At 45.3% G+C, this 139,145-nt stretch overlaps 12 protein-coding genes, 4 non-coding genes and 1 pseudogene across 22 annotated transcripts in view; 11 read left to right on the top strand and 6 right to left on the bottom strand.

The window, feature by feature from the left end:
• Positions 1 to 17,657: 17,657 nt before the first annotated feature.
• On the top strand, positions 17,658 to 28,306 carry sun2 (Sad1 and UNC84 domain containing 2). The gene is made up of 18 exons (XM_049014505.1): positions 17,658 to 17,905; positions 20,318 to 20,438; positions 20,603 to 20,715; positions 21,285 to 21,446; positions 21,576 to 21,635; positions 22,125 to 22,218; positions 22,432 to 22,493; positions 22,939 to 23,039; positions 23,502 to 23,657; positions 23,768 to 23,821; positions 23,913 to 23,956; positions 24,068 to 24,218; positions 24,325 to 24,537; positions 24,633 to 24,717; positions 25,194 to 25,309; positions 25,593 to 25,760; positions 25,876 to 25,965; positions 26,084 to 28,306. The coding sequence occupies exons 2-18, from the start codon at positions 20,320 to 20,322 to the stop codon at positions 26,198 to 26,200; spliced, it is 1,905 nt and encodes a 634-aa protein (XP_048870462.1). The 5' UTR covers positions 17,658 to 17,905; positions 20,318 to 20,319; the 3' UTR covers positions 26,201 to 28,306.
• A 1,218-nt stretch (positions 28,307 to 29,524) lies between these two features.
• Positions 29,525 to 37,338, bottom strand: dlgap5 (discs, large (Drosophila) homolog-associated protein 5). Of its 3 annotated transcripts, XM_049015519.1 has the most exons (19): positions 37,223 to 37,338; positions 36,158 to 36,394; positions 35,468 to 35,652; positions 35,087 to 35,161; positions 34,850 to 34,889; positions 34,658 to 34,741; positions 34,497 to 34,577; positions 34,235 to 34,306; positions 34,043 to 34,074; positions 33,585 to 33,790; positions 33,293 to 33,448; positions 32,955 to 33,043; positions 32,410 to 32,570; positions 32,201 to 32,302; positions 31,720 to 31,960; positions 30,843 to 31,633; positions 30,485 to 30,656; positions 29,784 to 29,836; positions 29,525 to 29,696 (listed from the first exon to the last, which is right to left on the bottom strand). In XM_049015519.1, exons 2-19 carry the CDS (start codon positions 36,390 to 36,392, stop codon positions 29,589 to 29,591), a joined length of 2,883 nt encoding a protein of 960 aa, XP_048871476.1. In that variant the 5' UTR covers positions 36,393 to 36,394; positions 37,223 to 37,338; the 3' UTR covers positions 29,525 to 29,588. The 3 variants fall into 3 exon arrangements, with proteins under 3 accessions (XP_048871476.1, XP_048871475.1, XP_048871477.1); XM_049015518.1 differs by having other exon boundaries at positions 29,525 to 29,836; XM_049015520.1 differs by lacking the exon at positions 30,485 to 30,656.
• trnae-uuc (transfer RNA glutamic acid (anticodon UUC)) lies at positions 33,829 to 33,900 on the top strand. The gene has a single exon. It is a non-coding gene; the product is annotated as a tRNA-Glu (tRNA).
• A 375-nt stretch (positions 37,339 to 37,713) lies between the features above and the next one.
• trnal-uaa (transfer RNA leucine (anticodon UAA)) lies at positions 37,714 to 37,796 on the top strand. The gene has a single exon. It is a non-coding gene; the product is annotated as a tRNA-Leu (tRNA).
• A 2,397-nt stretch (positions 37,797 to 40,193) lies between these two features.
• LOC125742698 (G-protein coupled receptor 4-like) lies at positions 40,194 to 42,038 on the top strand. Its single transcript, XM_049014946.1, has 3 exons — positions 40,194 to 40,250; positions 40,622 to 41,599; positions 41,859 to 42,038. Exon 2 carries the CDS (start codon positions 40,657 to 40,659, stop codon positions 41,557 to 41,559), a length of 903 nt encoding a protein of 300 aa, XP_048870903.1. The 5' UTR covers positions 40,194 to 40,250; positions 40,622 to 40,656; the 3' UTR covers positions 41,560 to 41,599; positions 41,859 to 42,038.
• A 126-nt stretch (positions 42,039 to 42,164) lies between these two features.
• Positions 42,165 to 47,363, bottom strand: LOC125742172 (uncharacterized). The gene is made up of 2 exons (XM_049013903.1): positions 46,356 to 47,363; positions 42,165 to 45,334 (listed from the first exon to the last, which is right to left on the bottom strand). The coding sequence occupies exons 1-2, from the start codon at positions 46,379 to 46,381 to the stop codon at positions 44,407 to 44,409; spliced, it is 954 nt and encodes a 317-aa protein (XP_048869860.1). The 5' UTR covers positions 46,382 to 47,363; the 3' UTR covers positions 42,165 to 44,406.
• Positions 47,364 to 47,483: 120 nt separating this feature from the next.
• On the bottom strand, positions 47,484 to 50,213 carry atf4a (activating transcription factor 4a). The gene is made up of 3 exons (XM_049013902.1): positions 50,030 to 50,213; positions 48,879 to 49,319; positions 47,484 to 48,706 (listed from the first exon to the last, which is right to left on the bottom strand). Exons 2-3 carry the CDS (start codon positions 49,177 to 49,179, stop codon positions 47,796 to 47,798), a joined length of 1,212 nt encoding a protein of 403 aa, XP_048869859.1. The 5' UTR covers positions 49,180 to 49,319; positions 50,030 to 50,213; the 3' UTR covers positions 47,484 to 47,795.
• Positions 50,214 to 57,274: 7,061 nt separating this feature from the next.
• On the top strand, positions 57,275 to 61,073 carry LOC125743185 (uncharacterized; annotated as a pseudogene).
• Positions 61,074 to 63,532: 2,459 nt separating this feature from the next.
• On the top strand, positions 63,533 to 67,867 carry LOC125742614 (cathepsin D-like). Its single transcript, XM_049014782.1, has 9 exons — positions 63,533 to 63,721; positions 64,124 to 64,313; positions 64,404 to 64,527; positions 64,705 to 64,823; positions 65,156 to 65,355; positions 66,272 to 66,394; positions 66,813 to 66,957; positions 67,097 to 67,195; positions 67,340 to 67,867. Exons 1-9 carry the CDS (start codon positions 63,651 to 63,653, stop codon positions 67,499 to 67,501), a joined length of 1,233 nt encoding a protein of 410 aa, XP_048870739.1. The 5' UTR covers positions 63,533 to 63,650; the 3' UTR covers positions 67,502 to 67,867.
• A 1,963-nt stretch (positions 67,868 to 69,830) lies between these two features.
• Positions 69,831 to 76,111, top strand: LOC125742897 (uncharacterized). Its single transcript, XM_049015337.1, has 4 exons — positions 69,831 to 70,103; positions 72,075 to 72,525; positions 73,178 to 73,576; positions 73,819 to 76,111. Exons 2-4 carry the CDS (start codon positions 72,076 to 72,078, stop codon positions 75,781 to 75,783), a joined length of 2,814 nt encoding a protein of 937 aa, XP_048871294.1. The 5' UTR covers positions 69,831 to 70,103; position 72,075; the 3' UTR covers positions 75,784 to 76,111.
• A 113-nt stretch (positions 76,112 to 76,224) lies between these two features.
• Positions 76,225 to 77,795, bottom strand: rps19bp1 (ribosomal protein S19 binding protein 1). The gene is made up of 4 exons (XM_049015338.1): positions 77,607 to 77,795; positions 77,189 to 77,368; positions 76,753 to 76,847; positions 76,225 to 76,549 (listed from the first exon to the last, which is right to left on the bottom strand). Exons 1-4 carry the CDS (start codon positions 77,659 to 77,661, stop codon positions 76,400 to 76,402), a joined length of 480 nt encoding a protein of 159 aa, XP_048871295.1. The 5' UTR covers positions 77,662 to 77,795; the 3' UTR covers positions 76,225 to 76,399.
• A 77-nt stretch (positions 77,796 to 77,872) lies between these two features.
• LOC125743165 (3-mercaptopyruvate sulfurtransferase-like) lies at positions 77,873 to 81,724 on the top strand. Of its 2 annotated transcripts, XM_049015885.1 has the most exons (3): positions 77,873 to 78,738; positions 79,885 to 80,236; positions 80,560 to 81,724. In XM_049015885.1, exons 1-2 carry the CDS (start codon positions 78,099 to 78,101, stop codon positions 80,220 to 80,222), a joined length of 978 nt encoding a protein of 325 aa, XP_048871842.1. In that variant the 5' UTR covers positions 77,873 to 78,098; the 3' UTR covers positions 80,223 to 80,236; positions 80,560 to 81,724. The 2 variants fall into 2 exon arrangements, with proteins under 2 accessions (XP_048871842.1, XP_048871841.1); XM_049015884.1 differs by having other exon boundaries at positions 79,885 to 81,724.
• A 299-nt stretch (positions 81,725 to 82,023) lies between these two features.
• trnae-cuc (transfer RNA glutamic acid (anticodon CUC)) lies at positions 82,024 to 82,095 on the bottom strand. The gene has a single exon. It is a non-coding gene; the product is annotated as a tRNA-Glu (tRNA).
• Positions 82,096 to 82,253: 158 nt separating this feature from the next.
• On the bottom strand, positions 82,254 to 82,325 carry trnaq-cug (transfer RNA glutamine (anticodon CUG)). The gene has a single exon. It is a non-coding gene; the product is annotated as a tRNA-Gln (tRNA).
• Positions 82,326 to 85,004: 2,679 nt separating this feature from the next.
• Positions 85,005 to 99,897, top strand: LOC125742906 (transmembrane protease serine 6). Of its 2 annotated transcripts, XM_049015351.1 has the most exons (18): positions 85,006 to 85,443; positions 86,529 to 86,661; positions 87,050 to 87,192; positions 87,887 to 87,954; positions 88,104 to 88,282; positions 88,410 to 88,451; positions 88,600 to 88,804; positions 89,236 to 89,372; positions 89,666 to 89,778; positions 92,324 to 92,433; positions 92,576 to 92,718; positions 93,545 to 93,643; positions 93,999 to 94,112; positions 94,341 to 94,457; positions 94,571 to 94,739; positions 96,886 to 97,157; positions 97,658 to 97,794; positions 98,700 to 99,897. In XM_049015351.1, exons 1-18 carry the CDS (start codon positions 85,360 to 85,362, stop codon positions 98,859 to 98,861), a joined length of 2,427 nt encoding a protein of 808 aa, XP_048871308.1. In that variant the 5' UTR covers positions 85,006 to 85,359; the 3' UTR covers positions 98,862 to 99,897. The 2 variants fall into 2 exon arrangements, with proteins under 2 accessions (XP_048871309.1, XP_048871308.1); XM_049015352.1 differs by lacking the exon at positions 88,410 to 88,451 and having other exon boundaries at positions 85,005 to 85,443.
• A 10,447-nt stretch (positions 99,898 to 110,344) lies between these two features.
• LOC125743101 (interleukin-2 receptor subunit beta-like) lies at positions 110,345 to 119,193 on the top strand. 2 transcript variants are annotated; one of them, XM_049015775.1, is made up of 10 exons: positions 110,345 to 110,710; positions 111,899 to 111,993; positions 112,437 to 112,545; positions 112,851 to 112,926; positions 113,117 to 113,210; positions 113,326 to 113,453; positions 113,761 to 113,947; positions 114,209 to 114,320; positions 114,639 to 114,702; positions 115,683 to 119,193. In XM_049015775.1, the coding sequence occupies exons 2-10, from the start codon at positions 111,918 to 111,920 to the stop codon at positions 116,352 to 116,354; spliced, it is 1,518 nt and encodes a 505-aa protein (XP_048871732.1). In that variant the 5' UTR covers positions 110,345 to 110,710; positions 111,899 to 111,917; the 3' UTR covers positions 116,355 to 119,193. The 2 variants fall into 2 exon arrangements, with proteins under 2 accessions (XP_048871732.1, XP_048871733.1); XM_049015776.1 differs by lacking the exons at positions 110,345 to 110,710; positions 111,899 to 111,993 and having other exon boundaries at positions 112,851 to 112,921.
• An 11,824-nt stretch (positions 119,194 to 131,017) lies between these two features.
• Positions 131,018 to 139,145, top strand: part of LOC125743102 (interleukin-2 receptor subunit beta) — an 8,628-nt gene continuing 500 nt past the window's right edge. The window contains exons 1-12 of one of the 2 annotated variants that reach the window (XM_049015778.1): positions 131,018 to 131,079; positions 131,269 to 131,440; positions 134,287 to 134,371; positions 134,817 to 134,928; positions 135,520 to 135,592; positions 136,090 to 136,186; positions 136,305 to 136,438; positions 136,919 to 137,114; positions 137,461 to 137,548; positions 137,872 to 137,950; positions 138,279 to 138,372; positions 138,454 to 139,145. The exon at positions 138,454 to 139,145 is cut by the window's right edge and continues 500 nt beyond it. In XM_049015778.1, the coding sequence (XP_048871735.1) occupies positions 134,305 to 134,371; positions 134,817 to 134,928; positions 135,520 to 135,592; positions 136,090 to 136,186; positions 136,305 to 136,438; positions 136,919 to 137,114; positions 137,461 to 137,548; positions 137,872 to 137,950; positions 138,279 to 138,372; positions 138,454 to 138,818 (1,305 nt within the window). In that variant the 5' untranslated portion in view covers positions 131,018 to 131,079; positions 131,269 to 131,440; positions 134,287 to 134,304 and the 3' untranslated portion in view covers positions 138,819 to 139,145. Of the gene's footprint in view, positions 131,441 to 134,286; positions 134,372 to 134,816; positions 134,929 to 135,519; positions 135,593 to 136,089; positions 136,187 to 136,304; positions 136,439 to 136,918; positions 137,115 to 137,460; positions 137,549 to 137,871; positions 137,951 to 138,278; positions 138,373 to 138,453 lie in introns of both variants that reach the window. The other variant, XM_049015777.1, reaches the window with a different exon arrangement.

The raw sequence follows: 139,145 nt of genomic DNA, 5'->3' as shown, positions 1-139,145 counted from the left end.
ACCCAGCTGCACTCAAGAATCCCAAACGTCCAAATCTCCACCCTGTTTGTGTCTCTTTCATTTTTACATTTTGCAGAAACTATTATCCCAAATGATGTCTGGTCCAGGACATGTAACTGCATTAATAAAGCAGAGATGAGGACGAATAGTAGATGATTATCGAGCTAAAACACAGAGCAGAGCTGCTTTCATATGGTCCAAAGGTACACAGGGCACAAAGCAGGGTACACAGGGCACAAAGCAGGGTACACAGGGCACAAAGCAGGGTACACAGGGCACAAAGCAGGGTACACAGGGCAAAAGGCAGGGTACATAGGGCACAAGGCAGGGTACACAGGACACAAGGCAGGGTACACAGGGCACAAGGCAGGGTACACAGGGCACAAGGCAGGGTACATAGGGCACAAAGCAGGGTACACAGGGCACAAAGCAGGGTACACAGGGCACAAGGCAGGGTACACAGGGCACAAGGCAGGGTACACAGGGCACAGAGCAGGGTAAATAGGGCACAAGGCAGGGGTACACAGGGCATAAGGCAGTGATAAACAGGGCACAGAGCAGGGTACACAGGGCACAAGGCAGGGTACACAGGGCACAAGGCAGTGATAAACAGGGCACAGAGCAGGGTACACAGGGCACAAGGCAGGGTAAACAGGGCACAAGGCAGGGTACACAGGGCACAAGGCAGGGTACACAAGGCACAAGGCAGGGTACACAGGTCACAAGGCAGGGGAACACAGGAGACAAGGCAGGGTACACAGGGCACAGAGCAGGATACACAGGTCACAAGGCAGGGTACACAAGGCACAAGGCAGGGTACACAAGGCACAAGGCAGGGTACACAGGGCACAGAGCAGGGTACACAGGGCACAAGGCAGGGTACACAGGGCACAGAGCAAGGTACACAGGGCACAAGGCAGGGTACACAGGGCACAGAGCAGGGTACACAGGGCACAAGGCAGTGATAAACAGGGCACAGAGCAGGGTACACAGGGCACAAGGCAGGGTAAACAGGGCACAAGGCAGGGGTACATAGCAGGGTACACAGGGTACAAGGCAGGGGTACACAGGGCACAAGGCAGGGTACACAGGGCACAGAGCAGGGTAAACAGGGCACAAGACAGGGGTACACAGGGCACAAGGCAGGGGTACCAAATAGAGACTGCGCTGTCATTCCTGGCCTGTAGCCAGTGGTTAGCAACTGTCTCAAGGGAACACACTGGGTGTGGAGCATGCGGATTGGGAGAAATTTTATTTAGTTTGAGTAACGGTACAGAGAACAATGAGGACACCAAGACGAGGAGGGGGATAAAGGCAGGACAGCCGGGAGAATGAGCAAATCCATGGGGAGATGGTGTCGGCCAACCATAGCAGCAGAGCGAGTGTGTGATCAGCCCACCACAGCGCGGCCTGTGATCAGCGAGCTCTCATACCTTCCGTCTGACATGCAGTCATAAATGTGTCTGTCACTCCAACTCCCTCTGGCTCATTTTCCCTGCACATCAATGCCTCCATTGATTCTCCAGGCCTGAGTCTTTCTGGGCTCCTCATTGTCCAAGGGTCAGTGTTTCCCCTAGCAACACTCAACATCTCGCCAGAGGTCCTCGCCCCCCATTATCCATCAGAGGGGGTGTGTGGAGAAGACAGGGTGAGAAGAGGATAGGATAAGTATACATTTTATGCCAATGAGAGTCACAGCGCCCTCTGTTGGTAGGGTTGGGGTTTGCAACTGTCTGGGTGTTTTGTCTGGAATAGACATTACTTCACAAGTTGAGTTCTTATCTATAAAGTGTGGTTTTAGCAGGTATGTGTTTCACAGGTATAAGATACATCACCGATTACCGCATTGTCTCACCGCCGTATATCGCCGTACCGACTTTTCCTTCTGTTGCCACTGAATACATTCCCCTGAGATTGGGAGGTTCAGACACAAGTATATAATTACCATGGTGTGAAAACACAAACATAGACACTATCAGCCATGTGGTAACATGGTAATTGCTATAATTAGTGTGGTCATTATTCTTTAAAAAAATGCTTTATTCTCACCAGTGTCATATTTACTTTTCAAACACATTAATGTAATAACGATTCATCTCGGCTCTACTGATATGGACTGGAACTCATCCACCCTCCAGAAACCACGTCATACATCTCTCACAGCTTTTACCATAGACATTAAACCACCTCTTCTTTCCAGAAAAGGCTTTGTGATGTAGCAAAATCCATGTCAAAGGGCAGATCGCTTGCCTGGGCTCACCAGCTGCTGTATACCGCAGGCTGTAGAAGCCGGAGCTGTATAAACCAGCGCACTGCACACGATCAGTCAGGTTCCCCAAGCCCAGCATGGCTTTTCCATCCTTTTATTATTTTTTATTACCGTCTGTAAGATGGGGCTGATTTAGACGTTCTAGGTGAAGCCAGTTAATGAGTCGGTTTATCAAATCATTATTACAGATTTTTTTATCTTCCACATTCCCTGACCACACACACAGACCGCACTCCCTAACCACATGCATAGACTGCACTCCCTGACCACACACACAGACCGCACTCCCTAACCACTCACACAGACCGCACTCCCTGACCACACGCACAGACCGCACTCCCTGACCACACACACAGACCGCATTCCCTGACCACACACACAGACCGCACTCCCTGACCACACGCACAGACCGCACTCCCTGATCACACACACAGACCGCATTCCCTGACCACACGCACAGACCGCACTCCCTGACCACACGCACAGACCGCACTCCCTGACCACACACACAGACCGCACTCCCTGACCACACACACAGACCGCACTCCCTGACCACACACACAGACCACACTCCCTGACCATACACACAGACCGCACTCCCTGACCACACTCTCTGACTGCACTCCCTGACCACACGCACAGACCGCATTCCCTGACCACACACACAGACCGCACTCCCTGACCACACACACAGACCACACTCTCTGACCACACTCTCTGACTGCACTCCCTGACCACACGCACAGACCGCTTTCCCTGACCACACACACAGACCACACTCCCTGACCACACTCTCTGACTGCACTCCCTGACCACACGCACAGAGCGCATTCCCTGACCACACGCACAGACCGCACTCCCTGACCACACACACAGACCACACTCCCTGACCACACTCTCTGACTGCACTCCCTGACCACACGCACAGACCGCACTCCCTGACCACACACACAGACCACACTCTCTGACCGCACTCTCTGACTGCACTCCCTGACCACACGCACAGACCGCACTCCCTGACCACACTCTCTGACTGCACTCCCTGACCACACACACAGACCACACTCCCTGACCACACTCTCTGACTGCACTCCCTGACCACACGCACAGACCGCACTCCCTGACCACACTCTCTGACTGCACTCCCTGACCACACACACAGACCACACTCCCTGACCACACTCTCTGACTGCACTCCCTGACCACACGCACAGACCGCATTCCCTGACCACACGCACAGACCGCACTCCCTGACCACACACACAGACCACACTCCCTGACCACACTCTCTGACTGCACTCCCTGACCACACGCACAGACCACATTCCCTGACCACACACACAGACCGCACTCCCTGACCACACACACAGACCACACTCTCTGACCACACGCACAGACCGCACTCCCTGACCATATACACAGACCGCACTCCCTGACCACACGCACAGACCGCACTCCCTGACCACACGCACAGACCGCATTCCCTGACCACACACACAGACCGCACTCCCTGACCACACACACAGACCGCATTCCCTGACCACACTCTCTGACTGCACTCCCTGACCACACACACAGATCGCATTCCCTGACCACACACACAGACCACATTCCTTGACTACACACACAGACCGCATTCCCTGACCACACTCTCTGACTGCACTCCCTGACCACACACACAGACCGCACTCCCTGACCACACGCACAGACCGCACTCCATGACCACACTCTCTGACTGCACTCCCTGACCACACACACAGACCGCACTCCCTAACCACTCACACAGACCGCACTCCCTGACCACACGCACAGACCGCACTCCCTGACCACACACACAGACCGCATTCCCTGACCACACACACAGACCGCACTCCCTGACCACACGCACAGACCGCACTCCCTGACCACACACACAGACCGCATTCCCTGACCACACACACAGACCGCACTCCCTGACCACACGCACAGACCGCACTCCCTGACCACACACACAGACCGCACTCCCTGACCACACACACAGACCGCACTCCCTGACCACACACACAGACCACACTCCCTGACCATACACACAGACCGCACTCCCTGACCACACTCTCTGACTGCACTCCCTGACCACACGCACAGACCGCATTCCCTGACCACACACACAGACCGCACTCCCTGACCACACACACAGACCACACTCTCTGACCACACTCTCTGACTGCACTCCCTGACCACACGCACAGACCGCTTTCCCTGACCACACACACAGACCACACTCCCTGACCACACTCTCTGACTGCACTCCCTGACCACACGCACAGAGCGCATTCCCTGACCACACGCACAGACCGCACTCCCTGACCACACACACAGACCACACTCCCTGACCACACTCTCTGACTGCACTCCCTGACCACACGCACAGACCGCACTCCCTGACCACACACACAGACCACACTCTCTGACCGCACTCTCTGACTGCACTCCCTGACCACACGCACAGACCGCACTCCCTGACCACACTCTCTGACTGCACTCCCTGACCACACACACAGACCACACTCCCTGACCACACTCTCTGACTGCACTCCCTGACCACACACACAGACCACACTCCCTGACCACACTCTCTGACTGCACTCCCTGACCACACGCACAGACCGCATTCCCTGACCACACGCACAGACCGCACTCCCTGACCACACACACAGACCACACTCCCTGACCACACTCTCTGACTGCACTCCCTGACCACACGCACAGACCACATTCCCTGACCACACACACAGACCGCACTCCCTGACCACACACACAGACCACACTCTCTGACCACACGCACAGACCGCACTCCCTGACCATATACACAGACCGCACTCCCTGACCACACGCACAGACCGCACTCCCTGACCACACGCACAGACCGCATTCCCTGACCACACACACAGACCGCACTCCCTGACCACACACACAGACCGCATTCCCTGACCACACTCTCTGACTGCACTCCCTGACCACACACACAGATCGCATTCCCTGACCACACACACAGACCACATTCCTTGACTACACACACAGACCGCATTCCCTGACCACACTCTCTGACTGCACTCCCTGACCACACACACAGACCGCACTCCCTGACCACACGCACAGACCGCACTCCCTGACCACACTCTCTGACTGCACTCCCTAACCACTCACACAGACTGCACTCCCTGACCACACGCACAGACCGCACTCCCTGACCATACGCACAGACCACACTCCCTGACCACACTCTCTGACTGCACTCCCTGACCACACGCACAGACCACACTCCCTGACCACACTCTCTGACTGCACTCCCTGACCACACGCACAGACCGCACTCCCTGACCACACACACAGACCGCACTCCCTGACCACACGCACAGACCGCACTCCCTGACCACACGCACAGACCGCACTCCCTGACCACACTCTCTGACTGCACTCCCTGACCACACGCACAGACCGCACTCCCTGACCACACACACAGACCGCACTCCCTGACCACACGCACAGACCGCACTCCCTGACCACACACACAGACCGCACTCCCTGACCCTATTGCCTGAGCTCTGTTTTGTTTCCCTGTGTTTTTCTCTTATTCCGAAGCTAAACCCCCGGACAAAATCCCAATTACATCCTTCCACCCCGATGTCACCTGTTTCTGGTCTCCATCACGAATGGAGAATTTTTTCCACAGTTACGCACACCAGGGGTTTCCAAGCCCTAATTAGCCTATTTTCAGACAATTGGAAATATCTTATAATCGAGACACACACCCTGAATGCAGCACCACACACACACACACACACACACACACAGGCTTGTAATTAAATCTTTGTGGGGACTCTCCATTCATTTCTATGGGGAAAACTCTAATCCCAACATGACGACCTTAACCCTACCCAGCCCTAACTTTAACCATAAGGAACCAAACAAAATACGAGACTTTTGGCTTGGGGGCAGCACTGCAACCTCATATATCCCAGGTTGGGGGGGGTCCTGTCTCTGGTTCAGCGTGGAATCTGCTTGGTCTTCCCATGCTGCTACAGCTTCCTCCCACAGGCAGTTTGGCGCCTTTAAATGGTCCATGGTATCTTCATGGGGCTTCTTTAGATATGAAGCAGGTATGGAAAATGGCTGAATGTACTAACGATATTGATATCACACTTATGAGGGGGTGGGGGGGGGGGCGGTAGTCAGCATATTTTCTTGAGAGAAAACAGGCCCCGTCTTGCCTGCAGAACAGCCGTGTTGTGGGGAGTCTCTCGAGGTTGTGGAAGGACACACCGCATCGCTGGATCCTGTCCTCATCCCCGCCCTGCGGAAGGTAGATCAGGTGGCCGTGCAGCATCCGGTTCCCTAAGCCAAATTTGACACCTTCAGCCAATCAGAGAGCTCAGACGGCTTCTTACCTTCAGGCAAGCAGGTGAGGGAAACACGTCTTTCAGACGGGTAGTCTAGAGCTTTTCCTTCCGCACCCCCCCCAAACACACACACTCACCTTGCACTCAGCTGGAGGGAGGGGGGGGTGTTTACCGGCTTTCTCAGTGACCTCACAGGTAAGGAATTCCCCTATCTGACAGAGCTGAGTTAATGTGTACGAGAGACAAACTTACCAAGAGGACGACCAACTAAGTGCTCTCACAGAGAGTCACTGAGTCACCGACTGACATCACTCCCACCCCAACCACCCCCATTCTGATTCAGGTGCAAGTAGGCTGCATGGCCTGGGGACATCGCTAGGCCAAAGCAAAGTGACTCCAGAGATAAGGGGAGAGACACTGAGTTATTCTTTAGCTGGACAGAAGCTAATCCTCCGTTAAACCCTAATGAATGGAGCAGGAGTGATCAGGACTGTCTGCTGGGACTAAACTGTTAATATTTGCTGTGGTTGCATTACCGCACCTGAACAGTAGGTGGTGTAGTGGTTAAGGTCGCATGTACATTCTAGTCCCTGTGAGCTGGATGTTACAAAAACATTGAACCATTTAAAATGCTGTTTTTTGAAAGTTTGAGGTACATGACAGGATTCTTCTGACCCCTCTTGCCGCCCCCCCGCCCCCCCCCCCCCAACCACCACCCCTGTGTCATCTAGAAAGTGGAGCGGGGGGGAGGGGGGGCACTCTACGAGAAATCACCTGGGCCTGGGAGTGACGCCGATGCTGTTGCGTTTGCGTCTGACACGTCTTTGTCTGGGACGTCTGCAAATCAGGCGTCTGCATCCACGTCTGGGGCGTCTGCATCTATGCCTGAGTCACCGGGTGCTTTATGCATCGGTTGCAACAATGTGCGTCTGTTCCACTCGTCCGTCTCCTCTGCCAATTCACTTTTTCCTGTAGCAGTCAAAAACAGCCCCAGGCCCCCACAGGGCCCCTCCACCCTCTCACTCTCACTGTTTTCAATCACATTCCTTGGCAGTGAGATCAGCCGTTTGTGATGTCACAAAACGTGTATTCACCCATGATGCCTTGTGTCACCTTGGAGCAGAATGTCGGTCTGTGCTTGTGTCATATTATTGATATCTGTCTATGCTATTGTTCATGTGTGTGCTGTAGCATGTTGATAATGTGTACAGTACCCGTCAAAAGTTTGGATGCACACCCATGGAAAGGTTTATTTGTACTATTCTCTCTATTAAATAATAATTATAAAGACGTCAAAACTATAAAATAACACATATGGGTTATGCACTGACCAAAAAAATAATAATAGTTTGTTTGGGGTGGGGTGGGACTAGGAAGGTTGCTGGTTCAATTCCCGTGGGCAGCAGACTGATCCCTCCGTTCGGACCCTTGAGCGAGGCCCTTAACCCCAATCGCTCCAGGGACTGGCTGACCCTCCTGTCTCCTCTCTGCCAGTTCCATGAGGTGGCCTCCTGGGAAGCTTTCCCAGCTGTCCTGAAGGAGGTCCCGCATATATGCTGAGCTCTCATTGGCCGCTTTTCCTTCACTCTTGGTCAAACTCCTCCAAAACCATGTCCACTGGGTTTAGGTCAGGTGACCAGGTCAGGTGACCAGGTCATGTGGCGTGACACTCTTACTCTCCTCTGCAGGTGGCTTTACACGTCCAAACTTTTGGCTGGTACTGCATATCCACGAAGAGTGGTGACAATATATAATATTGTATATATGTGTGTTTAGTGTATCAATCATTTCTATATTTATGATGAATGGTGAGTGCATTTATTATTGTATTTGAGTGTGTGTCTAATGTAAATATATATAATGAAGCGTGACAGTCTATTATGCTGCATGCGTGTGTGTTTATTGTGTTATGTGTTTTTAAATCTGTAATTTATTTATCTATATAAGTGATGACAGTATATAGCACTGTGTGTGTTTAGTTTATCTATAATGTGCATATCTATGATGAGTGGTGAGAGTCTGGGATTTTCTAGATGACAATGCCAGGCTGGAATTTTGAGTCACTATAATATTATATCTGTTCGTCCAGGAGCATGTATTGTACAATTCCTGTCTCTCTGTCACTTTACGCCTGTGTGCACCATTCTCATACACCCCCACTGCCCCCCACCCCCCACCCCGCCTCTTTTTTTACCCCCCACTCCCAGCTGGTAAAGGAAACTGCAATACAATGATAACGTTCCTGAACACAATGGGCCCGCCAGCGCTCACACACACACACACACACAGCCAAGGCCAATTTGGCCCACAAAGGTCAACTAGCCTCCTTTGGCTCTCAGATGACTCCTGCCTGGACTGTTGTTTGTGTTACAATCATCATGCCGATTTGAAATGGAACAACCAGGAAATACCACGGAAATTTCAAGATATTGTTAAAAATGAGACCAAAATAGCTTTGATGTAACATTCCAGAAGGCTGGGGGGGATTCAGGGTTACCGTCACCACGACGACGACCCGGAGTGCCATTCCACCGTCTCTACTGGAAAGATTGTGTTGTCTGACTTTCCGGTGTTTTTGTATATTATTGCTGCTTACAGGTCGAACAGAGAGGTCATCCAGATCAAACACGCAATCATACCATTTATAGTTTTTAATCTATGTCTGTTTCCTGTTTTGTGATCCAGAGTGATTTATGTCAACATCAATTCAGCTGAATATTTACCGAAACATTTTATTTATAAGCATTTAGTAATACCCAGTTCACTTTTCAGGATATGAGCCTCAATCCTTGGGCCTCCTTCTACTGTACAATCGATACAGCGGCAGTATGAGCATCACTCGATAAAAGGAATGTTGTCTCTCCGCCAGATTTGTAGATGTGAAAATCACAACAAAGGCCTGGTGTTTAAGGAGCTGGGCTTGCAGCAGCAAATGGCAGAAAGGGAATTTCTGTTGTACCTTCTTAATTTGCCCCAGTCAAATATCCAGCTTTCTGACGGGCTAAAACAGAACAACTAACAACGATTGAAGCTGCTTTGGATGAAAGCATCTCCTAAGAATGAAGCATTAAGGAGAATCCATCATAAGCCGCACTCACCCGTCATATTCCAAATACCAGAAGCATGAAAGCTGACACATATCAGAAAATCAAAAGAGGTGTTTTCCCAAAATCCACGCATTATTACCTTGTTGCTATACAGCCATGCTATCATTTGTTAAACACTGTTGTATCTGTCACTCTGGTATCCAACTGCCCATCTCCTGTAGCCACTGATACCGTTAATAGGATCTTATGTCGCATTCCCACCACAGGAACTCTGCCCGATTGTAGGTGCATTTGGGAAGTTAGGGAACCTTTTTTAAGTGCCTACTCCAGACCGAGAACTAGTGGGTGGGGCCTTTAGTGATATTTTTTGCTGATTGGTTCGAACCGTAAGCACCGGCTTAACTTCCATCCATCCATCCGTTTTCCAAACCGCTTATCCTACTGGGTTGCGGGGGCTCCGGAGCCTATCCCGGAAGCAATGGGCATGAGGCAGGGAACAACCCAGGACGGGGGGCCAGCCCATCGCAGGGCACACTCACACACCAGGCACTCACACATGCACACCTACGGGCAATTTAGCAACTCCAATTAGCCTCAGCATGCTTTTGGACTGTGGGGGGAAACCGGAGACCCGGAGGAAACCCCACAACGACATGGGGAGAACATGCAAACTCCACACACATGTGACCCAGGCGGAGACTCAAACCCGGGTCCCAGAGGTGTGAGGCAACAGTGCTAACCACTGCACCACCATGCCGTCCCCCCGGCTTAACTTATAGAAATTAAACAGAAGAGATGCGGAAAGTGGAAAGTAGTGGAAAATTGAGCAGATGGAAATATTGTTATAACTCAGTTACATTAAATGCATTAATTAATACATTTATGGATAACCAACATACTACTAATATCACTGGTGCTGGCGGTGAAACTCAGCACGTATTAGTGGAATAACGTTACATTGTTTTGTATTCTGTGTAAAATGAAAGATCGATCTGTTGGCCAGATTTAATTATTAATTTCAACATGTCGTGGGTCATATAAATAAAGCATAAATAAAATGTGATTCGTCCCGGATTTACGGACAGCGCGATCGTTCGCCCCAAACACTAACAAAATGACTTGTCCTTTGCGGCGGTGTAGTTTCGTACGAAATTACGGGTGAAGTTCAAGTTATGAGCGTCTGCATCTATCACAAGAAGCACAGAGGTGTGGGCAGAGGACACTCTGGATGGAATGGCAGTCCACACACAGCACGCATTCAAAGACGACAGACAAGCCCGGAGGTGTCCGTTCACCTGGCACATTTTTGGCTGCCGGAGAAAAACGCAAGTGAACCCTGAGTAAAGCCACAAAGAGAGAGAGAGAGAACTTGCAAACGTCTTGGAATGAAAACCCAAGCCCTGAAGCTGTGAGGTCTCTGTGCCACTGGCTGAGCCATTATCTGCCATTACATTCTTTTTGGTAAAGAAGATCACGCAATACCCATTCTTCAGAGGAGCTATACATCAGACCTGAGATGTGCATTAGGGTCCCAGTGTTCGGTTGTCGGCTTCTCGGTGTGGCTTGTCACCCCCAAACAAACACAAACCACATGGAAGGAAACGCCTCTTCTACTAGCTGGTCTTTTCTGAATCCTGTTGCCTGATTGAGAAGAACGTTAGCTCCCACGTAAGAAATGTGACATTTGAAGAGCAAATTTGAAATATAAATCAATAGCACCTCACAGAGAAGACCCGTTACTGCAATATGTATACACTCTCAGAAAAAAAGGTAAAAATTTGTACCTTTGCTTGTCACTGGGGCTGTACCCTCAAGGGTCTGCTAATAGTACCCTTAGCTGTAGGTAATTTTACCTTTTAAAGTATAGAAATGGACTCTGAGGAACATTTCTGCACCGGCAATGCTGTTTGTACCTTTGGTATGTTCCCCAGAGTTTGTACCTTAAAAGGTACAAATACAAGGGTACAGCATCAGTGACAAGAAAAGGTACAGACTTTTACCCTTTTTTCTGAGAATGTAAGATTCTCCAGCCATTACTGTAATAAATCTCTCTTGAGTGGTAAATGTGTTACTGAAGTGTACATCCGTCTACATAGAGGATAATTTCTGACAGTGACAGCGGTGGATGAAAAGGAACACAGATATCTTTGTGTGGCTTAGGAGAAGGAGCAGGAAACTTCTGATTCATCTAATGGAATTAAGAATGACTTTGATTGTGTCGAGTTGGTAAATATTCCTGCAGAATCCCGAGAAACCCCCTCTGTTTTGAAGTTGAATACAAAAGGGTAGCAGTGCGGAGCCCCTGTTCCATGATTGCTGTTTACACAGCGTGATGAAAGGAGGCTCCGTAACAGGATTCCCCTGCCAAATCTCAGCTGTCTCAATGACCACATCAAACACCTCCCTCCCCAGAGATCCCCCCCCCCATTTCACGCGGGTGTGACGTCGGGAGGAGAGCAGTGCTTGAGGCAGAAGCAGCGAGGATGCTGCCCATGTGGGTGTATGACCCTCATCAGGACAGATTGGAGGAAACGGGAGGGGCAGCTTCTCAAAGCCCTGTGTAAAATCTAACAGCTGCAGGCCCCCCCCACCTCCGATGCCCCCCTCCTCAATCTCACAACCTCCGTCGTTCTCCCTCTGTCCATTACCAGCCTTTTCCACTATTCTCTAGCGTCCCCGCACTGAAATACGTCATTGTTCTGCGTGTCTGTATGTGTCTGTGTACGTATTGGTGCGGGGTGGGGGGGGGGCTGCATTGTTCCAGAGAGAATTCCCCCCCCCCACCCTCTCTCTCTGTCTTTAGAGACTAACAATAGTCTATTTTGTGTAGCTCCAAGTAAGAAGGGGACACACCCATTCCCAGATAGCACTGCTGGGAGGGAGGCTGGGGTCCAGCCAGACTGCCACAGCTGGACATTTCTCTAAAGGGTTGGAATGGAGGGTGTTTTAACGTCTGTATGGTCAAAGAATTTGGGGATGGGGTCTGGGTGTGAAGCATCAAGCTTTGGGTCAGTGCTGTGATGGGTTCATGCCCCTTGCCTTGTGGGATAGTGTGCCTATGATCGGATGGTCACTGGTTCGAATCCCAATGACAAAATATTTTATCTTTAGGACTCAGATCAAGGCACTTAACCAACAAACACTCCTGGGACAGTCTGCTACTGCTTCATATGCTGCCAAAGTGTCTGTTACAATTAAAAATATATAATGTTTTGGGTGCATTTCTGTCATGGGCATCAGGCTTGGTCTTCTCCTGGCCGTCTGTGCCCTCACAATGCCCCCACCAGCTGCCCCTGTTGTGTCTACATCCTCCCCGCTCCTCCCATGCACGCAGACGCCTCTCTGTGTCACTCTTCCTTGCTTCCTCCATCTCATGGGCCCAGAACAACGTGCTGCCGCCTAACTCCCCGCCAGGCGTGTTTTCCCACCAGCAAGCCCTCAGCCCTTCCCTAGCATTACAAAAATAACTCACATAGCAAAAAGGTTCCCCTTCAAGAACAGCACAAGAAGGTCAGTCTTTCAGTCCTGCCATTTGATACAGAGATCTTCTGGAATCCTGCATGAGGTGATTGAAGGAGACCTTTTGCTGGCTAGTAATGAAACAGTGGTCTCTCCCTCGCTTCCGGAACATTCCAGGCCATCTCCCACCCCACTGCTTCAGACGTACAAGGTCTGGGCACTTGTGGGAGGAAGCAGCCGCTGTCTGAAGGCATCCTTCAGGATTAGCTACTGAGACAGACAGGTGAGTGTTTGGCCTGCAGATCAGAAGCTCTGTGAGCTTTGGAAAGCAATGACTATCCTGAAGATAAGAATCTGCTGAGATAAGGATGAGTTTTTGAAAGACTCTCCATTTTACTGATGAGGTGAGGTGAAGGGGACTCATTTTCTTCTCTTCAAATAGCAACCGAACTTTTCCAGCTCATTACTCTCCTGTCAGACACTAACGATGTACATAAATGATTCATTCCTGGATGATGAAAGATCTATGTGTGCAGCAGCCCAATGGCCCAGCTTGAACTGAAGTTAAACTGAAGTTAAAGTAAGCTTAAACTTCAGTCAATGAGGGAAACGCCCTATAAGAATCAGGGGCCCGACTGGCACAAGGGGGCCCCGACAAAGTCATGAAAAAGCAAATATATTCATAGCCAGATCCAGCTATAAGCAGGACAGACAATAGCCAAGGGCCCCAGAATTATCTGCATTGTGGAGGAAGTGAAATAATCATCAGCTTTCTTGGAAGGGAGGGCCTCCCAAGTATAGTTTATCCTAGGGACCTGAAACGGGAAGTCAGGCCCTTATAAGAAAGTTTATCAAACAGCACTCGTTCATGGCCTGTCATCTTTAACTAGGTTTTTGGAGGAAAATTATGATGTTTTTCACAGAACAGTTTTAATATAAACCAAGAAATGGTGTTGGAAGGTCTCAGTTCACCATTAACTGATATCATGGCCTGGTGAAATGGAACCCCCCCCCCCCAACACACACACACACACACCCAGAGCCAAGATGCTGAATCATAAACCAAGGCGAAATTAGCCACCGGGTGATATTCTATCGCGCGCGTGTCGCTTTTTGCTCAGAGGTGTTGATGATTGACCCCTAAAGGCACCCATGGCCCCAGCGTGGCCCAGGATGAGACACAGAACGGATTCATGAAGAGACGGGACCCACATCCCTGAGTGAGTAACCTTACCCACGGCTGACTAGTGGCTCAATGGTTTTATTACACAACTGCCGAAATCGTCAGTCCAGGAAACACTGACGTTGTGTATCATCGTCTTGTTTCTTTATTTATTTGATGACTTTTTTACTTTTCTGAACCAGGCCCGATATATTTGTGGTGAAAACTGCCCTTTGCCTCTTTGAAGGACGGTTTCATTTCCCTCGTTTTTGTGTCATCTTCACAGCCACCGTAGCATGATCCTTTTTGGAGTCTCTTGGAATTTATGAGGATGGCTGGTGTCCCTCATCCCCTGCATCGGGGACATGCCCACAAGTCTGTTATGGAATGGTGACAATCCAGAACCAGCGGGGGTGGAGTACACAGTCGGCTGTGGGGGACATTACAGATGGCGGTCTCTCGACCTGGGCCATGTTTTTATTTTATTATTAATAACATCAAGCCAGCTTGCTTGGTTAGGAAGGTAAAATTGGGGCCAGATTCAAGTTCCAGGAGAACTCCTACTAGCCAGTTATATAAAGATATTAATTACTAAATATCTAAGCCCTTATCAATTAAATTGTCAGCTGAGGTCACCGTACAAGGCAAGAGTGGAAGCGAGCGCGTGCCGGACACATTTTCGTGCCGTAGTCGGGGGGCGCTAATGAGCCGGTTACGTTCGTGCCCCAGATGAACGCTACATGGCCTGTATTGTGCTCTTGTCATTGAAAAAATATCGCTTTCCCAGAATTCAGGTTTCCAACTTCCTTGGGATTTCACGATTTGGTATGAAGCCATTGTGAAAAGTTCGTCTTTGAAGTTTCTTGCTCTCGTTCATCAAGTCGGACAGGCGCTTTCGCACAGCCACGTACGCCGCTCTTTCGTCTCGGATAACGGTCGTTATTTCTAGCTGAAGCTATAAAATTACATGCCCCTGCGTTTTCCCGTATTATTGCACGGACTTAAGTAAATCTACCATCTTTGCATCCCACTGAAATAGAAAAAATAAAACGGCTGATATCTGAGTTTTCCTGGATGGTTATCAAATGTTTATCCTTGAGGGTTTACATGGATATCACGAAACATAACAGTCCCCGCAGCAAAACTTTTCCTTTCCACGTGAAGTCGTGTAATTGTGAATCCAGTATTATGTAATATAATTTTCATTTCCTTCTAACAGATTTTTCCAGATAGTATCAAATTTTACTTCTCATTTCACATTTTGAAACAGATAAGTTTCTGAAATCCCCTAGTCACATCAATCACAATTTTATTTATTGTAGTAAACTTCGCCGTATTTTATTGTAAAAGCCAATTCAACTTTTAATTTTCTTACTCCCTTATAGATATTAATACGAAAACACAGCATTTTTCATTCCATGCATGTGACAAAATCGTGAATCCAGAAATCATATTTAATATGATAGAATGAGATATCATGACCGGTTATCACCACTGTAATTATTTCTCGCTTTTTCACGGCTTTAACATTTCAATCCAATCATAGTCATATGTTTTATGTCATCAGTTACATCCAGTACTACAGTTATGTAATATTTTCTGAAATTGAATTTCTAAAATATACAATTCTAAAACGTATATAGATTCTACAACTAGATTAGAGGGTAGTAGGACACAGAAAAGGTATTAACACGACACAACAAAAATGAAGTAATTACTGGGAACATCCAAAGGCAAGCAAAGTCCAACAGCGCCGCCATGCGCTACTGCAAAAGAAATGCAATGCGATACTCCGGAAAACTGTCGTCAGAAGTCGTATAATTCCGGCCGAGAAATCCGCAGAGCATCTTAGATATACGTTATTTATTAAGCAACTAAGATGTGCACACGTAAATAGACCATACTTACTCAAACTGCACGTAGATCACAAGAATAAACTAGACTAGAAGAAATCTGTGATCTTTATGCTTACGGAGGAAACATCAGCAGCCTTCAATGGAATAGAATAGCGATACTGTTCTGATCCCCGTGGGGAAATTTACGTTTCACCTACCCCATCTTTACACACAGACATGTGAGGCCAAGCTTGGGGGTCTCAGCACAGGGTCAGCCAGTGTACAGTGTCCTGGAGCTGGGGGTTAAAAGCCTTGCTCAGGGACCCAAAAGCAGCATCAATCTGCCAGCCTTGGGATTCGAACCAGTCACCTTCTGGCCATTGGCACCAGTCCTGATGTCTGTAAATTTTCCATGGTGTATGAGTGTGCATGTGTGTGTCGTGCCCTGTGAGGGACTGGCATCTCTTTCAGTGAGTACCTTGTGCCCTCTGCTGACTGGAATAACCCTAAGGACAATTCAATTTAATTCAATTCAATTTATTTTTATATATAGCGCCTTTCACAGCAGAGTCGTCCCAAAGTGCTTCACATAGATGTGCAGTGATACATTACAACATCATTAGAGAAAGTAACACAGAACAGGAAAAAGGAAGGAAACAAATTAAAGAAAGTAAGTCAGAAGACAACGGAGGAGAGGAACCAAAAACTCCCAAGTAAGGAGAAAAAAAACTTCTGGGGGGTCCAAGGTCAAGGTCAACATATCTTATAGCCACCTGGGATAGGGTCCAGGCCACCCTGCTACCCTGACCAGAGGTGGAAATTTCACAGCCAGAAAGTAAAAATCCAGATCGTGATTTTGTTCCAACCAATAAGTTGAGCGTTCTGGGACTGTGACTGATTTTGCTGAACTGGTTGATTGAAACTAAATTGAGGTCTGGATTTTTACTTTCTGGATCTGAAATTTCCACCTCTGACCATGACCAGAATAAGCAGGAAAAACGTTTTTCCAAGCACTTGTATAAATATAAATATTTATTTATTTATCTATTTCCCCTCCGGTCTTCCAAGGCTTGTGTTAACACCATGTTGTATACTATAATATTATTTTGTGTGTGTGTGTGTGTGTGTGTGTGTGTGTATATATATATATATATATATATATATATATATATATATATATATATATATATATATATTAGGCCTAAATTCACTTCAAGTTAAATAAATGAAGATATTTCAGAAGAACAAACGCTATGCAGACCAAATACTATGCGTGTCCTTTTCACCAATAGGTAAAATAAAATCTTTTTCTATATTTAGACACATATGGAATGCTGCGTAATATAAATAAATAATAATGCCCATATCAAACTCAAAATAACGCACTAATTGTAGAGCGAGAGGGCAGGAGACACGAAACTGGAGGAGGACAGGAGGGCGATAGGAGATCCCCGCCACAAGAGGGCGCCCGAGAGGCCGTCTACATTCCGACAAAAATAGAATAAAGGGGGTGTTTCGTTTTCTGGTGTAACTGTCTTCCTGTCGCTGTCACTGTGCGCTGTTGCCCCACCAGATATCCGGGTTTACTTCAAACTGGTTTGTTTGATCAGTAGAAATTGAGGTTGAACGGCCCAGTCTCAGCGTGACGGTGGGGCTATTGAAGAGCGTAGCTATCCGTGTTATCCGGAGAGAATAACGCTGACATCTCGCAGCGCATCTTAAACGCACCGAAGGCTGCTCCCGTGGCTAACTGGGTAAGATAAGACGCTCAGCAAGCTCGCCGTTAAATAAGATATTCATTATAGGGTCTACTTTTTAAATATGACCAAATAATAACGTGCCCCAATCGTATGCGTGCTGGTCTGATGCGAAGTAAAGGTAGCTGCCCTTTTGTTGCGATGCTTCGCGTCGGCAGTACTTTTGGTAGCCAACTAGCTGTGTTGGTAAGTATAGAAACACCGCTACGTTTTTAGAAATTTTGAATTTTGCATGTAAGGCAGGCGTGGCACGTGGTTTGCTCGGTTTGGCACAAGCCGGTGTAATTGCCCTGTCGGCTTTAATTGCTGGCGCTTCTGTGTGCAGTAAAGATATGAAAACGTCATTTTATCCAATTGGCCATAAACCCATTTACTAATCTGCTGTTCATATTGGTGTTTTCTGACGCTCCTGACAGCGAATTTATCTTTACGGAGTTTTAATTGTTACGTTGCCTGCGGATCTATTTGCTGCGCATTCGGGCTTGGATTGTTGAACAGGGTGTTTAGGAGAGCGCTCATCCTTGCACGGTTCTTTGTGTCCGCATTCTTTGTTTGTGTCAGTGTCCTACCTGTGTAAGCTAATTTAGTGAAACTTTGTGTATAGTGAAACTTTGTTTCTGACAGGGTCCGGCTCTGCCCTCTTTGCCGGCTGTAACGTTACTCCGCTTGCAGGGTATCTATAGAAGGGCGCGTTCCCGCAGCTCAAGCCGCGGGCTGGCATCAAGCTGGCGCCAGGCCACGTGCGTCTGCGCATGCGCCTTGTGTCTCAGGCCTCGCCGGTCGCCCTGTGCCTCTCGCTGGGCCCCGGATCGATGTCAGTCCCCACGCGTGCTTTTCTAGCGTGTTAAACATTGATCCGGGTCGGGGGTGGGGGCAGCGTCGCAGATATGGAAGCCCTCCTACCCCCCCCCCCTTTTTTTTTTATAGAAACGTATACATCCTGCAACCTTACAGATGACTTAAAGTGTAAGCTGCGCATGGCACATTTGGTCGTGTTGCTAAGCGACCATAATAATAATAATAATAATAATTGATAGTGTTGCTAAGCAACCATAATAATATGTGTGAACGTCATCTCGTTTAGTTGAGTTTTGTCGTTCATTTGTTAGCCTGCCTCATTCCGTGCCTCATGTTATCTGTAGCCCTGTGTGCCGGGCCACCCCACCCTAACCCTACTCTCTCTTAATAGTGGCCTCTTTCTCTCACTCTGTCAGTGTTTTCAGTTCCCCTTCTCTTTCTGTGTCGCTGTATTGTGGTTTCCCCATCTAATCGAATATGTGGAACTTGCCACCAAGTCACACTATGTGAGCATGCAGCATCACTCCCCCTCCCCAGGAGGCTCACGGCATCTCTCTGTATTACAGTGCGACGGCTAGATCACGGCAGGCAGGGCGGGGGTCACAAGTGTGTGCCTGTTTGTGGTTAAGCAAGGAGGGCGGGCAGGTCATGCGTGGAGGAGGGGTCAGCGGGTCGTGTAGAGTTGTGCTGGAAATTTTAAAAGTCCAAATAACACAACAAATCCTTGCTACCAAAGGGCTATAACTGAGCTGTGAAGCGTTAGTAATAACAAAATTTTACAACTCGTAAGAATGCCCTCGGTGTATAGGGGGAAATCATTACTAGTTGAAAAAAATTATAATTCTGAGGTCTGGAAAGTATGTGTAACTCATCAAAATCAAAAATGGTGATGTTGAATTACAACGCAATGACCCATATGTTAACAAGCCTGAGCACCTCGTTTTTTTAATGTTAAGGGGTAGGGGGGGTCTGCTTTCTCTGGGCCTTTTCACCCCCTCCCCCTTCAGCTGTGTCCCAGTGGCCCGTGTCCATCAAAGCTTCGGAAAACGTCCACGTCAGCTTAGCCGCAGATTTGCCCAGCATGGCTGCGTGTGGCTTACCTGGGGTTTGCTTTTGGGATGCGTGCAGAGCGAGGAGCAGCGGTCAGCAGTATGTCTGACGCCGTGACCCTTCTGGACACTGCAGTCATATTTTTATATCTCATAAATAGCTTTGGATCTGTTACCAGGTTGGTTGAGCAGAAGTTGGGGATCCGGCCGCTCTTTGATTCTAACAGGCTGCTGCTGACGGATCTTCAGCCGGGTGTCTGGTGCCGCATCGCCTGCTGGTGCGTGGTTGGGTCCAGAGTTCACTGCCAACATGTAGGGAGCCGCAAGCAAACACTGAGGCCTGGGGGGCTTTGGAAAATGGCAGGACGTGCCGGAAATGATCAGTGATTATGGATTAGCGGTTACATGGCTGCCTCGCAGGCTAGTAGGGAGAAAAGAAGAGAGCATGGAGAGGCCTGCCCACTCGTGGCTCAGTGGGAGTGGTAGGAGTGGCCCTAACCACACCTCACTGGTGCTGTGGGTCCTCCCAGTTAATTGTACCCCCCCCCCCCCCCACCCCCAGCAATGTCACGGCGCAGCTCGAGACTCGTGACCACCGGCTACTACCAGGCTGATGATGATGCCGCCAGTACTAGCTCCACCGGCTCCACAGGCCAGATCTCCTACAGGGAGAGTCCCATCAGGTACGGAGCGCCCCCCTGTGGATATATTGCGGGGAGCTGTTTGCTTGCCACTGAGCCTGTATGTGGAGAAATCTGTAAAGCATGCATGCTTGCAACGCCCATCCCCATCTGAGCTGCCCTCCTACTCTCCCCGTGTCCGCCTAACACCCCCACCTCTCTGGCAGGGTTTTCAAGAAGAAGACGGGGGGGCGCAAGGCGCCATCATCGCGCTATGCGTCCACGGTCACCTCCGCTGAGTCTGTGGGCCAGTTCAGCGAGGAGGTAGCAGGGTACTGGGGTGAGTCGTACCCGCGGTTGGATCTGGGAACCCAGTGTCCCCCGTCTCCATCTACCAATCAGCCGCCGAATGCTGTTGAACAGTGGAACATAAGCCCATACCTAACCCTGTGTGTATTTCCATATAAAGCAGTGCATGATGGGATTAGGGCAGCACGATACTACACCGCGATTATATGGCGTATGTGCAGTAAGCACCAGGCTTTCACGGGTGTGAAAATCTGTCCAGACGCCAACGTTTTCGTACGACATGGTTGTTTACATACAGCCACGAGTTGATTGTGATACACAAAAGTTTATCTGTATGAATTCAGCGTTTCTTTATGTTTAATTAACGAGTCGGGCTTGAAACTGCAAAAAGTACCGCCAGGCAACCGATGTATTTTTTTTACCTTGTTTATCCACAAGATTTCCTCTCTTAAAATATGTTCTGCCGGCTGAGCTGTCCCTTTCTTCACCGCCACATCAGTGCAAAAATGAAAGAATCCTCATGTACTCACACTTGTACAGATGGCAAATAAAGCATCGCGTTTTCATTTTGTGTCTCTAAATTCCATGCATGGTCTTCAGGACCCCTGAAAAATAGCTCCTCCTCGTCCTCTGTGAGGAGCTCCAGCGTCGCCGGCCCCCTGCCGGCCTCCTCTGCCCTCCCCGGAGCGAGCAGTCTTGATGTCCAAGAGCACTCGTCTGGATACTCCTCCTCGGAGGAGGGAGTTTATGGCCAGCGGTTTGGTGAGTATCCACATTTCTGCTTCCTTGTCATCTGGGTGCTGCATGTTTGCATTCTTCACATCTTCTTCCTGCGCTTTTCCCTGCATCTGGTTTTGCTTGATTTATTTTCGGCCTCCTCTTTGCTCCCAGGTTCTGCCCAGCCCTCCGCAAGACCGGAGATCACGTTGAGCGACGCCATGCACTCTCCAGGTAACATGCCTTTTGCATCCACCCTTCGTGGGGCGGAGGTTTGTTAATAGAGCTGAATGTGGAAGCTGAACACCTACGGTTAGTCATACAGAAGGCGTTTGCTCTACAAAGTATTGCACCCGAAACCAGAAAGGTAAACCCAGTCAGCATACCAGTGCCAGATCTCGCTCAAACCTGCCACTGAGTCAGACTTGCTACAGATCCGCCACAGACTAAGTCAGCTTTCAGCGACGTATCTGAACAAGTGCAAACTTTGTGGAGTCCCCGGTTTGGCCACACGCAAAACGTTTTAGTGCTGTAGGCTTTTAAAGATGGCTGCAATAGGAGGTGTGAGGTCATACTCACCCGGCAGTGGTTAGCCGTTCATGTTAAAGCCTGCTGTTACGCTTGGTGGTTTGTTTCTCTGGTACAGAGTGCTGTCCTGCAGGGCTGCCGGGTCAGGGCCAGCGTGGTGCTGCCTGTCGTTATTAATCCCCCTGTCCTTGACAGCTCGAGCGGCTGCCATGTTGTTCTGGTGGCTGGGGACGGCCTGGTACAGCCTCACCTCCGGCTGCTCGCTGTTGGACGTGTTCCTGCTCAGCAGGTAATGGGCTGTGTCTCTCTCGCGTTTGCGTGTCAGCGTGCCCCAGTGTGCGTTACACTGTCGGTGTGTCGCTGCAAGATTAGTGAAACTCATCTCTCTGTTTATCCATCTCCCTGTTTATCCGTCTCCCTGTCTCTGGCATCGCCTCGTTGTCTGTGTATTTCATTCTGCGTCGCTGTCCAGTTTAGGGAAATGACTGATATTTCCTTGCAGACGGACTGCAGCCGTGACGAAGGCCATCTTGCTTTTCTTTCTCTTCCTCTTCCTGGCATTTGGTGAGTTTCTCAGCCAAATGCAGAAGTGCACGCTGGGTAAATCAATGTGGCATCTTGCCTATGGCGGTTGCCACAAATGGCAGAACATTGTGACTTTGCTCACAAATTTAAGCCTCTCTTAAGTACAAAGATCGAAATACCGTCCAAACCATGTCCTGAAACGGCTGTTTGTACCCTCGCTGTTCTTCAGTACAGGTGATTCTTATACCATCAGATTACAGGAGTAAGTCAGCTGGATTCTGTCAAACAGAAATCATGCCAGTTTCCTGGTTGCCCTTGCTGATCCACCTCTATGTCCATGTCTCCCTGAATCAGAATTTTGCACAGTACCGATGTACTGTGCTAAGTCACTCTGCAGTGTGCTCAGTTGTGCTAAACCAGGGCTGATGATTTGCCATGTGTGGTCTGTAGAACTTGTCTAAAACTCTGGCCTGTCTGCATGCAGGCGTGTGGTACTGGTACCCCTACCTCCCTGACCTCCTCGCCTCCAGTGCTGGAAGAAGAGCTGGTCCCACCCACCACAAGCCCAGCTCCGCCATCCTTCAGGTCAGTGCTTCCGAGCAGTATCCGGCGCCATTGGCCGAGCCACCTGTCATTCCGTCCTTCCTAGCAGTGTCCCGCGCCATTGGCCGAGCCCCCTCTCATTCCGTCAGCATACATGCTCTCTTCCCGTTAATCTGACACCTTCTGTTTTTTCTCTTCCCCTTAATCTAACACCTCTCCTATGTCTTTTCTGGTATCAGCCTCAACCACATTTTAAAATAAAAGCTGTCAGAAGTTGTGTAGCCGTTAAACTTGCTGCTTAATTTAGACTGACAGGTGGATTAGTGGAATTAACTTTGCCGTGTTTGCCTGTCGGCTGTGTTGCCAGCGCTTTATATAGATCTGCCCAAAGGATGGGTGTGGAGGTGCTGCTCGCTCTCCTTTCCCTTCACCGTCCTCTTTCTCCTCTTTCCATGTTTTCCTTCCTCCTTTTCTTCCGCTCCTTTGTCTCCCCGTCGCTTCCAGGAAGGAGCGGCGGCCCCTGACCTGTCGACGCTCCGGAACGAAATCCACGCCCAGCTGGCGGAGCAAGAGACGCGCTGGCTGCTGCAGAAGGAGCAGACGAGGCAGGCGGAGGAGAAGAGGAGGCAGGAGGATGAAGAGCAGAGGGAGAATGTGCGGGTGAGAAAGGAGGAAGATGTGCAAGCACTGTGGGGGACTGACGCGGGGGACTGACGCGGGGGACTGACGCTGCCAGGGCCTATTATACAGAGTCTCTCCGTTTCTTCCAGAGGGAGATTTCATTGTTAACGCAGGACAGACAAACGCTTCATCAGCAGTTAGAGGTAAGAGGGCGTGGCCTCAGCGTCGCTGTGGGGTTGTGCAGTCGAGGCCGGATATATAATGGGTGTGTCGGTGTTGGTGTTTCTCCACCAGGTGCTGACGACCGAGCTGAGTGGCCTGAAGTCATCGCTGAAGAGGTGAGCTCGCCTCTGCAGTGGTTATGTCGTCGCCTTACGGTCATGAGGCGGTTCCTGCTTTAATTCTCTCGAAAGCGGCGCTTAACGGACCTGGTGTCTGTCGCCCCCTAGTGTGCAACATGAGCATCACAGTCGTCTGGGCCAGGAAACAGCCGGAATAGACAAACACATTAGCGACTTGAGGGCCGACGTCAGCTCTCTGTTTGAGACGACCGACTTGCTGAAACGGAAAGTGGAGTCCCAACAAGCAGTCAGTGCCAAGGTACTAAGGGCTGGGTTATTGCACAGAAGTCACATGACTGTCAGTTTATTGACCACCATCTGAAGATTTGTGGGCTCTGCAGTGATGCGTTGCTGTTCTCTTCCAGCTGAAGGATGAGCTCACCCAGTGGCTACTGAAGCACCTGTCTGACGGCGGCGCAGCCGTCGTGCTCCGGCCTGAGCTGCAGGGGGCGCTGGAGAGCCTGGAGGGGAAGCTGCTGCAGAAGCTGGCAGAGGACCGGGAGCAGAAGAAACAGGACGCCTGGAGGAGCGTGGGGGAGACGCTGCATGGGGAGGGTGTCGGTGCTGTCACCGTGCAGGTATGCCGATGGGGGGGGGGGGGGGGTTCACTAAGGGAGGTGGGGGCGCCGGGCAGGTTAAACTCACCTGTGATGCACCTCCGTACCCCGAGCAGGACGTGCAGCAGATCGTGTACAGAGCCCTGAGCCTGTACAGAGCGGACAGCATCGGCATGGCCGACTACGCCCTGGAGTCCTCAGGTACCCCTCCCAGCCCGGCACCCGCCACAGTGCATTGTGGGTCTTCCTGAGTGTGGCGATTCCAAGTTCTGTCCACCAGGATCTGAGAAGTGTCTTGGATACAAATAGTTCTAAAATAATCTCGTGGTTAAGGGGAGGAATAACCGTTAAGTGAGTGGATTTGTATTGAATGATTTGTCTTGTTCACACATAGCCTTTAATGAGATGCTATCTTACCAAGATACACTTGCTTAATTGTACATCTTTGTGTATATTATTTTATACCTGTTAAGGCAACATAATCTTATTTCTTTAGGATATTAATTTATTCTACATTATTATGATCACAATGAGTTATTAGAGGGTTGAATGGCTTTTCTTTCCATCGTTTAAGGTGCTAGTTTCTCAGGCACTAAGCAGAGTTTTGGGCTTTTAAGCGCTTGGCCCCTTCCAGCCATGTGGCAGACGCCGGTCTCAGCGCTCGTCTTTATCTGCAGGTGCCAGTGTGCTGAACACCCGCTGCTCAGCAACCTACCACACCCGCACGGCCTGCGTCAGCCTCTTCGGCGTGCCGCTGTGGTACCACTCGGAAAGTCCGCGCACCGTCATCCAGGTCCGGCTGAAGCATCTGTCCCGTCCGTCCGTCAGTCTCTGTCCGTCTGTCTGTCCATCCGGCTGTCTGTCTACCTGCCTTTCTTTGGCTCAGACTATGGGTCAGATTCTCCTGATGATTCCAACATCGCCTTGGATACAAAGCCATGTGTATATATAAAATATAAAAATTAACCAATAAACTCCACGGCTGTTGAATACACAGCTTTGTTGCGTTTCTCTTTCTCAGCTTAGAGGGGTTAGATTAATCATCTGCCCCCCCCCCATCTCTCATTTTCCTGCAGCCGGACCTCTATCCAGGGAAGTGCTGGGCCTTCCAGGGGAGTGAAGGCTTCCTGGTCATCGCCCTGTCTTACCCCGTCCACATTACCCATGTCACCCTGGAGCACCTGCCCAAAGTTCTGTCCCCGACCGGACACATTGACAGCGCCCCCCGCGATTTCTCTGTCTACGTGAGTAACTGGAATGAGCGCCCCCACCCCCTCCCCCACAGGTGATGCTTTGAAAATGCTGCTTCTGCATTTGCAATGTCTTCCCCCCCCCCCCCCCCCCCCCCCCCCCGAACAGGGAATGACAAGCGAGACTGAGGAGGGCACTCTCCTGGGAAAGTTCACGTACGATCAGGACGGAGAGCCCATCCAGACGTTCAAGCTGCTGGTCAGTGTCACATGGACCTCGAATCCAGAATGTGCAGAGTGTCAGTGTGTCTGCCCCCCCTTTCTTGGAGGTGTGCGAGGAAGCTGATTTTAATCTGTAATCTCCGTGTCTTTTCCAGAAACCTGTGGAGAAGGTGTATCACATGGTTGAGTTGCGCATTCTCACTAACTGGGGTCACCCCGAGTACACGTGCGTGTACCGCTTCAGGGTACACGGAAATCCCCCCAGCAAATGAAGTGCCCCCACCCGCCTGAAAAAGGCATGCCTCAAGCCCTGGGGCAGGTTGGAGATCCACAATCAAGTCACCATTTTTCTATGCAAAAAAAAATGAAAGGGCGCGGTGTGGTTTATGTAAAAGCTTGCAGGGTGCGTCTGAGCTTCGCCGTGCTACACACCCTCCATCGGCAGGGTTTCCGCTTGGATCTCGACACCAGGAAGCTGCCCGGGAGCTGGCTTTGCAAAAAATAAGGCCTGATATTCCGCTCTGTCATGCTGGACGTTGAAGGAGCACAAAAAAACTCAAGCAGACACACGAACGGAAGCAGGATTAAATACACATACAATCCTACCGAGGTTAAAATAATGCAATTAAATGTTTGGCATGTTGCACTATGAGAAAATATTTCCTTCGATGTGTCATTTTGGAGTCAATCCATTTGTTGCACTTGCTGTATATTTTGAGTCTGTGTCTGTATATACTTGTTAATGACAAAGGGCTACTAGTCGTTTTGAAGAGTGGAAGGATGTTTCCTGTTTTATTTAAAAGCATTTGTATTCTTCTTTGTTTCTCATCAGTTTCTTGCAGAGACTATAGATCAGTGAGAGTCACTCTTTTGCCTTGAAGTGTAAATTCAGTATTACAGTATTACAGAGCTGTTAGAAGGTGGAACAGTTAGAAGGTTTACTTATTCTACCCTGTGCAGCCTGGGATAAGCTCCAGGCCCCCTTCATCCTGTAAGGGGAGGGAAGATGGTCTTTTGAAATCGATGCCTATTTTCGGTCCGCTGAGCTCGTACACCCTGTCCCGTCAGCCACCGTCATTCAGGGTGGCTTGACTCAGACGTTCCGAGTAGCTAGCTTGTTTTGTCCTGAAATAGGGAGAACGCAGGTGAAGGATTCCGGTGTGTTCTGGACGTGTGGTCCCATCTCCCTGCAGGTCGATGAGCTCCATCCGGCGTCTCTCTGAGAGGTGGCCCAGAAATCTCCTGCTCAGACGGACACGTCAGTGACATTCTCTTAAAAGAAGGACTTCCAGTGTCTCTTTCTTCTGACTCTGTCTTATGACTCGAGATGTTTGTAGTCCGCCGTGCGTGTTGTGTATGTTCAGTATAGTGACACGCTCACTTCTATAGGGCTGTGTGGTTTGACCTGTTTCTGCTCTACCTCTTCCAAACAATAGTAGACACGCCACAGGGAGAGTGTCTGTATGTCAAGAGGAATATACATAATTGTGTAAACGTCTTAGGCAGTAAAAGGAAATGATTTTTAGATGATCTTTATGTTGGAGTAAAACTATGAATTTGTCTGTCGAAGTGTGTCAGCTTAGTCATTTCAAAACCTCTCAAAGTACTGGCAGCGACCGTCCAGTTACCATTATTACACCATTATTTTATATACCACGTATTTTTGACTCTGGTAGCTGTACCAGGTTTGGCTAAGCAACTACTAAAATTAATGATCTGAGGTGGGGGGATGAAAATTAACAAATACATGGAATGGCTGAGGTGCCCGTGAGGAGAGGTTTGGGAGCTGAAGTGGCGTTCATCTAGCCATCCAACTGTTTCTCAGTAGCTTTCTGGAGCAGAGAAGAAATTCTTAGTTTTTTTTTTTTTTTGTGTTGTTAATTTGCGTATGGTCTAATGTTGGTGTTTTTTTTCTGAGAAAAGATACTTACTACCCATGTACATAACTTTAAACATTTTTGACTGCCTGAAACTTTTGCACTGTACTGCATATATGATGACTGTTCTGAAATTGCACTTTTGTTCCCCTTAAAATATTTTGTGCGCAAATTGGGAAAACGTAGATGTCTAAGGAAGCTTTAATCGATGCCATGTGTTTCCTGTAGTAACCACTGTTATTCTCAGTTGTCAGACTGCAGCCCCCACTGCACCGTGCAGGATCAGGGTGTCAACTTGTCGCCTTAACTTTTACGGGGGGGGGTTCAATCACAAGTGCTTATCTCTCCTTGGTCACAAGTGAGATCTATGGTACGTTTCACTGGTAATTCATCTGCTCATTATTATTGCTTTGTTAAATATTTAAGCTGTGTAAGCCAAGGGGACAAATTGTCGTCTCATTTGTGTCTTCAGTGAATAAAAACAAGACTGTTTTTGATTAACCTTTAAGAATAATATCTTCTTTTTGTTGTAGAATAATTTATACCAGGTGTTAATTCCTTGTGCTCCTGACCCTTCGCCACTCTTCCACTGACATGTACACGCTGATAGTCTAGTCCGATAAGGTGATCTTAAAAAAAAGCAGTGCTTGTTCTTGGCCTTTTCTCTTGTGCGGAGCCGGAAATCAGCACTATAGCAAAGGAAAACACCGAGAGATAACAACCTCAGTCACACAAGCAGTGCATGATCAGCTACTCATCTGGCTGCTACAGTCTGTCTAATTAAGCAGCTTGGATAATTGATCTTGGATAATTGATGCAGATGAGCCAAAACTCTGAAACCGTCCTGAGAACTGCCTGTTCATAAAACACTGCTGAGAGCCAGTCATTCGTTTAGGCCAGTGGTTCTCAAACTCGGCCCCCACTGCCCTGCTTGTTTTCCCGCTATCCCTGCCCCCCACACACAAGTCCCAGCTGTCTTTCAGCTTCTGACTGACTGAACACACCTGATCGAGGTAATCGGCAGTGTGTGGGGCAGGGACAGCTGGAAAACAAGCAGGGCAGTGGGGCCTGAGGACCGAGTTTGAGAACCACTGGTTTGGGGCGACTGGTGAGATGATCATCGCTTCAGGCACTGCGACGCTGCTTCTCCCCTGCTGGGTTGTAGCGTGACAATGATGCAGGTTTGCCTGGGTCACAGCCCAACATGTCCATTAATTTGTTTAATAGAAGAATCTTAATTCTTAGTCATAATCGAAAAAATAGTAGCATAGAGTGTTGGTGCTTCTGGTGACAGGGAGGCCCACTGCGATTCCTTTCAGAAACTCCTGTACGCAAACGCTTGTCGATAGTAGTAGTGTCCAAAGACAACATTAATTGATAAATTTATTTAAATTAGAAAATAAAGAAAAAATACAAGTAATCAGATATGCAGATCTCCTTACATAATTGTTGAATATAGCCACATCAAAGCATAATTCGCAGCAGTTTTCCAAGGTAAAAAGATCGATCCGTTATCAATTAAACCGTTTCATTATTTCAGCTACTTGCTTAATCTGTGGGGAAAAAAAAGGAGTAAAGTTTTATGTTTGAGTCTATGAAGTACAAGGTAGTGAGGAAACTATACACTGCAACCTAAAGAACCAGGAAACACCAAAATGCAAAGCAGGCCATTCTGTGAGGCTACATTGTGTATGAAAGCAAGAACAAGCAGAAGAGCCCTTAAGATACAACATTTTATTGAAGGTCTCCTTCACCGAGCCAAAAGTAAGGCTCACGCTTCCATTCAGCTGCTGGAGGGAGGGGTGAACATCATGAGGTCCCTCCCACACACTGACTGGCGGACCTTCGCCTTCTGCTCCGGGGTGAAAAGCAGCAAGCTGGAACCTGGCGGCTGGGGGGAGAGAGGTGGAGGGAAGGGGATGGGTGACGCAAAGAGCCCGTCTGATGGAGCGCGGAGCATGCGATGGGCCACGCCTACCTCCGCCGGCTGCACGAGCGCTGGGCCCAGAGCCCTCAGCTCCCCGGATGGACCTGATGGATCAAAGGGGTCACAGCTTTAGCGTGTGGCTGCTGCCGATTGGTCTCAACTCCAAACAGGCCGAGCCACCAGGTTCACACCACACCTCCCACAGTGACTGTGGTATTAGCCCTGTCCCTGCTGCAACTGCACAGATCGGGGTGTCAGGTTCAGTTCCCAGCAGGCTGTATACAATTTCTCAACTGGACCAGATACTTCACTTGTCTTACCAACAAGATTTTTGTGTGTATATTTTCCAGTGCCAATAAATATATAGACGCTCCTCTACTTACGAATGAGATACGTTCCGAACGGCCGTTCGTAGACTGAAATGTTCGTAAACTGAAGTGTCCATAAGTCGATATTCAACATCAATTTAAGGGTATATGCAAGTACAAAGAACTAGGATGCTGGGAGTCCGCACGCTACGCTGCTGCGCGGCGGGAGTAGCGGCCAGAAATCGTACCGGGCGGAATTGGTGAGCAGAAAAAAATTTAGATGTTGCGGACAGGAAACGGGAGCCTAATTAACACAATTTGTGCGTATGTCTGAAAGTTAGCAAGTTAAAAGTTCCTAAGCAGAGGAGCATCTGTATAGCTAAATGATAAGCTGCCAGAAACTGAGTGAGCACCTGGTGTGGGGACAGGACGAATGACCCTCACCCATGTGATTTAGAGCGCCCCCCACAGGCCACTCTCCCGGCTGGGGCTCGGGGCTGCCAGCGTTCACGTCGACAGCCATCGGCGATGCTTGTGCGGAGGCTGGCCGCCGAGGCGAGAGGCTGCTCCTTATCGGGGGCCGCAAGTAGCGCTCGAAGTCCAGGCCTGTGATGTACTGACATGCCCACAGGCAGGGGGCGCTGTTAGGTGTGCGACCCCAGGGTACAGAGGCGGTGGAAAGGTGGAGGGGGATGGAAAGGGTGTCGCTGCCCACACCCAGTGAGCAGACAGTCATCCTCCTGTGCACAGGAGCGTGATTGGTATAGTGGAGGAAGAAATGACTGACTGACAGGCAACTTACCTCAACGTAGGAGGAGTCTGGGGTTGAACTCATGTCCATGTCCACAGCGGGGCTTGGGGGGTGCTGTGTGGAATCGGGGGCGGCACTGGAGGTAGGCTGGGGGGGACTTAGGGACAACTCACTGAGGGCAGTGAGCCCAGTATCTACTGGGGCACTTTCATACGGGGTGGGGGACAGGGTAAAACTAAGCCCATGGGCACTGGCCAGGGGGGAATTCGGTTTACGAGACGGTGAGTGAAGAAAGCTTGAATTTTGTTCCAGATTTTTGGTTGACAGGTGAGCCAAAGGACATCCCACCTCTACAGCCAAACCAGCCTGATCACCTGTCTCCGTCTCTGCTACGAGACCCTGAACCTCTTCGACTTGAGGTGGCTCAACGCCAGTTTCCGATTCTGCGGGGAGAGGGCTGCCCAGTCTGGGGGACTCTGGCGACTGCAAAGGGGCATCGGCCAGATCAGACTCCAAATGGTCATCAGAAAAACCGGACTTCTTACTGTCACTGCCTTCCTGAAATGCAGGGCAGCCATTTTTAGGAGAACCTTCCTGAGTCACATGACCTGAGGGTGAACGGAAGACGCTAGGGGTGTTACCCTGAGGGAGGGTGGACTGGGAGAGGGAATGAGGGGTGCGACATGGGGGTGTGCTCGCCGGTGGGGAGAGGGTGAGGAGCCGCTGGCAAACGGGGGAAGGTTTGACCGCGTCAGAGCGGCGAGACCTCGCCGGGGTCGTGAATGTGGAAGCGGGAGCAGGGGAGGCGGCCGCGCTCAGCCGAGCAGATCTTCTCAAAGGACCTACAAGCACGGAAACACCATGGAAGACTTAGCTTTAAAAGCTTTAAAAGTCACTGAAACAACAGGCATAGAGAGCAGAAACTCACCGGGCAGTTTGGCAGGGCTCTCCACCTTGAAGAAGCCCCCATGGAACACCACGGCGGGGGCCAGCGGCTCTGGGGGCACTGCCTCGCCCGCAGGGGCGTCGGCGGCAGGCTCGGCACTTTCGGCCACAGCTGCCCGCCTGGCCCTCATGGCGGCCTTCACCGCCGCCAGCCGGCTCTTGGCCGCGGCGCTCGCCCCGCTCTCCCCCACGCTCTTGCTAGCGGGGGCCGTCTGGGCTGCTTTCTGCACAGAAACACGCCAAGACACTCAAAACCCCTCTTTCCCTCCTACTGCACGTAAACCTGTCATAGGCTGAGAACTGTACACACAATAACGATGAAAACTAATTCCTATACACAAGAAACGGATGCAGAGATTTTGAAGAATGTTGGATGGTAACAGCTTGGGATAAATAAGGACTCCTGGACTTCGCTTCGTGATGACAGGAAGCTCGTGTCCAGGACTCCCGCGAATCTCACGCACCTTGACGGCCCGTTTCGGACGGGGCCGGGACTTGGGCTCGTCTTGCCATCCCCTGCACTCTGCCGCTTTCAGACCGTCAAACTTCTTCATCACATCCTCCACCTGAGCCAAGAGACTCTCTCTCAAGGACGTGCTGCGGATCTTATCGCGGCTGCCGGCGAGCCGACGCGCATACCGCACTGTGGCGGGACGGCGGCTAGCGCACGCACCTGGAAGTACACCATGTCCCAGAAGCCCTGCAGATCGCTGCAGGTGGTGATCTTCTCGCCGCGTCCCAGAGCGCAGTCGTCCACCAGGCCTTCGAACTGGCTGAAGCGCTCCTTCATCAGCAGGCGCGCCTGGCCAATCGCCGTGCGCATACCATCCCTGACTGAGGGACTCAATAAGTCATTCATCTGAACATCAGTCCTGGGTGGCAGCAAATTAACTGACCCCTTGATTGATGAGTGTAGCTAAATCACTTTAAAAAGTGAGCTAACTGGGATCGGAAGCGAACATCACGAGAAATAAGGAACTGAAACTCATTTAGATCATTCAGTGCTTTGGGTTAATTTCATTACTAATGTAATTAAGAACCTGAACATTTTTGAGCATCTTTTTACCTATTACAGGGATCACCTGTGCAACCCTTGGAGGAGGGTTTCACAACAGAGTTCCTGAGAGACAGACCCGGAAGAGATGAACTCGGCACCAGACAGCAAGCCATCCTCACGGAAGCAGCATCCCTCGGTTTTGCCTAGCAGAAGATACTCACCTTCCTCCGGGATGGAGGAGTCCTCGGTCCGGGCCTCCCACTGCTCACAGAGCCCGCTCAGTCGCCCGGTCTCACTCGCCATTATCGCCCTGCAGGAGATGGGGCACTACATCAAAGAGGACACCCCAAGCGCACTCGAGATGGCATGTCTGGCGGCTAGAGACATCCCCCGAAAGACTGTAAGCCCTCAATACCTACTGAGTGCAGTGGATGAGTAACCAAATTCAGAGGCTGAACAACAAATATCTAGACAACTTTGCTTATTACCCTGTACTATGAAGGAAAAGCTCAGAGCTGGGCAACAGATTCACAAGGCAGCAGAATGTGCGAGGTCTCACCTGAAATAGGGAACGTCGTGCTGTGCTTCCTGCGGACCTGCAGGGGGCGACGGGGTACGACGCAGAGGCGGGGGAGAAGGAGGCCGGGGAGAAGCCGGCTTTACGGAGGGCCGGGAAACCCCGGGGGAGAGAAAGGAGAAGGGCGGGGGGGCAGCGCTGTAGACGAGGACAGCGATGAGCGTTTATCAGAGTGCAAATTCAAAGACTCTACAAGGGGATGAGAATAAATATGAGGCTGTTACAGACACTGGTTTCTAAGCAAGAGCACTTCAAACGCAGTGCTGCCCGGTACCTTGGAGTGAGAAAGGCATCGGCAGAGCGTGGAGTGAGGGGGGCGCATTGGAAGGGCTTCAGACCAGCGGGCGCATGGAACACAAAGCCCTGGGGTGCAAAAGAAGGGGGGTCGGGAGGTTCGTCTGCCCTGGCACCCCGCGTCGGTCCTGCGGGGGGGTGGGAGGAAGCAGCCTCTGATTTCTCCCTCTCATCTTGAACAGCAGCCTGAAACAGAAGAACATTAAATATTCAAACTGCATGTGTCCCACATGGTCTAGCGGTTAGGATTCCTGGTTTTCACCCAGGCGGCCCGGGTTCGACTCCCGGTGTGGGAAAAGCAATATTTTGATGCACCTGTAAAAAGCGTCTGCCTGCTTAAATTAAATGGGTAAATGTGAGACGTCATCATGGGTGATGACAGTTTCCATTCATCTCACCGGTTTCAGAAACCTGGTGATTATAAAGATGAAAACTCACCTTCTGTTCTTTGGTTTGCATCTTAGTTTTGCCTGGCAAGAAAAAAAAGCCACATTGCATTATCAGTCCAGTGAAGCTTCGGTCTACTTGTTTAACTTACAGACAATATAAAAATACAGTAAAAGACAACAGGAAAATAAACACTTGAGGACGAAGGATAAGTGGATGCTTGGTAAAGCCAGGATGTCATACCCTGTACTGGCTTGGCTCTGCCTTTAGGGGGCTCCATGTGCTGCTTACTGGACGATCTGGTTGTAGGGCCAGCTTTTGGGGAGAGAAAAGTAGGACAGTCGCACCTTTACATACGGTCCCATTAGCATTGACTTTGATCTTCTACCGTCCACAGCAGACCTTCCTAACCACATCACCACCTTCTGCTACGCAAAGGTTTTAATCCGATTGACTAAACCATGTCCAGGTCACATCTGCAGAACAAAGACCTGCATTCTCACACCTGGTTTCTGCAGAGCTGCTTGGGCGGAGGTCTGTGAATCACTGGCAGATCTGGTTGCTGGTGTTCTAACAGCGGCCTCCACTGCAAATACAAGAGGAAAGAATGTCTGCATCAACAGAATATGGAAAATCAAATGTTTCAGATGTAGGGTTCAATGCTACCTGCTGCTGCTTTGCCTCTTCCTGATGAGGGCACTGTGGGTTTGTTTACTCTACTTGCTGGTGGCTTGACTACAGCTGGTTCCACTTCAAATCAGGAGGAGAGACACAGTGGTAAAAGATTCGTGTGAAACAGCTTAATATATTGAGTATTAAATGACTGAAAGAAACCCAAATAGAATCAGGGGCACAAACCTTTTCTGGGTACAGCTTTCTGCATTACAGGCAAGGCAATCTGAGCCGTCAGGAAAGAGAATAAATTAATTTAAATTATATTTAATAATAAGAGAGGATGAAGGCTCCCACACAGCCAATAACAGAAATCGCCAGGAACATTTCTGGTGACGGTGATACTAAATGTGGCCATTATTAAAAAAATCCACCGACCGAGAAGAAAAACAGCAAAGTAAGTTTGAGACGGTGTTCGAGCACCTTCTGAACCGGCTGCTGCTTCATGGAGCGCGTTACGCGGCTGGACAGGACAGGCACCGATGCTGGTACCAGAGGCTACGAGACAGAGAGAGCATCTGGAAATAAGGCTTCTCTAATACAGAACAATCTAAACCCCTGATTTTTGTAGCATTCTTCAGAAACACAAGATAAACAACTATTCATGAACCGACTTCAGGAGTTTTATTTATACTGTAAAAAGCAACAAGGAACATTTAGCCATTAATTATAACCTCTATAATCACACAGGCAATAAAACATTGAACACCTGTGTCTGATATCATCAAAGTGATATCATCTGCAACAGACTGAACAGAGAGCCAAACTTCAGGTGTGTATTTGGAAAAGCCAGACACGACTCACCTTGGCCCTGCTTGGAGCACTTGACACCTGGGACAGAGAGGCCAGGGCCTGGGGCTTATACAGGCCCACCTTAAAGACACCGCCCTTCCTCTCCCGCTCTCTCTTCTCCTTCTCCTTCTGTAGCTCCTTGGCTTCCTTATAGCGGGTCAGCATCTTCCTCCTCTCCTCCACGGCAGCGTTTAGATCTGAGCAGCATGGAAGAATCCGACCGACAGACAGACATGGGGTATGTGTCTCACGATGGTCCCAGCAGACCACAGGGTGCACAAATTTCCTGAATCCCAGCTAGTGAGTTCAATGTTGCTTTGATTGCCAAAGCAGAACAGAAACCTACATAATACATACAGATACACACACCAGACCATCAGAAATGTAACAGACGGCGTCTGATGCCTTACATTCCCATGCATGTCCACAGCACATACGCGTCACACATCTGTTACATTTTATAAGCCACTGAATACATATTTAGTTTCATACTGTCATATTTTGCACTTTTGAACAAATCAGCATTATAATGCAGAAGGTACGCATGGCCAATAATGAACTTGAAACATGCATGGCTTTGACACAATGTCATTCATTTTATATGCAATCCTTACATTTTTAACCAGTCACAGGTACCTTAATCTCATTCCCAGATCAGGCAAATTAGTAAAAAATAAAATACTCTGGACAAAGCAAGTACACCTCTGCCTTGTTTTTTTGTCGGCACCGTCTCCTGGCGACATACCGCCACCTGACCGACGGCCGACACGTCCAGGGCAGATGCGTCCAGCTCCGGCAGCTTGTCGAGGCGTCGCAGCCGGGTCAAGGCCCGGTCCCGGTTCTCCTTCTGGGACTGCGAGCGACGCCGGGACATCTTGATGCGCAGCATGGAGACACTGCTGTCCGGCTGGCGCAGGTAAGAGAAGCGAGACTCCATCCCTGGTGGACATGACAGTTTGGGGAAAGAATTCACACGCTTTATCAATCACATATAAAAAACATACATCCATCACCCAGGTTTGGTCTCATGGGGGGTCTAGGACCACAGCTCACACAAGTGGCCAGTTCAGTATCAGGTCCAAACCTTATACACAACAGTAACATGGCCCCCTGTGTCGGGTGACCAGACAACTGACATACAATAATGCCCCAGTTTTAACACGTCTTTCTAAATAATAAAAAAGTGTCTGTCTGTCTGTCTGTCTGTCTCAGACACATTCTTCATTAGCGTCCCGGTTTGGGAATCTGTCACCCCATCCCAGTCAGGTTATGGTTAACCTAAGCCCGACATCCAGGCTCTTTGGTATCTTCAGCACCATTTCAAACGGCATTTAACGCGAGGATTCCAGCAGGGCCAGTGCCTATAACTGTGTTCCAACAGTGCATTTCCCCTGTTCGGAATCAAGGTCGGAAAAACCTTTAGAAAGGTGCAAAATATACATCAATCCCTATACATCCATGCGTGAACACAAAACACTGACCGCTGAGTTACTCGGGATCCCCTTAAAGCAAGACAGTTGCTTATATCAAACAGAATCTAGACCGCAATATAACTGACAACGCAATAAATCCCCAGCAGTAATTAAGCGACAAGAAATGCTAAAAAGACGTTAGATTGTCAACACGGTTACTGTACTGCTGTAGCAAAAAAATCGGAAACACGCTTACACTTGGTGCCTGGATACATTCAAAACGCCTAAAGTAACAGCTAAATAGATTATTCATCTAAAATCTGCCAAACTGAGATACATAATAAATTATGCTTACCTGCTATAGGTGGTATATCGGTATATCCCTTTTTTTAAACAAATAAACTCACTATTTCGATCCGACGACTAACTACAACAACATTAAAATGGCGGGCGTCGTTTTGAAAAACCTCTACTGCGCGCTAATTGGATGCCCTCTGCGTTTTTTTTAACAAAAGCAATGATCTGATTGGTTGGAATTCGAAAACTCCTGTGTGAGTCTTTACTATTGGTTTATGTTGGGATCTGCCAGAGGGGTATTTTATAGTGAGAAGTCAAGTATTTTTTAACGACTGTAAACAGTCACATACAGGATACAATTAAATGTAAAAATCAGATAATGGAAGAACAGTTACATGACGTTGCACCGATAAACATACACGAGCGGAGAGTGAGGAGTCCGGTAGCATATGATATAAGGTCGCTATGGGCACATATAGCAATACCAGTTAACTATATGTTTTTATATTCCAATAGGAAAATTAAGTGATACAAACTCAGTCTATTGTGACCAGGATGGCCGAGTGGTTAAGGCGTTGGACTTAAGATCCAATAGACGTCTGTCTGCGTGGGTTCAAACCCCACTCCTGGTAATTATGCTACCAGGGACAGTAGTGGCCTAATACTTAGGGTAATTATAAGATGCTGTTTTAAATCTCTGCTTAACAAAGTACCACTGAGGTGGTGCTGAATTAGCTGCCCCCTGCTATGTCATGATGTCACATATCGGTTAATTATGCAGGACACATTTCATTGGTATGGCCTGTGATGTTTGGTAGCAATGGCAACTAAGCACTTATCTTTAAATCTTTTCATAGGGCGGTGTACATAGTGTTCAGTGGGTTCAGTTCCCACCCTGTGTGGGGAACTGCATGTCCCTGTTTGTCAATATGGCTGTATTTAGGTGTCTTGTTATGGATCAAAGAAATGCTGTGGCTGATGATTCCAAACTGCCTTCATCTGCGTTTCATAATTTTGTGCAACATATGCCCTGCATTCAGTAAGGAGATACACTGCTCAATAATGACCCATTTATTCATAACTGCATATCCAGTAGAGGGCCCTAGTGAGTCTGGAAGCACGCAGAGGAGACCCTGGATGGGATGCCTGCTCAAAAAATCACCCACTGATGCATAATCTCCTATTTTTGCTAGGTGGAGCTTTTGAGCTTTTGCTCAAGGGTCCCAGAAGCTGGATCACTACATCCCTAAATGCGTAAGACATCACATCTGGAGGAGCACTGTGAACCAGAATTGGAGACAAAATAGTAAATTATTTATTTGTGATGTGTTACAGGCTAAGCAGTGACCAAAATTCATACCATGTATCCAGTAGATGGTTTCTGCAATCCTGCAGCATATCGCAGGCATGCAAGCCTGTTCAAAACATCGTAGGCAAATGTAGTCCTTTATAACTCATACATTGCCACCAATACCAAGATCCACAGCGCATGCTACCAAGTAGTGGCAAATATTACTCGGCATATTGCTAAATGGTGATGTGAAGTAGATGATATGTGCTGTTCTCTTGTTAGTGTGTCTTCTCCAGCATCCAGAAATTGCTCAAGGGAAACGTGTTCAGTGTGATATACAGGGCAAAGAAAATTAAGCAGAAACACAGACCTGAGAGGTATATCGATTTTCTTCACAACTTAAATGAGCTGAATGGTGATTCAGTTTCCATGGTGACGAGTTAGACAAACACAGCATTGAAACATCTGGCAGTGGTTGCAGTTATTAGGTCATGCTTTGAGATTAATGTCTTATTTGCTGAGATGAAGGTGTTGTACAAATGTTTTAATTTATTACTAAGACTGTGGATGGACTGTGAGTGCAGACAAATATTATGATTACACAACTGACACTGTTTTAAATCCAATTTAACCTTCTTGTTCTACAATTCCTGTGAGTTTGTGTTTGACATTCTTCTTGGGTCGCTTTGCTTTTCGCTTCATTTGTGTTTATTAATAACTTCAGACCTCATAAACTCTCTCGCCCTACTGTTGAACTGAGCTTTGCGTTCCATACTCTGTCTGGGTTCCCCAGTTGTGCTGTCTTCTCGAAAGCAAGCCGTGGTATTCTCGCATGCATTGACAGTCTTCCTCAACACCGCTGGGGCGGGGGGGGGGGCGGGGGGGGGGGTAGGGCATGTTTCTGCTGAGGAGACCTTTGGGCATCCCTAAGATCTGCCTCTGGTCAGATTTTCAAATGCTTCTTTGGGTAAAATTCAGAAAGAGGATTCTTTCTGTCACCATTCATTCATTCATTCAGCCACCCTGATCACGGCAATAGCAACTATCTAACTAACAATAACTATACAATAATACATATCTAAGTCATGATGGAGAACTCAATGGAAATCCATGTCATCCCCTAACTTCGCAGTTCATCCCCAGCAATGCTCAGCCCACTTAAGTCAAAGATAATGAGCGATTTATTGCATGACATCTTACGATTGGGTGTCCCGAAAGGTGCTTTTCTTACAGTCCACCTGATAGGCCAGTCCCAAGTGCACCTGTTGTGTCACATCTCCATGTCAGGCACATGTAACATATTACGGCATGTTACACCAAATATGTCACCTGAGCATCCATATCGAGTTGCATCAGTTGTTTTGCCTGCACATTGAGCTCAGTGCTTCGGTTGCATCAGTGAACAACAGCAAGCAGTGATGGGATGGGGGGGTATCTGCTCTCTGTTACCCCAACCCCCCCTGCCCTTGCTTGGCCCTACCACGAAAGTGGTTAACAAACAGGCAGCTTTGCTCCACACCCCACGCTCTCACACACATAGACACCAGAAATATCGACCAATGCCGATCGAGTACAAAGGGGATTACATCAGCACCCTCAAAGAGAGGAAACTTTGCACCATTTCACTATTAATCTGGTTGGTTACTGTTAAAAATATTTTTTTTCCATTGTTCTCCCAAGAGTTTGTTAATATATTTTCACCCCATGTGAACTTGCACTATACTAAGAAAAGGACTACAAGCGTGCAAAGATAGTGTTAGCAGAAACTCTGATGAAAGACATTCCTGCATTTTAGGTAAGGCTTTTGTTTAGGGTGTTTAAATAAATATACCAGCACAGTTCAGCCCGCTTAATATGGCCATAAGTATTGTATTGTTGTTACTGAACAATGATTGTATGAGAAAGTTTTGACGAAGTAATCTCTGTAGATGTTGCTGTAGAGACATAGTAAATTATAAAAATAAGAGAATGAAACAGTTGACAAGAATACCATAGTTTTACTATTTTCTGTTTTGATTACATTATGAAATTTAATGTGGTGTGAAACAAGACAAAATGTTCTTTCTGCAAATTGTTTTGTTTTTGTTTTTGTAATTATGGTTTTGAACGGCAGATGCAGAGTGAAGATTGTGCTGAAAGTAGTAAACATCTCTCTGTCTTTTTAAGGATCCTTCCTGAAGGTCACAGCGCGTCGTGTAAGAATGAACCTCTCTGTCAACGACAGTCATCCAGCCAACAGCACCACTCTGAGTTCTGGACCCATACTCTGGTACCAGTTTGATGAGTGCAGATCAGAACCGTATGGTTTTGTGTTCTATTTCTTTGTTAAGGTCTTGAACATGCTAGTGGGTATCCCTGCAAATGTGATGGTCATGTGGCATGTGACCAAGAAGAGGGCTGACCCGTCCACCTCCGACATCTTTATCTTCAACATGGCTCTTCTTGATGCCTTTTTTGGCTTAGTGACTCCCATCGAGCTGGTAAACCGTCTCCTTCTGGGTGATGACCGGATCTGGTACTTCCAACGATTAGCCTACGGGGTCAAGGATGTCACTCCTCTCTTCCTGACGTGTGTCTGCCTGGACCGCTATGTAGCTGTGGTCCATCCGATCGTCTTCAGTCGAGTCAGGGACAACAAATTCAGAATAGCCTTGTCTTCGTTTGTATGGACCCTAACCCTCGCCTATGCCCTGTCGAAGTCCATCGTGAACGACAATACCATCAACGAAGTCTTTGCCGGACTCATCCTATCGGCGTTCTGCATCATGATCTTCTGCAATATCTCTATCATTTGGGTGCTAAGGCGCTCCGTGATTGGAAAAGAGGAGATGCACCCAACGAAGAAGAGAGCTTTTAGGATGGTGATGATCGCCCTGGCCATCATCGTGGCCTTATACCTGCCCCCTGTGGCACTCTTCCCCTTCTCGAGGTTCTACAGCTTTGTTGATTTCAACTGCAAGATCAGCATCATCGTCTTCGCCATCATGGACCTTAGTTGCAGCATCGAGCCTCTGCTGTACATATCCAAGATGACGTTTTTGACCTTCCGTGGCTGTGCATGCTGCCAAAGTCTAAGCAAGAATCCCGTTCATGTTACTGTTTGATCCAGCCATGACTCAGCCAGTCACTTCCTGTCCAGTACAAGTAAGATTCCTGTTAATATTACTGCCTGATCCAGCCGAGACCAAGTGGGTCAATTCTTGTACAGCCTTTTGCTGAAGGAAGCTTATCATGATCTCTTCCATCTCCATATTCTGCTCTCATTATTGCATGATAACTCATACACACATATATGTATAAGATGAACAATGATATACATGTAGCATTAGCTTTGGTTAGCTGGAAGACTAAAGCTTCATTTTTGAGGGTAAGGATTGACTCTTGTTCATTTCTCCCTTCTTAGGACCCTGTTTATCCGACACAATCCACAAGAGCCAGCAAGTTTTCAGATTTTTTCATCCCAGGAGTAATTTCCCACATAATAATTAAGATGTTAACAGATAGCTAATTAGGGCCGGCAGTTGAGAGACCCTGTGGGATTAATTAGGAATGAGCAGAGCTGGAATGTTTGAATTCTCAGACAGATGGGGTAAGCTTCATAATTAATAATTCTGTAAATAAACTGTTTATTTAGAGGAATTGCTTTTAAGGCAGAGCATACTATTTTCCTTAAAACATATTTATATATATATATATATATAAAACACAGTTTCTTCAGATTCTGAATTTTATTTATTTTTTTAACAAATTTTCATGGTTTAATAATTCAGTCCATCAGGACTAGTACAGAAGCAGAATATTTCTCTGAAATTGTAATTTTAATTATAATATGATACATATTTTAATGAACGTGTTATTTGAAAATATGCATGCAGAGAAATCAGGGCTGAATTTTAAAATAAAAAATATTTTAGCAATTTAATAATTCCAATTTTAGCAAACGGCCCAAACTAATAAAAGCAACATCTGACTGCTTTATACAGATTTAAACAAGGCTGCAGTGCCTTTACCCTCAAACACTGAGGCGGTACCTAGTTAATTATCAGAGCCTCGGATCAGTCACTGGGTATCCCGATTCGTATAATTAGCTTTTCTAAACCTCAAAAGATATTAAGACAAGTGATAAAAGTAGTAGTATGTCAATTTACTATTTATGTGAAGTAAACAGACACTTCTAGAAAATTATCTATAAAAATTGATAATGTACCATATTGCCATACGTACTATTTCTGTGTCAGAATCTAAAAGTAAGATATTTGTAATTTAGGACTGTGAGCCGTGTGAAATGTGAATCAACCCCTAAGTGATTGACTCAAGTAGTTCAAACAGAAGAACTAGGCAACTAAAATTTTGAATTAAAATAACTATGCTAATTATAATAGTGAATTCAATGTGAAAAGCAGTTCTGGAAAGAATGTGTTAATGATTTGACACTGATTTCAGTACAACATTGTCAAATAAAAATGAATGATATACATCTCATGAGTCTTTTATTGTAGAAGTTGAATACGCGTTATTAATAGAAATAATATGAAGTTTTCCTTTATGGTATTAAACGGTTTGATTTGCCTTCTGAGAATTACCAACATGTACTTCCACAGAGTTAAAATGTCAAAGGAATTTTCAAAAGTTTTTAGCCTTCTGGAAAACTTAATGCTCTGTCAAAAACTGTCCAAAAATTTTATCAGCAATCAGACCAGACCTGCCAGAATAATCTGCTGTTAATCACAGGTCATACTTTATTCATTTAGCAAAAAATTTTATCCAGAAAATCAAAAATGAATACATTCAATCTATAACCCATCTGTGAAACATGAATACACATATTTGCTCTTAATTAACATAGTGCAGGAGCAGTGTAAACAATGAGTAATATATAAAATATACAAGTGCCGAATGGATTGCAACCTCAAAAGATTCTGCAGTTCACAGAATTTCAATGCAGGCTGCACCACTAGGGGGCGGTAGAAGAAAATAATTCCCGCTTAATGTAGACAGAGTAGCAAGTTGAAGAAAGCTCCAGGAATTTAATAAGCAATTAGATTAATTAATTCAGGGTAAAAAAACAAAAAATAAAAAATAAAAACACTTAACATTATACTATTTATTTCAAAAGTGAGTGGATCTCTGCAAATGCGGGATGTTTGGTTTTAAGCAGCTCCTCAATCAAGCAAAATATTTTCAATTAAACCCAAAACAACAGTATTGTATAAAAGTAAAACCTTATAGCAGGGGTAGGCAACCCGGAACCTGTAGGACCAGTATCCAGGTCTTCCATCCTACCTGATGAGTGACTATTCCCCTGAGATCAGGTAGGAAGGAAAACCTGCAGTATCCTGGCACTCCAGGATCAGGCTTGTCGACCCCTGCCTTAAGGTTAATAACACAGACAGCAATGATTTGGTCCATAGAACAGAATATTCCACTGAAACCAATCAGGTATATCAGCGCTAGTTCTCCACCACCATAACCTCTTCAGTTTAGTCCCAGATCAACGCAGGAAATATTTTATACTAGTTTTGTAACTTCATGATAATCAACTCAGTCCGGCACCCAGATTCTCTGCATTGAACCTGAGCCCGGAACCCCATATCCACACATTCTATGCTTGGAGTTCTAACCATAATACGTTACCGTCCCCATCTAGAGAGAACTGGAGCAGGAGTCAGACTTCTAAACAAATATAACAAACAACAAATAAAAGTCATTCTTGAGGTTGCTATTGATTTTCTGGTGAGTGGTGTGCATACAACTGTGAGACCAAGGGTAGAAAGCATTAAAAAAAAAAAAAAAGATTATTATTTTCAATTATAAGATTAAATTATTCTTCCCAATCAGCCTGCCTTGTGCCATATGTTCTATGTATGCTGGAAAAGGCTCTAGGCTCACAATGACACTGAATACAATTATAACAACAAACTGTTTAATTCAAAATGAATTATTATATGCAGCTATGTCTGGGTTATTTTTAGATGGAGATCTCTAAGGATCTCCATGCTGGCTGCAGGGCCATCAACTGATGTGACATATCCGGGGTAGGTGGGGCAGTACTCAGGTGCAGATCTGGGTACAGACCCATCAGGTGGACTGAGTAGGGGAATGAGCTTGGCATGAGCATAGTCAATCTCAAAGCCCTCAAAGATGAGTGCGACCCCACAGGCCCCCAACCCCTCCTCGAGCAGCAGAGCCACCTTGCGTGTGGCCAGAACCAAAGCTCGGTAGTCATCTTCATCCAGGCGGAAGATGTCGCTGGTCAGTGGCCGGCGAGGCACCAGGACTGTGAAGCCTGGCGCGCTCGGGAATGGTGTGAGGAAGGCCACGTGGCTCCCATCCTCCCAGACCCGCCACTGCTGCTCCTCTCCGCGCACGATGCGGGAGAAGAGGCCGTCGTGAGAGGGATCGCCCAGGAAGCTGTAGTTTGGAGGCGCGTCAGGAGTTGGGAGGTTGGCCCGAATTTTGCCCCGGATCTCCTCCAGTTCTGCATCCTTCCAGCGTGGCCCACATTTGGAGGTACAGTAACCAGGATCGTGAGGCTGGAAGTCCTCCTCCTCGGCCAAGTGGGGCCTCCAGCTGGGATCCAGCCCATGCAAGGGCAGCACGCGGATGTGAGCCGGCCGCTCCGGCTCGGGTTTGAATACCAGCGCACAGCGTTGCACCGAAAGACGCTCACAAAGGAGGGCCGCCACCATCCGTGCCCCCAGTAACATAGACAGAAACTCTGTCTCTGCCAAGTGAAAAATACTGCTGGGTCCACTGGGGGATCTCCGAGTCAGGACAGCAGCTCCTGGAGTCCAGGGTTCAGGGTGTAGGAAGGCAACCAGCTGGTCTGTTTCCCAAATCAAATGCTGTTTTTGAGCAGCGGAGCTCAGGAATGCCATCCTGTGAAGAGCAGAAGCATCAAAAACACAACCAGATGACATTCACATCTGTTACATTTGCTGCCACTGCTATTAATGGTAATTTTGACACTAGATAAATTAGAACAAACCCCTTGTTAACATTATAGCTCAAGATTCCAATCCAAAATCTAATAAAAGTGATTTGAAAAACCACCGATGAATGGAAAGTGGCTGACGGCTCACATTCCCATCAGACATCCCAGCTCTCCCGGAAGTTCCGGTGTTGCACCGTATTTTGTGACCTTCGTACTGTGTGACTCCAGAGGCGCGATTTCACGTGTTATTGGGAATGATCGCGAGGTTCCTGTTCACATGCACGCGCAAAATACACACAATAAAACGTCATACACAATCAGAATGAAAGATAAAAAACTGAAAACTATCGTGTAGTTTTACATTCATTTGAAATCTGCATTTACGTACATGGATATATTCTTGGTCGATATTTATATGTAGCTTGCACGCACCCCCTTTGAAATAAATACGTTATTTACACTCTTTTAGCTACCTATATAATTTGCGATTTTGAAATAATATGCAGAAGAGTTATTTCCAATCATAGCTCCTAAGGTAACGCTAAGAAATACGAGGACGGAACAGAAAGTGGAAACGCTGCTGCCTAGAAAATGTTAACTGTGGTACGTTAAATGACAATGGTAAAACAATTACAGTACATGAAAATCCCAGGGGACTCGTGCACTTGAACGCGTACGACGGTCACAAAATATGATGCAACACCTATCTGTAGTTCTGCTGTTCAGTGGTAAGATTAACCGACAAAAAGTTTTACCCCTGCAACCTCGCACAAACATTTACTACTCTCTTATCCTTCAACTACGTCCCTGAAATATGTAACTCTAAGGTAGGAAGTCTGCAAAATACTAATATTGTCCACAGTGCATGGTATTCTATTATAACGTGAAATCACATGTAACAGCATCACCGCCTCCCAGAACAGCTGAACGTAACAATTTACAAAAAACGAAACTCGCGTTACTTACCTTCGTATCAACTTAGTTATAAACATACACTACGAATCACATTTAAAGTGGTGTGGTGTCTCCGGAAAAAGTTTAGTGGCTTTAATGTTTTATTGGAAGTTAGACTTCCCAGATTTACCTACACCCACACTGATAAGAGGCAGGAAAAAAATCCAGCGGAAGTCACGTGACAGCGCGCAAGTAGAGGTCCGCCTCTCGCCAATGAACTCCATGCGCGCGGGCTTCCGGTCCCCTTATCGCGCGAGTGGGAGTTTTTTTTTGTAGAGTTTCTGTATTCCTTTATTATTAGTCAAATGATTTGGTGTTTTAATAAATACGCTAACACAGTTGTAAAGTATAGCAAACAGTGTTCACAGATATGATTTAACTTTATTGATCCCATAAGAGATTTTTTTTATACATGGCGACAAGCTAGTTAAATGATCTTATTGAACTGCAATGAAAACATAAAATGAAAATGATTTGAGATTTCAGTATGCCTAGATCAGTGCCACCAAAAGCACCGTTCAGAGTTACGTGTCCCGTAACCGATTTTAGCTGGGGCAACTGGCGTAATAGGAATACGAGACTTATCTGCTTGATGAACCGCTGGTCCAGACTTTCCATTTCAATACAAGGACATAAACCTGATACATGATTAACCAGTATTAAAAGGCTACTCATAGACTGATGTATTTTAGGAATAGTTGTTTAATATAGTTGCTTAGTAGAGACTAGCACAGACATACTCATGTGGCTTGCGTTAAAAGCAACGCAGCTGTTAGGAGAAAGACGTCTTCAGTTCCACATTCCAACGTCTGCTAAGTTTAGTTACTTCTCAGAAGCACCTGCCTAGCAGATGTCCTGCCAGACATGCTATGAGACATAGGGAAATTTACACTGGAATTTCTTTATGTTCAAAAGCTGAAAATTCATATTCTAAGCTGGTGACCCCCAAGCACTTAAATTGACTTTAAGGATGCCCCCCAGCCCCACCCATCCGTAACAACTTTAAAATTAATGTCACACAGCAGGTCTATGCTTTCACTTGGAATGTTTGAGTCCATGCTACAGATCAGGATGTACTGCAAAATAAGTTTATACACCGTGTTCAACAGATGTTCAGGGAAAACACTGATTTTCAGACAATTGTCTCAGGAAAGCTTTATTAGAAAAGATGCGTTTTACAAGCAAACAGTGGCACTACATGTACTATGTACAGAAACTGCTCATATTAAATAAATTCAAGTAATGCACTGTACAAAACAAAGGTGTGAAATGTGACCCCTTACTGGACATTCAGAATAAACAAATGGAGAGCTACAAAATGTAGAGGAAACTGGGAAAAGCTGGCAAATTAACCCTGAAAAATGAACCTTGCACTGGAGTTTTTTTTTTTTTTTGAGTAAAATGACACTATTCTACAGAACGGTGGGTTCCCCACTTGGGCCCTTCCTTGATCTACGATGCATCTTTACGGACATTATTTCTTCTGCTCTTTGCAGCCCGCACCTCTTCAATGAGATCTTTGAGATACTGGATCTCCTTACTCATTGAGTCTGCCTTTTCACTTAGTTCCTGGTTCCTCTTCTCCAACTCACTGCACTCTGCATTCAGTACGTCATGTTCAGCCCTCTTCTTCTGACGGTATCGAGTGGCAGCAGTCTTGTTCTGCTCCATCTTTTTCAGCTTCTTCTCCACCCCTTTTGGAGCAGATGAAATGGACTTCACCTTGGCAGTGACTGGTGACTGCACAGCAGGTACTGGACGCGAGTATGGCTTTGTGGTCAGGGAGCTGATTGATAGAACTGGTGAGCTCAGACAGGGGCTGTGCTCTGGAGAGCCAGTGTCAGAACCTACCCCGCTGTCACCATCAGAGAGGTCTTCTGAGCAGACTGGCACCACACCCAACACTCCTTCCTCTTCTTTGGGTGCCAGGACAACAACAAAGTGGGGTGCTGGAAGTGAGAGAACTATCTGGGGTGCACTTGCACCTTCTGAGGGAGCCGATTTCTCACCTTCAGACACATCCACCTCACTGCCCAGCTCCAAGGTGAAACTTGAGGCTAACGATGGAGTAGGTGAGGGTGACTGAGAAGGGGCTGGGGAAGCTGGTTCCAACTTGACATCAAACTCATCTTCAGAGGGGGGCAGGGAACTGATACTTGGCAGTGCAAGGCCCAGCTCTTCCTGGGAAGTAGGAGAAGGGAACTGAAGGGAATCGAGATCCATTTCAGACTCAAGAGAAGCAATGAGATCTTCTGGGGAGCTGGGAGACTCATCTGAATCACAGGAGCCAATCAAGGAATCCAGGTCAAATTCATTGAGGTCGATCTTCTCTGCCATCCAGTCCATTCCAGAGAAAGCATCCACTGAAAAACAAAGTTAATTCAATTTCATATAAAGTTATGGGACTTTCAGAACTAGTTTACATTCTTACAGCAATACATCTTTTAGCCATTAAGGCATTAGAATTTTCATAAAAGAATGACTAGTAATTCCATGTGGTGCAGAATGAAGGCCAATTTATTTTAAAATCCTCACCTCGGCCATTATCTGCACTCACGGGAGCATCTAGGATCTCTTCAGACAGCCATGAGAGGGCCAGTAGTTCATCCCCAGCCTTGTTGCCCAGAAGCGAAGGTGGTGAGGAAGGAGGGAAGAGAGAAGGGAGTGAAGAGGTGGAGTCAGGGTAAGAGAAAGAGAGGGGAGATATAGTCCCCTCTAAGGAAGGCTTCTCTTCATATTTGTCCAGTAGGGGGCCAAAGGGGTCAGCCATCAGATATGAGGACCCCAAGAACAGGGCCCCCACATCCTCCAGACCGGCTTCCATACTCAGAGACATGGCAGGCAAGCACAGGGATCACTGACACGTCAGACAGTGGTAACTGTGGCTGCAAAAGCAAGGAGTCTTCGGCTGACAAGGAGTCGAGGGATTCTGCTATGCTGTCGACTGCAGCAGTGCTGATGGTTGCTTTGAGGGACCTGCAGGGAAAAGTCAGGGTGAGAACAGGGTGAATGGGTAGGTTGTGGGACTGGACATTAATGCAAATGCTACAATGTCAACCATCATTAGATAATAAAGCCTAATTTGAATGTATATTAAAGTTGGATACCATTTTTGGACATATAAGCAGTATCTTCATATTATAAGAAAAATTGTATAATCCACTTATTGTATTCAGTATAAGTAGATGATACATTTAGAGGAGAGGGGGGAAATACAAGTAATAACACGTGTTAATTTCAGGGATATTAATATACATTGCTAAAGCCGACATTCGTGGTGTTGGCTCGGGCTTTTCGACAAGCCCGCCCTCAAACAGACTGAAATACCAAATATGGTCATGACCTAAGATGCTCCGCCTTCCGGAAATCACCCAGTTAGTTACTGTATAGCTGACGTATCCCATGGCAGGCGCGAACCCGCCAGGGGGAGTTGCCTTCTCGCCATTTTATTTACACTGTAATGTAACGCCCTTGTACGGGAAGAGGAGATACACGCCATATTGGTTTTGCCACGTTGCTATTGTACAACAGTCAGTTCACTACAGTTCTATCCCTCAGGAAATTAAGATAATCAACTGCTTTAGCCATAAAGGTAAAAGTCATTTGTTAAGACACTCTCCCCCTACATAAACTCAACCAGTACATAAATGATATCAGGTCAACAGAAAATAACAAAAAATACTTACGCCATTTTTGCCAAATATAAAGCCAGTGCACTGCACCGCTGCACTGTTGGGTTCGCCGCTGCTGGGTTGCAAATCGTTATTCTGCCATTGTCGTGCCCGGAGCGAAAGCGCTCACATACACAAAATACCAAATACTACTTCTTCTTCGACTTCCTAGGAAATACACAAAACGCGCAACACAGTACTACTTATACAGTAGCAATGCACCCCACAGTAACCTTCCGCTTCAACTGGTATTCTTAGTATTAGTCCGCGACCATCTTAAAGTCTTTGTCTGCATTTGTGCCTTGCGACCTATTTTAAGCAAACGAGCCAATGTAGGTTCAATATGTAAATAAGTACAACTTTGTGGGACATTCCCGTAACTTTGAAAAAAAAAAAAAAAAAAAAACTGAATCAATATCCGTGTTAAGATATGAAAGTTTATTGGTGAGATATGATAGATGCCACACAGAAAATATTTAGGTTTCCTTCATTACAATATTTTGTACTGTTTTCAAACGACAGATGAATTACTATTGTATTCATATTTTGAATTCTGTGTTATAGAGGTAGTAATGTAACAACTAATTCGTCTTTTGCCTCAAAATCTAGCTAATGGAATGGAAGTACGTGTCGCTCAAAGAATTTTAACAGCAGTTTGGGAACTATTCTCGTCTAATCGTACGTGGTTGTGTTAACGCAAGATTACTGTTGGTGTTTAATAAATACTCCATTTGTTATCTTTATTTTAAGATCCTTGACTTTTAGAATACGTTTAACAAGCAGTGTGTATAAATCAGTTCTGCACCAAATGACCTAGATGGAATCTGTATATTTAACACGTAGCGTGAAGAAAACCTTAAGGGATGCGTACACTGTATATTTTAATTCAAAAGAGTAATATCAGGTCCTTTTAGAATAAAGACTAATGTTTAATGTTTAAAGGCTAATTAATATTTAATATGGATCCTAGTGGAAATTAAAGTCGAATTTCCATCTGATTTAGGAAAAAAAATTGTATTACTTCGAATCATATCTATTATTTTGGATTAAAATGAGTGGTTTGTTGAGCCAGTAGAGTAACGAATAGTTCACTTCTCACATTTCATCAGAAAGTACTTGAAAAGGTCGTGTAGTTTCAGGAGGAATTTCCCCAAGGGTAAAGAATAAAGAACTATGATATTTATAATTGGTGAGTTTGATTGTATTTCTTTATTTAACGTAATTACATTGTAAAGGGAAGGATTTATATTTTGTTAAAAAATGTTGATATAACTAAATAGACTTCATTTTTGTCACATCACACTGGATTCCCGCATTTTCCATTCATTTTTCATTGCACAACTTGAATTGATGTATACCGCGGGCTGCCACTTTCCATTAATATTTCAGTTAAACTATGTTAAATTGCTAATGTCGCAGTCGAAAGGTGCCACCGTAGTACCACAACCTTTATCGTAGGAGAAACTGTGCGCACCCAGGAAGGCAATGTATTGAACGAGCAGCCAGATACAACCTGGGAACAGATGATAATGTCGCAACTATTACATAGAATAGACGTGTCAATCAACCGAAAATTAACGATAATAAGAACAAAAAAACTCTACATTTTAATCATAGCAGTTTACGTCATGTTACAAACGCGTACATAAGGCTCGACGATAATTGGACACTATGCAGTCAGGTGGTGCCCGTCGGCGAGGATGCAAATAAGCATGTCGGTTCCAGGAAGTGAAGTTTTCTCTACTGTAAAACATCCATGGAATATAGTTGCTTGTTTTATTTGTCAGCCAACGACTTGATATATCTAGGTGGTCCCCTTGGCATTGTATCAGAGATGCAAGTTGAGGCGTAGAAGTATTTTCACACTAAACCTGAATTGGCGGTTACAAGAAATGCACGACTAGTCTGGCGGGTTTAATTGTTGGGGGTTGGTAGATTTTGACAATGCTGCGGAACGCCTTTTCATAAAAAAAAGGAACATGCTATGGCGGAGTGCCTAAGCGGGATGCTGGCGCTCCAGGTCATGTGGTAGTAGTTCATGTTGCGCGCTTAAGTACTTAAGGGAAATTATGACCCGCAATGCATCGACATTCGTATATAGGCCTATATATTACATTTGATGTGTCTCGTTAAATCCATCCAAATCGTTTATGTGTGTGAAAGGGCCCTGCCTGTTTGACAGGGATTTATAGTCTTTGTTTAGTTAACACAGGATCACTTATAGAAAAACTGACAAAAGGCACAGAAGCCTTACTCCTTTCTCACAGTTGCCGGTTGGTTATCACAGTGTGGTGTGTTTATTAGTTTTAAATATAGTTGATTTATTTATTATTTGGATTTTCTTTTATTGGCTGGGATGCATTTTGCATTTTCTATCAAACGGCCAGCCTTTCTAACACACGTTAACTCTTGCAGTAAGCTGTAATTGCTTCCAAGTTTTCTGCAAATTGCTTCTATACTATTTTAGTAACGTACCTCAGTATGACAGATATCTGGCATTTAAGTCTAAACTATATCAATCAGGATATCACTGTATTTACAGCAGAATGTGTTTTGTGCTGAGTCACAGTTGATGTAGATGCTTTTAGTGATTGCCCATTAAGGCACTGAAATAGAGCCACAAGCTATGAAATTGGTGAAAACCCGAAGCTGTATTCCTCATCCGCAAGAGGACAACACTGAAAATTAGGCAATCGAGGCTGCCATGCAGGTGTAAATATTAAAAATGTAGACAGACGTATTGATAAACCACACAGTGGAGGCTGCCTTCACGTAACAGCTCTGGAAAGTGCGACGTAACAGGGCAATCTATCCACTGAGTTACCGTATTCCTCTTAAATAATAGATATGTAATCTATTTCTTTATTTATTGTGAACACGACCAACTGTTCACATGGTATACCTTGGTAAATTATCTTTCGCATTTATATAATATGTTTTAAAATGTTCCTTTATCTGAAAACATGCAAGATACATCTGAAGAAAAGCAAATGTCATGAATTATCACTGTATTTCACAATCAGTTCAGTTTTCATTGCATTACCAAATTGCAGTGTCATCTGCATGCTGATCAGCTTGTTCAGCTCCGCCTGTACCTCTCTGGTTAGCCTTTGGATCATTCCGGAAAATCTGATCTGGACGTCAGTCTTCGGGTTATGGGAACCTTCTTTTGTGAGGTACATGTTTAAGTCCAGGACAGATTTGTCCCTGAATACGGACCACATGCTGCCCGCTGAAGCTGTGATACATTTCCAGTTTTTGTCTATGTCCACCATCTTGACCTTAATCTCCATCTTCTTCATGGTGTTGCTGCCACAGACATTGTTAGTGATCTAGGCAGATATGAGTAAAAATTTGTACCTTTGCTTGTCAATGGGGCTGTACCCTCGTGGGTCTGCCAATTGTACCCTTAGCTGTAGGTAAATGTACCTTTTAAGGAAATGAGGAACATTTCTGTACTATTGATGGTACATTAATGCTGTTTGTACCTTTGGGATGTTCCTCCATGTCCATTTATGTACATTAAAAGGTACAAATACAAGGGTACAACCCCAGTGACAAGCCAAGGTACAAACTTTTACCTCTTTTCTGGCAGTCCAGCTTCTCCCGCAATCGCCAGAGCAACACTGATTACAGCTGTGACCGCAGGCTCTATGATAGCCCTCCTATGCCTTTAGGGTCTTCATGGTGTAGCGCTGGCGGGGGGCATGTCCCAGCATGCCCTGCATGCACTTGTAAATAGCCCTTGTATTATTGTGTCGTTAATGGTTGCATTTCCCTATTGTGGCGCATGTGTTTGCCCGTGTCTTGTGTGTACCCTGTCTGATCCTCGTGTGTATTTAGCGCGTGTAAATCTCTCACCGTGTGTGCACCCTGCAGCTCGGTGTCTGACAACTTTGTGTTTCTGCTCAGTGTATTTGGTTCAGTGTCATTGGGAGCCTGTCACAGTCCTGTTACGGGCTGCTATTAAACTAGATTGTATTTTCTCCAGCAAGCAAGTGTCCTTCTCTGCCCGGCAATACAGTTTGTTGCCAGCCATGTTGTTCATTTCAGATATGTGGCCCTATAGAGCCGGTTTTGTTAGGAGTCACAGTAGAGTTGCCAAGTTATGAAACCACTGATAACACAAAACTGTGCTCCTCATCTGCAAGAGGACTACTCAAGAGATTGCTGGGTTGTTTAATGATTGGTTCTGATACGGTGTTCTGTTGGTGCAGTAATGTCACATTCCTGTACAAAGTTTGGCCTTCTTAACCTTTGTGAGCGATGATTGGAAAAAATAAATCCTTTTTTTTTGAGGAACATTGCGTCCATCTTCCTGTGTTTTTCCCTAGGACTATGACAGAGTTTGCATTGACCATTTTTAAGTTGATAGAGGGGAGAGTGGCAAAGCCATTCTGATTTAAACATCCTCCATGAAGACTGAAAATGGACGACTGCACATAAAAGGTATTTTGTGTGTCTTCATAGTTTGTGGTATAATGAATAAGCCAGTTCATGCTGACAAGTGCTAAGAAGCAACAGAACAGGATTAGCAGCCACCCACTGCTATGTGGAAGATCTAAATGAACTTGGGAGTGTCTCACAAGAATGTACACCAGCTCATTTGTCCATATGCCCCAGGCAACGACTGAAAATTGTGTGAACTTTTTGAATCCTGACATTCCAGGTGAATGTGGTGGCGGCCAGTCAGTATGTAACTAGATTAAAAAAGAACTTCTGATTTTAGGAATTGTCTGGACTTAAGGCAATGTTAGCATCGCCCCAATTAAGCAAATTCTGCACATACATACATGCTCCATGACTGTACCTGCACCACCCCAGTGAAGTTACACCCTTGCTGGCTGTCATATCTGCACCTTTGGCCAAATATCTGGTCCTGAGATTCCTGCCCTGCTGTGGTAACAGTCGGGGGGGGGGGGGGGTTGGGTGCTTGGCATGGCTAGGAATCTGATACTCAGGATCCAGCAGTTTAGCATCATCAAAACATTTTCCAAGAAAGTCAATGTGGGAATCAGCCAGGGAGCTTAAATCACATTGATGAGCAGAACTTCAGGGGAATCCAAAGTATTGCACACGAAATACCTTAGTGGATATGAAATGAACTTAATTTAAATTAATTTAATTAACAAACCAGTCACTTTCTCAGGATGAAAGAAATTCTAGCTAAAGTGATTTTGGGCAATAAGTTCTTCCTTCCCTTACCTGAACACCTCCATCAATGCCAGTGCGGTTAATCCGGAAAATTCCCATTGGGCAGCCGGTGTTTGGAGCTGGCGATGAGGGTTGGGAATTGACACTATAATTTGATGTTTTTGTTACGTTGACCACTCGACTTAATTCACTGCTGGTATTCGCCACCCCGCACTCAACAAAATTTTACCTACTCAAGTTTATGCAGGATGGGGGTGGGTGTAAAAGTGCTACTTTCAAAGGGGGGGCGTAGTAGAAAAAGTTTCAGACTGACTAAGTGTTTTTTCCACAGCTGCGCTCTGTGCTCACCAGCAAACACGCACATACACAGATACTGACAGCACCCCCCCTCGGAGGCCAGTCTAGGGTTTGACATTCCTGGGCTGAAATTCAGTCCTACTCTGGCTCTGTCCCACACCCTGGGTGTCAATACCAACCATTGGGCCAAAGTTTCACCCTGGCATGATGAGGGCACTCTGCCCAAGGTTCGAGGCTTAAGGATATCCAGGGAGGGGGGGCTTTTGCTGTGGTCTGAGATCTGATATTAAGAGGTCTGCATTATTCTGAGCAGCTGGACAATATATACAAATAGCACAACTCAATAACAGTTAGTACAATTCAGAAGAAGCTCTGTGAGACATTATACTAGAAGTTTGCGCAGGGAAATGAACTTTTCAGTCAGAGTAAGTGGTTACATGAAAAAAATAACAGAAACTAAATCAACAGTATTTTTGTGTGAATTTTTTTAGTAGTGGTGTGACTGACATGCTTAAGACACTTTCTGAAGTATGATTTACAAAGTGTGATAAAAAGTAGTGACCTATTTGAAGAAGATTGCTCATGGTTAGTGTGACCGCCTAATCTGTGTCAGGAGGGACACTATGAACTACGACAGAGTATCTAAATTACCATTTCAACCATTTCAATTAAGAGGACCCGGATTTCACTTAAGCGCTGAATTCTTGCTGTGTGTTGATTGGTCAGTTTCCTATAATCATGCACCAGGGATGGGAAGAAGTCATTCCTTGGTGAGTCTGAGTCAAGTCTTGAGTCAAAATTCAAAAAGTCTTGAGTAAAGTCCAAGTCGAGTCTGAGGCTTTCCGTCATTTTTACAGTCAAGTCACAAGTTATAAAATTAATGACTCAAGTCCAAGTCACGTTGTGTGTTGTTTTAAGTTGATGTGAGGGGGATATAGGGCTCTCGAAGGAACAAACAAGCACACTTAGGGTCGCCTCTGAAAACTATTTATTACAAGCAATACAAAATAACCTTGCATTAAAAACAATACCAAGACATTGCATCAAAAGCAATGCAAAATAATCCAGTATCACAAGTGATATCTAATAATTATAGTTATATACATATATCATTAAGAAGAATAAAACTGCCAATACAAGAGATTACAGGTATATATAATAAAGTGACAATGAAACATGCACACATAGAAAGTGCACATGGATATTATAGTTATTGTGATAATTGATTGAATCAACACATTGACACTGCAAAGCTATTCACACTCGGACGTGCCATCATCACCCACCTTCACTCTTAGACTGGGGAGCCCTTTTCAGTCCTGGCAGGAGACCAACACGAAAGTCTCGAGAAAGTGCCGGTGATGCGCGCTCTATCCCACGGCTGAGCTCCAACCAGCACGGAGATCTCCCCTTTCCTATATACTAAACTTTGGGCATTACATGTGGGCAGGGGACGAGCTGGCCAGGCTCGAATTTCTCAAATTTCCAATTTTGTCCAAGCAACGCCACCTGCAGTTTCAATTGGAAAGTTTTTATAATCAACGTATCCCATCCTCCTAAGGATTGGGGCAAGTGTTCTACACACACTGACTAACTGGGTGTAGTTCCCAAAATAATTAAACAAGTATCCTTGAGCAGTGCTTTCCCTCCCCATGAAGATAAGGCAGGTGTCTCATACACTGACCGGTGGATAAGGATACTCTGAAACCATTTGTGAAAAACAAGTTATATAAGTGATCAGAGAGGGAAAAAAAACTTGTTTACGCAGTTTAACCTTTCATTTCATTTTCGCCCTCCACCCCCTTCCGGGGTATGGGCCGCCAATGGGCCGAGGTTTCTGTCCTGGGCCATTCTTTCTAGTTGACTCCAGGTGTAGCCCATCCTTGTCATTTCTGCCTCGAGGTCTCGTCTCCAGGTGTTTCTTGGACGGCCTCTCTTCCGCTTGCCTTGGGGGTTCCATCTGAGAGCCTGTCTGGTGATGTTGGTTTGTGGTTTGCGGAGGGTATGCCCTATCCATCCCCATCTTCTCTTCCAGATTTCTGCTTCTACTGAAGGTTGGTAGGACTTTTCCCATAGGTTGGTGTTACTGATGGTGTCTGGCCAGCGGATGTGGAGAATCTTTCTGAGACAGGTGTTGATGAACATCTGGATTCTTCGGATGTTGGTTTTCACATTGGAATTGAACAGACAGATCTTGGTGGTTTAACCTTAATACAATAATATTATAGGTGAATCATGGATGACGTATCCGAATCTCAGGATGATCAGTCCACACAGGATCAGAATCAATCCACACCTCAATCACCTCATATGTATGTCTGTAACAGGAGGACAATGATCAATTCTAGGCAACGTAGTCATTTGCAAATTCGTCCTAATCCATGTCATGTAACTTGAGACTTATGTCAATATTTTTACCTCTAGTGATAATATTTGCTGCAGCAAAAACCTGCCACAGTCTGTCATAAGATACATTCATTATAGGCATAGATCGGTTCAAAAGAGTGTCCACTCACAGTTGGCCTCACACAGTTTATACATCCATGTATATGCAGAGAGTGATGCATCTTTCCAACAAACTATCTCAGGAGACCTTGCATTCATCCAATTGAAAATGTAGACAGCAGAGGATTATTATACACTAAAATTATTAAATTAAGGTTATGGTGTCCAGAGGGGGACTGTAATTTCAACTCTTCTCGAGTCATAGAATCTAAGTCAGGTCCTAGAGTCAAGTCATTGCCCTGAAGTCCAAGTCGAGTCCCAGTCTTTCCATCTATTTTGCGGAGTCAAGTCACAAGTCATCAAGTCTGTGACTTGAGTCTGAGTTGAGTCGCGAGTCATTGACTCGAGTTCCCACCACTGTCATGCACGTGTCGCTAATGTTAATGTGAAACAGCTGGATGAGTCTTTCAGTCAACGAAACAAAGCAGTAAAAGTACAATGCAAACCAAACAATTTAGCTGAGCACGGAAGCCTTTCGTTTTTAAAGTAGTTTGCAAAACAAACGTGAAAACCTGAATGTTTACTCTGGACCTGAGCAGCTCTTCACAGGGACCAACGAAGTCCTGCAGATACTGCTGCTGCTTCTGGATGCGGGAGTGCCATCCCGGAAAGTGCTCAGATGCTTTGTGCTAATCGATATGCACTATGACACACTTGTACAAGTATGAAACACTATTTTACAATAACCAACCAGATCAGGGAAGGGTTACAATGCGCACCACTGCAGTGGTTTAAAAAAGGCAATATTTCTGAGTCTAAAGAAAATAGGATTTCTAATAAAAAACCTGATGAAAAAAAAAAACAATAAAACATCATCCAGATAACTGAGTAGGGTTTATCTACCTAATTAAACTCAAATAACCCCTTGGGTGGTGTGAATGCACTTTTCTTTTGTTTACAGGAAATAAATTAGCAGCATTGGGAACAACGCGCCAATAAAATGTCCAGACTGGTGGTACATCAGCAGAAAGTGCTTCTGCCACCTACTGGATGTGAACCATCATAACTCCAAACTTTACTGGAAATTGACCGCCAGTCATGCAACCGTTGTCGTACAATGCAATTTCCTGCGGCGTTTATAATGCAAGCGCCAACTGACCGTTTGTTCATCAGTATCGTAGCCTATTCACTGTAGCCAGCAAGGTCCCACCAGAGAAACACATTTCTCTTTTTCTTTACGGCGCGCATCTTTAAATTTTTGTATACATACCATAAAAACATAACGTATAGTAGAAGGGGCATTGTGATTTTCACAGCACCTGTGGCTTTAGGGATCTTCATTAACTGCAAGGCCCTCAGTTCTTTTGTAGAGGTTAGTCGCTCCATTACTGCCCTCGATCTTGCTGGCGTTACCCCGTCCACTGAGGCTGCAGAAGGGACCTGAGAGCGCGTGTCCTCTGTCAGGCCCCCCTTACACTCTCAAGCCCCAACGTCATTTCCGTTCGAACGACAGAATTCTTCTTGTTGCGAGCTATAAGAATCAATCTTGTCGTGCGGATAATTCTGAAGTCGTGGAATGTATGGCTTATCTATTTAAAAATTAATTATCACATCGAAATATGCGTATGTCGAACTCATTGCCTTACTACATGCAACTCATGTTTACCTTAAAAAAGTCCTAAGAGTGGTGCTCGGTCACATAAAAAAGTCAGCCAAAGACAAAGTAAACTTTATAGTCATCTCAGCTACTGTATATACAAGTATATAGAGAGAGAAGATGACGTGACTCCGACGTGACTTACGTTATCAGGAGTGGCAAGATGGACTTCATAACTGAATATTACACTGCAGAGAAAGACACCATTGTATATCCCTTTTTATTTCAGTTTTCAAATGTTTCAAAGACATGCATTTGTTTTGCAAATTTCCTTATGTTAAACACAGAAAAAACAGAAGTTCTGTTAATTGGTCCCAAGGCTGCTAGAAATAAGTTCCACCACCTCAACGTTGGTAGCCTTCCTACACAACCTAACACGGTGGTTAGAAATCTTGGCATTCTTGTCGATTCAGATCTATGCTTTGATGCTCACATAAAAAGTATTACTAGAACTGCGTTTTATCATCTACGGAACATAGCCAAGCTTCGTAAGATGCTCTGACTTAATGATGCAGAAAAACTAATACATGCCTTCGTAAGTTCCAGACTGGATTACTGTAATGCCCTCCTATCGGGTTGCCCGTCTGGATCCTTGCATAAACTTCAGATGGTACAGAATGCTGCAGCCAGAGTTCTAACAAACACTAAAAAATTTGATCATATTATACCGGTCCTATCCTCTCTTCATTGTTCACAGTTAAGTCTCGAATTGACTATAAAATACTGCTATTAACTTATAAAGCACTAAATGGCCTTGCACCAGAATACCTTAGTGATCTGCTGACCACATACAACCCTCCACGCTTGCTTCGCTCTCAAGCCATGGGATATCTGTTAGTGCCCAGGGTAGAAAGACCTACGGCAGGCTGCAGAGCTTTCTCCTACAGAGCTCCTCAGCTGTGGAATGGTCTTCCACCGGATGTGCGGATTTCAGGTTCACTCTCAATATTCAAGTCCAGACTAAAAACACACCTGTTTAGTTTAGCGTATTGGGACATTAGTTCTAGCCCTAGCTAACTCTTCACTCCCAGTCAGACCTGTAGTGTGAGGTGTAGAGCTGGGTGGGGATCGGTGCCATTGGCTTTGGATAAACTGGACTGTCAGTGCTGTCACTCTAGCTTCGCAATCTCTTGTGAAACTGGAGTGCTGACATTTCAGGGACTCCCCATGCCTGCATTCCCACCTGCCTCTCCCTCCTACTGATGCTGCCATAGCCATATCTGCCGGAGCTTGCACATTGCACTTCATATTGCACTCACCTAGCTTTTAGCACTGCCAATAGCCTCCTCTAATTTGCCTAATTGTACATTTTATTTCCCCTACTCCTCCTGGGGGGTGATGCCTGGAGACCTCAATCTATCAAGATATCCAGCACACCCGGCCACATGTGACGTCGCCACCACCAGTGACGTCCCTGCATCCAGCTCGCCGTTCTGATCTTCCATGTATGACCCGCTGCCTTACCTCTGGTTGCCTGGCGATTGGAAGAAGACTCGGCATCAGCATTGGCTTGTCATCTTCTTTGCTCTCCTGTTATTTCCCAAATCTTATGATTGGGACAATGTGACTTGGCGCTTCCCCGTCTCTGGCACTTAACCATCTCTCTATTTGACTCTCCCTGCCGGTCCCTGGAGGATGGGCTCCCCCTTTGAGTCTGGTCCCTCCCAAGGTTTCTTCCTTCTAGGGAGTTTTTCCTTGCCACTGTCGCCTATGGTTTACTCACTGGGGGCTTTGTATATTTATTGTCATTTTATAAAGTAGTTCATATATTTAAGTGTTTTATACTGTATTCTGTTGACATCCTGTTGGGTTTGAAAAATAAACCTTTTGCTGTTTTGTGTTTTATTATTATTAAAAACAACATAGTTTGTATATAACTAGAATAGTAGTTTTTCTTGTAGAAATTTAATTCTCATCGGCTCCTTAGAAAAAAATTAACATAGTAAAAATATTGTATTATGGCCAGAACCAAAGCACATTTTTTTACTGGCAAACGTTTATTTAAATTAGGCAATTATACAACTATTTCAACTTCACTTTATATTATTGTCTTCACAATATAATTAAAAATATTTTTATTTGTTTTTTTATAAAAAAATGACTGACTTCGTCATATATTTACATAATATTGAGGTATGTATTAATATATCATATATATATACACGGTAAGAAAGTTCTAATGAGCTATGTAGGCACACGACTCTAAATCTATGTTGGAACACTGGACTCTAGACATCGTTATTAAAATGGTGTTATTACTTCGCACATATGTTGGGTAAAACAAATACGTTTTGTCAATAACCAATAAAGCACAAAATATGTTTATTAGATTATGACTTAAAAGTTTCCGTATAAACATTTAAATGCTGACACAATACAATATTTGACGACATAAATATGGCACAAGAAAATAATGATTAAAAGTACATATTAGCTATAGTCTGATGTCTCACAATAATAACACATACAGTAGCACTACATTTATTTACACACACATATGTACAACTATATTGTTCAGGTTTGAGACGGATTCCCTCGTTTAAACAGAAATTACGTATTGGGGTTTGTCAAGACGGATTTGTCCACAGGACGGATTGTTTGTTTGTCTCTCGGAAAAAATAATCTCTCTCCAAATCTGCTGAAATATAAAGCAACAACAGCGTGTTCATGGAGGCAGCCATGTTTGAATGGGAGATTCGGAATTTCCGGATAATCTGTCGTTTTAACGGAAATGGCGTAGGGCTTGAGAGTGGAAAGGGCTTGACAGGGGACACGCGCTCTCAGGCCCCTTCTGCAGCCAGACACTCGTGGGCAGATATTGCGCACTTTCCCAAAAATCTAAAAAATGGATTGCATCTGCCACCTGCTGGTGATGAGCATGCTTAGCAGCCCAGAGTCACAATAGAGACATTGTAACAGTACCAGGCTGGAGTATTTTTAAGTCTCACGCCTAAAATATGTGGTGAATACTTTCATAGCCACAATCCAATTGACGCTTAGCATGAACAAACAAACCAAAAAATCTGATTGTTGATATTTTCATTAGTTTTAATTTTTTTACTTGTTTTTCCACAAAGCTAATATTGATCCTTTCAGTTACTCTTCACTAGTAATAGGAAACTCTTGTGCTGCGTATTTTCATATGTCTTTTATTGTATTTTGAGCCAGTGCTTGATAAAACGTGATTATTGAAAGCAGGAAAAATTTGCCCTGGATTTGGAACCACACTGGAAAAACTTAAGGATGCAGCTTCAGGGTTTTAAGATAAATTACTTATTATTAGTATTTAATTAACGGTGGATCTCCCCTCTAAAACATACCAATGGACTTCTCAAATTCTAAGTAATTGTACTCCGTTGTACAGTTGTTCAGTGGTAGTTTTCTGCACAGCCCAGGTAATACCCGGGATAAAATTATAATAAAAATACCCGGAATAGAATCTCAGTCGATTAGAGCACATACAGTCACACACTGCGGGCATTAGGTTGACCATACGTTCTATTTTTCTCGGACTTGGCTTCTTTTTTTGGACATAAAAAAGCTTTCGCTTTGTTTCATGTTGACGTCTCTCTTTTTTGTTAAGGTCAGAATACTTCCTGTGTGCATATTTTTGTTGCTTCGACGCCCCTCTTTGCGTCCTGCCCTCGGTGTCCGCCTTTTTACAAAGCAAAATATGGTCACTCTAATGTTGCAAGCACATGGAGAATATTAACACACATCCAGGAAAGTCAAAGAAGAGAACACGTTAAAATACAAGCGTAATAAAGAATGATTTCATTTAAGCAAATTGTACGGCAATATAATATAATTAGGTGTAAACCACTGTACAAATACCGAACAATATTTCGTTAAATTCCGGAACTTCCAAGTTTCGACTCGTGACTCGAGGTATGATAATGATTATTTGTTATCCAATTGCGTTGCAGATATTTACGAGCCCCAGCCAATCAAAATGGAAAACAAAGAAAAGAAGCTCTACAGCTTCCGAATATTGGCAACATAAATCAACTGACTTAACGATACGTAGTTGCGTCAGATTGAGTTAAACTGTTTTATTGGTCACTGCTTCGCCAAGACTGAAAAATGTATCAACAGAAGTTATATTTTCTTTTAGTTTCGATTATTATTTTAATTCCCAACGATGCACTTATAAGGTAAAATTATGCATTTTAAACCAATTTACAATTAAAACGTGTGCTATGTATGCATGACATGTACTATATTGCCTGTGTGTGACAGTTACATAAAACTTAATTCTACGCTGAACCTAAATTTTGATCCGTTAATTCCTCTGCGGTGCGGAAGTAAAATAACGCCACAGAGTTTCCTAAAGTTTAGTTTCGACGACAGCAATGTGAACTTCTGAATCCAGACAAAATATATTTCAGTTTTCGAGTGTATGTACACTGCCGTTTTATGACTGTTATCATATGCAATACTTTTACGATAAATCTACAGGTAAATCCGGTGCCTTGGTTTACAGGAAGCAGAAGGAATTTGCGCGGAGCGGGTCGCTCACCTTGCTGTAATACGGTAATTGGTCTTTACGCCTTCAGGGTACCGTTGTACAAGACGCGCCGTGTGCGCTGGCTTCTCTACGATAACGGCATCAGCACCCCGGAGCAACTGTGCTCGCTTGCTGCGAAGCAATGGGCCGAAGTATCTGGGGATGAAACGGGAATCGACGGAGACCAATCCTCAGCTTCCGCTGCTTTTCCCGTGGAGATCTTAACCAAGTTTATGGACGTAAGTTCAGGAAATGTGCAGTAGTTTGAAAATCTACTTTCCCCGGGCAAAAGTTTTTTTTAATGAGCCTCACTGTTGCCGCTTTTCCAGATGCAGTATTATGGCGTGATCAGTATTGGCACCCCCCCGCAGAACTTCACTGTGATTTTTGACACCGGCTCCTCCAATCTTTGGGTGCCTTCCGTTCATTGCTCCTTCCTGAATATCGCCTGCTGTAAGTTGGCTGGCTGTATGATTTCTGCATGTTTGTGGAAACCTTCGTGCTTCTGGGCTGGTTGCAGGTTTTTCCTTCTGTCAAGTGCGTTCTTCTTTTGGCAGTTTGTGACGTAATCGACCTGAAACTTTGTTATCACACTCTCCCCCCCCCCCCCCCCTCTCCCCACATGCTTAGGGCTCCACCACCGGTACGACTCCAGTAAGTCCAGCTCCTATGTGAAGAATGGCACAGAATTCTCCATTCGCTATGGCAGGGGTAGTCTGTCTGGATTCATCAGCCAGGACACAGTTTCGGTGTGTGTGATGTCAACACTGGCCCTCTGGGCTATGCTGGTGCTATATTCTCTGTGATTCAGTTCTGCCATAAGAACGTGCGAAGTGATGCACCACAAAAAGCAGATCTGGTCAGAGTGCATTTCCGAGATCTGACCTTTATGTGGAGCAGTGGTTAAGGAGACAGACCATTTCCCTCCCATGGGGTGGCTGCATTGAAGAAGTACTTTACCTGAACTGTTATTGTGAATGTCCTGCTATGCATGCGGTATATGACAGGACTTGTGTGCAGAGAAAGCCAGCTGTGTTAGACTGGCGTCGATTTATTTATTTTTTCTTATCTCCAAATCTAGGTGGCAGGCCTGGCAGCGCGGGCACAGCAGTTTGCAGAAGCGGTCAAGCAGCCTGGCATCGCCTTCGCCCTGGCGCGTTTCGACGGCATCCTGGGCATGGCGTACCCCACGATCTCCGTCGATGGCATCACCCCCGTCTTCGACACTATCATGGCTGCCAAGCTTTTGCCACAGAACATCTTCTCTTTCTACATCAACAGGTCTCTGCTGATCCTTTTCTTTAAAAATGAATAAATACATGATGGTGTGGGATGGGCTGACTGGACATAAGCTGTACTGTTAGGATAGACAGACAGATAGATACTTCGTCGTCATTGCATATTAATACACGACAGAATTCGCTTTGAAGCAAACCGTTAAACTTAGCGGCTTAAAAATGGCAGAAATATCAAAGATAAAAATAAGGCCGTATAAGTAAAAACGGAGCTGGTAAAATGCAAATTGCGATACATCTTTTAAAATTAATATCAGTGATTATGAGTCCATATCATTCACATCACATTTCAATACTGCATCACATTTTAAATGTCAGTAATAAATCCATCAGCAATGCCACATCAGTAATAAATAGTATATATCAGTGCTTATAAAACCCGTATCATTGACATCAAGGTGTAATATCACATCACGTCTTTGAAGTCCACGCCAGTGCTTATCCAGTTTCTTTCTTCCAGTGCATCCATGCATCAAATGAGAAAGAGGGACCATATCAGTGATTAAAATCTGTTTCAGTTCTTAAAAAGAACCGTATCAGAGTAGCAGAGTACATCCATACATCACATCTCAGAACAGCCCATACGAGCCATACCAGTGATTAGAGAAGGTCCGCTTTGGATGACTTGTTTAATAATATGCATGTCAGGTGGCCAATTAAGAGTTAAGCAGTTTATCCACTACTCTGGGGAAAAAGCCGTTTTGAAAACGATTCATCTGGGTTATAATTAGATTTAAGATGATGATGATGGTGATAAAATAATAATAATAATAAATGCTAGCTTATACTTTAAAGCAAATCATAGCAGACTAACTTTTTCACCCATACCCTTCAACAACACGAGTGGTGCATTTAAGAAGCATGCCAGCAGCGTGTCACCTTGACTGACATCTTTCCATCAGGAATCCTAAAGCTCCTGTGGGTGGAGAGCTGATGTTTGGAGGAACGGATGAGAAATACTACGATGGTGAGCTGTATTACGTGAACGTCACTCGCAAAGCTTACTGGCAGATCAAAATGGATGGGTAAGCCGCTTGACCTGTTTCATCCTAGTTTAATCTTTAGTTAATGTTTAATCGTTCCAAGTGATATTTTAGCATGGGAAATGTCCTAAGTGGTGGCTTAATGGTTACGGAAGCGCACTTGTAATTGAAAGATTGCTGGTTTGAATCCCTGCCCAGCTAGTCATCACTGAGGTACCTTGAGCAAGGTCCTGCTCCCTGGGTGCTGAATTAGCTGCCCCCTGCTATTGTCACATGTGGGTTAAATGCAGAGGACACATTTCGTTGTTGTGTACTGTGGTGTGTCAGCAATGAGCACTGATTACCTAATTCTAAATGCCCTAAGATAACTAAGAATGACAATCTGGCTTGGCTTGAAAGTTGCAGTGTCTGGTACCTTATACACATTACTTTAGTCTGTTCTCCACACCCATATTTGCAGTGTTGCCGTTGGCGACCAGTTGGTGCTGTGCAAGGGTGGTTGCCAGGCAATTGTCGACACGGGAACCTCCCTCATCACAGGCCCTGCTGAAGAGATCCGTGCTCTACAGAAAGCTGTGGGGGCTTTTCCTTTGCTTATGGGAGAGGTGAGGGGGCCAAACGCTACTTTGCCGATTTGCTTTCATTTTAGCCACGTCCATGAAATTGGTGATGAGGTCATTTGCACTTTATGTAATGAAACGACATGGATGTCCTATCATTCCGATTTGTCCTCTTGTCTCTTAGTACATGATTGACTGCAAGAAGATCCCATCCCTCCCAGTCATCTCCTTCACTCTTGGGGGCAAGCAGTTCAATCTCACTGGAGAGGACTATGTGGTGAAGGTAATTGTGTCTCCAGAAGAGGGAGACTGATGCGATGACTAATCCCATAAGTTACTGTCCGCATTAGACTATAGCTCTATACTTGTTACAGTGCTGGATGCATGAAGCTTCAGCTCAGACTCTTTGTCTTGACTTTGCTTTTAGGAGACTATGCTGGGACAGACATTGTGTCTGTCTGGGCTCATGGGCATGGACATCCCCCCCCCAGCCGGACCCCTGTGGATTCTGGGTGACGTCTTCATTGGACGCTACTACACTGTCTTCGACAGAGATGCCGACCGGGTGGGCTTTGCGCCCACAAAGTAAAGGAGAGCTTCATTTGAACGAATGATTTGACACAATTTACCAATTATGCTTATGATTTTGAGTTATTTTTTATCACAATGAGAATGTGTACTGCTAAATATCAATGCTGGGGTGAAATTTGAGGCACACGTGCAGGGGGCTGAAACAAATGGCAAAATAAACAGTTTTCTGTTACTACAAAGCAACAAGCACTAGCTGGGACCACTGGTCTTTGTGGGATTATAAATGGATCATCAGTGGGTATGACTACCTAAACGCTCATGTTTGTAGGTCTGATACCTTTGCTTTAATTTTTTTTTATGTTTTGCTACTGAAAACTCTGTTGTGGACTTTTGTATATGTGTTGTTATAAACCCGTTTTTGAAATTGTCCGTGTGCTGTTCCTTCACTTTAAACCTTTTGAAGGCAGGTAACACACGTCTTGCTGTGCTGTTGTTTCTAAAGACTTTGCAGGACCAAGCATGCAAGCAGGTAGTGCTTAAGTATAGTTACCATTAGTATTTAGCTAATGATTTCCTATGACACACACAGACATATGTATGCACTTATCTGGCAACTCATAAGCAGTTTTTGGGGGTTGGCTAAGCAGTGAAATTAATGCAAGTAAAACATGTTGCATAATGTCTTATGTGGAACCCATGTTAGTTTCCCATATGTTAATATGGTGTTTGATGTTTTTGCACTGTTTATCTCTTCGTAATAGTGATATGTTTCAGATAGGATTGTAATGTATTGCGTGGCTGATGGGTTTAGGGCAGGGACAACTGTGGTGCGATTCGGGCAGGTAGGGTAACAGGAGTGGAGGGCACACAGGCACTTTGACCTGCTCCCGGGGGGTCCGCTGAGTGGAGTGCAAAGAGCGCATGCGTCATGCAGAGAACTCCACACAGATCATTGCATACGGTCCCGTTTAACAAGTGTTTTATGTGCTTGTGTTTTAGGTGAGCGAAACTGTTCAAAAGAAGGGGGAAAGTGAAATTTACTGTGTGATACTCACGGAACTGTTTTTAGGACAAATATAAGGCGATACGAGTAGTTACGAATGAGTAACTACAGAAATATTAATGAATATCAGTAAGGGAAAACCTGTAGCCACTCAGCCTATATAGTTGTACGAGCACACCCTGAACATTATCAGTGTGCGTATTGAGGGAAATAAACTGTTGGATGATTGATTGTTTAATGTACATGTAGAAGAATGAATGTGTTTATCTGTGTGTTAAGTAGTTGTTGTTTCGAAGTGAATGTAAATCGACAAAAATGTTTTAAAGTAATTATATGTGTAAAATTGGAATATGCACGAGTTGAGTGCAAAGAGCGCATGCGTCATACAGAGAGCTCCACACAGATCACCGCATACAGTCCCGCTTAACAAGCGTTTTATGTGCTTGTGTTTCATTGTTTTCGGTGAAGTAAAAATCATCACGTTATTGGAACCCTAAGCATGCCTGGAATTTATTAATCTTGTCGAAGTGTGTAACACTTAAAACTTTACAAATTTTTGTAATGCAGAGAATTTTCTCTTTAGCATAGTAATAATGAGAATTTGAAATATCCGTGTATTAGCTCACAGTAAAGAAATCTAGAAAAAAAAGACATAGAGGGTTTTTGCTTTATTGTATTTTGGTGCCTTTTATTGAATTGGTTGAAAGGTTATAGGCACTTAAGCCCATTGGTCACAGTATTTGAGGTTTTTGGTTCTTAAGTCAGAGTCAGAGAGTTTTATTGTCAATATGTTCTTAATATGTTCTTAATATATCTTAATATGTTAACTAGCAGGCAGCATGGTGGTACAGTGGTTAGTGCTGCTGCCTCCCAGCCAGAAGGTCTTGCGTTTGATCCCTGAGTCAGGTGTAGGACCTTTCTTTGTGGAATTCCTATGTCTGGGTTTCTAGTAGGGGCTCCAGTTTCCCCTCGCAGTCTAAAAGTATGCATGGTAGGTTAATTGATAAATTTAAGTTGGTCCCATAATTGTGTGCCCAGTGGGGTGTTGGGTTCCTGCCCGTACCCCTCGTTCTCGGGATAGGCTTCAGTCCCCCCACAACCCCAGTTAGGATTAAGTAGTGATGGATGGATGTCTTAACTGGCTATGAATTACTCAGCAGCACCTTGTGCATATAGAGAGCACAGATAAGCTCAAAGCTGCGTCTTTCACATTCATGGCAAAACTATCACTTTAATAGAGCAGTAGATTCCTTTATGAGTGCTAGTATAAAGTCTTGTGCATGCTGGTATCCATAGGAACCAAAGCTGGGTAAGCCTGGTCAGGATAATAGTGAACGGCGATTAGTGTCTTTGGAATGTTCCGGTGCATTGGCTAACTCAGCAGGTTACCTCCCTCCCGGTGACAAACACCATAAGACAACCTGCTGCCTAGACATACACACAGTGCATCATGGGTGTTTCATCGTCTGCTTCCAAAACAAACAAAACATTAGTGTGTGCAGCTGAAGCCAGCTCAGCGTTCTGTGCTGAAACGGGGGCATTGTGATGTCACCGGAGTCACTTCATATATATACAATAAATCCCAGTGTTCAGTCCAGTCGATCTTCAGTTACCGAGCTGTGTTTCTGCATCATCTCTATCTGTGTCTGGTTGTGAGGTGAGTATGATTTCTGTGATGGCATTTTTGGTATATTCCTTTAAAACATTATTGTTTATATTGAGCAATATATATTTAGTTAGTTATATAGCTTAAGTACTGCTAGTAAGTGTTCACATTAGATTGTGCTGTGTTTTGTGTGTGAGTCTATGTCCTGCATTGACCCGGAATGGCAACTCAGGGGTCCCTGGAATTGGTTACAGGAACATTGTGGTCCCACGCGGAATAAGCAGATATAGAAAATGGGTGGATGGATAGATTATTATTATTATTATAGATATTGATGATAATCCATGGATTGTCACTTGTTCTGTGTATATGTTTGCATTGAAAAATGTTGCCATTATTTTACAACTAGCTGCAATGTGATAAATATTTGCAGTATTTCCTTGAAAGAAAAATAAGTCTATAAATAGTTCATAGTACAATAGTGATGCAAGGTAGGACCAATGAAAGCATAGCTTATTTAGCGTGTTTGCACAGTTAATATGGAATTTACACAAGAATAATTCTAAAAAAAAACTAAGGCTGACACAAAAATTAATTTGTTACCAGCATCCTATCTATCTGTTTGTCTGTCTGTCTGTCTGACTGCCTGCCTGTCTGACTGCCTGCCTGTCTGTCTGTCTGTCTGGCTTACTGTCTGCCTGCCTGTCTGTCTGTCTGACTGCCTGTCTGTCTGTCTGACTGCCTGTCTGTCTGACTGCCTGTCTGTCTGTCTGTCTGTCTGACTGTCTGTCTGACTGTCTGTCTGTCTGCCTGACTGTCTGCCTGACTGCCTGTCTGTCTGGCTTACTTGCTGTTCACTTCCAAGCCATAGATGGGGCTCTAACACTAGTGAGAGAATGTATCGATGCCATTGTCCCACTGCAGTTACACATCCAGCCTCAACGAGAGCTAGAATAATTCCTGCAGATGGTGTAATATGTATAGCCTATACAGAACAGAAAGCTACTATAGAACATTTCTTAAAGATCTATAAAGTTTTATAACGGTTATTTTGCAGACTGGCTTTGAAAATTACGGGATGAACATTTGCTATTGTGTAGGTGGTCTTTTCTGCTCATGAATAACGTTTCATAGACCAAATAGTAGCTCTCTCTTACTGCAAAAATTGAATTAAAATGGAAGACAAAATAGAGGTTTTAATTCTTGGAATGCAGAATGACCGCGTGAAACTCATTCACGTCCTAGCAGGGCAACAGAGGCACCATTCTCTGCGTAGTGGCTCCCCTTTCTGCTCACGCTATTTCATCTTTGACTTCTCACATCAGGCGAATGAAACTCAGCAGTTATTTCAGTTAAAATCGTTAACTAAATAAGAAGAAGGCCACGACAGTCAACAATAGTTAGAATTTAATAATTAAGATTATCAGGGTCTGTGAAAAGTTAAATAATTTCGAAAAACAATGAGGGATATCCATCCACCTATCCATTTTCCAAACCGCTTATCCTACTGGGTCGCGGGCAGGTCCGGAGCCTATCCCGGAAGCAATGGGCACGAGGCAGGGAACAACCCATGATGGGGGGCCAGCCCATTGCAGGGCACACTCACACACCAGTCACTCACACACACATTCCTACAGGCAATTTAGCAAGTCCAATTAGCCTCAGCATGTTTTTGGACTGTGGGGGGAAACCGGAGTACCCGGAGGAAACCCCACGATGACATGGGGAGAACATGCAAACTCCGCACACATGTGACCCAGGTGGAGACAATGAGGGATATGTTAGGTTTAATTATTAAACGTAGTTATGTGGCATGGGGCACATTCCAAAGGCAACAGAAGTGTAACTTTGTTTATCACTCAAAAATTACGAGGACTGTAGTTTCATTTGTACTCCTTTTCTTAAGAAGCATTCATCCACGCCACATTAAATGCCTGTCATTATCTCCTTCAGAAGTCTACGTTTTAGCTAAATACCCATGTGATTCTTGTTTGCCCAACTCACTGTGTCCCCTGTGTTTAGGATGTCTTTACCAGACTACCCTGCCCCAGAGCTGGAGGTCACCCTGAAGGAGGCCAGCCGTGTGCTTCAACTTATTCTGAGTCCAGAGCAATACCCCCAGTACATAAATGCCCTCCAACATGAAGAGGAGGCTCTGCAAGAGGCCCATCAGCGCATATCTGCTGCCATCGCAGGCTGCGAGAACTGGGCGACGGCGCAGTTCAAGAGCTACATTCTGTCTTGCCGTGACTCTTTGCCCTCGTCCAGGTCCATCCCCATGATCCTGCCTCCCGTCGAGGCCGCCAAGCGAGAGGATGTGCAGCTGGAGCGCGCGGCCACCCTGCTCTGGGCCGTGGCTAGGCTGCACAGCGAGCCTTGGCTGGTGGAGAGAGACGAGCCAACTGAACGAACGCAGCAGTCAGAAGTGTTTGCTGCCACCCGCATACCTGGAAAGAGTCAGGATTACATTCAGGTTTGGTCCGTCTATTAAACGGTGGTCCCACAATACCGGCCTATACATTTCAACATGTTGACCTCAAATCACATGACCAATGGTAGTGATTATTGGCATTTCCCTCTGCCACCAAAACTGAGCCAGACTGCGAAGGGACGGTTTTCCAGTTTTCCAGTGCAAATTACGCGAGCCGTACCCGCGCCCCTATGGCCCTGCTTAACAGCAGGGGCGAAGCCACGACTAAACCAAGCTGATTGCATCAGCATCATCTGATTGGTCAAAACACATGATGACAAGAAAGGAACAGTGATCTATGTTGATATGCATGGATTAGTAGCATCGCACATCACAATGTACTGATGTATTCTGGATGACTCGGAACTTGAGAAGCTTTACGTTACTGTCGCTGTCCAAACCCTGCAGCAGCTTTACTGAGCTGACTGACCTTCTGCAGTGGAAAACTGAAGCGATCTGGAACTGTGCTGTGAATAGCGTCTCTTCGTGGTAAGGCTCAGGTACGGCCTGGTTCCTGTATGCCAGTGGAAAACGCAACAAAACGTAACAAAAGCACCCTCTGCTATGCATGATTTCAAATTGATTTCAATAAAACAAAGTGTTTTCTTGCCTGACCGGTGTGCTTATGGATCGCTGCGTGATTTTCCTGCTCCAGGTGTATCCCGAGAGCCTCCATGCCATCCTGCTTTGTACTGGAGGAATTTTCCCCATTCAGATCCTGCACCAGTCAAACCCAGGGGAACCGATGTCACCACTGTCTGTGAACGACATCTACACCCAGCTAGCGGAGGCAGCACGCCGACCGGGGGTGGCCAGGGGGCTAGAGCCTTCGCCATTCTGTAGCCTGTCAGCTCTGCCGCGACAGGAGTGGTGTGCCATGCGGGAGAAGATCCAGGCGGGAGGTGAAGCTGTGGCGACTTCGCTTGGGCGGATGGAGAGCGCGGTGCTGGCTGTCGCCCTTGAGGACTGCAGTGCGCCAGCCAGCCTGGCCGAGACCCTCAATGTCGTGAGACTGGGCAGAGGCGAGGGCCACTGCCTCAGATATTACGATAAGGTATGGGGATACCATACTGCTAAAGGTCTGCGATTGCCTGTGAAAACGCTGATCTGTCCCCATTATCCTGTGATTAGAAGGACCAACCCTTCATTTTATAAGTTTCCTGATTGTCATGGAAAAGCAAAGAAATTTGGCCTTGTTCTCTGTCTTGCTAGAATAGTGGGAAATTGACAATAGTGAAGTAGTCGGATTTCATTTTGCTGATGGCCTCGTTCACATGTTATTCTGTCTTTATCCAGGTGGTGAATTTGGTGGTGTTCCAGGACGGTGGCGCTGGCATGCTGTTTGAGCACAGTGCTCTGGATGGAATGGTGGCTGGACTCATCACTTATAGTGTTTGGTGTGTTTCCGAATCACTGACTGTAGACCCCAACCCACCACTGTCAAGGACTACTGGATCACCCAACCCTAGAACCCTATTTGCTGCGAAACCACTCAATGTTGACGTCACCAACCTTCTCCATTCATCCCCGAGTTCTTCCCCTAAAGACACCAATGTGATTGTCACATTTGAAATTCCATCTTACCCAGACTTCCTTGCCACGCTTCGAAGTCAGAGGGCCCTATTTGATGCGTGGGTCAACTTCTCCTTGCAGCTGGCTCTCAGGCAAACTGTAGGAGACTCTGCCATGAGCTACATCTTCGTCACACCTACCCACATGCGTCACTACAAACATGGCCGCTGTGATCCAACTTATCCTGTCACCACGCAGTCCAGGCATCTAGTTGGAACTCTGATGTCCTGTATGGGCACAAGTCAGTCTCCCCCATACACGAAGGCACTTCTTCGCCTTTTTCATGTAGCTTTTCAGGAGCACAAACGTCTGATTAAGGTCACCAAGAAGGGCCAAAGTGTAGGTCCACACTTAGCGGCCTTGCACAGGGCCTTGCCCCCTGGAAACCCTCTTAGAAAGTTCCTGGATCTTTTCGTCAGTCCATCTGTTTACGTCACGGGAAAAGATTTCACAGAGGGGCTGAATGGTGCAGTGGGAAATGTATATGCCTTCGACCAGCTAGCTCTGACGTACCTTGGGAAGAAGGACAGCATCTGTCTGGCCATCAATGCCAAAGGCAGCTTTGCCAACATCCTAAGTCAGCTTCAGAAGAATTTACAGGAAGACCTCAAGGTGATGATGTTTCTGGCCCTTAGGTATGCCATTGCTGGACAGATGGAAGCCATCGGTTGCTTGCTGGAGGAAGAGGAGGTAGAAGGACAGGGTGGAACTGATTGCGGTGGCTTACAAGCGCAGTTTAGTCATCAGGGGTCAGACCAAGCTGACAAGAAGGGGCCCCCCCCAGACGCTATGCTGAATTCCGATTTCACTTTGATCATCCATGGTGGAGCAATGGATGAGATGCAAATGGATGAGAATATTGTGGGCATGATTCAGTTTTCTCTGCAGGCAGCTTTAGTCCTTGGGACACAAGAGCTGGCAGGAGGGGGACGCAGTGTCAACGCAGTGCAGAAATGTGTGGCCGCACTGGAAAACTGCTTCTTGTTTAATGCTGGTAAGGGCTCCGTGTCGAAAAAGGGAGGGAGGCATGAGATGGAAGCCACCATAGTGGACGGTACTGGTTTGAAATCCGGGTCGGTGGCTTGTGTGCACGGTGTGAAAAACCCAGTGAAGGCTGCACGGAAAGTCCTGGACAACAGTCCCCATGCGTTACTCGCCGGGCAGGGAGTGGTGGATTTCCTGAGCCAGTTCGGAGAGAGCGATGAACTTGCAGGGGATGAGTACTTCCAGAGCAGCATGTGGAAGGAGTTATCAGCACAGGGAGCTGGTGAACATGCTTGGCCGCAAAGCGTGGGAGCCGCCGCTCTGGATTGCTGGGGACATCTGGCCGCTGCGGCTTCCACGGGTGGGACGATCGGCGAAGGGAAAGGTCAAGTAGGGCAGACGGCGGCAGTGGGGGCGGGGGTTTATGCGGACGGCACGTTAGCCGTGGTTTGCTCCGGCAGCGGAGATCTGTTACTGAGCCGTATGGCAGCTCATAAAGTGGCCAGTCTCTATCATGACACGGACTACAGCCTGCGGGAGGCTTGTCAGAGGGTCATATCTGAAGACCTGAGAGGAAACTGCAGTGGAATAATTGCTGTTAATGACAAGGGAGACACTGTTATCAAAAACAACGCTGGGGTGATGTTCATTGGATCAATGATTGGAGGTCAAGAACATGTCGAGGTGCTAAAACCCACTGCGTGAGGTTGAGAGGTGAGTTATATTCGGATGCAGAAACAATGATTCGGTCAAACCTGTTGCTGCTTAACAAGCAGCAACATAATGAAGTGTAAACCTACCCAGTTCTGAGTATTTCAAGGTACATTGATCCTTTAACTGAATAATAATTGTACTATACATGCAGTTAGTATACGAGTGCATGTTATAAGTATCTTTTCCTTTTTTGTGCTTTTAATCTCAAATGCCAGACATTAAATATTTTAGACCGTTGGGGTAAAACATTAAACGTTTTGTCAAAATGCCATTAAGCGTAAAAGTGTTGGCTTGCACTCTGCCATGCAATCAATCACACTCCACCTTCTCTTCAGTATCCTAACACAGAAGGAGGAGAAGAGGAAGAAGAAAACTATTTTTAAATGTCGCCTTTCCTATTTCAAACGTGCATGATTTGGTCATGCACCTGAATCAATCTGCACAATTTTCTTTATTTATAAATCACATAACAAAGACAAGATACCCAAACATACTAAATTTAAATAGGAAAAGCTATTTTCGCCTGTTTCTAACTTGGCAAAGACTAAGACTTAAGAATCGGGTCCGTGTTCATCCATCCAAAAACAGTCCAAGTCACTGCAGTCTTTCATTTATTGTCTTCAACTTTTCTACCGAAATACTGCAGTTGGAACTGCTGGAACTCTTCCTCTGTGAACAGGGACATTTTCTCCTTGGGCTTCTTGGCAGGAACATCAGGCCGATGACGGGATTGCCGACTTTTGTTCTGAAGCAGTATCTGTTTGGTCAATGACAGCCAGTTAGTGGTCGTCATCATCATCATCATCATCCTAAATACAAGCATTTAATGTGTAGACATGGTATTGAAAAACTCTTTCCTACCACTACAACACTATGCTGGATAGTGATCATTTAAAAAAAAAAAAAAAAAAACTTTAAGCATGATATACGGACAAAATCAAATGCAAAAACCATTCCAACCTTTGCTGTGTCCGACTGAGTAGGTCTGTATTCTGTTCCCCGGAAATAGGCTAGATTTTCACGTAGATGGCTCTTTTGTGTTTTCAGAAATTCCTCTTAAATAAAAAAAAAACACAAAGATATTAGATACTTGTCGCTTTTTTTTTTAAAGTATATTAAGTCTATGGTCTCACTACAGTCAAATCCACACATCCATCTCTTTTCCAAGCACTTATCCAGTAGGGGGTTATGGTGAACCTGGAGCCTATCCCAACCAGCCTAGGCAGAAACACACTGGAAAAGATGCCAGTCTATCACTGAGAACACACACTCCCGCTGAGAATTTGCAGAGACCGGTTCACTTTACTACATGTCTTTGGACTGCAGCAGCAAACCCACGCCAACTTCACATACTAAGAATCGGTGCGCAAACACCGCAGAAAAAAAAGACACCAACCAACTGCTGATTTAACCTTCTTGTCCTTAACCGTGGCCCGATTCTTAGCTGAGCCTGGTCGTCCACGGAGTCGGCGGAGCTGTTTAGTGACGCCTTGCTTGTTGGAGCTGATCTGATCTTTCTTATCTGATCTTTCTCCTGGTTTGAGCTTCCTTTTACTTTTCCGGCCACCGACAGCATCTCGGGTAGTATAAAATCAGAAGGAAAATTAACATAAGAATCGCGGGGAGATCAAGAAATAGAAAAACAACAAAGGTGAGATGACCAGGGAACACACAGGGTGTATGATGTATAACGCCAACAAAGTGACAAAGAAAACCTCCGCCACAGTTTTACGCCATCAAAACTGCGTACAGTCAAAATTTAGTTTGCTCCCCACCCAAAAATTTAAATCCCGCATGAATTGATGTTAATTTACCTTTTATGTCATCGCTCAAAAGCTCAAGTCCTCTCCTGATCATTGAAGCAGACATATTTTCGTGAAATAACGTACCCTCCCCTTTAAAATAAAACGGCAATAATGTTTATTTATATTCGGCTAAACCGCACATAACACCCATATAGTCCGGTTACACACGTGAGTTTAACTTCCGGTGCCGCTTGCTCTTCGTCGTCGTTTTTTGCGTTTACTCACTTATCTACTGGCTCGAACTTTGCATACTGCCACCTGCCGGCCATGCTTCGCAAAACAATTACAGACAGCAAATTACCGGAGTCGGTTATTATTATTAGTAATAATAAAATAATCATCATCATCGACCGGATAATCAGTTTTGAAACTAAATTGGGTGTATAGGTAATAATACATTGCGGGTAGGCCTATAATCAAAAATAGGGGTCGGTATCTCTGAAGTGAACTTTATCTGACACGGAGTTACGCCCCTACACAGTAAAGTGCTTCGATCTCAGTATGTGCCTTAGACCTTCCTGCTCATTCATTTCGTCTGGAAAATCGGGAATGGCGCACATTCAAACAGTGGCTCTGGTAGGGGCAAGGTGGCTTGCCAACGCCGTCAAAAGTAACCGGGTCGGACCCGGTCTTCGCATCTTGGATGCCTCTTGGTATCTGCAGAAATTAAAACGCGACGCAAAGAGGGAGTTTAAACTTAAACATGTACCAGGGGCTGCTTTCTTCGACTTAGACAGATGCAGCGACCAAACCTCTCCTTTCGATCACATGCTGCCCAGTGAAAGCCAATTTGCAGATTATGTGGGAAGCTTGGGGATCGGGAACAAAACGCACGTCGTGGTTTATGACACCAGCGACTGGGGCTGCTTTTCTGCCCCGCGGGTTTGGTGGATGTTCCGGCTCTTTGGCCACATTTCGGTGTCCGTGCTGGACGGTGGGCTGAAGCGCTGGCTCCAAGAAGGACACCCTGTCACCAGCGGATACCGCAAGCCCGAGCCCGTCGACTTCCAAGCCGGGATGAACCGCTCCTGGGTGAAGACGTACGAGGACGTCTTGGACAATGTGGACCGCAAGGTTTTCCAATTAGTGGACGCTAGACCGTGCGGCCGGTTTCGTGGGATCGACCCAGAACCCATGGACAGTACGTAACAACCGTCCCTTCATTAAACAGAATGTCTTTGTCGTCTTTGCACACAACAGGTGTCACGAACGGATCCTTTGTTTATAACCAGTCGATTGCAATTGCATGCCATTGTGCGTGTTTCCTTAAAGTTTGAAAATTGGGATGTTAAACTTACAAAAAATTGATTCATTTAGTTGAAACGCGGCAGATGCGAGGAGTCTTGTATGGAATATTATTCACATGATAGTCTTTATTAATTTATTAATCTTTTAATTCAGTTATACCCCAGTTAGCGGGATTTTTAAACGGGCTTGAACTTTGCGTAGAATAAAGTCTTTGAAACCTCACCGTGTACAATTATTACTTACGTAGCCAATCAATGGCGAGGAATTTCAGGTGGCCAAATTGCATCAATATTCCATTCTGAACAAAAATGTAAAAATTCAGAATGTCATAAAGTTTAACTCTGCTTTTAAGCACTCCGCTGTACAGCAGGAAACAATATTTAGTGTAATTTTGCGGACCGTATCCGTAGACGGCAGCATGTCATGCAGTCAGTGCCGCAAAATATATCATGAAGCTAACGGAGTATCTATCGGTACAGAAACATTTGCAAGGGTTCATTTGTAAATATAGTCTCAATATATAAAATGTCAGGTTTTGCTCTGCATCTGGGACTGTATGGAATTGTACTTCTTTACTTTAATTATTAGGTTTAAGTATTAGGTTCTTACGATGTCTGTATCTCACACACACACACACACACACACACACACACACACACACACACACACACACACACACACACACACACAGGGCAGGCCCTGGATGTTCTGGCTCAACAGACAATATTGGGTTCTGCCCCCCCCTCCCCCCCCTAACCTGGAAAATAAATGTTGTCGCTCATTTGTAAGAAACACATTTCAGCATCTGCTAACTAGCTCACACGTGTAACAAAGGCACTGAAGCATTAAAGCCACCATCGATAGCTAATATCCCCCCCCCCCCCCCCTCCGCTTGCTCTTCTGTGTCCGCTAAGCACATGGTGACTTTGACGGTGCCTAACAGGGCAGTTTGGCCCCGACACACAGGAGCATCATCCCACATCACGCAGATGTGATTAATGTATGTCTGTCATCACCTCCCTGCACCTCCCTTTAACAGACACCGAGCCCGGCCACATCCCTGGCTCCATCAACATGCCATTCTCCTCCTTCCTGGATCCTTCTGGTCGTCTGCGTCCCACCGAGGAGCTGGGGGTGCTCTTCTGGTCCGCCGGGGTGGACCTGACGCGGCCCATCTGCGCATCCGGAGGCTCGGCGATGACCGCCTGTCTCGTCACACTGGCTGCCTACCTGTGCGGCCACCAGGGGGCCTCGGTGTATGATGGAGGCTGGTCCCAGTGGTACGCCAGGGCCCCACCGGAATACGTCATCTCCGAGGGGAGGGGAAAACACATTTTCCGGGGACTGCGGGGTGAGGGGCTGGGGATGACAGGCTAACAGATACACAGCAGGTAAACACTCAGTGTGTGACGGCCTTCTATTCTTTGGACATGACTTTAGAGTATCCAGCGTTTTAAAGGTTGCTGAGGTGTTAGAAAGCCTTTGTTAGTAATGCCTCTGTGTTTCATTACTGAGTAGATCACTGACAACAAGAACCCACACTCCAGAGGCTGTGAATGTTCTGCTAGAGGATGTCTGTGATGCTCACTGCACAATGCATTTCTAATTAACGATAAAGGTTTATAAGATCTAAGATATTTAGTGCAGAAGAATGTATTATAACAGGGTCTTTGGTCGGTATTATTAGATAAATGAGGTTTTTTTTTTTTTCAAGCAACATGCTTAGGAGAGGAATTTTATCTGATGGGGCACAGAGTGCCTGAGGCTCAGACCAAGGTGTGCGTTGACAGTGTTTGGAATCACGATCTCTGCAGTGGAGGGTCGTCTGTCTCCAGTGCACATCCAACAAAACAGCACTGGATCTCACAACCTTTTGACGTCTACAGACTGGCTTATGTCATACAGAAATTTCAGTCGACGAAATTCACGTTTAATTGTATTAATTTTTTTTCCACATGTGAACAAAACACACGTATGTGAGGGGTCGTTAAAAAGTATGTCGTTTATTTTTGGAAATTATCCAACGCCTCCAGAACACCCCCAGAGTTCCTCGGTCTGGGGGTCGGGAACCCCCCATCTGAGCAGGCAGCTGTTGGTGTTTTAATGCAAGGAAGGATGTCGTTTTATGTTGGAAGTTGGTGCTGCCGAAGTGAAAGAAATGAATCCAGTAAATATAAATGAGAGATGGGGGCAGCCATGCCAGGTGAACCACACGAACAGCCACTGCCGACATAAAAATCGATTCTACCACATGCTTCCCCTTGGGCCTTTCCTTGAATCCCTTTTAACGTTAATTTACTTGGCTCACATTTTATTTATGATGGATGCTCCGGTAAGTACGCAGTAAGGTTTGGCTCCCAGGCCCTAGTGGTGTCGGCCTAAACGCAGCTTATCTGTGTGCTCACGGCTTGTTATCGGACTCTGAGGACCCAGCCCACTGCCTGGCCGAAGAGATACTGCATCTTACTGGAATGAGCCCTGTCCAGTATAGGACTCCCCAATCCACCCAAAACACACGCAGGAATGAAGGGCAGTGCCTCTGTGTCTCCTGGCTTTTGACCTTTAAGCCAGTGCTTGAAGAAACGCCTGACAAATTTCACAGCACAGTGGAGTTTTAGTTTCACACCAAGTTTCTCAGAAGCTCTGCCCTTTGACTATTTGGTCATCCTGGAAACTCTCTAATGTCATAAGTGTCCTTTGAACGTGGACATTTGTTATTGTAGGTCAGAAGCATGGGTCTTTCCTTCAATTTTCTTTGAATTAAATTTCCTTTTATTTTTGTTCTGGATACGGATTATATTGGACTTTTTACACTGTAACGTAGGGTTTAAATAAATGGACTTTTTTGCAATCGCATGAAACAAAAACAGTATCCTTTTCTTAAGTGTAGTAATGGCTTTGACTGCTTTTTTTGTTCAGATCAGTGGTTTTCAGCTCTCCTTCCCTCAATGGTGATCTTCATTCCTTATGAGATTGACTATAAAATAATGAAATCGCTGTAATGCTGAGATCTGTGAAACTGAGGACATTGTCGTCCTTAATCTGTATCGAACTTCCATAGCTGCATTAATTTAGAACATAGCTACATTAATAGCTTTTCTCATGCACCTGATGGTGAAACCATTCTGTCAAACGTGGGGTTCTATTGGGTACAGTGGGAGCTACTTAAACAATAATGTTCCCTGACCGGGAATCGAACCCGGGCCGCGGCGGTGAGAGCGCCGAATCCTAACCACTAGACCACCAGGGATCATACATACTTGTGCGTGATTACAAGCAACAGAGACGTGTGAAGAGTGTACTGCTTTCTGTCAAATTGATCCAGAAGAGGGCAGCAAGCGATTGACTCACACATACGCACTATGGCCAAAAACAGGTGTACGTCACTGTTCCCAAAATAGAAGCGAAAGGTTCCACCGAGATTTGAACTCGGATCGCTGGATTCAGAGTCCAGAGTGCTAACCATTACACCATGGAACCATACTTATGCTACACTTGTAAAACATCATTTACATTACATTTATTTACCTATTTTATTTTGAGGAGAAAATTTAAGCAGAAAATTCTTCACAGGGTAAACATTACTAACAATTTGGAAATGCCAGTCGCTCTAGACTGCTTATCTTTGGGATCTACGAAGAGTGAGAATATGCAAAAGCTCAGGGGGTCGCGGGTGTGAGACCGCAATGGTACCCACTGAGCCACGACGCACTTGTACAGTCATTTACACTGACAAGGTTTCTGTGATCCAGTATTTAGTCACATTAAAACTGCGACAGGCGCACAATAAAGGCATTCATAAATCCCAAAATCACCCCGGAAACGCATGCGGGGACTATGAATACAAATCAGAAACAGAAAGATCGAGCAAATTTCCAAGATATATTTGGGAACAGATGCCACGTGGTCCTCCCCCCTCGATACGTAGCCTACTTCAGACTCGCACACACTACTCCGCTTCCCACCTGACATAAAACTTCCGACACTCCTGCACATGTCGTGTCCAAAAATCAATCACAAACCACAACCGGGTTAGAGATGACAGAAAACAAAAATAGTGATACTGGACAGAGTACTGATTTGTTCTGGAGACTGGGGTTTGAGCCCCTCCATGGGTACGCAGTTACCGTATTCTACGTGGAGAACTGAAGTTGCTAAATTGCTCATTGGTATGAATGGCGTGTGTGATGCCCCCACCTCCGGTGATGGGATGGCGCCGCGGGCTCGGTTATTCCTGCCTTGTGTTCCTCCTTTTCAGAATAAGATGCAGAGAAACAGATTAATATTTCCATAATAAAGGCACACTGTTCGTGCAAGACAGAAGCAGAACAGTGTCAGATGCAAGGCACCGTTTTCCAAGTGTCTTTCCTTGTGGGGAGAAACTCTGTTGCGTGGCGATTTAAATACGTTTTCTCTTCTGAAATTCCTTTCAGCATTTTTTTCGGCCAGATGCCGTAGGTTATCATTAATGGCCACTGTAGGCCTGTGATCATAGCAGAAACTAGATATTTGTAACATATTGCCTTCTACTGATATTCATGTGAAGAATGTGAAGTCGTTGTGTTTTAACGTTAAGAAGTTAAAAATAAATCAAACAAGAAAGCTGAACAATTTTAAACTGCATACTCCCACATGCTATTTTGGCCTCCTTTTGGCTGCGATTATACCTGGTTGGTGGTTATGTGCAAAAAGCGATATCAACAGGTTGGAGGTAACATTTAAAATGAAACGTCTGCTCTTTACTAAACAGGAAAAGAAACCGAGAAAATGGACCGCAGGTGGGGGGTTGGGGGGAACATCTGAAACGAAAGACAGAAGGGATTTTTTCAGAAGTATTGTCAACTTATTGAAGATGTGAAAATGTGTATCAGCGACAATGACGTGGTTTCAAAACTAAGCCACAAAACAGATTTTTCAGAAGTTAGTTGGCAGCATGCCGGTTGTTATCTTGGAAACGGGGAGAGATCAAGGAGTTTTTCTGTAGACGATCAGTACGAGCAGCGTGAGTCACCGAAGTGACGAGTCACGGGGCTTTAGGAAAAATCACCAGGCTTAGTGGCCATGCAGCCCAGCGCGGATATACAAGTGCGTCACTAAAAGGTTATAATTTTCCAGTATAGTCTCTAGTGTACAATAAACTGTGACATGTTCATTAGCCCGACTCTACAGACGGACAAAGCAAGTTTTTAGTTATCACTAACTACCGATTTAAAACTACTATCTTAATGCAGTGTTTCATATCAATCATATATAAAAAAAGTCGCCAAATAATCCTGTAGGCAAATTGTGGTAGGAGTTTCTTTCCGGCTACACTGTAGTTCCCTGTAATCTTCTTGGGTGACCAGTTACAAAAAAGCAGTTTTTCTTCCGTTAAACGCAGATTTGTTTTAAGAAACAGCCGGCGTCAGGTGGCACCACTGCATTTCTGAAACCACCAGGGCTGCTTCAGCAAGAGCGATCAAAGCAGCGCCGATCAAAGCAGCGCCGGTCAAAGGACCGTAAGACCGCAGCGCATCCTGAGAAGCCCGACTCAATGCAGTGCGTGCGTGTTTTCAAAGCGTTTAATATATATATATATATATATATATATATATATATATATATATATATATATATATATATATATATATATATATATATATATATACACACACACACTATTGTTTGTACATTGAGTTCCTCGTAGAGCCATTTGTAATGTTGGCATTGTAATATTTGTATTATTTGTTTTTGGTATTTAACTTGTTAATCACTTTCTTTCTGTCCGGGAGCAACTGGGTCCACATAATTTCCTCAGGTATCAATAAAGTATTCTGGACCTGAATCTGAATATCCGCTGAAATGAAGCAAAAAGCAAAAAGAAGTGAGCACTTAAGGTCGTACAAAGGAAGGACACGCTGTTGGGTTCAACGCTCCAGCGACTTTAATGGATAAGAAGATAAAACGTTTAAACATGGCACTTATATAGCAGACACAGTTGCTCGTTGACAGCTCTACCAGCTGCATGAAACTCTTCAAATAGATTGCCAGCGATATTTTAATATCTGGCACATTGAATTGGTCACTTGGGCTTAACATACAAACACTTTTCTACTCACCACCAGAAGAGAGACGAACATTTAAGTAGTAAACAGTTGTCCCCTATGATATTGTCACTGGAGTATGCATCACCTATGCCATCCCTGGTGACATTGTTGCTAGGCGTTTATTGTACACCGACAATGGAAAAAACATAGAATTACGCCTGCCGTTGTCGATGCAACTTCTTCCCCTACAAATTAGCAGTTCAAAATGTTGTGTTGGCGGTGGCGAATGGGGTAAAACAGAATACCAGGATGAGCATTTCAGGTTGAGTTGCTAAGAAGTATTGATCGACAATGAACTTTGGATTTACAAATAAGAGGGGCTCCGTTCCCTTGTGGTGTCCATTTGCATGGCAGAACGTGTTGTTTTCTCGAAAGAATAACGATTTTGTTGGAGATGGACCTTCTAAAATAGTATGATCTAGGTAGGCATGGTGCTGGAGAACGGGTCAGTAGAACTGAAGTCACGTGATGTAAGGACCGCGTCCATTCCGACTATGAAGGAGGAAAATCACGTAAGCGTTTATAACCAGCTACTGTAATGAAGTAAAGGAGCAGACGCTGCTATGTAACCGGAGCCAACATTAACAGGAAGAACGTTAACAACAATATTACAGCGATTAAATGATCCCTCGTGTAATATAGGAATTTAACTGAATGTTTTATTATTATTATTGCTTTTAGTAACAATATTAGTATTTAATAACGTTTGTTCCTCTTGAAAAGGTTTCAGTTAGGTATTTTCATGTAAATCGGCAAAACGTGTAGAAGAACACACTGATGCTAAACGCATCCGCAACCTACTCATGTCCTGTGCTCGTAATATCTCGAGTTGCTTAATAGGTGCAGCACGTATTTTATCTGGTGAAAAGGTACCATTGTGCCGAAGTATGTCTCACCGACAGATATATACACAAACACATGGCCTGTAACGATTAACGACATACACACATTTTTAGTTTTCCAGATGCAAGAACATTAAATAAGTCCGCTTCGGGTATTCAGCAATATAAAGACAACTCTGCATAGTTCCCGGCAGGTTGTTGGTTCTTTACACCCCGCCTAAAAAAACAACTCGCATAAACCAGTATATACCAGCATAATGCATGCTGTTTATACCAATATATGCTGTGTTTTGGTGCTGGTGGACCAGCGTCATGTGCAAATCATACTGGTATATGCTGTTTTTTTCAGCAGAGTATACAGATAATTAAAAATGATGGTCGTCCACGTGTTCTGCACTCTCAGAAAAAAGAGTGGGAATTTGTACCTTTCCTTGTCACTGGCGCTGTACCCTCAAGGGTCTGCCAATTGTACCCTGAGCTGTAGGTAAATGTACCTTTTAAGGTACAGAAATGGACTCTGAGGAACATTTCTGTACCATTTAAGGTACATTAATGCTGTTTGTACCTTTGGGCTGTTCTTCAGAGTCCGTTTCTGTGCCTTAAAAGGTGCAATTGCAAGGGTACAGCATCAGTGACAAGCAAAGGTACAAATCTTTGCCCTTTTTCTGAGAATGTGTGAGTCTCAGTGGGGCTTAAGATATTTCTTCTTCTTCCTGTTGTGCTGCTGCTAAAAAGCTGCTTCTCCGTCTTCACAGACGGAGGCGAATCACACCAGCACTCCATCACCTTCACAGGGACGGAGGCGTCCCAGGTGGCTGGTAGCTGTCCCTCCAGTCATACTCATCATCATCCTTGCTGGGGGAGGCTTTCTCGCCTGGTACTTTCTAGGTAGGCAGGAAACGGAAATGGAAAGAAAGGTCACACCGTATCATAGCTCCTGTCCCCATTTGAGTTTGACACTCAAAATGCGCAGTATGCTGTATCTTTTCACGATCTAGATATTTTCAGTTGACCGCAGTCATTTATTCCGCCCCTCTTCGTGTTCACCATGGCCAGTTTATTAGAAGCACCTTTTAAACTTGCGAACGCTAGCAGGAAGGTCACAAGTGAGCACAGCAGGCTTCCAGGAGATGATGCAACGAAATCTCGCTGTGCAGAAACTTTACATTGTCTGCCATTTTGGGCACCACTGCATTTGGCCATTAGCTAAATAAGCACTCTCCCAGGTGTTTAGGGTCTAACTGTGGTCTCTCCATTCTCTGGTTCGCCGTCCTAGTCTACAGAGTGATGGTGCTGGAGCCACGAGTGCAACAGCAGTACCTGGCCACCATCACCGTCCTGAACCGAAACTTCACCGCACAGCTGTCCTCCCGCAGCAGTCCGGAGTTCAAGGCCGAGGCTCGAGTCCTGCAGGACGCGGTCAGCCCCCGTCGCTAGAATTTAAACAGAAATTCTATATAAAAAGACAGATAACGAGACACAGGACAAACTGACAAGGCAAGAGACACATCGACACAGTGAGCAATGTAGAGGTGGGCTATCTGTTAGGTAACAGCTGGCTGAAGTCCATGTGAGGAGGACATACCACCTCCCCATACGCCGACTGAGAGGCTGGGACCGAGCCCCCATCCCTGTGCCAACTCTGCTGCATTTTTCACATAGTCAGGGGGGGTCGGAGTGGCGTGGAAACCCTGGCAGCCTCAGGGGGGCCAGCACTTCGTGGGGAGGGGCGGGGGGGCAGGGGGCTAAATATGAGAAATAATAGTTAATGAACTTGGGATCCAATTTACCTGGTGCTCAGTAAATTTTACTGTGGGGGACCTGGATTATTTCCGATGAAGAGTGTCAGCCCTAGTGGGGGCCCAAAGTGACATTTTGTTAGGTCCCCCAGAATTTCCAGTTACTCCCCTTTTTACCAGTGGTCTTCACTAGTTAGTTCAGAACTTGTCTATACAGCTTAAGTTAGTCTCCATTTGATGCTAAAGTGCTAATGTGCTAAAGTTCCCTGTGCCGGTCCGCGTGCCAGGCCCGGTCCTGAGCAGGAGCGGGTCTCAGGCTGTAAGTACTACGAGACGTTATAGCTGCTCTCTTTCCCATCTTTCCTTTTTGTCAGGTGAAGAACCTTGTAAAATCAACTTACCTTTCCTGGTACTTCAACTCCACTGCTGTGTTTGCTTTTGGGTAAGTGGGTCAGAGCAGATCAGTACAATCTGGTTAACTGTAACTTCTCTGTGACGTGAACAAGCAAGCAGATGGAGATCCGGCTCCAGAGTGGCTCATAACCAAATGTGAGCGTGATGGTTGTGAGGCTCTTCGCTGTGTTTCCACAGGGAGGGCAGCGTGGTGGTGTACTTCTGGCTTATTTTGTCAGTGCCTGAGAGCCTTGTGGAGAAGGTCACCCCGAATTATGTCAATAACAGCCTTTACGCCAAGCTGAAGGCCACTGGGAATGGCAACACAGCCAGTTTCGAGGGATATCTGCTCTCCATACCCTCTCTCGCTATAACTGGTGAGATGCAGCATTAGCACGCTCAGTCCAAACCTAGATGGTCTCAAAACAAGTTTTAATAATTTTTTAAAATGATAAATCTTGGTATGTTTAATATGTTTTCCCTCATTTTTTTTTATTTGTGCAGAGTGTGATGCCAAAGTCATAGATCTCTTAAAAGCCTCCTTTGGTATGATGGATTTTCTGTTGCTGTTTAATTCCTTTTTTTAGTGTCACTTCATTTTATAATGTATTATTTACTCTGAACCCGTATTTAATGAGAGCTGGTGTGTTTTACGTGTCACCATGTAATGGTGCTCACTGAGTGCACCTCTCAGACTGTTATAGGTATCAATGGGTGCCCTCGGGGGCCCCAGTGGCCCTCCGGGGCCCCAACACGCAGCGCTCCTCCTGTATCTGGCACCTGGAGGCGCCCGCAGGCTCCCAGCTGGAACTGCAGATCGAGTGGCTCCTCCCCGACTGCCGGGACCGCCTGGCCGTGTACGACTCAACCGCGCCCAGCGATTCCCGGCTCATCACTTCGTGAGTGATGACCACCCCACTGCTTTGGCAGTCTGGGACGTCCTGAGCCCCATTTATGGTTTAGTTTTACACTTCACCCGCCAAGCAGATATATCCACATTGCACTGCAGGTTCCTCACCTTTTTCAGGGATGAATTGAGTCGTCAAGTGGGATTTTATTGTCACACTGACCTTAAATGGTCACACAGTATGCAGCGGTACAAAATAATGTTCCATAGGACCGTGGTGCTAATATACATACATAAAGTGCCGAGACAGGCAGGCCAAATGCACAAAGTCTGCGTATGACATCATAAACACACAATGTGAACATAAACACTTGTGGAATTCTTAGAACTTAGGCAGCAATGGAAGCAGCTGTGTTACACATAAACAGTATGAATGAGAGAACATCCCCTGGATTGTGCTTCTTTCTGCCTTTGCCATCTCAGACTGTACCAGTGCAGTCGCCTGGAGCAGGTCGTCAGGCTGCTGTCCTCAGACCAGTGGATGACCGTGGTGTGGAAACAGGGCCTCTACAACTACAAGGACCCATTTTCCCTCTCCGCTCAGGCCTGGCCCTCTCGTGGTAGGCCGCAGTGTCAAAGCCCAGACCTAGCACATCCCTCGATTCTCATAGAGTAGGAAAGTTTGCTTCCCTGTGGAAAAGCATCTTTCGTCTGTCCACACTCATGCTATCGGCTCACTTGCTGACTCGTATGTTCACCAAGAGCACCCAACGATTCACGTGAAACGCGTGTTGACGATGTCATGAAAGTCAAATATGAATTGTGATTTTGTACGTCTTCTCTGTTTTGCTCATGATGATTGTGAGCAAAGACTGGATAACCGTGACCCATATCTACCCCCCTTCTTTCATAGCCTGCTCGTCTGTGTTCAGCTTGCAGCCTGTTCTTTATGTCCAGGGCAGATTCCAAACGCCCTTCTACCCCAGTTACTACCCACCGGACACTAAGTGCACCTGGACATTCACAGTAAGCATTCATTCACTGCTGCACACCTGAACTATGAGATGTACCATCGAGTCGTATGTATGAGATTTATATTTAGAAAATAGCTGTACATTTTGCGCAACTGATTACAGTAAAGGTTATGTAGGTGGTGTGCTTAAGTAGAGGTTAGGTTGTTCCCGCAATTTACCCTGCACAATTGTTTACCCCACCATAACAGAGTGTGACGCTGTTTTCGTTCTGACGAAATAAAATGGGCGGCGTGGTGCCTTAGCGGTTAGCACTGTAGCTGTACATCTTCAGGGGTGGGGGATTGTCCCCACTCCACGTTTGGAGCATCTCCCATGTTTGCCCGCTTTTTGCCCCAGTTACTCTGCTTTTCTTCGAACGCAAAAAAAACAAGTGGTTAGATGAACCAGTGTTTTTAAATTTCCCGTAAGGGGTGAGCGTGTGCCTTGCGATGAACTGACGGTCCTTCCACGACGTCCCCTGCCTTACACTCTTCCCAGCTACCCGGTACTCAGGGGCAGAACGTTGGGTTGAACATTGGGGATGGTTGAGATCTCCATCCATTTAAGGGGGTCCAGGGGGTTATATTGGCTGGTTTTGATTATTGTGGGGGGGGTTACAACCCCCCCCCCCCATCCCACGCATAATTTATGCCAATGCGTAAATAACATAAGCAGCTGAAAGATAAATGCTTCAACAAGATACTGAATAGTTAATTTCAACAAAATTTGAAAGGGCTTAAAAAGGGGCACCAAAAGCAGACTTACACTGTTTCAGGTTGTCTGCACGATCGAATCGGGGCCTCGATCTTCTTCATAGAGCGATTGTTGTTTAGCAATCTCATTACTATTTTTTGTCAAAATCTCGCAGACACGACAATTTGCCCATTTCATGGTTTTTACTGAAACTGCTGTCATCAGTTACTCAGAAGAACCTCTTCTTCGGTTTCAAAACAGTTGACTGCGGATAATTTTCTTGCTAAAGAAGCGTCGGTGTCATTATGATTTGCGCCATTTCACCATCTGATGGGAGTGCTGATTGTGATGGTTAATACGTTATTTTTTGTCTTACGTTACCCTGGAACGGCGTTTTGCATGACAGACATTGACGGATTTAGCAATGTTCCATCTACGCCTACAGAGTTACTGTTCTGTGGGATTTCCATGAGCTCAAAATACACCTCAATAAAAATCAATAGTGAATTCATTTATCTTCTACTACGTCTATGGGCTATATAAAACATGCTCAAAATAATGGATTCAGTTTTGTCCAAAGCATCAGAATTGGAATTCAGCTTTGTCATCCAAGTTGGCTATTTACTTAAAGTTTCAGGACTTAGGTGCAGAAGCTGCAAAAGTATGGTCACCTCTGGCCCAAATTTCTGTTGCTGTGAATCCGTAAGTGAGCAGAAGATTGATCTGATCTCCAAAAGGCATAAAATTAATGTTGAAACCTTCTTTTCGACATTTAAAGCAAGATTGGTGCATTGTTTTTGTTTTGCATAATTTTAGAATGGAAAAAGGAAAGAAGCACCAGACAAATGTTTGGGCATCTCAAGAGATACGAGTATCAGCTCTCCGATTACTTTTACCAAGGTCTCAGACCTTAATTCGTTCACAGTCATCATCTGGAAAGGCCAGGTGAAGCGAATTTTTTAAAGCTTTATAAATACACAAATATGACCTTCACGGAAGAGGCATCAGAAGAAAACCTCTATTGCATCCTCAGCATAAAATCCAGCATCAGAAGTTTGCAAACAAACATCCAAACAAGTCTGATGCATTTCGAATACGTCTCATGCACCGATGAAATTAAAATAGAACTTTTCGCCTGCAATGAGGTAATTTGCAGAAGAAGGGTGCGGAACTTCATGAAGAGAGCACCTCTCCAGCTATCAGGCACAGGGGCGGATCAATCATGCTTTGGGCTTGTGTTGCAGGCAGTGCCATGGGGTATATTTCACTGGTAGAGGGAAGACTGGATTAAAATAAATACCAGCCATCTGGAAGCAAACCACACCATCTGTAACAAAGCTGAAGATCTACAACAGAACAATGATCCTAAACACCACCCGATCCTGAAGACCTCAAAATCCACAATGGGCTACCTGAAGAGGGGCAATCTAAAGCTTTTGGCCTCACCCCCCCCCCCTAAACCTCACTGAAAATCTGAGCATCCAAGAATCTCGTAGAACTAGAAGCTGTTTGTGAGGAGGAATGGGTGAACATCTCCCAAACAAGAACTGAAAAGCCGCTAACTGGCTTTAAAAAGTGTTTACCAACTGTGATACCTGCCAAAGGCGGTGTTACTATGCACTGAACATGCAGGGTGCCTCAACTTCTGCTTCAGGGTCTTTTGCCCATTTCTTATTCGGAAACTTGTCTGGCCAACCCACAAATGTGGCTTTATGCAAATGTGTGACCTTTAACTTGCCTTTTGGAAATTAGGTCGCCTGTTTAGCTATTCACAGTAACGTAAATTCTGGCCAGGGGTGCTCAGACATTGGCAAGCCGCTGTAATCTTGTCCCTGCCCTTGCTCTCTCCTCTGCTCGTATCTCAGGTTCCCTCCCTGGATTTTGGGCTGATTTTGGAGTTTGAGGGGTATGAGCTCAGCAAAGCCAACTACAACCAAGCCTGCACTCAGGGCCAGTGGGTGATTCAGAATCGCAGGTACTCGTCCTCTGGAAGCACCGATTGTTTAGTTATGAGTCACCCATATGCCGAAGCAGTGGTCCAGCCCATTGCCGGTTCCCTCTACGACGCAGGTTAGCGCTAGTTCCCCCCCCCCACACATTCTCATTTCTTCATCCAGACTGTGCGGCACACGAACCCTTCAGCCTTACGCCGAGCGCCTGTACCTCGTCTCCACTTCCGTCACGGTCACCATGACCTCTGAGGTGTCACTCACCGGGCCTGGGCTGCAGGTCCACTACAGCCTTTTCAACCAATCAGAGCGTGAGTGGTTGCAAAATTGTATATTGTATGTTGATACCTGCAGTTAGCATGATAAGCAGGTATGTGACATGGGGGTGGGTTATACAGTGCTAACCTATCGGGGATGAGGATTCCCTTATTCATGGATGACAATGGGCAGGTACAGGGTCCACCAGGGTGGTTCCTAGTACAAAAAGCACGGGGTGCAGGTTGGAACTCATCAGGAGATTGAGCAGAACTGCAGCAGGTGGACAGAGAATCTGCACGAACAAACCTAGTCACCTGACTTATGGACACGCCCCTATCCCTCATCACCCCCAAGAGGCCTGCTGTTTTTGCTGTACATCAGTGTAGTTCATTGGCGTAAATATTGACATGGTAACTCTTTTCACCATGGTGATTGAGGAGTAAACCTGGCTCTAGCTGCCATGTATCCTAGTTGTATATCAGGTGACGAATCGCTAAATGTGTAAATTTAGTCTTTATTAGTGACTCATTAGTGGCTTCTATGATGCTAGTGTTAAAATAATTAAATACAAGGGATGTAAGATCCTGAGAGCTTCACATGGCTTGATAATGATGTCATGACGGAGTGTGTTTGGTCAATCACTGGAAGCATAGCCTAGCATAGCATAGCCTAGCATAGCATAGCATAGCCTAGCATAGCCTAGCATAGCATAGCCTAGCATAGCATAGAATAGCATAGCACTCGTAGCTGGATCCTTGAGAGCTGTTTGCTAATTATGGGTTATCTGCCTCACTCGTGTGGTATTTTGACAACAGCCTCAGCCCAATACATAAGTGTGAAAGCATTTCCATTCCAAAAGATAAGAATATTATATTCCAGCCTGTCCAGGGAAGTTCCTGTGCACGGTGAATGGGCTGTGTGTCCCAGCGTGTGACGGGATAAGGGACTGTCCCAACGGCCTGGACGAGAGGAACTGCGGTAAGGTGGACAACGGTCTGAGCGGGGAATGTGTCACCGGGTGGTCACCTTGCAGGTTCAGTTCCAAGATATTGCCCAGTTTCCACAAGGCTTTCTTCCATTTTCCATGACCACTCAACCAATGAACAGTGAGCTTGTAAACCTCTTTCAGGGCACTTGTGAGGGTCCACAGTCCCTCACAGAGGCAAACACCTCAAGGGCTCTAGAAGAGCATGCATATTCCACACACATCACAATTAATCTGTTTTTTTGAGATGCTAATCAATAGATGTCCCACTGGGTGCATATTTTAAGGCAGCCATCTGAGCATTATGCGTAATATTGCACATGCACTACCCAAACCTTTAATTTGCAGTGTGCACCGCCCAGTACCGGTGTCCTGAGGACAGCCAGTGCCTGGACTACTTCAAGTTGTGTGATGACCACGTAGACTGTCATGACGGAATGGATGAGGAGGACTGCACTGCAGGTACACTGAATTAAGCTCTTCTCATTCAACGAAGTGTCTCACTGACGCATGGAAGTTATTTACGCATGTGTGGTTATGCGCGCGGATGATTGTTCCTTTTCATATGAATGCCTCAATTGTGAATGCTCAGGTCAGTGATCTATAGTGACCCCAGTTCACTGTACTGCGGTAGATGGTCATCTGTGTGGTGTCCGCTTCTGAAAGTTCATGTCCGTGCCGGGAGGCTAGGTGTGCACTGTACGGAAATGACCTACAAGTGCGCTGACGGGACCTGCATCAAAAAGTCTAACCCGGAGTGTGACTTCGTCACGGACTGCCCAGACGCGTCCGATGAAAGACACTGTGGTGAGACATCTGTGGGCCCCTTGGAGAGAATCTCAGTATCGTCCTCCAAGACACTAAGTGAAGTATGATAGGCAAAGGCTTGACCCATGTGTGCACAATTCATTTATTTCCAGACTGTGGGCTCCCACACTTTCCAAGCCGCGTGGTGGGCGGGCTCCATTCCAGCGAGGGGGAGTGGCCATGGCAGGCAAGCCTGCAGTTCAGGGGTCAGCACCTCTGTGGGGGCGTCCTCATCTCCAGCCAATGGGTGGCTTCCGCGGCCCACTGTTTTTATGACGACAGGTACGCTGCCAAGACGACGGTCAGTTAATTTTGGTGTCTTTGGCGACGAGCGTAATAAAGATCGCACAGCTTGTGCCCAGAAAAAAAGTCTTGATTGACAGTAAAGATGTTGAAAGACTTTAAATGTTTCCTGGTAGACTAACGGTAATGGCACAGAAATTTTGTAGTTTGACTTCTCCAGGGTTTGAGTGAATGCTAGTTAGGACAACTGATGTCTTCAGACAGACCGTAGTGTGTGTCCCCTGTACAACAACAACAACAACAAATTTATTTTTGTATAGCGCATTATCACAACATTACATCGTCTCAAAGCGCTTTACAGCATCCGCACCCAAAGCCCCCAGTGAGTAAGTGGCAAGGAAAAACTCCCAAGAAGGAAGAAACCTTGGGAGGGACCAGACTCAAAGGGGAGCCCAACCTCCAGGGGCCGGCAGGGAGAGTCAAATAGGAGAGATGGTTAAGTGCCAAGTCACACTGTCCCAATCATAAGATTTGAGAAATAACTGGAGAGCAGGGAGGTGATGACAAGCCAGTGCCGAGTCTTCTTCCAATCACCAGGCAACTAGAGGTAAGGCAGCGGGTCATACATGGAAAATGACACAAGCAGAACGGCGAGCTGGATGCAGGGACGTCACTGGTAGTGTCACATGTAGCAGGGTATGCTGGACATCTTGATAGATTGAGGTCTCCAGGCAGCACCTCCTAGGAGGAGTAGTAATGGACTGGCTTCCTGCCCAGGTTGTTCCCTGTCCTGTGCCCTGCAATGGACAGGCCTCCCGCCCATGGCGTCCCCTGTCTTGTGCCCTGCAATGGACAGGCCTCCCGCCTAGGTCGTCCCCTGTCTTGTGCCCTGTAATGGACAGGTCTCCCGTCCAGGTTGTCCCCTGTCTTGTGCCCTGTAATGGACAGGCCTCCCGTCCAGGTCGTCCTTGTCTTGTACCCTGTAATGGACAGGCCTCCCGTCCAGGTCGTCCCCTGTCTTGTGCCCTGTAATGGACAGGTCTCCCGTCCAGGTTGTCCCCTGTCTTGTGCCCTGTAATGGACAGGCCTCCCGTCCAGGTCGTCCCCTGTCTTGTGCCCTGTAATGGACAGGCCTCCCGTCCAGGTCGTCCCCTGTCTTGTGCCCTGTAATGGACAGGTCTCCCGTCCAGGTCGTCCTCTGTCTTGTGCCCTGTAATGCACAGGTCTCCCGTCCAGGTTGTCCCTGTCTTGTACCCTGTAATGGACAGGCCTCCCGTCCAGGTCGTCCCCTGTCTTGTGCCTTGTAATGGACAGGCCTCCCGTCCAGGTCGTCCCCTGTCTTGTGCCCTGCAATGGACAGGCCTCCCGCCTAGGTCGTCCCCTGTCTTGTGCCCTGTAATGGACAGGTCTCCCGTCCAGGTCGTCCTCTGTCTTGTGCCCTGTAATGCACAGGTCTCCCGTCCAGGTTGTCCCTGTCTTGTACCCTGTACTGGACAGGCCTCCCGTCCAGGTCGTCCCCTGTCTTGTGCCCTGTAATGGACAGGTCTCCCGTCCAGGTTGTCCCCTGTCTTGTGCCCTGTAATGGACAGGCCTCCCGTCCAGGTCGTCCCCTGTCTTGTACCCTGTAATGGACAGGCCTCCCGTCCAGGTCGTCCCCTGTCTTGTGCCCTGTAATGGACAGGCCTCCCGTCCAGGTCGTCCCCTGTCTTGTGCCCTGTAATGGACAGGCCTCCCGTCCAGGTTGTCCCCTGTCTTGTGCCCTGTAATGGACAGGCCTGCTGTCCAGGTTGTCCCCTGCCTTGTGCCCTGTAATGGACAGGCCTGCTGTCCAGGTTGTCCCCTGTCTTGTGCCCTGTAATGGACAGGCCTCCTGTCCAGGTCGTCCCCTGTCTTGTGCCCTGTAATGGACAGGCCTGCTGTCCAGGTTGTCCCCTGTCTTGTGCCCTGTAATGGACAGGCCTCCTGTCCAGGTTGTCCCCTGTCTTGTGCCCTGTAATGGACAGGCCTGCTGTCTAGGTTGTCCCCTGCCTTGTGTACAGGCATGAGCTCCCAATGGGCTCACTAGAACCTTGCAACAGATCTCTGGCCATAAGACTGGATGGATGGGGTAACATGAGGCAATTTAGCGGCTGATGCCCATTGAACTGTCATGTTATTGAACCTACACCTCTCCCCTTTTTCCCAGTTTCTACTCCGCCAATGTGTGGACAGTCTACCTTGGCAAGCTGCTCCTGAACCGGAGCAGCCAAAGCGAGGAAGCTCTGCGGGTGAAGGAGATCCACCTGCACCAGTACTACGACGATGACACGCACGACTACGACCTGGCACTCCTAAGGCTGGAGCGACATGTGTCCTCTCGCACCCTGGCCCAGCCCGCCTGCCTGCCACCCCCCACGCACCTCCTGGAGCCGGGGCTGCTCTGCTGGGTGACCGGCTGGGGGTCGCTGAAGGAGGGAGGTGAGAGCTGCTGGGGTGGACAGGAAGAGCGTGGGACCCTCCATTTCCCCCATCTATAGAGACCTAGCAGTCTGGAAACTATGATACTTATACCAGTAAGCAGAGGTGGACATTTCAGGTATAGAAAGTGCAAATCTAGACCGAGCCTTTGTTTCAGCCAACCAGTTGAGTACTGTGACTGTGACTCCTTATGCTTAGGTGACACAACAAAATCATGGTCTGGATTTTTACTTTCTGGAATGAAATGTCCACCTCAACCAACAAGCTTATTTTTAATTGACTCATGCAGATCTGGTCTATCATCTCTGGATGTTAATTTAAAATCGCATAACATTAATGCTATAAAACACTCGCTCCACCGATTCAGCTACATCTGCCAAGCGTCGCTTTGTCTCTTTAAGAGACAAAACAGCTTCACAGCGGCAACAGCATCTCCTAGAGATCCCCATGTGGGGTGGCAAGAAATTAGGCAGCACAACTTTGTCTTTCTGCCTCCTCAGGCCCCGTAAGCAATGTCCTGCAGAAGGTGGGTGTGCGGCTTATCAGCGAGGACGTCTGCAACAAGTCGTACGGCTACCGGATCACTCCCAGGATGCTTTGTGCTGGATTCCGTGATGGTGGCAAGGATGCATGTCAGGTGGAGTAAAGCGTTTACTGCATTTAATTTGTTATTCAGACCATAAGTCATTAAAGAAGTGATGTGCCTGTCAAGGAGTGGCATGGTGGTGCAGTGGTTAGCATGATGGTGCAGTGGTTAGCGCTGTTGCCTCACACCTCTGGGACCCGAGTTCGAGTCTCCACCTAGGTTACATGTATGTGGAGTTTGCATGTTCTCCCCGTGTCGTCGTGGGGTTTCCTCCGGTTTCCCCCCCACAGTCCAAAAACATGCTGAGACTAATTGGAGTTGCTAAATTGCCCGTAGGTGTGCATGTGTGAGTGAATGGTGGGTAGCATCGTCACCTCACATTTCCAGGGATGCCGGTTCCAATCTGCAGTATGAGCCACGATGGTCTTCATGTTGCGTGGTTTTAAAAAAGCTTCACCGGTTTCCTCCTGCAGTCCAACAAACGTTCGTTTGGGGTCTTATTGGGTCCTATATAGGGTCGTATTTTGGCCATGAGCTGCCAGCAGATGACCTTTAAAAAAGGTATTTAAATTTGAGTACATTTGAATTATGTTTGAGGTAAAATATAGTAGGCAAACTTTTATTCATAGGAAACACAGAAGGTATTCCAAGTGCTTTTCATAAAATAAGACCAAAGTATAGCAATTACTAAGAACTGGAAAATGAAAAACTACAAATAAAAGACAATAAAAATAAGGGTAAAAGAGAATGCATCAACACCGATTAGCAGTGATGGTCAGAGGCAGCATATGGCACCCTAATGGTCACAGCCCACTTATAGGTTCATACAGAGTGGTAATGAGGTTAAGTCACTATGGTTGAAGTATTTTGGGTATAACAGTTGAAAGCTGGTGAGCTGGCTTGTGGGAAACTCACTAATCTCAAGCAGTTTCTCTCTGTCTGTGCCGCTGTTGCAGGGAGATTCTGGGGGTCCTCTAGTGTGCCAGGAGTCATCTGGCCGCTGGTTCCTTGCGGGCGTGGTCAGCTGGGGCATCGGCTGCGGCCGCCCCTACTACTATGGCGTCTACACCCGCATCACCAAGATGACAGGCTGGATCAAGGAGCTCACCTCCACCTAGAGGACCTGACCTTCTCCGGCTCAGAGGAACCTCCTTAATATTCTGAGCATTGCGAGATACAGAAGCCACAACGTCTGCACCATCTTGCTGATGGCTGATAGTCTTGTATGAAGATGGTGCACCTTTCCCTGACACAGCAGTGATGGCACACAGACTCAGTTCCAGGAATTATGATCAGTCTTCGCAATTCAGTTTTATTTAATCTGCATCAGAAAGCGCTCTATCAAATGCAGTTCCTGCTTCCTTTCATGCTGGCTACAGTGAAGCAGAGCGAGTACCGAGGAGCTTTGGAACAAGGGACGTTAATGAATGCATCTGCCCATGGTCGGCCGCTTCTCCCCAGAGAAGCTCTTCAGCTCTGAGGAAATGCTCTGAACCACAATGGCCTCTTTTTTAGAATAAAGGTGATGGAAACTAAGTGGTGGCAGAATTTTTTAAAATTCCCAGTAGAACCTCAACCTGCAGTGAGAATCACGCTGAATATTTTCCGTTTTCTGCTGCTTTTCATTTAGTCCTCGTATAAATGACTGATTTTGGGTTGGGTTGATTTTGGGACTGATTTCCTCAGCACCAGAGATAGTATCTGTGAAACACGCTCATAAGAGTCTAGTACTTAATGACGAAGTGATTCCATGATCTTTCATGCAGCTGTGGAGTGTGCCTGCAGCGTGCAGGAATGTTCCGGACTTTGCACTTTACAACAAACACGTTCTTCAACAACAAAAAATATCTAATTCACCAGTGAACTGCTTTTGCAGAATTTTGTAAATTATGTGAGTATATAATCAGTGGATATCATACACTGCACTGGACAATGCGGGGTTTTCCTTGAAGTACAAAATCGGTGTGAATTAATAGAGCTTCTTTGTTTGAATATCACAGGTAAACTATGTGAATACTGTAATGACCTGTAATCTTTGTCATGCCATTAATATTAATAATCTGGTCATGAGTAAATTAGATTTGGTTGTAGATATTCCATCCATCCATCTTCTAGCCACTTGTGATTCCGCAATAACGAGGGTGTTTTACAGACTTTGAGTTGAGCTGGCTTTGCGTTTTTCCATTGTCTCTCATCCCCGTCTGTATCTGCTCTTATCAGCAAACCCGACGGAAATGACCCTAAGAAGAGCTGATTCCTGTCATCGGTGTGGTGACTCTGGGTGCAATTTAACCTCATACCACCAGAGCCTTATCACACTATGTGCCCCGTGATGAACTGCCCCCCCCCCCCCCCCCCCCATTTCAGGTGTAGCCGTCTCTGTCGACTCGCTTTCCTGAGACTCCGAGCCTGACATATCTATGATAGTTCACAAAGTGGGGGGGGGAATGACGTTACGATGCATGGTTAAATGTTAAAAATGGCGTATTCTCACAACCATGCTGGGGAAAAATCATGGTGGTAAAAAAAAAAACTTTAACTGTAGAAATGACCCGGCTCTGTCTTATAGATAGATAGAAAAATGTATCATTCCCTCAGGGGAAATTTATTTTGGACACGCACCCAACAAGGAAACGAAAACCAGCACATGGGGTATCACCTCCAGGGTTAAGCCTGATAAAGGGATGAAATATTTGCCTCCTCACTGAACATTATCGCCCAGAGAAACTACTTAGCTTATTAAATAGCTTTAAAATGTGTGAAGGCAAAATCACTTATGTAGCATGAGTGGGTAGTGGCAGTGTTGTTACAGGATACTGTCAGGTAACAGCTCTGCCTGCATGCTGTTATCTGTTCACACTTGTTATTTGTGTGGGTTCCTTCTGGGAACTCCCAGGACTTTCTGTTTATGAGAAATTGGGAGCCATTGTTTTGCCATGGCGTGTGAACGTGTGTATGCACCATTCTTGGTGCCTAATGTTCACCGTGAATGTTTTTTCTTTAAATACACAGCAACATGGTAGTTGTGAAGCTATAACTGAATGTGTAGTATATGGACAAAAGCATTGCAATATTTGACCATTACACCCACAGGAACTTTTATGACGTCCCATTCTAAATCCATAGGTATCGATATGGAGCTGGTCCCTCCTTTGCAGCTATAACAGCCATCACTCCCCTGGAAAGGCTGTCCACAAGATTTTGGAGTGTGTGTGTGGGAATTACTGCCCATTTTTCCAGAAGAGCATTTGTGAGGACAGGCACTGATGTTGCGCGTGAAGTTCTCGCAGTCTCCATTCTAGCTCATCCCAAAGGTGTTTGATGTGGTTGAGGTCAGGGCTCTGTGCGGGACAGTCAAGTTCTTCCATACCAAACTCACCCAAACCCAAACTCATCCATCATACTGCCAGACAGAGAAGCATGACTCGTCACTCCACAGAACATGTGACCATGGAATATCTAGCTGGGAAGAAGACTTATTGCAATGGTGGCATCCTATGACAGTTCCACACTTGAATTCACTGAGCTCTCCAGAATGAACCATTCTTTTGACCCAATGTTTGTAAGCCTGACTGCATGGCTAGGTGCTTGATTTTGTACACCTGTAGCAATGGGTCTGAATGAAACACCTGAATTCAGTGATTATGAGATACCACCCAAAACTCTTGTTCATATAGTGTATATCTTGTTAGCTTCTTCTGCAGCTTTGCACAATTGTAACATCTGCAGATGTTAAAATGCTTTAAAATCCGGACGATGATTTTACTGAAACAACATAAATGCTACAGATTATTGTCGCGGGTAACGCAATTCTTTATTTCGGAAGTATGGTACCTTATATACACAGACCCCAAATTGAAATCCTGGCAGCCACTTAAAATGTGTCTTCCAGTTGGAAAATTAGGTAGAAAAACGCAACAAAAAAATAGCTGGTAGCTACTGTTCTGGTCCATAGGGTAAAGACTGACATACAGCCGCGGAAAGAAGCACAGCACGATTTTTTGTTTCACTCCTTTCTCAATTTATGGATGTGCATCTGTGAATAATACGTTATTATTTTTTAATGCAAACTGCAGCCTGGCTCTTCCCTGCGTCTCATTAATGAAGGGCTTCTTCCTGGCTTCCTGGACCTTCAGTCCTGCCTCTAGGAGCCTGATATGAACTGACCTAGCAGTGCACCTCACACCTGCACTTAATGTTTCCCGTTCCTTTTGAAGGTCACTTCATGTCATCCTACGATTTATAAGAAACTGTCGGATAAGTTAACGCTCATCTCTGGCATTAGAAAGTCACTTCCTCCCTCTACCTGGCTGGTTTCTGCTCGTTCCCGGTGTCTCCTGCTTCACCTTATTCTTCTGTACTGCTGTCTTAGAAACTTTGAACCTGGACGTGCTCTGCTGCTCAGCGTCACCTTCTGCCAGCTGAATCATGATAATGCCAGGATTAAAAAGTGCAGGTTTGTTTAAAAGCATACAGTGGTCTCTTTATTTTTTTTCACAGCTGCGTTTCCTTCACATCAAAGCTGGGGGGGGGGGGGGGTCATCAGCATTTTGATGCTGCTTTGAAAAGCTTTGTACACCGCAGCCAGTGTGCCTGGCTTCATGAAAAACCCCCGTTTGTGGTTTTTTTTAGGTGCAACAAAAACAAAGGAAACTGACTGAAAGTAAGTGGAGGATCGTAACCGTTATTAAGTTGTGAACGCCTTGTTATGTAACCTCCACGCAGGTTATAATGATGTTCTAGAGTGTGACAGGACAGGGTCTGACTGAAAATAACTACCAGGAACTGAGGCACGCTGTTCATGCAATGAGGGAACCAGGTAATTCTTACATACCCCACTTGGCTCTTCATGAAAGATAGATACATGGGTAACGCCTCACTTCGGCTTCAAATGGATCATACATCGTGATCATTCATTGTCTTCAGTGTGATCTTTAAATTCCTTCCTGGAACAAAAATTACGCATTATCCAGTTGAATCCAGTTATGTAGCAGTTATACCCTCCTTTATTTTTGGAGGGGGTTTGACGCATTATGGAGTGTACTGTGGTAGTTTGAGAAGAAACTCTATCACTCTATCAATGTCTATCACCAAATTCTGTGATAAAGAAAGAGAAAATGACAGAAGAGGAAGAGGGGAATTTTTGCCATACTGCTGTTGCAGACCCTGCGAAATAATTTTACATCAAAGGTCATCATCCAAAATCAAAAGCTGTTCCTCACCACAAAGAAAAGATGGAAAAGAGATTAAAATCTTTACAGTGGGGAGAGAAAACATGTGAATCGAGAAAACAAGGTTTTGTTCTGCCGCTGCCATCTATGATTAGATGTGAAAATGTGTAGCGATGTCACTGACGTGGTTTCAGTGACAGACCGCAGAAACCTGTAACTTTTCAGAAGTCAGCTTCTGTTTTACGTCTTACGTTCAGAGAAAGACAGCCTTTATCTCAAAAACACTGACAGTTTTTTTTTAACTAAACTGACTAATTCAGTGGTCAGATTAATAAAATAGGACACATTGGTAACAACCAAAGTGACCAGTACCAGCTCATACCGAATGTATTTTCCTATTAGCAGGAGTTATAAAACAGCTCTCACTATGCTAGGTAGCCTGTGTAATTACCACTAGAGAACAATGTGGGAAAATGCATTCTATGGCACTTTTAACGAGAGTGCGGCAGATTTTTGATATATGGATTACAATGCGCTACATGGGAAGTGAAAAATGTATGATGTCCCACAATGCTGGGTCACAGATGATGAAGTGAGACTCTTATTAAGCGAGTCTCACCATCCAGGGTGTCCCCTGTCTTGGCCTCTGTGCATTCTGGGATGGACCATGTCATGAACAGTTATGGCAGACGAATGCATGAATGTATAAGATCATAAACCACAGGCAGGAAAAGAAATGGACTCCATCGCGCACAATAGCCAGGGCACGGCAAGGACTTCTGCCCCCCCTGATGAAATGTCACCATGCCCCCCACTCCTCCCCCACATTATATAATTTCGTAATTAGGGCCCCTGTAGCAACAACAGTGTCTGAGAGTCATGTGACATCATTTCCATTTACCGCCCCCCCCCTTTTAAAATTATGCTGAAGTAAAGTCAGATTATCATTCTTTGGCCCCTTAAAGACAGACAGCATTCACTCGCCATTCATCTTGTCCTCTTTCGTACTTCACTAGATCAATCTACATCTTAATAAGTTTCTATCTGCCATAAAAATGTTTGTCATTTTAATAACTGATTTTATGTATTAAGGGTCCAAGCACTGCCCTGCGATGGGCTGGCCCCCCATCCTGGGCTGTTCCCTGCCTCGTGCCCATTGCTTCCGGGATAGGCTCCAAACCCCCCGCGACCCAGCAGGATAAGCGGTTTGGAAAATGGATGGACGGATGGATGGATGGATGGATGGATGGGTGCAAGCACACAGTATTGGAACTCTATTGTATTTCCTATTTTTTTTCTTCTTCTGCACTAAAACGATATGGGGAGCAAAGACCGTTACACTGAATGATCTCCACTGAAGTGTGTATTTGGGACAAAAGTCCCCTAATTATTTCAACACTTAAGAAAAACTACAAGCCATTGTCCTTTTAATATAACACTGTCAGCACTGATTTAAACAGGCCAGGAAAACTAATATGTACTTGGTATATTATATGTTTCTTTAAAGATGTAATGGTAAAATCTCGGTGCGACCCATTACATGATTGACGATTCAGCAGTTTGGAACAATATTTCACACATATTTTGACATTTTATTTTCCCAAATGTTATTTGCAACATTAAAGTAGATACTGTAGTTTTATTTCATATGCTTTCTTTGTATATAAAATCACTTGTGTAAATTTTAAATATTAAACAGGCACACAGGACCCAGATAATCACTGGCTGCGAATGTATTTTGTCTTTTTTTGCCAGAACTGCTTGTGTCGTATTTCCCTCATCTATGGCCTTTATTCTCTATTACGTCGAGTTTCTGCGCTGTCCCTGAAACCCCAAAAAGGGGAAACCCAAACCCTAACCCCAAAGAACAACCTGTTCTGTATCCCATCACTGCGCAACATTCAGCTTTTTCAGGGATCGTTGTGAACTCAATTGCGTTACGGTGTGATGAAAAGACACCTGAGGCAGAGAGGAAGTCAGAAGGAGGTTGTGGATTCTGGGGGCAAGTCTTACATGTTCATGCTGTGGCTTTTATTTAAAGTTGCAAACAACACAACGATACAAGGAAATGCCACCCCACACACACACACTCACATACCCACACACACACACGCACACACACATACACATGTAAACACACACACACATACACATGTAAACACACACACACACGCACACACTCACACACCCACACATGCACACACACATACACACGCACACACACACACACACACACGTACACATACACACAGGCACACATACATACACACGTACGCACACACACTCACACTCACACACACACGTAGACACAAAGGCGCACGCACATGCATATGCAATCATACGGAGAAATGTATGTTTCTGTGAGTTTCATCTCATATCTAATCTCTGACCACCGACCTCCGGAATACTCGTGCGTTTGTAGGCTGGGTGATGTTGGCTGTGCATTTTTAAATTTGTCCCACTTTCCACTGATCACGGTCTTGTCACATAATCTGATGCAAGTGTAACTCTTATTGAAACAATATTTCAATGTATTTTAATTTACTGCATTTCTGACACCCAGCATACAACATTTTGCGACAAGTCACAATTCTGGCGAATGTACAGTTTCGTCATGCTGGTGAGACCGACCTTACGCAGGGGGGCTCGGTCTTGATATCTCTTGAGAAGAAACGGGAAGGAGCCATTTTATGATAACAGAACAGGAAATCATCAGAGGTGTGGAGAAACCACACAAGTTACAGGACGTTTTATCACTGAGATGATAGATGGGGTTAGATGATTCCCGGAAATACTGGTTAACAAAATTCCAAGGAAACACACAGACCTGTAGGCTACCTGGAAAAATGCGTCTCCTAGGTTATTTCTACACAGTGCCATAAACTCTTCATGCCATCAATTACCAGTTAAGGAGTCTGAGAGGAAGAATCGTGCATCTCTGTGAACTGAAACTTGAAACCGCATCTGTGGCAGAGGCAGAAGGCACTCTGGATACGCTAGTCTATGGCAGGGCACAGACACAATAAGGGTGAGTAAAAGACACCACTCACCTAGCTGCATGTTTTACAGGACTGTGAGAGGAAGCCGGAGTACTTCAGGGAAATGGCATGAGACCACACAAGCTCAGCTGCAGTCCTCTCAGCCTCCAAGCCACTTAGGGATTCTTTTACAATTTTTTTCCTGATGGCTTAAGCACGTTTTTGTAACTATAGGCTATTTTTGCAAAAAACTCTACACACAAATAAAAAAAAAAAAACCTTACACCAAATCAGCAAAACACTGTAAGGTCTCTCGCAAAAGCTAATAAATCTTGCTTAACTCTTCAAACCTTTGTAAAAATGGTATTTTTTTGGCATTGTTGGCCAAAACCATGTTTACTATCTCCCTCTCTTGCTGTTCTGTGAACATAGGAGGCCTTCCCCCTTGTCGTTCCTGACCCTCAATCCTATGTAGAAGTAAACAGTAAACATTAGTACAGTATATTTCACAGGACAAGGTAACAGAAGTGCTGATAATGCTTAGAATACAGTACTGTAAAGCAGTTACTGAAACGGTGCAGATGTTCTTGATATGGTGATATTTGTACCTATTTTCCAGCCGAAATGTTCTTATCACACTTGCCACTGTGTAGCGGTTAGATTTGGCTGCACTTGGAGTCCAGCCTCCCTCAGCGTCAGGCCGTGGTTGACAACGTGGTCAACCAGTGTTGCGCGGATCTCATTTGTCAGAATCGGTCCTCTTTGAGCACCTTCTTGTCTTCGTCTTCCTCTTCTTCTACCTCCAGCATGGCCTCCATCTCTTCCTCTGTTGATTACTCTTCCTCCCCTTCCTCCTCCTCCTTCTCGTCCTCCTCCTCGTTGTCCTCCTTGTCGTCTTACTCTTTCTCTGACTCTTTCCATTGTGCTTGACGACCGATGAACTCACCCGCTGCTTTTTATAGTGCTTAAACACCTGATTGGTGTGTCTACAATTAAGCAAACAAGTGTTTGCACACCTGATGACTGTGTTGAACCAATTAGTTGGACGGTGCGGTAATTTGACAGTCAGTGCTTTGGTATTGCAAGGAAGTGACTTCATGATAGATATTTGTGTGTGATGTATGTTAAGTGTGTTTAGTGTTTTGCAAATCACTGTGTGTAGAGTTTTGCAACAAGTGTGAGGTTGACAATGTGCTTATAGTTGTGCAAATATGGGCTGATGTTTTGCTTGTCGAGTGTGAGGTTTTGCTAATAGTGTACTACTTTTAATTTTAGTGCGTAAGCAATCCAACAAAACTGTAATAAGCAGACAATGTGCCAACTACACACTGATGGTATTGAATGGAAAACACATCTGGCTTTTGCTTTCTCTGAGCACAAGGTATGTCAATTTGAGGTCATACTTTTGTCATAAATAGTTCTGTAAACACACAGGGATTCAAATTTCAAGTATGAATGTTTATTCACACACATCAAAACAAACACAAAACAACATACAATTTCACTGAAAGAGAGAGAGAAAAAAAATCAATCTTGTCGTCTCTCTGGGTCCGGCCACAGAATTTTATCAACATCCTATGCAATGTTTTCTAGTCCAAGGCACCAGAGAGAATATCCCCTGGAGTGTCTCATCCAGGCCTGACATGATGCCTGGTCAATATCCTCGCATGCCTCCTCCATTGCCTGTAAAAGAGCCATGCGTTGATGGGGATGATGATCATAGACCTTCCAGCGCCAGGCAGAGAAGAATTCTTCAATTGGATTCAAGAATGGAGAGTAAGGCGGGAGGTTGAGTACAGTGAAGGGTGGGCGACTGTAAACCAGTTGCGGACCAAAGCAGCCCTACGGAAACTAACATTGTCCTATATGATGACATACCTGGTCTGTGAACATTAGTGAGCATATGATGTAGGCTGTCCAGAAATGTAATAATGTGTGCAGTGTTACATGGGCCCAGGGCTGCATGATGGTGAACAGCACTGTTCTGACTTATAGCTGCACACATAGTTATGTTACCACCACGCTGTCCTGGGACATTGGTTATGGCACCGTGTCCAGTAATGTTCCTGCCATGCCAACGCGTTCACTGTCTCTTTCAAAAGGGACTCTGTACATTTGTTTCATCCTCATTCTGTTGCATAATGCAGAGATGCTCACATTGTTCATGTTTCGGAAGGTGATGTCATCCTCTATTATACGCTGCTGTATTTCTCGTAGCCTAGTGGAATTATTTGTCATCACCATATTGACTATATGGGTCTCTTGTTCTTCAGTGAACATTCTTCCTCTGCCCCCAAATTCGAGATGTCTAGCAGGTCTGTAGAGTAAACATTTCAGTTTTTACCTGTACAGCATTGTTGTGTTCCTCATTAGAGTATGGTACTACTACAAAACTTAGTGTGAAGTAACTGTACTAACCGATTCTCATTTTGAAACGTCCTTATGATGCCTGCTACAGCGTAGCAGCTCAGGTCAGGCTGAACCCATTGGCCAGCTTCCCTCAGGGTCATTCCATGGTTGATCACATGATCCGAGCTCTGATGACATCAGTTATTCTATTTCTTCTTACCTTTCCTCCTTCCTCTTCACCTCCTCATCCTCTAAATTCACCTCCTAGTCATCGTCCTCTTCCTCGCCCTTCTCTAATTCTCACTCTTCTCGGTCTTCCTTCTCCCTCCATTGTTCTCCACACTGAAAGCTTACTGTACCTGCAGCTTATTTATAGCGCTCATGCTGATTGCAAAATGAACTGATTATCTAAAACCGTTTTCACATGTGACAGTGTGACCAGGCAGTTGGCAAAGTAGTGTAAACAATAGCCGTAAATGTGTATAGTTTTACTAGGAGTGTGTTGATCATTTGGAAATTGTGTGTAGAGCAGTGAGTTGTGTTTACAGTTCCGCAAAAAGAGTGCTGTGCAGTGGATTGTATTTACACATTTGCAAATTGTGTGTTACAAAAGTGCAAACTGAGTGCAAAGCGGTGTTTGTGCTTTTGATTTTGCAAACTCAGTGAGTGGTTTTGCTATAACTATTAATATCCTTATCCGTATCCTTATCTGTATGTTGGCTCTTACCTTAGTATTTGTATTTTAAATTCCTCCTCTTATATTGTATTTTTTAATTGTATTTTTATAACTTGTAATATGCTGGTGTACTGCTGCTGGAAACTAGAATTTCCCAGAGGAACCTTCCCGAGGGATTAATAAAGTTCTATCTATCTATCTATCTATCTATCTATCTATCTAATAGTTGCAGAAATTGTGCTATAAGAATCATTGTTAGTGTTTAAGCATTCAGAAAAAACTGTAAACTATATCTGGCAACTCAAGGTCTGACCCACGAGCCCAGAGACTTGACCACACAGCACCTGCTTCCTCTGAACCTCCTCTGACTCTTGCAGTGCTCTGTATACATGCTGGAGCTCCGCAGGTGGAATCACTTTTTCATTTGCTACTTTGGTATACACCCCACGCAGCTGCTGTCGATTCCTGTTCCATAGCAAACCGCAGCCTTTAACTGGCGTGTTTTTTTTAAGAGTATGAGCTTATAATGACGGAGTCTTTACCTACTTTGACGCCTTCGCCAGGCACAACTTACAAATGAGCAATAGGTATTTCAGGTCAAAGGAAATAAACCCACAGTAAGTCAGGCAGCAATTTTGAATGTTTGTGACGTTGATTTTGTACTTTTTTTTAAATAATGGACGAATAAAAGATGGAAGCCGACCACTGCAATTGTTTGGCAAGACCCTGTTGCTGGTTTTACACCTTTATATAATTGGCTTGTTAGTGCACTAGGTAGACAAAATTAACCTGCCGATGGAGCCGACATCATTACTGGACTGGCATGACGTAGGACACTTGACTTCATCTGTAATCCTTGAGCAACCCCAAACATTTTTCATGTAATTTTTCTTGTGTACAAGCACATCGAACAAGTCAGACAATTTTCAGACGCAACCGTGGCTATAACAAGAAGTCTGATGGAGAAATGTCACATTCGTAGAAGAAGGCGCCCCCGCGCCGTCATATCTGGCGATTACAATAGGAGGGAAAGCGTTAACTGATAGAGTAGGGGCTTCACGATAACAATTAATCCCGTGTATTGTTAGACCTACCTCTGAAGCTGGCGTTCGATAGATTCAATTAATGGGACTGATTTCATACAAGCATGTAAATTTAATTTATGGACATGGTGGTAATTTTTCATCTGCAGGCTGCGACTTTATCGTTAATTGTGGGTCTTAGTCTCGGGTCTAAGTTTGCCCACTTAGACACCGGCGCCTGTAAATCAAGACAGCGATTCCTCAACTCCTTACTGCCCCGCAAATAACCCAGCGAGCGCCTTATATGCTTACGATGCGACGGTAATTTTCCGTTTGCGGTGCAAAATGTCATTTGTCAGCGTGTCATGGTGGGCGGGGAAAAGCGGCTCGAAAAGGCTCGTGAGCGCAGAATGTGCGGCATGTTACGCGCGGTGGATGCTGCCTTGTTCACGTTGCTTTTTAATTTTGTCCATCATTTTTTGATTCTGAGTTTTTGTTTTCGACTAAGACTAGGAAGGATATGAGAAGCAGTCAAGCCGAAGACATGAAATTCATCGGGAGGCACCGTTATTCATACACTATAGAAACAGATGCGGCTCAAATACTGTTTTAACAGAAGTCATTGAGTGACAGAATAAACTCGATTTACGGATATAAAATAATAATTACTTTAAAATAATAAAATACGTTAACATAAATGTAAAAATGCCAAAAATGTAAAATACGTCTCGAGTAAGGAAACCGGTTCCATCACAACTTCAGTTTAAAAAGGTAAGTTTTTCTCTTTTTCGACTGTTTATTTAATCTAATTTTAATAATCAATAATCGACTGAAATAGGAAACATCAATGTTCATTTCCGCTATGCCGAAGCATGTTTCTTCCATCCTTCTATCCGTCCATCCAACCATCCATCCATCTTCAAACCGCTTATCCTGGTCACTAGGAATTTCCATTAAATCGAAAAAACTGCTTTTTACAGATTTAGTTGAAGTTCATTAGATCGTCACCGCAGTGTGTTAAATAGGTAGGTTATGATTCAGTATCCCGTAGGTGACGCACATGCCACATTATGATGCCACCACGGGATTTCAAAGCAGTTGGTAATAAGGAAACATTTAGCTGCCGACACACAAAAAAGTGTACTCAGACTAATCACGCGTGGTTAGTGTTTGTTGGAAATGGTCATAAGTTGTGGACGACAGTTGTACGTATGCGTTACTCTGTAAAGTTGTCGAAGCGGTGCTTCGTATGAATTACACGCGAACAGACGGTGTTTGAATTTCTCGCTACATTTGCCGCACTATATATTTAGAATTTAGTGACCAGTGGTCATTGTTGACACACCACAGTACACAACAACGAAATGTGTCCTCTGCATTTGACCCATATGTGACATAGCAGGGGGCAGGTAATTAAGCGGTTCTAGTTTCACGCATGTAGGCGGATATTTCATTTCTGTAGGACTGTCCACTGCACACCTGAGTCACTGGCTGAATGCTCCCGGGGGTATAGCATAACCTTATGAACCTATGAATGCGTCAGCACACCTGAAATTAATTCAACGCGTCCTGTAATCTATATTACAAAAGTCTCAGTTTATGTTTGTGCTTGGACACATCCTGCTATGCAGTCACTGTGGTTCAGTGAGTAGTGCTGTGTGAAGGGTTTTATGGGGCAGACTCCCCGTGATGCTGTATAGGATAAGTGGTGTGGAAGATGTTTGGATGGATGGATGGATGGATGGAACTAGTTTTGCAATCAGCATATAAAAGTGCATGTGCAAAGGTCACATACACACACACACACACACACACACACACACACACACACTCATGTGTATGTGAACTTAAGGTTTGTGCTTTGTTGCGTTGGCACTGATAATGTTTGTAAAGAGTAAGAAAGTGGCTTATCATCTGTTGGTCTTGCCCCCCCCCCCCCCCCCCCCGGCCCATTGGAAGACGGTGCTTTGAGTCGGCAATGGGGACGCCGTGGCTGCCCCCCCTCCTCCTCCTGCTTCTGTACTTCAGTGCCTTTACACAGCCCAGCCTCCAGAGTAAGTGGTTGCCGGTGGAGCTCTGTGATTGTAGTAAGAGAGCATGAATCTCTGGGAACTGCCACGCCTCACTGGCGCTCGGCCTTGAAGAAGGAATCAGAAAGGGGGGGGAAGTGGGGCTGGGGGGGGGGGGGGGGGGGGCGAAGGGCTCAGGATGCTGTGTCTGCGATCAGAAGGTTATCGGTCCATGAAGGTTCATAACCTCCAGTCGTTGTGCCTTCTTAAAAAATGAATGTCCCTAAATATATTGAACGTGCAAAATGCAGCACGATCTGCAGGGCGTGGTGGTGTGAATTTGAGGCAGCAGGGTGGTGCAGTGGGTGGCGCAGTGGTTGGTGCAGTGGGTGAGGCCCTCGCTGCCACACCTCTGCGGTCAGAAACGCAGTGTGTGTGTCGGGTTTTGCTGGCGTGGGTTTTAAGTCCGTCGCCCATTTTCCTCTCAGGCCTCAGGTGCCTCAACGACTTCGTCAGGAACATCACCTGTGTGTGGAACAGCACAGGAGTGAAGCCGGACACCGTCTGTACCTTAACAGGAAAACAACATTTAGAGCCGTGAGTGTTACTGTGAGAAAATTGACTGTCATGTGCATGGACCTTTGGCGAAATGTTATTTCTTTTGAACAGCTGCGAATTAAATAGCTAGTCATTCATATGGAGTAGAATAACAGTAATCTGTTGTTATCACTGCATTTAATAAATTCGATTTGATATTTAAATTTGACATAGAGGGTAAATGGCAAATAAATAGCAGAAACTATATATATTATTTTTTCCAACTTTTTAGAATATCCACCCTAACCTTCTATTTAACGTGGAGCCAAACGAAAAAGTTATTAATTTTATTTATTTTATATCAGCAACACTTGCAGACTGATGCCTCTGGGTGACCCTGGACAAAAACTATATGGCTGCAACCTCTATTTTCCGGGTGAAGTGAGTTATTACGACTATTTAGACATGATAAATGAGATATGTGTAACTGCTTAATGTGGTTACACACTTGGCTTGTCCCTGTGAAATTCTTTCAGCTTTGCAATAACTAATCGCAGCCCCGGTTTCCAAGCTGCCCAAAATGGTTTTTCAAAGGCCTGCTTAATAAATGGTATAATATTTCGTCTTTCAGGTTTTTTTCTACTATACCCCCGTTCACCTGGCAGTGCAGTGTGAGAATTTCACAAATGCCATCTATGACACAGAGTACATGCCTGTTGACAATGGTGAGCCTCTTCTGCAATTGAATCTTAGTTTTTTTTTGCCACAAAGTGAAGATTTTTCGGATTGATGTACCTTTGAAGTGACATGTTCCTTGTTTCCCTCCTGGTGTCTTGACAGTGAAACTGCAGCCCCCTTCTGCACCCAATATTGAAAATGCCAACGTCTCCTGGATTTTTAACACGCCCCTATTTTTGCAAGGATTCTGCTTTCAGTTGGAATTCAAGCAGTCAGGCTACAAATGGGAGGTGGGTACAGTGGAGATATTTCATCTTGTCTTTTTGAATTACGTTCTCGCTGGTTTATCAGGACCACGAATCTTTTGCTACACTTTATCCAAATCGCATAAATATCTGACAGAGTTGAACTTCACAGATTGATGCAGTTCAGCATTTATAGATTAAAAGACTCTTCACTACAAGGTCGGCTGCTTGTGGCCACTTGCTGGAATTCAGGCAAACCAGTTTAGCAAGAGTGACTAAAATGAGGCTAATTGTTAAAAATGAGCAGGTAAAACAGCAGGCTGTCTGCTAAACGGTGATGTGTCTCCCATAGAACGCAGAGTCTGTAAACGTGAGAGACATGCGGACCTCAGTGAAGATCTCCGAGGAGAAACTGGTGAAGGGGGTCGTGTATGACTTCAGGGTTCGGGTTCTGGTTGATCATGAGGGATTTAGAGGAGAATGGAGTGACTGGAGCCCTGTGTCCTCCTGGAGGTCTACAGCTGGGGTGTCTCCAATAGGTATGATGTCAGTCCTCAGGTGTCCTTCATCTTGCCCATACAAAATTCCAGACTTCATTTTTATATCACAAAATACTGAAATGTAATATATTACCTATAATTTTGAAATTAATTTCAATGTTATTGTATCTGTTGGTATAACAAAGCTATTTTAGACACCCCAGAACAGCTGGCAGCATGTGAAAAACCTATAGAAAGTTGATTTTCATCCCTCAAAAGCATTTTTGTTGATGGATTAAAGTGTTTTTTCCCCTCTGGTAGGAGATCTGGATCTGGATCTGGTGGGGCTGACGTACAGCCTCCCAGTCCTGGGATTTTGTCTGATCCTCATCTTCATCATCATCATCATCATCAAAGTCAACCGGCCCAACTGGTGAGCACTGGGGATTATGGGTGGAATTGTTGCATGAATGTATGGGGACACAGAGAAGCCAATCAGTGGGAAACAGGGTGCTGGTCTCAGTAAATGGTACAAGCTAAAGACAAAGATGTTACCTGCTGTGGTAGATAGAAAGACAGATATAGTACCAGGTACCAATGAGATAGACAGGCTTGGAATATGTATAGTACACACATATTTACCGTGATAGTCCCAGATGGGATCAGGTACATATACACATTATCCTGGTAAGAAGCACATGCAGACTAATTAATTTTGTGCCTTTGTCTCATTTGTTTCTGTGTTCTTTAGGTTTTTCTTGTTAAAAACAGTGCCTGATCCATCCAAGTTTTTTGAAGGAAATGGAGACTTCAAGGTAAAAAATCCTATGACCAACCTAAATCGCTCAATCTATGCTATTCAAAGTGTATCTTTTGGCTCTCGCCCTGTGGCGACCCCTGTGATTATTTGAATATGTTCTCCAAATACCACAATCAGCTGGGAGTGCAGTGCTTATGGGAACCAACGTGTAAACTGTAAATCCAAGTAAATGTAGGAGCACTGCAACTAGAGAACTGCACAATTGTGACGACACGTTAGCGCCGAGTCAAACACTCATCTGTACACAATGTAGATGGTGAATTTTAGCAGTCAGACAGTATCCATGGGTGGGAACTGGAGGCCAAAAAAAGCAAAAATAAAAAGCTTAAAAGCAAAAAGGACCAAACTAATTTATAGTCATCCAGAATACTAGGCTGCAGCCACCGCGATTGACTTTCTTGTAAAGGATGAACCAAAGGGCAGTTTTTCTGAGTCACTGAAAGGCGCCTCTCTGAGTGGTTTCTGGGCTGTTTGAGAGGAAAGTCTCCTCACGAAAAAAAGCCCCAGCTCTCTGGGAAACGAATGCTTCAGGCTGTGGTTTCTGTTTTCTGTGAATCCCTCGCACTGAAAGAAGCGTTGGCTCACTCACACACTCACACACACACACACACACACACACACACACGCATGTAACATGCTGGCAGATTCGGAATCTTAAACTTCTGATTTGAGTTCCTCTGTTTTAATGTGCCTTCATTTAATACAAGTTTTTTTTTTAAATTGTGTTGCTGCTCAAAGAAATGAATAATTCTTGGTGCCACTCCTTTGCCAGTGCCGTGTTCAGGGGGAGCATATCTATTTTTATGTCTTAAAATGTCTAAGCAGCAGCATGGCAAGGTGCCTAAACCGCAAAACCACGTCGAGTTTTGTTGTCGAGTCCATGGCAAGTTTCCAGGTTAGAGGCAGACTGCTGTGAACTGACGGGTTTGTTGCACAGTCTGACATTCACTTTTTGTTTAACCCCCCCCCCCCCAGAAATGGCCTAGCCGCCTTTATCCCCCCGAGTCCTTCTCCATTTCCCAACATTCCGAGGACATCTCGCCAATTGAGGTCTCCCTCACCAAGGAAACCAACACGCTGTTCAAGACGGACTCCACCAGACTGCCAGAACACTGGGAGAGCAGTAGCCAGTCGTCCAGCTTCTCAAACCTGGGCTACTTCTGCTCCACGCACCCTAGCTCCTATGAGCCCTGTCATGTTTACTTCAGCTACCAGCCAGTAGGGGGCAGTGTGAAGGGTAACACAGTTGGGGAAAGGAATCTTGACAGTGGACCTATCCAAAGCAGCTCTTCCTATGAACCGCTGGAACATCACAGTCAGCCACGACACCCAGATTCTAACTCAACGATGGAGGATCAGCAGACTGAGGATGAAGAGGAAGATGAGGATTCACCAGAAGCAACATCAACCCCTACTAATCCCTCTGGAGTCCTCCCATTTCCATTTCCTTGTGGACCTCCACTCTTTCCCCACAATCTGCCTGGTCTACCTCATTTCCCAGTGCCCTTTCCTGGACTTGATTTGGATACAGCACTAAGTAGAACTCCAGAACTGCTGGGGAATGTTCTCTCCAAGTCCTCGTTGTTGAGTTTAGAGCCCTCTAGTGGTGGCTATATGCCAGTGAAGGATACACACAACAGTTGCTGAAAGTCTTTCCGACAGCAGTGATAGTAGGCATCCAAGAGCACCTAAACAGTTCTTTGTGTGACTACTTGAGATTAACTGTAAAAAAAAATATTATGGGTATTTCAATATTTAAAAGTGACCAGGTGAATGTATGAAAGAACAAAAATAGACATGAAATGATGGTGGTGAGAAAAAGACTATCCGAATCATGTTCTCGCAGGAAAGTAAGGAAGGGGACACCACTTAACACGAACTGCGGCCATTGCCGCGTAGGTTTCAGTTGATTTCTGAAAGGTTGCAGCACCGTTCTGCTGGCAGACTGAAGGATGGAGAGCAAGGCAAGTTGGGGGTGAGGAGGCGATGGCCCCTGTCCACTCTCTGTGCTCCGACCTCCTCTGGGTTAGAGACGCCGGAGCGTATGGACACGTGACGAGTGACGGCTGGATGGAATGCTGCTTTGCTGGTGCTGAAGATGCATTGAAATGAGGCACCCAAGTTCCATATCTGTGGATCTCATGGACTAAGAGCTGACTGAACGCAAATGACTGGAGTTTGAAAAGCATATGTAGAGAAATATGTGTTTGGAAATGTGGCGATTTTTAATAAGCACTGATGTTGATGAACCGACATCCTGTCCAAGGTGGACCCAGCCTAGTGTCCTGTGCTGCCTGGGAGAGATTCTGCGACTCTGACCAGGATGCATGATTTGAAGTTGGATTACATTTAGTGATCCCATGTTAAAGCAATTTTATGTAATCTCTGATTTTCCTAATCTTGTTAATAGTAGTTTGAATAGAAGAAATATACATACACTTGTTGTGCAGACCTGATGCAGATGCCGATTGATATCCCTGCATCCTGTCCAGGCTGAGGCGCAGCCTGGTGCCCTGCGCTGCCTGGCACAGGCTCCGGCCCCCTGGTGGCCGTGAAAGGACGAGGGGTTTCACATTATGAAATGACTTTGAATGTCAATCATAAGATTGTAAGGTTTTAATATATTAATCTTTCACGGGGATTTTAAAACATTTAGAAATTTTATCATTTTTAAATATTGTAAAAATGAAGGGAATATTACGGTGTGGGCATTTTTGTTATAAGCTACAGTCTATAATAATGGTGGATCATAAATGTAGCAATCACATTTAGGGTGGCAGGGAAACATTAAAATTCCCATAATGCATCGGTACAGCAAGATTAATTTGCACTCTACCCATATTCATATTTTCCTGTCTGAATTTTTATCATATGCAACATAAGCTAACCCCTCTTTTTTGACAGTACGTTAGAGGAATCGCAGATGTGTCACTCAAAAAAATACAGTTTTACAAGATGTTACATATGTCACAGATTATTCGGATATTGCTGTCGTATTATTGATTTATTCGGGGAGAGTCTAGATGAGAGATTTTTGGAAATATGATATACATACTGGTTCACTGGGACCCTGTACTGGAAAAGTGCTTATGGGAGATGGATGGAGGGAAACACTTACAGCCGTGACATTACATATTTTTACAAGTTGTATCAATTTTAAAGTCCATAAGTGTTGAATAGCTGAAATACCTCTTAAATGCTAAACACTTTCTGAACCATACAAAGGTTGAGGTTGCTAGTGGCTTTAGATGCAATTAAATACAGATCTTGATAAAAAAAAAAAATCTGTTTTAGCGAAGAAAAATATTTTCTTAACATTTCCGATCCTTGGTAACCTACAGTATCGGCAACACATTTAATCAGTACTGCTGGAAGTGGGGCTCGAAATGCCACAATCAGCTGGGAGTGCAGTGCTTATGGGAACCAACTTGTAAACTGTAAATCCAAGGAAATATAGGAGCACTGCAACTAGAGAACTGCACAATTGTGACAACGTTAATGCTGGTTGATAATGCAGTGTCAGGATACCATAGGACATTGTACTTTTAAGCCTGTAGATTTCATCAAATAACAAATCGGCAACCGAGCAGCACAGGTGATTTAATAACTTAAACATTTGGTTTACAACCATTAGCTGTTATGTTGCGGCGACCGATAACTCTCAGTTTCTAAGCATAGTGCAATGTTTGTCGTCACCTTGGCAATCAGTATTTCAGGCTGCAGTTAATGAGCGTTGCTTTGGCCAGCCTATGTTTTCATGCTTGTTATCTTACTAGCTGTTGATTGCTACCGATGATGCAAAAGAACCTCAGAAAAGTCTATTGGTTGCTTCCAGGGCAGTTTCTAGCTATCGAAAGCTTTGCCATTATTTTTTATTTTTTTGAAGAAAGATTGGAATCGGGTATAACGTGGGGCTTGTTTGGGCAATTTCCATAAGGCATCGCCGAGAAGATAAAGTAAGAAGGTCTGTGCGACTTGCCTTCTATTCTTCATGAAAGATAGTCCATATTACCTTGTGAAAAACTATTAATTTCATTATTCGCAAACATGAAAACAATAAAACAAGGCACAGGACATAGAATTACAAGCGTAAACAGATGTATGCGGTCAAAAGAAACTGCGATTCCCTATTCACCCTCTCTCTAGCTCCAATAGCGAGTGCTCAGGTAAATCACAATCCACCGCGTCTAACACCACGTGATGCACACACCCCTACCGTAAAACAGTGAAAGCGAGCGCAACATAAATGTGACTCCAACAAGGATATAGCCCTGCGTGATCGACCTAAGGACGCCTATGGTTGGTGGACTTTCGCCGTCAAGCTCCTGTTCCCGTGCCTATGCATGCAAATGTATCCTGTCATACATGATTTGAACGAAGAACTGATTTGTTAATGTTATAATTTTAGTTGTCACTGATGAGCTGTAAGTCTTATTCAATAAAATCAGCAGCTTTATAAATAAATGTATCTCATTTATATATGATATTTCCCTCTTCCCATACCAGTCATTGGTCACAGGCCTACAAACTGAAGCGGCCCAGTTGGCAAGCCTGAAAACAGACATAAAGTGGGACAGTGTCCTTATTAGCTGGTGAAGCTGAGCTGTAGATGGAGACTGGGAGTACGGGGCTATTAGCAGACGCTGGTGAGACTGGGGAGAGCAGGTGGCCGGGCGCCAGTGGTGTGGGGTCCCTCAGGTGCCGCAGACCCTTAGTGTTACGTGACTTTGTGGGGGTCTGCTGCTGACCATCGGGCCGCTTCCCCCCCATGTTCCACTGGTACTGCTGCGGCTGGTCGTGGGCACGTCTGCTTCTGTGGCCTCATTCTGCTGCCTCTGGGGTGGGGGGTATTCTATGAGCCCGCTCTGGCAGGGGAGCAGTCAGAGCCCCCAGAAGGTCCTGCTCTCCTTGGCTGCTAAAGTCGTCTCTGGAGGGGGCCAGGTGGGCTAGCGGGGAAAACTGGTGGGAGAACTGACCGGGTCTGGAGCGACTAGCTCCTGTGGACTGGGCTGCACTGTGGTGGGCAGTGAGACCATAGTTCCTCTTAGGGCCAGGGTGTTGCTCCTGAGATCAACGATGCAGTCATCATGAATAGGGGCAAACAAGAACTAACAGGACAGAAGTACTGCCCTGCTTGGGGATGGTCTCCCCCGTCTTGGAGAGCAGCCGGGTGGCGGTGGGCTCCAAGCCCGGCAGTATGGGCACCCTCGTCCAAGGCAAAAGTCTTGCCTTGATGATGGAAACCGAATTGATCAAGGCGAACTCCACGGATGGCGCCGGGCAGGAAGGAGCTCCACAGGTTACATACTCACCCGACGGGGTAGGTGGTCCTGGCACAGTTGCCTGTCTGAAGGGTTTCAGAAGGACAGGGCAGCATCTCTCTCACTATGCCATGCCCCTCCCATCTCCTGGTTGCTTCGGTGCAGGCTTCTTGGCAAGACCGTGCCCAATGGCCCTTCCTCCTACCGAGCCAGAGCGCTGACGCTGGTGGCCAGCAGCTCCCGTCACTCTCCTCTGCGGCCACCCCCCGAGGCAGGACAGGTGCTGGGTGTGCACCTCCCTTCCGCAGCTCCTGATCCGCTGCTTGAGCACTGCCTTTAGCTCTGAAAACCGAAAGATGGCTTTGGGGGCAATGTCGAGGAGACCCTCCTGAAGTCAGCCTTCAGGAGTCAGGCCCAGATGGAAGGCCACCATTGGCTCCCCCCCGGCCGTTGTGCTTGGCTTCGAGCTCAAGCTGAGCCTCGAAGAGCTGGTCCCTGTTGTATTTCAGGAAGTAAATGGGTGCTGTCAGCGGGGAAACATAACAAACTTCATAAACATCCACCCAGAATTAATTTAGTTGCAGTCAATTTTGTAGAGAGAACTGCATGCCTCAGTACACAGCGAATTTGTTTACTATCAGATCCTGCCCGCTCCAGTGTGTCGGCAGACGTCCAGCAGCGGCCACTGAGATAAGCACTTTTCTGTATCTATCGTACCCACAATTCCACAGTCAGTAAGTGGCATATAATGTGCGTAAATGAAATCTGATAGAACGTGCCTCTCAACTAACAATTCACATTCACAGCTCTGTGTGCAAAAAGGATGAGGTTTAAAGGTGTACAATGTGGGCCCCAAAACACTCACGCTGCTCCCATAGCACTGGTAGCTCTTTCATTGTGTTCTGTCCTTCCCGACTTCCCGACACATCAGATCAGTCTTTGCTGCATAAACCTAACATAAAAATCCCATTGGTACAGTAAGGACACGTCCCTGACATCCATAGCCAAATGTACACCCTTGGATAGTTAAGTATTCACCATATAGGTATTATCTTGTTCTATTATCACACTTGGAAAGAACGTCAGAGTCTACGTCTAGTTTACCAGTGTTATGTAAGCGTTACCTGCGGGTGTAACGTCTGTGCATTACGTGTGTCCCGTTAAGCCATTTTACATACAAATAATCTTCTCTGAACTACAGGGTGCACACACTTTTGCACAGTTGTGAGCGACTGTGAATTTATGAGGCTTCATTAACTCTGTGGAATTATCGGGGTTCCTGAATTAGTCTTTCACCAAACTGTGATGTGTTCCTCATACAAACCATAATCGTGAATAAAAAGTGTGGTTAACCAAAACACAAGCTTAATATTTCAATTCACAGCTTAGGTTGGAATAAGTACATGGATCTTTACTGAGTACGGTAACTGGCTGCCTGTCCTACAAAGACCCCAACCCTAACCAAACCTTTCCAGGACCTGCTGGTCAGGGCACACAGGATATAGCTGTTTTGTATTAGGTCATGCAGCAGTGTTTCAATACAGCCCCTAACTTCTCCTGTTCAGAATTCCCTTTGTTTGAGCCATCTTACTGCTTTGTAAAGGGCCATCATCAGGCTGCACTAGTTCCGGTCGAAGCCTGCGTGGCGCCCCCTGTCTGCGACAATGTGATATTGACTTGCTAAGTCAGAGCCCTCTCTAGGCCAATTCATACTTCAGTTTTCCACGTGTGCTTTCAGTTGAGACCAGGGGATGTGACGTAAATCTCATTATCAGGAGTTGGCTGCGGATGACTGTGGTTGGTGCACGTGGTGTGCAGCCCAGAAACCTTGTGCATCCGTCAACATCAACCGCAACAAGATAATTGACTGGGTATTTCCAGTGGGTGGCAGTGTGGGCTTTCACAGATCGGCAGCCAACAACCATCGAATAGAGGGAAAATAGTTGCAGCGGTTGTGGTAATCAGCTGTATGAGGAGAGTCTAAGGTACAAAGCATCATTAATTCATATTACGAACATTTTAATGCATTATGAAGGTATCTCAACACTATGATGCCTTATGACTGTCAATAGAAGATGCCGTGATGCTTTATTAATTCTTATACCGGCCATTATAATGCATTATGAAGGTATCTCAACACTATGATGCCTTATGACTGTCAATAGAAGATGCCGTGATGCTTTATTAATTCTTATACCGGCCATTATAATGCATTATGAAGGTATCTACACTGAACAAAAATATAAACGCAACACTTTTGTTTTTGCTCCCATTTTTCATGAGATGGACTTAAAGATCTACAATTCATTCCAGATACACAATATTACCATTTCTCTCAAACATTTCTCACAAATCAGTCTAAATGTGTGATAGTGAGCACTTCTGCTTTGCTGAGATAATCCATCCCACCTCACAGGTGTGCCACATCAAGATGCTGATCTGACATCATGGGTAGTGCACAGGTGTACCTTATACTGCCCACAATAAAAGGCCACCCTGGAATGTGCAGTTTTGTCTCACAGCAAAATGCCACAGATGCCACAAGCATTGAGGGAGCGTGCAATTGGCATGCTGACAGCAGGAATGTCAACCAGATCTGTTGCTCGTGCATTGAATGTTCATTTCTCAACCATAAGCCGTCTCCAAAGGCGTTTCAGAGAATATGGCAGTACATCCAACCGGCCTCACAACCGCAGACCACGTGTAACCACACCAGCCCAGGACCTCCACATCCAGCAGGTTCACCTCCAAGATCGTCTGAGACCAGCCACTCAGACAGATAATGCACGGCCCCATGTTGCAAGGATCTGTACACAGTTCTTGGAAGCTGAAAATGTCCCAGTTCTTGCATGGCCAGCATACTCACCGGACATGTCACCCGTTGAGCATGTTTGGGATGTGCTTGACCGGCGTATACGACAGCGTGTACCAGTTCCCACTAATATCCAACAACTTCGCACAGCCATTGAAGAGGAGTGGACCAACATTCCACAGGCCACAATTGACAATCTGATAAACTCTATGCGAAGAAGATGTGTTGCATTGCATGAGGCAAATGGTGGTCACACCAGATACTGACCGGTTCTGAGTCCCCAGACCCCCAATAAAGCAAAAAACTGCACATTCCAGGGTGGCCTTTTATTGTGGGCAGTATAAGGTACACCTGTGCACTACCCATGATGTCAGATCAGCATCTTGATGTGGCACACCTGTGAGGTGGGATGGATTATCTCAGCAAAGCAGAAGTGCTCACTATCACACATTTAGACTGATTTGTGAGAAATGTTTGAGAGAAATGGTAATATTGTGTATCTGGAATGAATTGTAGGTCTTTAAGTCCATCTCATGAAAAATGGGAGCAGAAACAAGAGTGTTGCGTTTATATTTTTGTTCAGTATAAGTAAAGTGTTACTGAAGTCTTAATCGGGGCACGCTTCACTCCTACAGATCTCTGTTGTAAGTAGTTGTCTTTGTTGATAATCCTGTAGGATCTACAGGGCAGGTGAGGTCATCTCATACCACAACGTCACCTTAGATTAGAATCGATTACCCCTTTTCATACACACTCTTCTAGCGAAAGACTATAGGAATGTTTAAACGATACATTCAAAATAAATATGGACAAGTACAACTGTCTGTGTGCTTGTGTCGATTTTTATGTCTTAAACGAAGATATCGCCACGTTTTATAAGTAGTGAACATGGGCATCCACATAAATCCCTCATGCTTGGCAAACTGCCCTCACCCTCTTCTCACAGTTAAAAAGGACACAAAAGACTACAGCTCTGTATCTAGTTCACGCTGAGGTTTGTCACTGGTATTTTGACATCATCGCAGTTATCTTTTGCCAGCAGCTATTGATGCTGTGAACAGGTACTGGAAAGTCCATGGGGGGGGGGGTTGCATGCTCTGCGCTCTTCTTTGTGTCTGAACCAAAGAAGAACACACACGTTGGGAAAAACTCATGTAAGGAATATCAAACAAGATGAAGCGGTCCGTAACCCTGGCACACTGGGACCAGCAGAGGTCTTCATTTTACTGAAAGGTCGTAATCTGGAGTAGAATATGCGTCCTGTATCAGTTGTCAAAATGGCAGGGCATAGCAAATGAGCTGGTCTGTACACCACAGGCAGCAATTTGTGGCTTTAAACTTGTAAAAAAAACAAGACAAAACAAAGGAAACAGACTGACAGCAGGGAGAGGACTCAGGATGTTGTCTGCAAATAGATCCGTGCATCAAAAGCATGCAGAGCGTGGCCTTTTATTGAACGCTGTGATATTTCTGTTATTTTCTCTTTTGCCTTTTAATTTATGGAATAGTTTGGATAGTTTTGTTTGGTTGGCAGCTCGCTTGGGATTATATATGTTTTGGGATTTGGTGCCGCTTCAAAACACAGATTAACCAGCCAAGTTCAGGCATGTTGATGGATCTCAGAAGCAGACACATTCCAGTCAGTGTTAGAAGTGAGGAGATCCTGACCTTCTCGGGAAGCACAGTCAGCCAGCCAATCTGGCTGCTCCTCCATGACTGAAGCTATAGTGCGATATTTTGTGTTATGTGTCGTTCACAATGAACAAATTCGGGCCACACCTAAATCTGTATGAGGTCAACTGTCAATTTTTCGTATGAAGTACAGTTCAGTTTTTTGTTCGTTTTATTAGGTTTATATATTGAAGGTATATTTCTACTTTCTTTTTATATATTTTAGATTCAGTTTAAGTTTTAGTGTTTTTATTTTTTGGGATAGACTTAAAGTTGTAGATTTTATGTGCCTGATTTTTAGAGAATCCTACATGAATGCACAGCCCACATTATGCTCTAATATCCTCAAAATGGATATGTTCAGGTAGATACTGCATTTTTAATGCTTCCAAGAAACATTTTGAGAGGTCAGTAAAAAAGCTAACAGCTAAGCAACCTATTCAGTTATAAAACAATATACTGTATAAATGTATTCAAGATATTATTTATTGATTTACTGTGCGACTGTCCATAAAATAAATGTCAAAAGACATCGCATTTCTTTTTTTAACAAAAGTAACGAGTGCAAAGTAACACTCAGCAACGCAGGACAGCAGCATGAAAAAAAATTCGTCTGGGAAAATGCAGAGAAATCAATTAACAATCAGAATCAGACACCAGCAATTAACTCCCGCTAAGCAACACAAATCTGTGAAAATGCGTTTTTTCTCAGACTAATGTAATCACCCTTAACAGACTGATGGAGAGGGAAGAGAAGCGTTACTTAGTATATCCAGAACGCTAATCTCACGGTTAAATTCTCGACATTAACAAACCTGAAGTAAGCGTCCCTGAACTTGACGATACAACACATGATGACCTCATGTTCTGCTCCCACAGGGTGACTGTTCATGCCTCTGTGTCTTTTCTCTTGATGCTGTATTGCCTCAATCATTTTATGTGTAATTAACTCGTTTACTCTGGCAGCACCGAGTGACTTGAATTTTGGTTCCAGAGCTTAATTTTTGCAAGCATGAAATGTTGCACATTTGTGTGGACATGCCAGTCTGTAGAAAAAAAAAACAACAACTGTGTTTTCTCGTTTCATGTTGTAAAAGTGGGTTGTCAGACCATGGTGCATATCAATCAGACTGAGACAGATCTGGATTCAACCCCTTGGTGGCATTTATTGCACCTACACCAGTCACACTCAAAACACAGCCACAATACCCACCATGCCCACCTCTGCTTACTCTAAGCACTCGCAGTGGGTACGCGCACGCACACATGGACACACTATGTTCATTACAAATGCGACTATAGAGAGCTGTTTACAAATGTGGCATCAGTCCAACCTGCCGCTCTACCCGTCAGTATCCTGGGGGTTAACCGTCCCGGAATCCCCCCAATGTCCAGAAAGCGCTCCAGGCAGCTCCGGGGCACCAAGTCCCCCACCATCCTGATCAGTCCCTGCTGCTGGGGTATTCACCACCGGCCCTGGCAATGGCTGCTCCTAGTGGGAAGGGGAACTGGATCAGAACCTGGCGGGCCTGGCCATCCAGCGTAGTGTGGACAGCAGCTACAGTCACAGCGAGCCGATCCCACTCCTCTGATCAGTGCAGGACCGGCAAGAAAGAGTGTCCACGTTCCCGTGCTTCGTTCCTTTGTCCGAAATCGAACTCCGCCAGCATCTCCAACCAGTGGGCCAGCTCTTCCTCCGGACTGTGGAAGTTTAGCAGCCACATCAGTAATGCGTAGTCTGTCCATGACCTAAACCACTGGACACAGGGATAGGGACGGAAGTGTTTGCATGCTTGCATCATGGCCAGCAGTTCCCGTTGGGTCAGCCAATAGTTGTGCTTCCGCCAGGCAAGTGTCCAGCTGAAGGATGCCGCTACATGGTCTCCTTCAGGTCCCTCCTGCAACAGCACAGTACCTAGCCCCTCTTTACTAGCGTCCATGTCCTGGATGAACGGAAGGCACAGGTCAGGGTAAGCTGCATCAACGAGTGCCACCCGAAGCTGGTTACACATTAAACTGCTTCTCTTCTCTGTAAGTTGGTGCAGTGATTTTGCAATGCTGGTAAAGTCTTTCTCGAAGCACCGATAGTAAGATACCAGCCTCATAAAGCAACATATCTCTGTCACGCTGCGCGGCATCAACTACTTCTGCATCACCGCCATCTTTTTCCGGGTCAGGGACCACGCCTTCCCCGCTGACGACATACCCAAGCTAAGGTGTCTGACACTGGAGAAGGGAGCACTTCCAAGGGTTCAGCCCATAACCCTATCTGCCGGATCACCAAGACGGCTTTTTTTTAGGTTCCTCAGTGCCACAGTGAAGTCAATGGCGTGGAGAAGCAGACAGTTGAGATGACACCCTGGGTTTAAAGGACCTGGGCCATGACATGCTCCCTGAGCCTCTCAAACATGACTGGGGCATTGCACAGGCCAAACGGCATCGGTCAGAAGTGCCATGGACCATAGCCAATGGTGAAAAGGTCTTAGGGCAAGCTTCCAGAGCCAGTACATCCACCCACGGACGGGGGTGGGACTCAAGCGTCCACCTCTGGACGCAGCAGTACTACCCACTAAGCGACTGTGCTGATGGTAGTCATGTTTCTCCTTAGGTTCTCCTTCCAGCACCTGTTTCATAGGTTGGTGGGATAATTATCACTGAATTTGTAAAACTAGCAATATTGACTGAAACCGTAGGTCAGGGGCAGACTTGTACCCACTTGCTGGAATGTTTTGATTCATCCATGATCTGTTTTCGCCAAGGACAGCCCCCCCCCCACCCTAAACTTCAGTTAGAGATGCGGGGGGGCTTCAGCCTTATTTAACTGCACAAATGTAAAAAATATTACATTGTAATGGTTATGGTTCTGTTAATGTGATCGGAAGGTTGTCGGCTCGAATCCCATCCACCACAAAACGCCTCCGAGTGCCAGAAAAATTATTGACCCTGTGCTCAGATCTCACTTTCTCCTGTATATATTTGTGTGTGTATCTCACAAAGGGGAGGAGATGGAACATGCAGAACCACTGCATGGATACTCATGCTTGTGCAAATGACAAATAAAGTTTCATTTCGCTTCAAATAACACACGGATGAAACAGCCCTGCTGCATCAGGAAATGAATGACCTTTGGCCTGGCCGTTCTGCAGATGAGTGGTCACCAAAACAAGAATAACCGGAATGGGGGGGGGGCGGGGGACTGGTCCTGGAGTATGAGGTGAGAGGCTGCTCTCTCACATCTGTGGTTGAATTATTCACAGTATGCATGGCAGGAAGATTTGAGTCTCTGTGGGTTTTATCTATATATTTATACAAACACACATAAATATATAATTTCTGTGATATTTTTTTCTTTGTGTGCTCACTGGGGCTGCGTGCATCTGTGTGTTTAAGCATATATGTGTGCTGGCTGAAAAGTTACGTCTGCATGCGACCTGCTTACTCTTGCCAGTGAACTTTACATACCGTAATGTAGATCCTTGCAGTGTTGAAACTCTTGTCTTTGACATGAATAAATATCAGTTTGCTAAAGAACAATGATCGGTCAGTGACATTGAGAAAGTTTGAACTGACTGTCATTCAGAATTGTGAAACTCAGAAGGAGACAAACACTGACATCTTGACTTGATTCATGGTTAAAATGATGGTTATCGTACTTTTCATTTTGGTGGAATTATTTGCTTTTGAGACAAGAGTTAATTGTTTTGGGTGAGTTACAGCCTTTTGCAGCTAAACCATAGTGTTGTGCTCTATGCAAGGACTATTTTGAGAAATGCTCTTCTAGACTTGATAATGTGAAGTATGTTATATGAAGTGCACCAAATGTGCTGAAAAAACTATAACATACATTTAGACATTTCATACTGGAAAGATAAGTGCCAACCACACTGCACATTTCCTACAGTATTCATATGTGTATTTTATGTATGTATATATGTATATTCATATTGTTGTCTTGCTGCTGCTGGTGTGGCGCTAAGCTATTGTATGTTATTTAATAGGATTTTTCTGTGTAAAATACACATTAAATACGTCTCTTAAGAGGAATCCGTCAAACATGCAGTTCCATCAGCATACTAGAGTTTATCGCGAAATGCATTATATATATATTTTTCTTTTTAAATGCATCTTTGCTGGTGGATTGGAGTTACCAATGGCAGGAAGTACAAATAACCAATGTGGTAATGACCTGAAAAACCTCTAGGAGGGCAGCCCTGACGGGTAGCTGCAGAAGTTGTAAACATTAAAAAATAGTTTTAAGAAAACTGAAGTACTGTGTTATTGAACAATTCTGGGTTAAACCCAGTCAAGAGCATGATGATTAGTCCTCGGGTTTTCATAAAACTAAATAGATGAAAAAAACGATTTAATTTGTTCTAATGACTTAGAGATTTGTGTCTATGAACTAAGGATTTTTTGACCACACAATTGGAGAATTCCATGCTCTCACCTATGGCTTCCTCACTGGGGGCTTTGGGTGGGGATGCTGTAAAGCACTTTGAGACGATGAAATGTTGTGATAACGCGCTATAGAAAAATAAATTTGTTTGTTGTTGTTGTTACTGTGTACTGTATCAATTACAGGATGATCACTTACATATATAGTTTTGGGTGTAAAATTATTATGACCAAAAAGATTAAAGCAACTGAAAATGATGCCACTCGATGACAATTGTACAAGGCTCTTTGCATACGCGTGCTAAAACATTTGGAAATGTGTATGACGTAATGAGAAACGATGTTTTGCAGTGCAGAAGTGACGTCATGGTGTGTGGATAACACTTGTTGTTTTAGTAATGCTACTTCTTATTTGAGAAATGCGCTCAAGCAATCGAGAAAAAGTTTAATGCTCGTTATTTTGGTGTTAATTCTTGATCGCTACTGATGATTCAAAAGAACTTCGGTAAAATCTATTGGTTGTTCATACTTTCAGCACCTGGAGCACAAAATGTCTTCTCATGCACATGAGTTGAAATGAAATGAAGCACAATTCAGCTTGTAGCATGAGGTGAAGCTCTGTAAACAGAATGAGAGCGCTGCACACTGTCACACTGCACACTGTCACACTGCACGCAAGGCCTGTCACTATGCTTACAGTTTCTCGATTGTTTTGGAGCATTTCTCAAATGACACTTAACATTTGCAAAACAACACCTGTAATCCCCACACCAAAATGTCAGTTCCGCACAGCAGAACATCATTTCTCATTGCTTCACACAAATTTCCAAATGTTTTACTACATATATACAAATGGTTTTGTATAATTGTCACCATTTGGTACAATTTTCAGTTGCTTTAGTCATGTGCGCCAAATGTATTTTCCCATTGTAATAATTTTACACCCAAGACTATATATGTCTGTGATCATCGTGTTAGTCATGACCTGCAAAGCCACTAACCAAGCTTTCAAAGCGATTTAAAAATATATTCTATAAATTGTAGTGATACGGCGTTGTTGTGTGTTTGGTCGTCACGGTACATGATTTTGTTGTCATTTTATTGTTCTTCTATTGTCATTTTGTTGTTTTTGTGTTTTTCAGTGCTTTCTGATTTTGTTTGTTTGCTCTTGTTCTGTGTCTTGAGAAGAATGACACATATGGAAAAATGATAAAGAAAAATGACCAATCAGAGACAATGAGAAAGCGGGAACTATCATTCTGAATTGTGGAGCTCTGACATTTTGCCAAAATATCTAAGCTTCTTTATGCTCATTGTTAAAATAATGCTGATTGTACTTTTTAATTTGGTGGCCCTGACTAATTCATTGGTGAAATTATTTGCTTTTGAGACATGAGTTAACTGTTTTGCGTAAGTTTCAGGCTGTTGCAGCTAAACCATAGTGCTTTGCTGTATGCATGAACTGTTTTGAGAAATACTCTTAAGGTCTTGAGAATGTAAAATATATTGCATGAAATGCAACTGAGAAAAACTGTAAGGTGGTTAATTAAAAAAGAGATTTTGGAATGAAGCTTTGCCACTTGTCCTACCCACAAACCCAAAGTAGGCCAGGTCAGTACTGGCACCATTTAGCCCCCTTCCGGGTTTGGGTCAGCTTCATGTGTATCTCTGCATATACTGGTCTGGAGGACAGAGACTGTGTGATGCTTACGTGGCCTTTGTACAGCCCTACAAATTCGCCACCAGCAGACTGTAACCTTGGACTAGCAGTCTGCAGGACTTCGAGCTCAAGTGTCAAGATGGCAGGAGGAACGTCAAGCTGATTTTTCAGTGATGGAGTCAAAGGGTAGGGGCAGGACACCCGCAACAGGTGATACGTGTCGGACTCATTCTACACCATCCTCATCAGTGAAATTAGATGCTTGTATCGTGTCTGGCTATATTTGGCTATTGAGATCCTCCATCTTACAGGGAAATTTGTGGTTGGTGGTAGGATTGGCAGTCCAGCCACTGGGGAAAGAACTCACAGTGTTCTTTTGTGCTAGTGTGGTGCTGAGGTATCATCCACCACATGGCTGTGCTTGGGTCTCATTCCTGATGGTCTGTCATGTGGTGGGTGTGGCAATGCGCTGTAAGCAGCGCATGCTCCTTACCTCTCTCCACTAGGTAAGAGGAGAGTGCTCACATTCACAACCAAGTTATAAAGGAGTGACCACACAGGCCAGAGGTGAAGGTGAAGTTATAGGAATGCAGTAATTGTTTTGAGCGTGTATGGGTCTGCATTGCATATTTTGGAAGTCAGGGAGAGCACAGTCTATGTTCTGACCTTGCACAAAGGGGGGGCTTGTTGGGCATGCAGCCTGACATATGTTTCTAACACCTGAAAGATAATGTGTGTGACTATTTTGTGTCTCTCTTACAGGTTTCCTGCAGTTGGTTGTTTCCCCTTCCTTTCATCCGCAGACAGTCACTGATCAGCGGTGTGGACAGAAATACTAGCTGCGACACGGGGGTGGGGGGACGAGGCAGAGTCCAGCGGCACGTTACTGTGCAGCTTATTTGTTGGAACGCACTGGGTCACCGCTTTTAAAAAGGTAAGCGGCTTCTTCTTCCGCTTGTTCAAATGCATTTTCCTTCTGCATTCCGAAAATCTAGAATTCAAATAGTTCAAAGTGATTTTTTGGGTGTGCTAACCGGAGGCCCCCCCCCCCCCTGCCAATAGCGCTGCCCTTCCTGGGATAAGTGGAGGCTCGCTGTGACAGTGTACTGAGCGATCGGTGAATTACAGCACACAGTCGACTAAGTTTCGAGTTTTATTTGTCAGATATGTGTCATATACATAAGAAAAACAAAATAACATAAAACGATAAGAATAAATAAGAAAACAACGAAAAATAAATAAAATGACTGCAAAATATACAATAAAAAGAGAGCAAGCTTTTTTTATGCGTATTAATATTTGCAAAAATTTAAGTGGAAATAAAATGTCGAAGGTCCTTTTTATTTTGAAATGGGCATATTCGTTCGGCAATTCACATCCAGTAGGGTCTGTTTTCCACCGCATTCCATTGCAAGATGGCGTTGCAAGACAAAAAAGGATGAGAAAAATCGTACCTGGTGTGCTGGGAAAAACGTCCTAAGACAATCCTATGAAAATACAGACTTCAACTTGAATTAAACAGAAAAATCCTTTAACTCTTTGTCACTCACCCTGCACTATATGGCTAAAAGTATTGGGACACACTTCTTAACCATTGAATTCAAGTGTTTCCTTCTGACCCTTTGTTAGAGGTGTATAAAATCAAGCACCCAGCCATGCAGTCAGGATTACGAACATTTGTGAAAGGCTGGGTTAAGAGCTCAGTGAATTCCAGTGTGGTTTTGTTGTAGGATGCCACCTTTGCAGTAAGTCAGTTTGTAAAATTTCGTCTCTGCTAGATATTCCGCATCATCTGTAAGGGAAGTGTTTAAGAACGACAGAAAGTCAGCCATGAAGTGGCAGACCATGTAAAGTAGGAAGGCGGGGCTGCCAAGCACTGAGGCCATAGTGCATAAAAGTCACCAGCGCTGTGTAGAGTTCCAAACTTCCTCCGGCATTAACCCCAGCACTCAGGGTTCTGCATTGGGAGCTTCACGGAATGGGCTTCCATGGCCGAGCAGTTGCATGCAAGCCTCACATGACCAAGTGCAGTGCCAAGCATCGGATGGAGTGGTGTGAAGCACGCTGCCACTGGACTCTGGAGCAGTGGAAACATGTTCTGTGGGGTGACGAATCACGCTTCTCTGTCTACAGTTTGATAGATGAGTCTGGGGTTGGCAGATGCCAGGAGAACGTTACCTGCCTGACTGCAGTGTGGCAAGTGTGCAGTTTGGTGTTGTTGGGATAATGGCGTGGGGTTGTTTTTCAGGGGTTGGTCTCAGCCCCTTAGTTCCAGTGAAAGGAACTCTTAATGCTTCAGCATGCCGAGACATTTTGGACAATTCTATGCTTCTAACTTTGTTAGAACTTTGCCCGCACAGAACCCTGACCTGAAACACCTTTGGGATGAATTAAAACGGAGACTGTGAGCCAGGCCTTCATGTCCAACCTCACAAATGATGGATGAATGGGCAACAATTGCCATGGACACACTTCAAAGTCTTACGGAAAGGCTTCACAGAAGAGTGGCAGCTGTTATAGCTGCAAACGGGGGACCAACTCCATATTGATGCCTATGGATTTATACTGGGATGTTATAAAAGTTCCTGTAGGTGTAATGGCCATGTGTCCCAATACTTTTATTTATATAGTGTATATTACCCAAAGTATATTTGACATACCTGTCACTTAACTATAGCTAAATATTAAATATTAACCCTAAAGTACGCTTTACACTTGTAAATCTAACACTAAGTAAGTTGTGTATTTATAAAGCCTATGGAATACCTGTTACTAAGAATTAATGGTGAGGCCTTCATTGAATGATTCATTCATGGGGAACGAGTCCCTTACAAGAATTAGACACTTACGTTCACTTCCCTGCACAGATTCATTCTTTTTGTACCTGTATACATCACAATTACTGTACGATACTTAATAGTGAAGTAAGAATAGTGCCTGTAATTGTAACAATGTAAAGTGTTTGGTTGTCTGTTACAGCCCATATATTACACTTCACTTTACAATTATAGTTGGTGGTACACAAAGTGGGTATTTACAAAGAGTACGAAGACACGCGAGAACCAAATACATACCGGGTACAAGCACAGGAAAGCAAGAAAGCAGACTTTGGACAAATAAGTTTTTACATGCTACAAACATGTAGGTATTTCAAATGTGGTGCAAGGCTTCGAGCAAAGGAGATTAAGGGGGGGGGGGGGGGGTAAGATTCCAACAGGTCTGGATGCTGTTCAGCCAAATGGCTATTTCAATATTAGTTTAAATACTAGAACTTGTGACCATATGTGGAAATTAGCAGGAGAACATTTTAAAATGAATTTGAGGAAGCGCTTCTTTACACAACGTGTAGTTAGAGTATGGAATAGACTTCCTATTAGTGTAGTGCAAGCTAAAACCCTGGGTTCCTTTAAATCAGAACTAGATAAGATTTCTGAGCTATTAGTTAAGTTCTCCCCAAATGAGCTTGATGGGCAGAATGGCCTTCTCTCGTTTGTAAATTTCTTATGTTATTATATAAGCCATGATAAGCAAATTAACTGCACTCTGGTGACGGGGCTGTGCACTACAGCAGGAACTGCCTTGCTGGCGTCAGAATGTCTTGCGTAATTTTCTAAGAAAATGATAAGAAAATGTTGAACATGTGACCTTCTATGTTATTTTTGCTGAAACCCAAAAATGTAAGAAAATTTATTTATTTATGCCCCTTCTCTGGCTTCCCTGGTTCGCTTCGTAGATGTGTCTCTGCTTATATTTCAGCATTTTCCCTGATTCCCGTTGTAGGCCTGAGGAGGGGGGGCGATGTGGACCACGTGGCTGCCCACTCTCCTTCTGCTCCACAGCACGTTTCCCCAGCCCAGTCTGCAGAGTAAGCCAAGTCAAAAAATTATGGTCGAAAGAGAAATGCACAATGACGATAAGTGGGGATATTGTGTTTCCCCGCTATCTCTCCGTGGGGGCTACACATTTTCGGTTTGCCTCACTGGTTTTTTCTCAGTACTCTAGAAAGCTATGGGTTGCTGTGGGTTAATCCTCTGCTTCTGATCAGAAGGCCGCTGATTTAAATCCCGTAGTTGGAAAGCAGCTTCATCTCTGGACGCTTATGCCTTTAACCCCAATTGCTGCAGGCGCTCACTGACCCTGTTGCCGTACTTGTATGTTACTTTTGAGAAAAGCATCTGCTAAATAATGAATAAAACGTGAAAACACTGATGCTTTGTCCTGTAGGTGTAGATGCAGGGCTTCAGCTGCAGTGTGACCCAGTACTGAATACACTGATGGATGAAATGTTGACCCCCCCTTTTTCCCCTCAGATCTGAGGTGCCTTAACGACCTCATCAACAACGTGACCTGTGTGTGGAACAGCACGACACGAAACCCCGACACAGCGTGTACTCTACAAGGACTCTACCAACATCAACATAAGTCTGCGTTGCTCTTAGGACATTCTGAAAGTTGTTTCGTGATTGGATTTGGGACAGTGCTAGTGCTCTTGAATGTTTGTGTCCCAATTCTGGTGGTAAATTGGCCTTAAAATGGTAAAATGCTGCCCTACATCGAAAATAAAATGGTTGGACTGGAAATGGGTCAATCTGGTACACCGACGGCCTGTAGTAGGCAGTGTTACTCAAGTCGTGCCTGGCTCCTGTTGCTAGATGATTTCCAGTGGTGACGGTCGTATTGTTTGCAGAGGTTCATAAAGCAAAAATGTTCTGAGGTGAGAAGGAAAAATGATTGGTTCAGAGTTCGCCAATCAGATTGCAGAGGACGTATGTCCAAGTAACTAGAGGAGGCAGAACCACGTTATCTGATTGGTTGGTCCCACCTCATATAGTTGCTTGTAAAGATAAGGTATAGAAGGTATAGAAAATAATTCAAGACAGATGTTAAGTTGTGTCGGTCCATGTTATTTGCTTATTTAACACAAAAGCGTTGATCTGTCAAATACAGGGTTGTAAGCGAAAGTGGAGAATCTGGTGAGATGTCATGGTCCTGCATATGTTTATGTCCTTGTAGACAATGCGACCTGATGCCCTTCGTTGACCATGACCAAAACTTGCTGAGATGCAGCCTCCTCTTTCCGAATGTGGTGCGTTACGCAAATATACTTTCAAATTAATTTGTCGAACCTTCTTGCTCGTTCAGTAGATAAACATGGGAGATGGTGAACGTTAGCGTGTTAGCATGCTGTGCTTGTGACGGGAATGTTGCAGGGTCAGCGGAATAATTTCACCACTGGACCCCCCAGGGCAAGGCCCTTCAGCCCCCAGTTACTCCTGGGACTGTTTGACCCTGTTTTCTCGGAAATGCACCTCACTTTGGATCAGAGAGTTTGATAAAAATGAAATGACTGAAATGAACAAAACCTGTTTTCTGTGGATTTTTGATACATGCAGTGATACCATTTTGGAAAATATAAACAAATGATTTTAATGATGCCCTCAACTGAATTGGGGGGGGGGGGGGTGCTAAAGGATAACACTGTGATCTCTGCTCAGAAATGGCCTCAGTTTACTCTGATGCAGTGTAATACTGAAATAACAGTCACCAAATCTAATTTTCAGCAACTGTCACCTTATTTTTCAGGAGTTTGGTTCTTTCACACGCCTCTCAATAAGAATCACGTGTGGGAACGCGAGCCATCCCGCCGTGCACATCGGAACGTATAAACCATCACTGCACAGTGAGTCAGCTTGTGTCAGTCCTGCAATATGTGAAGCCAAATCTCCGTGCTACTGCTCACAATTCGAAGAGTGAAACGTGCTCAGAGTGATCCTCTTTCTCACTCTTGTTTTGTCTAGTTAAAATGCACCCCCCTGCTTTTCACACTTTCACCAATACCACCATCACGTGGTCCCCTGGGTCCCCTCTCTCAGAATATATCGTCAGTTACTACTTTCAACTTCAATTCAAGCGGTCAGACCAGATCTGGGAGGTGAGTGGTGAAGATACATTTTCTTTTTTATATAAATTCTGCTGATTTGGAGTTCACAGACGCATCTGAATTAGGACAAGACGCAGCTGCTAAATGTACTTGTTGCTACAAGGCCTATGGCCATCGAGGAGTCAACTTTGACATAAATCCTGGTATGCTAAGCTGCTGTGTGGTACTTAGTCAAAGTACGTTGCTTGAAAAGGCTAATAAGACCCTCCTGATCCCTAAATGAGGGACATATCCAGTACTGTGGCGGAAACGTTTATCCAAGCTTCTAACAGCTTGTAATGACATGCTGGCCCTCCAGCAGTACTTCGTTAGGTGACTCTTCACTACAAGGTCGGCTGCTTGGGGCCACTTGCCAGAATTCAGGCAAACCAGTTTATATGTTTATCAAGAGTGACTAAAATGAGGCTAATTGTTAAAAATGAGCAGGTAAAACAGCAGGCCGTCTGCTAAACGGTGATGTGTCTCCCATAGAACGCAGAGTCTGTAAACGTGAGAGACATGCGGACCTCAGTGGAGATCTCCGAGGAGAAACTGGTGAAGGGGGTCGTGTATGACTTCAGGGTTCGGGCTCTGGTTGATCATGAGGGATTTAGAGGAGAATGGAGTGACTGGAGTCCTGTGTCCTCCTGGAGGTCTACAGCTGGGGTGTCCCCAACGGAGCCCCCAGGTACTGCGTCTCTATGATGTCCTCAATACATCCTTCAGACGTCTTCAGATGTTTCTCACCTTGTGGCTTATATCGAGTTATATTGTAGTTAGGCAAAGCAAATCAGTAATTAAAATTACCAACTGCTTGGAGAAAGCTTGTACGTAGATTAGATTAGATTAGATTAGATTGGATTAGAGTAGAGTAGAGTAGATTAGATTAGATTAGATTAGAGTAGATTAGATTAGATTAGAGTAGAGTAGAGTAGATTAGATTAGACATACAGTCCCCTGTCGATCCCTAAATAAGTGAATAACACTCTTAAGATTCTTAAGAATTCAGAAAATAACTTTTCCTTTTCATTCAGCTCTGGTGGGAGTGCAGTGTGGTATCCCAGTTATGGTACTGTCGTGTCTCGTCCTCCTCTTCATCATCAAAGTGAAACGCTTCAGCTGGTGAGCACTGGGGATTATCGCTGGGCTAGTTGCATGAATGTATGGGGACACAGAGAAGCCAATCAGTGGGAAAAAGGGTGCTGGTCTCAGTAGAAAAAAGTGTTACCTGCTGTGGTAGGTAGAAGGACAAAAGGTAGAGAGGCGGACCAGAGACCTAAAGAAACAGGATCATGTCTGCATGTAATGAAGTAAACATGTACTTGTCAAGATGACTGGCCAGTTAACAGATTTTCCAATATAAATACTGTATGTATATATCCCACCTTTCCAGATCAATGAGACGCGAGCATCATTTTTCATTCTCTTGTTTCTGTGTTTTGTAGGGATCACAAGTTCACGCCTGTTCCTGATCCCTCAAAGTTCTTTACAGGACTGAATTCAGTTCATATCGGGAGCTTCCAGGTATCAGACCCACGTCCAGCTTAGTTTCAGCTACATACGTCCATCTCAGCAGGCCTGCTCTGTCTGTTCGTGGTTATGTTGGCCTTCACCCCATGATCCCTTTGAGTGTGTCCATGACGAAACACTGGGCCAGAATTTGCTTAACCAATGAAACAAGTTTGTTTATATCTGTGACGTTTCTAAGGTATTAACATGGGATCATTTCTGCCCAGGACTTGCTGGGATAATTTCTGTCAGAGCACAGGAATACTCATTCTTCTGTGACTTCATGTTATGTTCAACAGGACTTCGGAATTATCGTATGACACTCTTGTTTAATTCCTTTCAGAAATGGCTGCACCCTGTTTTACCCCTCGAATACTTTGCCACTCCCATGCATTCTGAGGACATCTCCCCCATTGAAATCTCTGCCTGTGACGAAGGTATGAGCTTCACCTGTTCTAGTCACCAAGGCACCTATGAGACTGAGGTCTGACAAATTTACTTCAATTACCACTCTTCAGAGGCCAGAGAGAAAGGCGATTCCAGTGGGTCCTGGATGACTGACAGTGGATTTACCCAAAGCAGCCATTCCTATGAACCACTGGAACAACTCTGTCAGCCCAGACAACCAAATTCTAAATTGGCGACGGAGGTTCAGCGGTCTATGGATGAAGAGGAAGAAGATTCAGATCTATCTGTCTTCCCTTTGCCCTTCTCATCTGGACTAGCACTCACTCCAGACAATCTTCCTGGCTTCTCTCATTTCCCCTCAGATCTTGCTGAACTTGATTTACATACATCGTTGCTTCACCAGTCCTCCTTGTTGAACATATCTCCATCTAGTGGTGGGTATATGATCGTAACAGACACACGCAACAGTTGCTGAAAAACCCAGACTGAATGACGCAAGCAGGATGCAGCTTTTTGTGGTAATGCCATAACATCATAGATGACAACCTTATACAGACTAAGCAGTCTTCAGTTTTGCTAAATCCCTATTCCGTTACTGAATGCTACTTAAGAGCTGCAGAAGCGCTTCCTCTTAGAGGTATAACTGCACCAAGCAGTAGATGTAGCATTATGGTTTAAATATTCGCTGAGCCCAGCTCCGCCTCCATACGTCCATATTGCACCTCGCCGGAACGCAGCGCCACTTCCTTCAACATCAACCATTTTTCTTAATTAATGTCCCAAAAATTGGCAAGAGATTCAA

The sequence above is a fragment of the Brienomyrus brachyistius genome, chromosome 5 (genome assembly GCF_023856365.1).
Source record: "Brienomyrus brachyistius isolate T26 chromosome 5, BBRACH_0.4, whole genome shotgun sequence".
In the NCBI taxonomy this organism is placed as follows: Eukaryota; Metazoa; Chordata; class Actinopteri; order Osteoglossiformes; family Mormyridae; genus Brienomyrus; species Brienomyrus brachyistius.
Note: the sequence above shows the minus strand (reverse complement) of the source record. Positions and strands in the feature narration are given on the sequence as shown.

Coding starts and splice junctions, on each gene's coding strand:
- LOC125742172 (XM_049013903.1), bottom strand. CDS start 46,381: ATGTTTATAACTAAGTTGATACGAAG. Junction 45,335..46,355: donor ATAACTAAGTTGATACGAAG/GTAAGTAACGCG, acceptor TGCTCTTCACAG/GATGGCATTCCTGAGCTCCG.
- LOC125743165 (XM_049015885.1), top strand. CDS start 78,099: ATGTGCCTTAGACCTTCCTGCTCATTCATTTCGTCTGGAAAATCGGGA. Junction 78,739..79,884: donor CGACCCAGAACCCATGGACA/GTACGTAACAAC, acceptor TCCCTTTAACAG/ACACCGAGCCCGGCCACATC.
- LOC125742698 (XM_049014946.1), top strand. CDS start 40,657: ATGAACCTCTCTGTCAACGACAGTCATCCAGCCAACAGCACCACTCTG.
- sun2 (XM_049014505.1), top strand. CDS start 20,320: ATGTCACGGCGCAGCTCGAGACTCGTGACCACCGGCTACTACCAGGCT. Junction 22,219..22,431: donor GACGTGTTCCTGCTCAGCAG/GTAATGGGCTGT, acceptor ATTTCCTTGCAG/ACGGACTGCAGCCGTGACGA. Junction 25,966..26,083: donor TCCAGACGTTCAAGCTGCTG/GTCAGTGTCACA, acceptor TGTCTTTTCCAG/AAACCTGTGGAGAAGGTGTA.
- dlgap5 (XM_049015518.1), bottom strand. CDS start 36,392: ATGGAGTCTCGCTTCTCTTACCTGCGCCAGCCGGACAGCAGTGTCTCC. Junction 34,307..34,496: donor AGCAGCTCTGCAGAAACCAG/GTGTGAGAATGC, acceptor TCTCCCCAAAAG/CTGGCCCTACAACCAGATCG. Junction 32,571..32,954: donor CTCCTCCATCCCGGAGGAAG/GTGAGTATCTTC, acceptor TGAGTCCCTCAG/TCAGGGATGGTATGCGCACG.
- LOC125742906 (XM_049015351.1), top strand. CDS start 85,360: ATGGTGCTGGAGAACGGGTCAGTAGAACTGAAGTCACGTGATGTAAGG. Junction 87,955..88,103: donor ACTGCTGTGTTTGCTTTTGG/GTAAGTGGGTCA, acceptor GTGTTTCCACAG/GGAGGGCAGCGTGGTGGTGT. Junction 92,434..92,575: donor TGGGTGATTCAGAATCGCAG/GTACTCGTCCTC, acceptor TTCTTCATCCAG/ACTGTGCGGCACACGAACCC.
- atf4a (XM_049013902.1), bottom strand. CDS start 49,179: ATGTCTCTGAGTATGGAAGCCGGTCTGGAGGATGTGGGGGCCCTGTTC. Junction 48,707..48,878: donor GAGTGCAGATAATGGCCGAG/GTGAGGATTTTA, acceptor TTTGTTTTTCAG/TGGATGCTTTCTCTGGAATG.
- LOC125742614 (XM_049014782.1), top strand. CDS start 63,651: ATGTATCAACAGAAGTTATATTTTCTTTTAGTTTCGATTATTATTTTA. Junction 65,356..66,271: donor TTCTCTTTCTACATCAACAG/GTCTCTGCTGAT, acceptor TCTTTCCATCAG/GAATCCTAAAGCTCCTGTGG. Junction 66,395..66,812: donor TGGCAGATCAAAATGGATGG/GTAAGCCGCTTG, acceptor CCATATTTGCAG/TGTTGCCGTTGGCGACCAGT.
- LOC125742897 (XM_049015337.1), top strand. CDS start 72,076: ATGTCTTTACCAGACTACCCTGCCCCAGAGCTGGAGGTCACCCTGAAG. Junction 72,526..73,177: donor AGAGTCAGGATTACATTCAG/GTTTGGTCCGTC, acceptor TTCCTGCTCCAG/GTGTATCCCGAGAGCCTCCA. Junction 73,577..73,818: donor GCCTCAGATATTACGATAAG/GTATGGGGATAC, acceptor GTCTTTATCCAG/GTGGTGAATTTGGTGGTGTT.
- rps19bp1 (XM_049015338.1), bottom strand. CDS start 77,661: ATGTCTGCTTCAATGATCAGGAGAGGACTTGAGCTTTTGAGCGATGAC. Junction 76,848..77,188: donor GAAGGTTAAATCAGCAGTTG/GTTGGTGTCTTT, acceptor TTTTTATTTAAG/AGGAATTTCTGAAAACACAA. Junction 76,550..76,752: donor CTCAGTCGGACACAGCAAAG/GTTGGAATGGTT, acceptor TTGACCAAACAG/ATACTGCTTCAGAACAAAAG.
- LOC125743101 (XM_049015775.1), top strand. CDS start 111,918: ATGGGGACGCCGTGGCTGCCCCCCCTCCTCCTCCTGCTTCTGTACTTC. Junction 111,994..112,436: donor TACACAGCCCAGCCTCCAGA/GTAAGTGGTTGC, acceptor TTTTCCTCTCAG/GCCTCAGGTGCCTCAACGAC. Junction 112,927..113,116: donor ACCTCTATTTTCCGGGTGAA/GTGAGTTATTAC, acceptor TTCGTCTTTCAG/GTTTTTTTCTACTATACCCC.